The sequence below is a fragment of the Atractosteus spatula genome, chromosome 26 (genome assembly GCF_055471065.1).
Source record: "Atractosteus spatula isolate fAtrSpa1 chromosome 26, fAtrSpa1.hap1, whole genome shotgun sequence".
In the NCBI taxonomy this organism is placed as follows: Eukaryota; Metazoa; Chordata; class Actinopteri; order Semionotiformes; family Lepisosteidae; genus Atractosteus; species Atractosteus spatula.
The window spans coordinates 9,873,809-10,005,000 of NC_142731.1; the positions used below are offsets into that span (position 1 = coordinate 9,873,809).

General features: G+C 50.5%; 5 protein-coding genes across 7 annotated transcripts; 4 read left to right on the forward strand and 1 right to left on the reverse strand.

Annotated features, from left to right (window-relative positions):
- Window positions 1–8,355: 8,355 nt before the first annotated feature.
- igf2bp1 (insulin-like growth factor 2 mRNA binding protein 1) lies at window positions 8,356–56,207 on the forward strand. 2 transcript variants are annotated; one of them, XM_088906485.1, is made up of 15 exons: window positions 8,356–9,188; window positions 10,644–10,704; window positions 47,995–48,043; window positions 48,177–48,228; window positions 49,014–49,077; window positions 50,524–50,814; window positions 51,809–51,943; window positions 52,047–52,169; window positions 52,577–52,712; window positions 52,807–52,929; window positions 53,747–53,866; window positions 54,439–54,513; window positions 54,678–54,809; window positions 54,969–55,082; window positions 55,898–56,207. In XM_088906485.1, exons 1-15 carry the CDS (start codon window positions 9,014–9,016, stop codon window positions 56,054–56,056), a joined length of 1,809 nt encoding a protein of 602 aa, XP_088762611.1. In that variant the 5' UTR covers window positions 8,356–9,013; the 3' UTR covers window positions 56,057–56,207. The 2 variants fall into 2 exon arrangements, with proteins under 2 accessions (XP_088762611.1, XP_088762612.1); XM_088906486.1 differs by having other exon boundaries at window positions 53,750–53,866.
- A 10,847-nt stretch (window positions 56,208–67,054) lies between these two features.
- Window positions 67,055–73,797, forward strand: LOC148814826 (outer kinetochore KNL1 complex subunit ZWINT). Its single transcript, XM_088906516.1, has 10 exons — window positions 67,055–67,082; window positions 68,970–69,072; window positions 69,921–70,044; window positions 70,663–70,820; window positions 71,373–71,429; window positions 71,522–71,682; window positions 72,219–72,390; window positions 72,844–72,986; window positions 73,194–73,356; window positions 73,701–73,797. The coding sequence occupies exons 1-10, from the start codon at window positions 67,060–67,062 to the stop codon at window positions 73,764–73,766; spliced, it is 1,170 nt and encodes a 389-aa protein (XP_088762642.1). The 5' UTR covers window positions 67,055–67,059; the 3' UTR covers window positions 73,767–73,797.
- Window positions 73,798–77,050: 3,253 nt separating this feature from the next.
- On the reverse strand, window positions 77,051–89,437 carry nr1d1 (nuclear receptor subfamily 1, group d, member 1). Of its 2 annotated transcripts, none has more exons than XM_088906210.1 (8): window positions 89,060–89,437; window positions 84,480–84,743; window positions 83,831–83,919; window positions 82,472–82,616; window positions 80,846–81,540; window positions 79,829–80,014; window positions 79,143–79,353; window positions 77,051–78,404 (listed from the first exon to the last, which is right to left on the reverse strand). In XM_088906210.1, the coding sequence occupies exons 1-8, from the start codon at window positions 89,115–89,117 to the stop codon at window positions 78,208–78,210; spliced, it is 1,845 nt and encodes a 614-aa protein (XP_088762336.1). In that variant the 5' UTR covers window positions 89,118–89,437; the 3' UTR covers window positions 77,051–78,207. The 2 variants fall into 2 exon arrangements, with proteins under 2 accessions (XP_088762336.1, XP_088762337.1); XM_088906211.1 differs by lacking the exon at window positions 89,060–89,437 and adding an exon at window positions 87,909–87,985.
- Window positions 89,438–100,245: 10,808 nt separating this feature from the next.
- Window positions 100,246–113,115, forward strand: msl1a (MSL complex subunit 1a). Its single transcript, XM_088906301.1, has 10 exons — window positions 100,246–100,272; window positions 100,742–100,878; window positions 100,992–101,821; window positions 104,229–104,449; window positions 105,518–105,843; window positions 106,371–106,435; window positions 106,640–106,707; window positions 106,815–106,939; window positions 107,076–107,148; window positions 108,921–113,115. The coding sequence occupies exons 3-10, from the start codon at window positions 101,165–101,167 to the stop codon at window positions 109,009–109,011; spliced, it is 1,626 nt and encodes a 541-aa protein (XP_088762427.1). The 5' UTR covers window positions 100,246–100,272; window positions 100,742–100,878; window positions 100,992–101,164; the 3' UTR covers window positions 109,012–113,115.
- A 1,436-nt stretch (window positions 113,116–114,551) lies between these two features.
- On the forward strand, window positions 114,552–128,722 carry casc3 (casc3 exon junction complex subunit). Its single transcript, XM_088906533.1, has 13 exons — window positions 114,552–114,874; window positions 117,614–117,638; window positions 118,361–118,416; window positions 119,238–119,426; window positions 119,805–119,956; window positions 120,279–120,455; window positions 120,929–121,767; window positions 123,137–123,198; window positions 123,700–123,808; window positions 124,184–124,282; window positions 124,636–124,841; window positions 125,200–125,322; window positions 125,787–128,722. Exons 1-13 carry the CDS (start codon window positions 114,578–114,580, stop codon window positions 125,826–125,828), a joined length of 2,376 nt encoding a protein of 791 aa, XP_088762659.1. The 5' UTR covers window positions 114,552–114,577; the 3' UTR covers window positions 125,829–128,722.
- Window positions 128,723–131,192: the final 2,470 nt, after the last annotated feature.

Sequence of the window (131,192 nt, forward strand, 5' to 3'; positions counted from 1 at the left end):
TTTTATGTGCAATTGTTTTCAATCGATTTAAATTCTAATATCAACACACAGCGCGTTTTAAGCTTACATAGTGCCCCGTGTCGAGTTCAGAAAGCTTGTTTTTGTCTTGCTCGTAAAAAAAAAAGACGGCGCTACAAAATGGTGTCACTTCATTCATGTAGAAGAAAAATGAAGGCAACTACATTTTTATTTTTTAAAAAAAAATCTTTGAGAAATTTTGTTTAAGGTTTTGAACAGTTGGGCAACAAGACGTCGAGGCACGTGTGTGTGTGTGTGTGTAGAGAATCTAGAAACTTAAGGGAAAAGACCAGCAGGAATATGTAGTTAAGGTTGGTCTGAAAGTCTGACTCCTGTCCTCAACCGGCTGTCCGCCTCGGCCGGTGGCTATCCGGACCAGTCCGCTGTCCAGCCGGTGTTTCCAGAGTGAGGAGACCCGCACTGGTCCCGAACCCCCCGGCCAACGCGCACCCCGAATCACGAGCCCCGGGCCTACTGGTTCCGGACACCACTCGGCCGTGCAGCATCTCGGGTTTCCCGGACACCAGTAACATGCCTTAAGGAGCATCCTGTTTCCGTGCTGTGGTTTTCTGATAACCGGCCGCTTGTAGCTCTACAATGTGAGAAAAAATACTCTTTTTGTGCGTGCAAGCACATGTAGGAATTGCGTCTTAATTCACGTCTTTTGATTTTATGTTTTAGGCTTTGGTTTACCTGTGTTGTCAAATCGACCGCTGTAGCTGATCAGGTGACTTAATCTTTTTGTCGTCCACATAAGTATCTGCGTTCGCAGAAATGATGTCCATTTTTCTCTGAAGTCCCCTGTTTCTACAAGATGCAGACAAATCTAAGATTTTGTGATTTAGAAAGCAAATGGAGACATTGATGTGTTCAATGCATTTTATGGTCGTTTATTTCAGCATTATACAATGAAACACCCACAATTAAAATCCTACAATAAATGTACGTATATTTTTAAAAGATATATATTGACTTATTAGATTATTTTAAACTATTATAGTACGGAAACAAAAGTCCAATGTTTAAACCCAAATAAAATAAGAAAGTCGCAGGATAAAATCTAAAATAGAAGATTTTTTGTTAAAATCTCACAAGAGAAGGGATTTTTAGGAATGCTGTTACAGGAATGTGCTGAAAGTCTCAGCATTAATGCAGCTGTCTAAAACATCAAGTATGGAGGGAAAAATAACTCATTTTAAAGACAGTGTTTGCATTGTTATTAAAGTTTTTAAACAAAATTTTATAGAGGCATCTTAAAAAAAACCAAGTGAGATGGACAGTTCTTAAACATGATCCATCATTAAGACCATAGATACATGTTACATTTCACACCATATTGGTGGGAAAAAAAAGGTATTTACATGCAATCATTTGTGAAGATATTGTGGTGTACGTCTTGTAAAAGAACATGATGGTGGAATTCAGTTCACAAAGGGAAAAACATGCAAAAGCAGGGTCCTAATTGCAAATGAGTGGGAGATGTTCAGATGGAAAAACTGTGCCTACATTCATTTCTTGAAAAGAGTAAACAGTTATAAAATGAGGTAGATCCAGCTAGTCAATACATCCAGTGCCCATACAGCACATCCAGAGTGCCTGCAAAGTGAAGATACCTCATGTTCACAAGAGACACTTTTATATAAGATCATTCTCTCCCATGATACGCCAACTTGTCCAAACACACACATGCACACACACACCTCCCCATGCCTGTCAGCTCACTCTTCCTCTGCCTCTCAGCAGCTCACACTTGGAAAAATAAGATCTCTGGTTCCGGGTCTGCAGACTTGGTGAGGATGTTTGAAGGGTTGGTGAAGAGCAGGATATCGTTAGAATTCATGTTTTATAAATCCCCTCACAACCTCGGAACTTTTGAAAAGCGTTGGCGTTTCGACAACATCCTGTGCGAGATTGTGAACCGTGAAAGATTGATATTACAATTATTTTTCTAATTCTTAAAGTGGGGTTCTAGGAATCAAGATTTAAACTCTGGATTTTGTTTTTCTGTCAATAAAGATTGATTGAGCCCTCTCTCTCTCAGCAGCTCGCCCATCCCCAGACCCAGGAGCAGAGGAAGCAGTCTGCAGACACATTTGTCGCCCGAGCCGATCAAGTGATGTTTCTTCTTACTGCAGGGAGGGGAACCTCGTCACAAAAGCTTTTTCCGGGTGCGAGAGTGTATAAAACAGATCTAATGATTTCCCAAGTGGCTCTAAAAGCCCCAAAACAATTTTAGTTCCATACTTGTTGCTTCAATACAGCACGTGCATTGGTTTACAAAACGACACCTTCTTGCAGGACCTGACAGCATTGGCGTTTTAAATTTTGCATTTGAGATTAATTAATCTGGATTAAGAGCAGCCTTTAACTGGGAAGATTATTTAATGTTCCTGTTGAGGCAGCAGTCAGGAGCTCACACACTGCTAATCTGGTTTGAAGGCTTGTCACTTAAATGACTGGGCACTTTGGCATTTTTGAACTGCTTTGAAAAACACAAAGGATCACGCTGTAAGAGTCTGGCAAACCGCCTTGCAAACAAACACTCACAAATAAACAAAACATGACTGTTGAGTAATATATGGTAGACTGCTTACTATGTGCAGTTATGTACTCGGCCAGAGAGATGAGATAAAAGATGTCTGAACAAAATCGAAAGCTCTTTAAATCTGGATCTCATGCTCCTTCATAGAACATTGATTGATGTAAAACTTCCTGACAAAAGCTGTTTGCTTTTAGGCAACCTGGATATTTCTTTTTCAGGTTAGGTGCAATTCAGAAGTCTTAAAAAAGAGCTACTTAAAAGTCAGTTGTGCCCCTTGTTTGTTTCTACTGGTGACAGTGTCTTATTATTTCATACATGGTTGTATGATTAATGAGAGGTTTTGTGAAGGGGGGATGGATAATGAATTAAATCTGCAAGGACCACATCTTTTCTAAAGATGATCCTACACAAGTAGCATGTAAGTAATTATGAGTTAAACCCTTTTTGTGCTGTGGTGTAATTCTGTCTATCACATCCACTGAACTGTTCTCTGCAAGAAAATATATATATATATTTCAGGCTGAAATTAAATGCACTGTCTGTTCACAATAAAAATTAACCAGAAGATAGATCTCTTTCAGACGTTTTTTTCTGTGTGACCTTTAAGATCAGTCTTTACCGATAGTCAAAATCAAGTGTTACCTTGAGAAATGAAAGAAACAGCTTTCTCCAGCAGTCTGTTTTTGCAGACACCTTACAAATGTGAAATTGTTGTTGTTCAGCTAAGAATTTGAGAATCTACGTCAATTTTTCCTCAGGTGTCCCATATCTTCAAGACAGCTCCTTTTCATTTTAACAGTAATGGAGAAGATTTTTTTTTTAATGTGATTCTTGCAGTTGAAGACCTGAAGTACTGTACATAATACATTTATGCAAATGCAAATATTTGGTTTAATCTTCATTTAACATGTATTAGATGAAGTTCAGTCCACTGTCCTTAAAAAAATAAAAGGTAGTGCCGAAGGTTTTCACTCATTTTAAAAACATCATGAAGCAAAGCAGCAGGACGTTCCAGCAGCATGTTCTACTGCAAACTCTTGAACATGCACAGACCTGGTGGTGTGTTTTGGTTGTGCTGGGGCAAATTGAAGGCACATGTCAAGTGCTGCTTTGTCCAATGGTTTTAATGGTAGTTTTGTGGGATCGCATGTTTTGAAAATTGCCCATCAGCTAACCATGTTTATGGTTGGGTTTTTTTTGCAGACCAATACAATGTCTATAGTGAAGGTGCTCTTCAGGTGACACTTAGCTTGACATCTGATTTCATAGCTTTTATCCTTTTAGGTCCTTGCACTGAAGGGGGTAACCGGATTAAACCCAGGTCGTAGGTGAAAAAAACACCCTCTTCTGCTTCCCTGCCTGCGTGGCTTTCCGACCAAATGGACTGGGATCAACTCTAAAAAATGTACTGGAAAAGAAACATTGCAGTCCGTCAGGTGGTTGCAAAATCGCTGAAGGAGAGTGGGGTGCAGGGAGCAGAGTGACAACCAAATTTTCTTCTTTCTTTTTCGTGCAAAAATCCTGGGTCCGTTTGCTGTGAAACTTGGCCCGTGCAGAACAGGTTCTGAATTTCAGCCCAGGGGCAGCTGCAGTGTGTGTCACCCAGCCCTCCACTGCTCCCCCCCCCCCCCCCCAGTTTAGGGTTCAGCGCAGTGAAGACCACAGCGCATGTTTAAGAAAGCTCAGTTACCGATGCCGTGCTGCTTCTATCTTTCAAATACACCTCCATGTTAAAGACCTCCATGTGAAGCAGCTTTCTAACTTCATCCAGTCCCTGTTCACCAAAACACGTTACCATGGTGCCTAGAGCCTGGTGCACGCTAGAATGTTTTGTTCAAACATGAACGCAGTGTGTCTCTGCAATCTCCCGTGTGATGGGAGAGGGAGTCAGCATAATAAGAGCTCATTACTTCACACCATACTTGGGTTTTTTTTTGAGAGAAGCCATGCCTAACTTCATATGACCTGCAGAGAATGTGTGTGTGTGTGTGTGTGTGTGAAAGAGAGGAAACGACCATCCTGCATCTTAATGACAATAATTAGTCAGAACTAATTGTGTGTTTTAAACTTTCCCTAATTGTAGATGATGTCCCTTTGCACACTCATTCATCCAAGCCAGACTGGATGAATGAGTGTACAAAGGGGGCATCAGATACCACTGGCTTGGATGAATGGGTGTTGTTAAGGTCTAGTGATGTAATTCATGTACATTTGCACAGTGCTGGTCTACATTTGCGAAGGAATGTGTACAGAGATGAACATGATTCACAGACACCTGTCTTCATCCTCGATGAACAGATTCCAGGTGTATGACGCTGCACGAGGACGGTGTGCTGTAGCATGCCCCTGGTCTGTTGGAAACGTGCTGCTCATTGTGTCTGGGAGCAGGGCAGGTCTGAGACCTTTCCTGGACCTGGAGATCTTCCAGAGCTGAGGGCTGGACAGTCAAGACGCTCTGGCTGTTTGTCCAAGCCCTTCCCTGTTACAGCAGAGCCCTCTCCTCCATCGCACTGAGCTCGCCTGTTCTGAACGGGTTTAGACTTCTCCAGCTTCTCCCCAGTAGTAAGACGCACCTGAGGGACAATGAAATGTGCACACAGATCAACTGATAAAGGGTGACATTTAGCACTTTCCACCAGCCCTCCCACCCTTCTAAAGCAGTAGCTCTGTTTGCTTTTATAATTAAAAAAATGCGTGAAAGACAGCTTTGGTTAGCACGCTGTTTTTTTGAAAGGCCCGTGGAGGCTGTGTGGTCAGCCAGGTAGCGTCTGTCCTGAGCAGTCACTCTGCTCTCCGGCAGGGACCAGGAAGGGCCGACTGGAGCCAGCACGTGACCTGGGGACGAGAGTCCAGCTCTGGCTGGGCTCTTCCAGACAGAGGCCTCTGGCCCCTGCCAGTCTCCCAGCCCGGGCCGCCAACATGGCTGACACAACGGGTCTCTGTCCAGGTGGGCGCTGGTGTTATTCAGCTACTCTCCCACTGGGTCACCTTCATCTTTGACAAATGGGCACTGCATTTCTTTTTAAGCCTCCGTCTCCCTGCTTCACAGGACGCCCTGAGGTTAATAATAATAACAACAACAACAACAACAACATCACTTTATTAACCCTATACGATTTCTTGCATTAGGAATTTGTCTTTTTGCAGACCCCAGCTTGCCCTCCATGAGACACACAGACAGGGAGAGAAGCTGGAGGTCAGAGAGCAGGGTCAGCCATTGTACAGCACCCCTGGAGCAGTTGGGGTTCAGGGCCTTGCTCAGGGACCCAACAGAGTAGGAGTCCTCTGGCAGCTACAGGATTTGAACCAGCAACCTTCCAGCCACAGGCACAGATCCTGAGCCACAGAGCCACCGTTCTGCCAAGAGTTTGAGCCAGGGCAGGTGAAACCAGCATCAGTAAGAATGGCCTCACAGTGACAGAGAGGCTGTCTCCTGTCCAGGCTGCAGGAACAGGGTACCTGACAGTGCCCACTCTTCCATTCCTTCAGCAGGAAAGCCAACGCTGATACAATGAGCACAAAACCAGTAAAGCTTTTAGCTGCAGGGGGGAGATCGTGTATTTCAATTACACTACTTGTGTAGAAGACATGTTCAACAGATCTTTTCTGATTTGTTCTTATTTATAATGGAATACAATTAGAAATAGAATATAAAGGAGTGCAATATTGTTTGAGATGTTATTGGAAATATTTTTTTTCACGGCATAGATTTTTACTTTGGCTAAGATGTGTTGATTTAAAACTGTAATTGATTTGCAAACTAAACAAATTATTACCATTTACATTTTTCTCCCCCCACCCCCCAAAAAAAAGTTTGGATTTGTGTGTATGTGCCAGTCTCATTTATTCGTGCAGCTTAACTGCTCCTTAGTGTTTTAGGAAAACACAAGCATTTTAATCAAAAACTGTAAAATGCCTGCAGATCATTATTTTTAGATTCTTTTATATCTCGGCTTGCTTACAGCTCATAGGTTTCATTGACTGTCAAAAGAAAGCTGGACAACTACTGCAGAATAACTTTAATTTGATCTTTATTTAACCAGATGAGCCAATCGAGAACAAATTCGCTTTTGCAACAATGACCTGGAGATTTATTTATAGAGCTGGGCGTTAACTGCCGCTATCTGAGCGAACGGTCTTGCTCAAAGTCACAACAACAGCGGTCCACGTGGGGTATGAACCCGCAACCCTCTAGTCCGGAGTCCAGAGGCTGGAGCCCCTATCTGCGACCCAGTAAATTTAAAAAATTCAATAAGAAAATACTGGCTGCGATCTTGCATCATACACGCCGCGCAGCCAGCTGAATCTGGCCACAACGCGTGTTACAAGTAACGAATATGTACCCGTCTGGAATACAGAACTGTTGCAAGGAAAAAAAAAGACGACTCGGACGCGATACGTGTAACTTGAATTCCTCCGTGTGCGTGGAACGCCCCACGCCCCACCTCCACCTCGACCGAGTTCACTTGAGCATTCCCGTGTCCCCTGACGTTGATTTTAGGGGGTGGTCAGACTTTGTGTATATTTATTAAAGATCCCAGTCAGTAAGTGCATTGTGTGCGGGTTTTCGCGTGCAAAAAAAACAGCAGGAAGGATCGATTTCAAAGGTTACAAAGAACTAACTTGTGAAAGACGATTTTGCATTTCGACTGCTCACAGTTTCACTACATTTAGGGTGGCCCATGAATTGCGTTTATTTTTCTGTGGGGACGACACGTTACTCTAAGAACGGTGTTTTCTTTTACACCATATAGGTCTGGTAAATGTTTATTTAAAAGGGGTGCGAGAGAAGAGATCCCAACGAAACGTGTTTGTTACAGAGCTACAGCCTATCCACTCCCGACGGCAGTTACTGCGCTTGGAGGCCTAGTGCCTGGCAGCACCATTTTGAAACAAGAAACAGAAACCAGGGAGAGCGAGTCGTGCTGCTTGCCGTCCTGTCGTGGTTACACGATACACGCGGGCCTGCAACAGCTCAGTGGACGAGGAGGGCGGCGGCACGGGGGAGGGGGGGGGAGAGACGGGAAAGCGATTCGGCGCTGTATTCGCTCGTGCTGCGGGGAGCGGGCGCCGCTTTCCGACTCGCGCTCTGCCTGTCTCCGGGTCTCCGGCCCCGCGGAGCCACCGTGTAGCCGACACTGGGGGGAGTGGGAGCGGCCCGCCTGCGCAGCGCGCTCCGACCCCCCGTCCCCCTCCCTCCCGCGGGGCCAGTGGAGGGCGACCCCCGCGCGCTCCGGAGAGCTCGTTGTGAACGGATGTCCGCCCTGCGCCGCGCCTGCCCGGGAGGAGCTCGCCATGGTCTGTGCCGACGACATGACCACCCGCTCGGCTTGGTGCTTCGCAAAACCACCGCCCTTCTCGACGTGTCGGCCGAGAAACCTCCCGGGCAGCCCGCCCTTATGGCCTATACCGCGGCAGCCCGCTCGGGCAGGGACACCAGGCTGACGGGATCACGGGGTCACAATTTACCCCCCCCATCCGCCTCGCTCGCCGACCTCCCCCTGTCGATACAATAACCCCAACGGCAGGGGGCTCCAGTTAGGTGTGCATGGCCAAGTGACCGAGAGGGCGATTAAATGATTCACTCTAGCGCTGATGAGCGCCCATCGCCATCGCTGGTGCCCCAAAGCGGGTGTGTCGAGCTGACCCGCGACGGCGCGGGGTGTACACACACACACACACGCCCCCCGTGCTCGCGCGCGCGCGCTCCCCACAGACACACACGCACCGTGACATGCGCGCGCCCTCGGCAACATCAGCGCCGAGCACGAAGGCCCGGGCTGTCTCGCGCACCCATCCGCGAGGGGCCGGCCCTCGCTCTCGTTACTCCGAGACCACGTGGTTTCCTCTTTGCAAACACACACACACAAGAAGAAAAAAAAAATTGAGGCAATTTTTTTTTTCAGGTCGGTTTTTAGAGGCGGTGCCACAGCTAGGCAGAAGGATCTGTGACGGTGCGGGGGTATAACTCGAGGTTTAGGGGCAGAGAGAGAGAGAGATAGAGGAGCAATTTTTCCCCCCTGATCGCGCCATCGCACTGTTCCTATTGCTGCTGCTGCCGACAGCACCATCGCCGCCTGTGCAACAATCTTCTCCCCTGTCCAGTTCGCCGAGAGTGCGTGCGATCCGCGGCGCTGCAGGCTTGACGTCTCCGCTTTCGCTCGGCGAATCCGAATTCGGCAGCTCCCGGCCGCGGCGACCCCCACTTACCCACAACTTTTTCCCCCCCCCCCCATTCACCCCGATTTCTTTTTGATTTTAAATTCAAGGCGCCGTTTTATTTTCTCCTTCGTTCCGAGTAGCTGCTCTCCCTTCTCGTCCTTCCGTTTTGTTTTTTTTTTGGGGGTTCCAATTTTTATTTCGGGTCCTTGGTTTTTTTTGGTTGTAAAAAAAAAAAACTATTTCTTTTTTTTTTTCTCCTGGGGGACCGGTACAGTTGTGTTTTTCACCAACATGAACAAGCTGTATATTGGAAATCTGAGTGAAAACGTGACTTCGGAGGACTTGGTGAAAGTCTTTGAGGACTGCAAGATCCCTTTCTCTGGGCAGTTTCTATTGAAAACTGGCTACGCGTTTGTGGACTGTCCAGATGACCACTGGGCGATGAAGGCGATCGAAACGTTCTCTGGTAAGCTCTTTAAAAGTAACGAGACCTTTCTTGAACCAGAGTGGTGTATTTCCACAATTTACGACGAAGTGTGAGGTGTTTTTTTGGGGGGATGTGGATTAAAAAAAAACGCGTACTCCGTACATTTCTCTCACTCGAATTTCGGAATCCACTGAGTTTGTTTGGAGAGGGGAGGGGTGTCGTGGGGGGGGGGATTATCTGATTGAAAACCAACCGATGTCGGTCATTCCGTTTAATTCCGTTTCGGAGGTGTTTTAAAAACCTTCCGACTGCGCTGACCGAAAGCTAACTTTTAAACGGGGAGAGTCGAATCGGCAGCGGAGTTTAAAAATGGTCTGTGGCAAACTGGTGCCTTACGAGGTATGTGTCCCCCATGAAACAGGTTGCTATTGATATATTTTATTATTTAAGGCAGGCATGCCTGGACCTCTTATTTTTAATTTTTAAAAAAACGTTAATTGGGAACCCATTCCCCGAGAGAACTCCGAGGGGTGGCATTGCTCTGGTCTGTACATAAGGGCTCGGCTATACGAACAGATCCCCTCCCCCTTTTTCATGATAGGCCATTATAGATAAGAGGAATTGAATTTGTTTGTACAAAAATAGCCGGTGATTAGGTCAAACATGCCTTATGGATTTAAAGAAGCTAGAGGTGATTCTCAGATAACCGGAGAGAAGGGACCGTTGTACGGTTACAGGCGATAGGCGAATCGTCTGCGAGTTTTTCGGTCCTTTTTTTAAAGAATAAATCTTCCCGATTCTGTACATTACCCCTATAGCATGTGATGTTCCCTATAGCGCGAAGGTCGCCATGCTGGTTGCGAGTCGGCTATAGTCGCACTACGAGAACGCGGCGAGCGACTGTGTTTTCCTTCGTCATAGTTAAACGGCTCCACGCCGAGAGAACCGGGGAAACTTGTGACCCCGCAGAAAAGCAGGGGGGGAAAAAAAAAGTTAGCAACACCTCAACAAGACAAAAGCTGTAAAAGTTCCCCTAGTCGTGCCGCTGCCCAGTAATTTCTATAACGAAGACCACTACAGCTTGGGGCACGACTACAGAGACGAAAGGCGCCGTGCAGATGTTTAGGTGTGTTGATATGTCACCTTCCATGCCTGTTACAATTTTTTTTTTCTTACATCGAGTATCCAGTGTATGAAGTTGTACCCTTTTTATTAAACAAAAAAATAAATGTATCTTTGAACTACCACGTCAGGGTTGCGGAATGTGGGACCCATTCGGATCTTTCCTCAATTAAAAAAAAAACAACTTTCTAACTGCAGCAGCTAGGCACTCTTTCCATTTTGTGAAAGCCAGCCGTGACCGATGTCACGAGATGTTGAGACGAGAACGAAAATGCTTTAAACCCCCCCCCCCCCCCTTAAAAAAATTCAAACTGCTCGGACAGTAGACGGAAGGGGAACATTAATGCAAACACGACTTGATTTGTTTTTCAGGTAAAGTGGAGTTGCACGGGAAGCGCATGGAAGTCGAACATTCTGTACCCAAGAAGCAAAGGTACTTCGGGTATTCGAATTATTTGGGGTGTCGAGTTTTCTTGAGCTCCGGATGGCCTGGAATGAGTTTTGTGTGGTTGCATTCAGTGGTGTGCAGTAAAGGACGGCTCCGATCTCGCAGGGTGACGAATTCCTTCCTCACTCTTATTTCTCGAATTGGGCCTGTTTTTTTCAAGTCCAACTCCCTCTCCACGCCAAACTTCAATTTAGGCTATTCGTAATTTACCCCCCTCCCCAGAAAAATGCCGGATTGCTTTCGATCCGAATCAAATACATTTTCACTTCTTTTCCAGACGTTTCGCTAAAAGAACACTCTGGAAGTCAATTGCACGAAATTACCTAGTGTTTGCTAAAATTTCAATTCATTCTCTCGCCATCTTGAAATTCATGCACGTGAAAAGAGGAGAAAATGTCTTTTTTTTTGTGGAGAATCTGGGACCGCTTGTTAGTGAACAGCTCTGATAAGAATGTCTTGGTAGTAGTTGCAGGTTTTGAGTTTAAGGCCTACTGGTCATGAAGGTTAATGAGGCGGTGTTGTGCTTCTAGTTTTTTTTTAATTTACCTGTGCTTCGAGAAACCTGGTGTGTTTGCGAACAAAGATTATGCATCTGTAGAACTGGTTACTAAATTATTTCACGCAAATTTGCTAAAAAGTTTTTTTACATTGAAATATTTCGCTTTTTTTTAAAAAAAAGTATGCATTTGTTAGTAAGGAAATAATTGGAGAGGTTTTATTAATATTAAATACAACTTAACTTCATCTCCTAGATACTTGGGGCTGGAAAACGGTAATAAATGTTGTTGGGGAGTATCTGCCGTGCCTTTTGTGTGGAGTAGAAACATTCTTTCAAGCGGTGTCCTTTGTTTTGGCATTGTGCTAGTGAAACGTTCAAATCTTCATCTTGGCTTCTCAGCTACAGTATCTTTCTGTGCATTAACTGCCCCCTGAACGCAGAAGTCGTCGGTTGGACACTTTCTCAGTTCGAAGACGGTTGCCGTTTTAACAGCTGCACATTTTAAAACTCCCCTCTCCAGCTTGTTTTCTGAAGGCGCTTAAAAAAAAAATCGAGGCGCCCACTACGGTCGCTGGAGTTTGTGTGGATGTGTGGGTTCCGGGGGAGGTGCGGGGTTGGAGCACAAATGTGCAATTCTTGGGTCTGTAAAATACTGAACTGCTTAGTAGAACATAAAGGTGTTCCTCCCCTCTGTCTCCCCAATTTTAAAATGTGTTCAAAACAAGTTTTTACAAAGCTGGCCTCAGCCACTCCCCCGTCCCAAAGCGCATATTTCCCCAAACGTGGGGTGGTGGGGGTGACCCATTGGGGATCAGGACCCCTCCTGTCCTTTAGCACGACGTTCTGGTCCGGCCAGGACCACAAGAACCGAACCGTTCGGGCACTGACCGGGCCCATGTGTTGTTCGAACACACCAAACCAGGCCGCAAGACTGGGGGGGGGGGGGGTTCTTGGTGTTTTTGTTTAAATTGTTAGTTTTAGAATGTCTTCCCCGGCCTGTTAGCATTTCATTGAACATTTTACCGAACAGAGCGCAAGTTTGTTTTTTTTTTAAATAAAAAAAATAACTGTAAATCAAAATGGAGGCTTTTAGGATAAAAAAAAGGTTTAATCTTTCTTTTTTTTAAATAAAAGCCACGCGGATGGCGTAGTCTTAATCAGACAGGTCTGTTCCGCCTTATTGGGAGAATTATTGTCAGTAGTGGCAATAATCGATTTCTGTATACGCGCTATGGAAAGCTGTTTATGATCAGCGAAGAGAAATACGTGTTCGACGTGTAATGTCTTCCTTTTTACATTGATCTGAATTATAGGCCGAGGCGAAGAGTCCAAAACTTTATTTGAAAAAAAAAAGTAATTTTCCAGCAGCAGCAGCAGCAGCAGCAGCAGCAGCAACATGTTTTTCAATTTCAGGCAATAACATTATTATAGCGAGGGGAGTGTGCGCCTTTTCCTTTCATTCCCTACAAATTTTTAATTTATTTTAATTAATTCCATGCGTCAGTTAAACTATCATTGTGGTGGCTGACGATAAATATGCACGTATTTCATCAAAACGCCTTCGAGGAATAAAAGAAATGAAACAAGTAACAAAAACAAAACTTTCAACTTAATATTTTTTAAAAAGAAGGGGAAAAAAAATCGTGACTCCAAACACGTGCTTCTCTCGCAGTACAGGGCCCGCTTACGTCACTCGCCACAAAATAATGGCGTCTCTCAGGTCTGGTTTGGTATGACATGGCTACTCCTCTTATAAGGCATATATACGACGACGTACATCCCGTGCACCTTTCTTAATTCTTGCAGACAAAAAAGTATTTACAACAGAATTGCGAGATTTCACACTCTTCAATTTTAAGGCGACAGTCTGCTTTGTGTGAGGGGAAAACTGTTCTTAGGGGCAGTGTATTATTTCAGGAAGATCTTTGAAGCTGTCCCTAGAGGAGTAGTGAAAATAACCTTCCTAGGTCTACAAGACTGCTTGAAAATTTCCTAGGCTTTTTTTTTTCCAGTTTGGTTGCAAGATATGGTTGCAAATGGTTTGGGGAAAAAAATCTTTTCTTGAAGTGTTTAAGAGGGCTAATTTTTGTAGGAGGTTGGTTATAAAAAGAGGTTTCCATACACAAACGGCTAAGGAGAGAGAATGCACATATATAGGTGATTTAGTACATATTGCATGTATGTATGTATAGCAATCATAGTTTTGAACGGGCTGATTCAATTTTTGTTCAAACGTGTGATTTGTTTTTGTTTGTGAAGATGGGTGTAATTGCATTGTGGTGGTGAAATTCGGGCAGGGCCTGACTGAGATGCTGGCGTAACACTCGGATCCTATTTGGGATAGGAATGCAGTTGTGAACAGGCCCTGTTTCTTCTGCCATCTCTACGTGTGACTTGGTATGTTAGGGCTTTTCATGTTATTAAAGCACTTCCTATACACTTCCTGACAAACTGTGGTGAATTTGCTCTCCTTGGGGGTGAGAAGAATGTGGCCTTTGTCGGTTTTAATCAGGACTTTTTCAAAAGATGGAAATCGCAGTAAAAAACAAGACAAAAGCCGAACCAAAACATTTACGTGAAACGGGTCAGGGTGGCGAAAAATTGGTTTGAATGCAATGTTCCCATTCGCCTCTTGTTTGGGTAGATCTGTTTGTCGCTGGAGTGTTGGAGGTTCGGTTGTAAAACTTATTATCTCGCACAATGGGCCACACATCCTTGTGTCGCCAGGTGGGGCTTTGGGTCATTGTGATGTCACAGAGGGGATTGTGACCTCACACCTGCAGGGCAGGATTTGGAGAGTTCGCTTTTGGCAAGGAATCCAGTCGAAATGTACCTGCAGACCTCTTCTGTCATCAACACCACAAATGTAAATGTCAGAAGAGCTGAACCCATTTCTGCCTAGCACTTGAAATACCTGTTCTCACCCTATGCTTTATATTAAAATGCTAACAATATTAATTGAGGTGTCTTAGTCACACATTGTTTAAGACAGCGGCAGTTCTAAGCTCATAGTTTCATTGATCAAAAGAAGTCACCTTTATTTGATGGGAAATTGGTTGGTATTTACAGACATCCATGAGTGATCCCTTATGTTAATTTTAGGAAGCTGCCAGGACAGAATAAGCTCGCCGTTCTGCTGTAAAGAAAGAATACAGACCACTAAGTCTAGTAAATTTCCAGTGTTTATTTGTGGTGTCGGAACAGTGTTAAAACACTGATTATTCTGGACGGCTTTAATTCACTGGCCACCCTGGTGTCAAGACTCCCTGCCATCTTAATATTTTTCTTGCCTACAAATACCCCGAACCTTCAGGGAGGTTTAATCAGTGGAAGCCCCTGTGATCTATCGCTGGGAATGAGTTCGGGGAAGGGGGCTGTGGAAATGAGGCTGTTGCGATCTTCCCCGTCGTCTGTCCAGCTGTGTGCTGCGCTGGCGTCCCCCTGCGCTTGGGCTCTTCCTGCTCTGGAAGGAGCTGGGGCGGGAACTGCCTTGGGTTCGAGATGCGTGCCGTTGGGGTATTTTTTTTTGTAGCGGTTGAGGTCGAGGAGGCGGAGTAGGTGTAACCGGTGTGGGAACGTGCCCGGCCTGTGCCGAGCTCTGGCGCAGGTTCAGAAGCGAAGCGCCCCCCCCCCCGTGTCACCGTACCGATGTGGAGTAAATTCTCAACCCGTCCGAAATTGAAATATCTGCGCCGCACCGCTCGGGAGGCGTGAGTGAGCAGCCTCCTGTGCTGCCGGGGAAGAGGAATTGGCGTAGCTGGGTAGTATCTGCTCCTCTCTGCCAGGCTGCCTGGTGAGCAGAGGCTGCTGGGGTGTTCTCTCTTTGCACAGGGTGTTCGTTCACCTCGGGGTGCCTGCCCCGGGCTCGTGGGCTTTAAACAAGGTCACTTGGGCTGTGCCAGACGACTCTTTGGAATGCATGCACCAGGAGTCATCCGGCCCAGTGATGATAAATTGCGGAGCACCGGGGAGATACCCTGTATTTTGTATCGTTCAGTTTTTTTTCGGCGAAACCCGTGCCGGTGTTGTTGTTCGGAATCTTACAGCCGTTCCATGTTTCAGTTCACGGTTTGCTTGGTTTGCGGTTCCGGCCCCAGTGTGGAGTTCTCCTGATCTGGCCTCTTCATGCGTGCGCCGCTGTACAGCAAAGGCATCTGTGTGCTGAAAGCATGTCGTAATGGCAGCGGTTTGCCCCCAACCGTCTAACATGACCCTTAATGGCTGATATTTTTTCAGTAAGTGTGCAGAAGTCATTAATTAGCCATGTGCTGCACTGCAATGCAATTAAATGTACATAAATCTGCTTTGATTTGGTTGTGCCTTGAGCTGTCTCTCTTCTCTAGTTGAAAAGGTAAGTCGCTGTATGAAGTCTGTCCCTCCCTCAGTGGAAGACTGTTGCAGTGTCTTGGCTCTTAGCTTTTTAATGGGAGGAGGAGCGGCTGTGCAGCGTTGTGTAGAAGTTGTGCTGTGGTTTTTGAATGGAGTTGCCGCCCGAAGGGGCTGTGTTTCGAGACGCAGATGTGCCGAGGAAGAAGGTGTGCTTGTGGAGAGAGGAAGCGTGTGTAGGATTCGAATCTCGATAGTGTTGCTTGCAAGACTTGTTGTTTTTTTTTAAAAAAAAAATAGGAAAATGTGCTTTGAGAAATCCGTGCTTCAGAAAAGGCCAGCAGTCGGAAGTGTAGCTGTCGTGTTTCTCGTTGCAAGCATTTTCAAGCCCTGTCCTGGCCCTGTAGTCCCAGGGCAGCATTGTGGGGAGAAGGTGGTGTCTATTGACTGTGGACACTGGCAGATTTTGAGAGCGCTGTCTCTTTAAGACCCCCCCCCAGGCCTGATGATGCCTTGTTCCTTCACTCTGGTTCGAACCATCTGTCTGCTTTTTAAAGGGGAAGAGCCCCCATTCACCTACCCCCCTCTCCCAGAGCAGAAGATGTGCTATTGCAGTAGCCACAGCTCTGGAGACCCCCCTCTGCTCCGCGCTGGGGGTGACACCAGTCTCGCCCATCAACCTGGAAGAAGGAAAAAAAAAAACCCTCTTTGAGTTCTTCTGGAAAGGCAGATCTCACTTGAGTGTAGAATATCCAAGTAGCAAGAAGACAGCCTTTTAGCAGCCTCAGAGAAGCAAGGGGCGTCTTCCAGTGTAGGTGCTTATTACCAGCCTGCTGTTTGAGTGGAAAGAAGCTCCGACTGGTGAACTTTACACCCAAGATGGTGAAACACCACTGGCATTTCACGGCCCCTCGAGAATGACAGTTCAGGTGGCAGAAAAAGTGGAAGGAGGGGTTCTGCTCTTAATTTTTGCCCCTGAGTGGCAGACTGGGAAGACGTCCGGATGAGTCTCCGAAGGAGTGTACTGGCACTCGGGATACAAAAGACACATTTCAGAATATTTGACCTGGTTAAATATCAGTTCAGTCCCCTCTCCCGCCCCCCCCCACCAAAAAAAAAATGCCCTGCACAGGAATAAAAAAATAAAGGGCACTTGTTCATGTGCTGGTTGAAGGAAAATGTACCGATATTGGTTGGAAGCCATCGGGGTCTTGTGTTTTTCGGAGTTCAAATGGGCGCTGGAGATCCTGTCTGGTCCCCCAGCGTGCTTCTGGTTTGTGAGCAAATTGGCAAAAGTCTCCTGTGGCTCGGGTGCCCAGATGCCGCCCAGCAGACTGCCCCTGCACTCAGGTGGCATGCTGGGAGCAGGCTGCCAGTCCGCAGCGAGCTGGGACGCGGCGAGTCCAAACAGACGCCACCTTTTCCCCAGCAACTTGTCTGCGCAAATGGGTGCTGCCTTCGAGATCGGTTTCCCAAACTCCCCAAAATCATCCAGGAAAAACAAAACCGAAGGTGAAGTATGCACACTGTTGATGGAGAGGAGGGGGAGGGGGAGGGGGCTGTTTTTTTTTTATATGATTCCCTTTTATTTTTGTTTTCTGAGCCTTTTATCTAAAGAGGCCTGCGTTCAGTTCAATTCCTCTGAACTGCAGATCGTAGTGAAAATTGTACTTTGTGCTGTATTGCCTAAATGTTTGCAAAACAATAATATTTATTTTCATATGGTTCATAGAAGCTTAAAGCACTGACTAGATGGGTGTGTTTATATATATGTGTGTGTGTGTTTGTAGCTGACTGTTTCCACAAAAGAATTGTAATTGTTTTGTAAACGCCTTTTGTATAAAACAACTATGGAAATTCTTGTCGTTTTTCTTAAGAATCTAGGGGGGAAATCCCTCCAGGTTTGACTGTTTTCTGTTTGCGCAGAAGCATTTCATTGAGTTTCTGTATCTCGAGTGATCTGTGGGGCTTCGGCGCAAGTGAGCCATCCGTGAGCCACTGTCACCAGCTTAGACGAGCCCGTTACAAATGGATACTTTCCTGCAACAAAGCTGAGATGTTTAGTCAATTTGATTTTATTTTCCCCTCACCCCTCCTCGAGACAAAACCTTCTGACTGCATTCTTTGAGTGCAATCCCTGCTAAAAAAATGAATAAAAAGTCAAAGCAACGTTTCATAAACGGTGCACGAACAGCACATGTTTTGAAGTTCTGGCAATAAAAAAAAATCTATCTAAAAAAAAAAATGTAAAAATCTTAAATAAAGTGTAAAGTGTGAGGATAGTGTTGCCGAGTGCTGTGTTAAATCTCGCCCGCCACACACTCGCACTCCCCAGTCAAACGTACACAAGAAAGGTTTTCTTGCAGTTTCTGAAACAGGTCAAATCTTGCTGGAGCACAAGAGTTTGTTTTAAAATTGAGATAAAAGTGCGACACATGAAAGACTGCAACACTGCAAGGTGATGATTACTGGCGTGCTGCGTGTCTGGAAGCTGAAATTGCTGGAAATTCGTAAATCCACCCCATCTTAACGTTTCTGTCCTAGGAAAGCGCACTGAAGGTTGGTTTGGAAAAACGTCCCAGTGCAAATTTTAAAATGCAAAACGATTATGGCCAAATTAGCTGGAAATACATAGGAATGTGATGATGCATCGGTCTCTTAATTTCTTGATAAATGTTGTTGTCTGCTCATGTAAGTTATGTTGGTTTAATCATTATCGATGGTCCATTGTGTTTTTGGGGATGTTGATTCTAAGACAGGAGGATTTTGACTTGGTAAGGTGCTTTCCTTTTTGCTGTTTGTATAATCATACATAGAATTTAGTTTGTATAAAGCCAAAGTTGGCTTTCTGTAGTTCTTTTCATTGTCAAATGGTTAAAAGGGAGGCATTGCCTTGGCCTCAAAAAAAAGTAAAATTTAGTGGAAGAAAAAGGTTTGTAAAACAGAAATTAAGACCAAAACGACCTGTCTGAAAAGCAGACATTTTCTGGTTTTCTGATCGTTGGGAAAATTTCATGCTTTGTTTGCTGGGTTTTACAAGTCTCTTCTCTTCACACTAGACAGTTAAGTCACTTAACCAGAGGACCAAAAAAAAAAAGTTTTCTCTTTGTAAGATTTGAGCCATATCTGAAAAGGATATTCCCCTTCAGGGGAATTAATAGGACCAGAAGTCCTAACGCTTCTTTAAAAAAAAAATGTAAAAGGTCATTAAGCCTTGCAAAGATTTAATGTTAACTTTTGAATGTTTCTTTTTTTTGTTTAGAGATTTGATCTGTGAAAAGATATGTTTGGTATTTGAAGAGTACTGCTAAGAAATATGTTTAATAAGTTCTTGTTTCTCCTGTGTAACAGTTTGGATTAAAATTTATTTATCGCATTACATTTTGGAGTTGCAGAATATTTTGATTTTCTTGAAAATTAAATTTTTCTGGTAGTTTTTTCCCCCCACACCCTAAGAAAATTTAAAGATGGTAGCCTCTTCATTCCAGGCATTATACTCCACTTCACTGCATTAAACTGAATCTCTGTAACACAAGGTACCTGTGCTTTATCAGTCATGGATGTCTAAATCTCTTTCACTCAAAAATCAAGTGTTTTTCTTTTTGGCCCTCCTAGCCTTGGTAGGTAGGGTTTCCTACCTAAAGAGCAACGACTTTCTTCCTTCATTGTGATAGTGGAGGGCATGCCTCAGCAAAATAGTAAAATGAAGTTTTATCGGGCATATCTGTAGCAGTAATCTTTTCAGCACATGAACACTCCACACAAGTCTTCAGAACTTGTCACCCTCCCATGCAAATTTCATGAATATCTGCTTTACAATAGGAAGGCAAAGGAAAAACACATTAGTTTGTTCCTGTTTCGGTTTATTGGTCTTGCTTTGCTGCGGACCTGTGGTCCGTGGTTGTAAAAAATTAATCCTAATAATGATAACTGGATGTCTACATTTTTTTTTTTTAGACATTAAAAGGCATTGTTTTTGTGTTATCCGTCTCCTTCTTAATAAATCACTTATACTACCTGGAGTTCTCACTTACACACACCTGAGGACTGTAGGATTAAAGGCACAACATCGGCAGTTTAAAAAAGCGACAATTGATAACCGTTTGTGCTCTGCTTAATATAATTTTTTTTAACGCAAGCAATCAAATAGATGCGGTTATTTTTTTTTGCACATCAAGACCTGTGATCTGAACAGCTAAAGAATCAAGTGGCAGTGAGAGACCGCTTTGCTAGCCTGAAAGGTGACTGAGATTATCCAGGTTTTAGTGAATTTATCGGGGTGCTCCTTTGTAATCCCAAAGTCTGAAAAACAGTGGCGGTTTCTGTGTCGAAAGTCATAAGAGTGGTTGAGGAGCGGTCCGATGAAAAACATTGACTGGTGTTCCATTCTCTTCCCCTGACTCAGAGCCCGTGGTTGAGACCAGCACGTAAAAGTCCTGACAAAATGGTTTAAAAAAACTTCACTCTTGACATGAGCTCATTAAAGAGGAACTTTAAGTAGTGCAGCTGGGGGTGAGCTCTGATTCGCAGGGATGGAAGAAATGCATTGTAATGTCTGAGATGTACATTAAGTCTTAGGTGATCGTTTGAAAGTCTGTCATTTTTATATAAAGTTTCTTTCTAAAAAACAAAAAAGGGGCAGATTGCTGGGTTTGGCAGCGCAGGTTGAAGTGAACTGCTTGTGATTATGGTGCCAGTTGAGACGGAGCTTGTGCACCGGAGATGCAAAAAAAAAATCAGATGGCGCCGCACTTGGAAGTTTTTTTTTCCCAAAACAAAAGTAAACAAAATTAAAAAAAAACCGCACAAATTCCACCTCTGTGCAAAATCTTTAATCAGCTGTGCCTCGGGCTTTGCACACCTGCTCAGATGTTTGCATAAAATAAGGGACTGTGCTGGAAGGGTTCTTCAGTGTCACCTGCACTGTGACTTTGATGGTGCACTCCCCGTGCACAGCCTATTGAATCATTTTAGGATTTATTGCGCAGTTACTGCTGGAACTGTAAGAGAGCTGCGGCCGGTTAGGTGAATGATGCTGTTGGTAGGGACTATCAGTTCTGTGCATTGAGGAAGGGACAGAACCTCTTTGGCGTTATTTTGATCTCGGAGGTGTTTTTGCTTTGCAGGAAGCAGAACAGAATAATTGTGTCGGCTGTAAAGGCCCCCAGGAATCACTTGTTCATTGTAACATTTGTAGATTGTTGCTGCTGATTTTTATTTTTTTTGTTGGGGGGGGCAACATCAGCTTGTCACACTGGAAAAAGGAATCAAGCTAGACTCCCCCTCCGTTCAAAGATGGAAAAAACGTGGTCATATGATGTTAGTTTTGCACACAGTATTGATCAGAAATAAGATGCTATTTGTTACAGTGTGGTCATCAATAGCGTCCTGATTTTCAAGTGTTATAACATTAGTGTCTTTTGAGCTGGATTTTTTTTACATTTTTCTAACCTTTAAAAATGAATCTGGATTGTGATTTTCCAGATGTAATGGTGAACGTTTAGTTTTATTTTCTGCACCTGTTGAGTTCTTTTGGAGTTGACACCCTTTGAGTGTCCTGGAAGCAGTTCGGTTACACTACAGAAGTAACAGATGTTTAACTCTGTTTTGTGATGAATATTCGTCAGGAACTGGGTACACTTTGTATGTATAAATAAAAGATGTGTTTAAAATGTCAACTGGGTGAGTTCTCAGTTATATTATTGTGGCACAATTTGATGTTTTACAGCTATATTTAGAAGTTGCTCAAGAAAGATTTTTTTTTTCCTCAAGAGTTTTAAATTTGTTGTTTGTTTAAATAAATTTGTTGTACAGATGAGTTGTCCAAAAATAGTAGCAAGGTCTACTTAATACATTGATCATTTTTCAGTTCAGTTTTGTATGATTTACTGCTCTTTCAAAGCTGTTTTTTTTATTTCTACGGTCTCTTTTGTAAGATGGGGCTTTTCTGTAATTCTGGGAGGAGAAAAAGATGGTTTCTCGATGATTCTTTGTAAAGTACAAACTGCGTTTGAGCAGTTGAGCAGGATCAAACCTATAAGGAAACTAGATTTAATTGAACAGATTTTATTTCATTTCAGTGAACTACTTTTAATTCCTTTAAGGCAGACGTTGTTCAGAAATATTTACAGTTTCTACGTCCAAATAAAAAGAAACGATTTCAACAGATTGGAAACAATTGCAGTGCAGAATACCCTTAAATTGACCAGAAAACAATTTCAAAGCCGTGTTAAAATTCGTCTTAATTTTTTTTTTAATTACTAACTGCAGTTCGGTGAAACTCGTAGTCCTATTGAAACGACGTTGGGTTATGTATTTCTTGGTTCCCGAGATTGAAGAGAACCTCTGTGAATTTAAGAGCACTTTCTTTTTTTTTTTAATTTGCCGATCTGCTCCTTCTGTCGCTGGTTTGCTGTGGAAAACTAGTTTTGGACGCTGCGCGGTTTTTCTCTTTTCAAAAAATGGGAGTCTCTGGCGTTCGAAAATGTCCTCTGAGTTGGCAAAAAAAAAAAAGTTTTGCCAACAACTTTTCTTCGTCCTGTTTTTTTTTTTCTTCTGGATACCGCAGACCAAGGCGCTGTGACAGACTTGTAACTTGAAGTGGAGGCTGAGCCCCAGCGCGGCGCCCCTCCCCCCCAGCGCGGCGCCCCTCCCCCAGCGTGCGGCCCCTCCTCTCGCCGAGCTCCTGCGCTGCCCCCGCCCCCCTCCCCCCCCCCTCCCTGCGTGGCCAGCGATCTCCACATTAGCTCAGGAGCCCTCTGGTTTCGCGACTCGCACCGAGGCTAGTCTTAACCCCAGACATGTCTCCGGGTCGGGCTCCGTGCTTTCTGCCTGAACGTCACCAGAGGTCCTTGTGTTTGAACAGCGCGACGGTTCGATTTTCCCCACCTGAAGGTGCTGTCATTGTCCGAAAGCTGTTGCTGTGCTTTGGATGTCGAACGAGTGGGAGTTACATTTTTTTCCATTTTAAAATGGAGTCTCCCCCTCGATTGTAAGAACTATTAGGTTGTTGTTTTTTTTTTGCCCTGAAATAAAAAGTTTGTGGCCTGTCTAACTCCTGTGGCTGCTGGTAGCTAATTGAACTGAGGGTCTCCCCCCCCCCCCCCCCACCGGCTGGTGTGTTTGTCCAGTTTGCGGCATTTCTTCCCGGGCAGTTTGTCAGAAAATACATTTGTAAAAAAATCGTCAAACTCCAGTGGTGTTACTTCAGTATTGGACCTCAAGTCGCTGAACCTTGTTCAGGTTTCTGGCAGCGAGGCTCAGTTAGTCCCCTGAACTTGTGAACTGGATGCAGTTTACATCGCGCCCCCCAGCTAGATCTGCGCTCTCCCGCCCAGCACGAGTGGCGTCGGGTCCGGGGACTGTCCATCTCTGCTGGACGCCGAACCACTGCCCAGAACCCTGGCCGGACAAGGGCGATCCGCTGATCCTGTTTCACGCTGGTTCTGCTCCTGGTTCCTCTCGGGGTCTGTCCTCACTCTCACAGCCCACTAAACCCTGCTGATCCAAGCCCGTGTCCCTGGCCACCCCTCTGTCCTCAGATCTTCCCTGACTACGTCCACTTTGTAAGATCTTCCCCTGTTTCTTTGGGGGTTTTTTTTTGGTCTTTTTCCTTTCTAGCCCTGAGTATCTAGAGAGATTTCTGAGTGAGCACTGCTGTGCCCGGGGGCCAGCTGGTCCAGTTAGACGAGGGGTCAGCGGGGGCTCTTGTGAAGGACCTGTGAAGGTCTTGTAGGATGGCGGGGCGCTGGGAGGCTCAAACCTCTCCGAACGGAAAAGAATTCGTTTTCGCTCTGGGAAAAACCTTGAGAGCTGAAGCCCCATGCTGGTTATCTATCAAGAACTATCTGATGACTCCTAAAATGCCATCGGTCAGAAGGAATGAATTGGAAGTGGTTGTAACTTTGAGCACTAGATTTTAATCGTGCAAAAACGTAGTAAAAGCACGCAGTTCTGCCCTTTCGTTGTCAGCGCTACGGGACAAAAAGTCGCAAAAGAAAGGCTTGTTTTACTTCGGCTGATTCAGAGTGCTTTATTGGCGTGACTGTTGAATGACTGTTGCCAAAGCAGTAACAATGTAAAAAAACAACATTTAGGCGCGTTTACAGTAAAAACATTATAGACACTTGAAAAATAGATACATTTGCCGGGCTCAATCCCTGTTCCTCAGTCTTATCACAGGAGATCACGTGAAGCTGTTGCTCCTGCAAATGAGACTGGACTGAGATCCTTCCATGTTTGCTGTGTGCTGAAAGCAGGCTGCCCTGTGCAGCAGGTTGTACAGAGCTCTGTGTTTGCGTGACCAAACACTGTGCACCAGTGTGCTGGCTGCTCGGTTACCTTTGACCTCTCTGGTGAGATAAGAACTGCCAGTGCCTGGGGGAGGGGGGGGGGGGGGGGGGGAGTCTCTCTCACAGCCTCAGCAGGGTTTGGTCAAAATGGAGCCAAGCCCCTGGTCCAACCAGGTCAGCAACATGGCTGCTCCAGAGAGCCTCCACCAAGGACAAAATATACCAGGGATTTCTCCTGGTGCAGGTGACCGCATACATTCCAAGAGAAGGAAAAAACCCACAGATAAAAACACGTCTCGGTGATGTGCATTGCCTGAAAGTATACACAGTTGAATAGTTAAATGCTCAATGAGTACTGCATATATTTGCAAAAAATAGTGGTGGCTTGTGCCGTAAAATATAAATGTTCAACTAGTCCCAGAGAAAGAGTGTTCTAGCCGGGGGGAAGAAGCTATACAGGTGTTGGTTAGTCCCAGTTTTAAGGGCTCTCACTCTTGGTCTCCGCTGAGAGTGGATTTTATTTTTCTCTCATTTTTGTTTTGTTTCGTGGTAATTTTGATTATTTGTATTTGCTTCGGCCACACTGATTGTACCCTTCGGTCATGCTAATAGAGCACCTTGAATTGGGGGGAAAAAAATTGAGATCCCTGTGCCTCTCCTCCTTCGTCAGCTGCTGGAATCGCCAAGCTCACAAACGCGGTGGTTTAAATGGCAATTGTGTGGCCCTGCGGCTGAAGCAGCAGTTTCTCTCTCTTGGCCAAGTCCCGTAGTTGCATAAATGTGAACAGTTTTAGATCCTGAGATAGCGTACAAATCTCTTACATAACTATGATTTGCTACTAGATACTTTTCAATCTATGAAGAATGTGGGGTGTGTTTATAAGCGATGTTTAACAGATACTTGATCACAGGAGTATTAACTTTTAAATAGCCTTCAGGGTTCTCATGGAGATGGGGAGGAGGAAAAAAGAAATCTGTAAAATACAACATTGGTTGTTCCTAAAGGATTCTGCTGGATGCCGTTTCTGTAGATGTTGCAGTGTGGATGTTCTTTAATTGCAAAGATCCAAAGTCAGTCGAGAAGCCCTCCTTGATCTGAATGTGGAGCTTCATTTAAAAAAAAAAGAATAAATTGTCCTTTTCAGGCTGGTAACAACATGCACAGGAATGCTAACAAAATACTTGGGCTGGATATTTAAAAAAACGGATTTCTTTCTCGAAACAACTTCCCCTGGAGTGGCTAGAGACTATTCCGAAAGACCACGTGGCTCGTCTCGCACAAATCCGTAGCCTAATGCTAATTAATTAAATGGTTAATAATTTATACCAGTGGAAGGATAAGGTGGCTGTTTTCTCAGTAAGGTGATTTCTTCTTAGCTTTTCTTTTTTTATATATGGTCCCATACTGCTTGTTCGGTGTGTATTTTAATGAACATGAAATTTTATGCAAAGTGTCTGTTGCATAGACTGACATTTCCTCCTTATAGTTAATGTACTCTGGTTCTGTGCAGTCAGGGGCTGGGTGGATGAGCTTTAAGTTGAAGGTGCTTTAGTTCCTCTCCTGTGGCTGAATGCCTTTGTCCAGAAAACAGTACTTCCTTCCATCTGGAAGAGAGCAATTCTGCACCTAAAGAGCACGGACTCTTGGGATCCCAGTTTTGTTACCAACTCGTTCATTTCAACCAACAGAGGAATAAAATGAGAAATGTTTTCCTAATCTTTAACTTAATTTGTTTCAGGTTCAGCTTTTTCAGCTGAAAACTCAATTTGGCAAGTTAGTGCATTGTAATGCTGTAAAAACAAGGTGTTTGTGCCATCTGCTTAATTTAATGAACACCGAACACTTTGTGTTCACTGACAACACCGAGTCAGAGATATCTATCACGCAAAAAGAAGTTTCAGAAAGAAAGTGCCGTCTTCAAAGTTCAAATATGCAGCGCGATTAAAAAAAAAAAAACACTTTAAAATTCAAACGCAGGTTAAAGACCGTGCTCGTGTGAGAGTTTGGGTTATGTGGAAATGTTGGTAAAAATTCTGCACACCTATTCTGTGTGCCAGGTTGTCAGGACTGGAAATTTCTTTTGAAACAAGGAATCAAAATGTCATGCAGGTGCATTGCTTGGGTCACTCTGATGCCTTTAGACCAGCCATGCTCTGAGAGCCACTGTTACCACTTGATATAGATCCAGAAGTGTTTTCTTCAGCAAACTGTTTTGCAAAAACAGTTTTAAAAAACTGTGTATAATCCTGAAATGTCAGTGATGCATGTAATGTAATAGCCTTTGTGCTGTAATTTACATGTATTAAGCATTTTATTTTGCTTGATAAAATACTGGGAGTCAGATTTGTGACTCTTTAAATTATAACATTATGGTAAATAAAATAAGTTTTGTAGATGATAGTTATTTAGTTCTGGCTCCTCTGCTTTTACACTGTGCACAAACCCCACCTTGTTTTCATACTTTCTTACTATAAAATAAGGGAGAGCTGTATTCAAAAATAACATTTGGAAATTAAATTTGCAATAGAAAAAAATATGTATTTGTAGAACTTTTTTTTAATTCACTAAAGATCTGAAAGAAATCTTTAATTTGTTCCAGCAAATTTGTAAAACATTCACAAAATATCTGGGTCTTTCACCTTTAAATTAATAAATCTGAAAGGCTGGAATTAAAACAAGACTTTGAAAAGCTCGTTAAACAGTTTTTTATATTTCTGAGTTCCAAGTTCCTCTTTTATTCTAACTAAGAGGAAGGTGTACAATTTGTTTAAATTTTCAGAAATTTAGTTTTGTACATTTATTTTTTATTAAGCCAAAACAAATTAAACTTCTAAACTCTTTATTTTCAACACAAAGCGTACATTAATGTGATGAACAACCTGTTTGAAACATTACAAGTAGATGGGAAAACATTTCTTTTAAATAAGGTTTACTTCAATGTAAATAAGCTTCTTTTTTAAACTACTCTGATTAAACATTATTTGATATGATAGTATGAACTTGAAAAGGTAGAATTCCGTTTATGAAAATACTAAAAACTAACATTCTTAATTCAAAAATCAAATTGTTCCACACCTATTAGTTTTTTTAAAAAAACAATGCTACAAGCACATTTTAAACTACAAAATTTGTTTCACTTTTAGGCAAAAAACAATTGTGAAATGGGTATTTAAACATACCCTCAGAAAACAGATTAAGTTGCAAAACAAAATAAAACAAGTAGTATGTAGATTGGATTGATTTTTAAACAAGTGTAGTTTGGGACATTTCTGAGGTGTCAAATCTTCAATAAACTTGGGTTCCTTGTTTTTACTGAAAGAAAATTTTAAAAGTATAAATTTCCAAACAGCTGGTGTTATACACATTCACATAAAACTAATGCTTAAAATTGTAAGTGGAATGCCCATTGTACAAAACAGTTTAATAATCGCGGAACATTTGATTGCAGAATGTTTTTGTGGAAAGAATATATAAAACCATTTTTAAAACCTTACTTCTAGAACTTGCTTTTAGATTTGGTTTCTTTTTGGTAAAATTGTTCTGTTATTGAGTTATAATTGTGGCCATCTAAAGCTTTTTAAGATTATAAAGATTTCAGATTTATCATTAAATGTAATAAAAGAACTTGCTGAACAAAAAAAACATTTGTTGGAAATGAAAACTCCTGTTCATGTTTTTTCTTGCTTTCTTCTGAAGATGTGCAGAAATGGTCACAAACTGCAACATTTTTGACAGCCTTTTCTTCTCAAAACAGATGTTTTAAAGACATTTGATTTTTTCTGTAAACGGATATCCTACTGGCTAAGAGATATCAGTTGTCCCAAACCAGTATAGAATAAGAACAATTTCTGTTGTAGATTTTTTTTAGTTAAACAGAAACGGTTGTTCTTTCAAATAAAAAAAAAAAGTTCGTGTTTGTCTTTCATCTCCCACCTGGTCGAATGTATTTTTGTGCGTCTAGGTTGATAAGTTTTGGAGTGGAGTATTAACTCTTTGCATGTGGGATAAAAATGTCGATTCTTAAGTCACACTGCAGTTACAGAAGGCAGTTTCTGGATAATGTATTCATACACCATGCTGATTTGTAGGTGTATATATATCTTAATATAGGATGGATTATTATCAAGAACTTTTTAAACAGTCCGGCTAAGAAAAGGGGGAATTGATCTCTTTTTCTTAAGAAAAAAAAACATTAAAAAAAGATGTAAGTCAAGTCGAATCCATCGATCTCTTAAGCAGACTGACCCTTTTTTTTTTACGTTTTCTGTTTTGGCTTTGTACAAGGCAGCGCGTCCTGCACGGTGCGGGGGACGAGGCGATATCGACAGCGATGCCGTCCGGTCGCGGAGAGAGCTCTCGCGCCGTGGGCTCGGGAGCGCGCCGCAGTGCGCGAGTCGGGCTGTTCACTGGGGCGCAGCGCCCACGCTGTGGGGTGGGGTGGGGGGGGAGAGAGAGCGCACGGACACGGGGGGGCTTCGGTTGGGCGCGTTTGTTGTTTAAGGGGCTTGTTTTCCCCTCCAGATACCCACAGTAGTATCTTGAGTGAAACGGCGTGTCCCCGTGCAACTGCTTACTACTACTACTACTACTGCTCCTCCTCCTCGTGCGCGTCCGGCGCGCTTTCGTGCAGCTTCCCCCCCCCCCCTCGCGCTCACTCTCCCCCGTGGGCGGGGCGCGAGCTGCAGACGCCGCCTCCCGCCCGGCGCTGTAGTACTCGAGTAGTTTACCGACTTTATGAATGAAGGTGGGTTTCTCCCCGCCGCCGCTGCGAGGCTGCGAGAACTCCCCGCTCGTGTAGCGTGTGTGTGTGTGCGCGCTGGGGGGAGGGTGTCGGAGCTGGTTGGTTTGGGGTAGCGGGGGCAGGGGGGGGGGAAGGGGGACGGGCAGCCAGAGCCTGTTTCTGGCAGCTGCAACACGAACCAGCCGAAGGAGGAGAGTCTGCGGCACCGAGTCTCCAGTGCGGATTATGAAACAGAAATGTTCACGTGCGGTCCTTGTTTTTTTTTCCGCTCCCCTCCCCTCTTCCACCCCCCTCTTTACTCTCAAGCTGCGGCCGCTGCTCCAGTCGTATCTTCTGGGGCGCAGAGTGACAGAAAACTCACTTTTAAGTCGAGGCTGGCAGCATTTCTAGAGGTGGTTGTTTATCTTTTGGCAAGCGCTGTGTTTCTGTCCCCGCGCCGTGCGGCCAGGAATCAGATCAATAAGCGCTCCGCTCTGCCCGGGTTTTCAGCCCCCCAGCACGCGGCCGCCTCGGAGCCCCCTGACAGCCCCGGTCCCCCGGACGGTCTCGGGCTGCGCCGGCGACCAGCTGGGACAGCGATAAAGCGCTCGACTTGTCACCTCGAAAATACACGGCCTGCCGCGCCGCCGGTGGCTGGACCGCGGCGTGACTTGGCACCGATCAGGAACGCGTGTTGCGATGATCCGGAATAAAGCCCACCACCATGTTCCGACCCGGAGCGTCGGGTCGCTCCCCGGAGGGAGTCTCCCCCCCCCCCCCGTCGTGTTGCTCTTGTAGCTGCACGGTTGTAAAACCGCGCATTTCTAGACCCACATTTACTGATCTGCTACAAAGATCTGTGGAGCGATCGTCTCCACCAGCCTTTCAAGATGACGCTATTAAGGTTTTTCCTGTGAAATACCTTTTGCTCAGAATAGCAGAGGTCAGGGTGAGGGTATTTTATCCGTCGCCGTACAGGAAATTGTCTTCGAATTCTCGGAAAGCGGGATGTCTCCATATTGTGAAGAAGTTTCTGGTTACTGCTGGGTGCTATACATAATACACGCCTGTAGGTTCAAAGAGACGTGTTACAGGAGCTTTTGTGTTGAGCAAAACGCGTATGTGTTACAATCTGGGCGTAGTGAAAACATGGTTGTTGAGCAAGTTTCTCGCCGCCGTGAAATGATGGAATATTCTCCATGCTGAGCTCCTTTGCTTTTTTTGTAACGTATTATTTGTGGAACGGGAGATCTGTTTTTGTTTTTTTAGAGAATCCGCCGTTTTCCCTTTTTGAAAGCAACATGGCCCGCACTTCGTTTGGGGTGAGGGGACTGTTAGTTGAGCGTGCTGGACACCTGTCATTTAAACCAAAACTTCTAATTACACCTGGCAAAAAAAACAAAACACCACCACTCGTGTACTGTCGCGTACACACCCACGAGGTTAGTTTTCCCACTGACACGGAGAGTATTTCTGACACATCCACACTTGGTGCTAATCCGAATCTATTTTTAGTTTATATAATGTCAAGGACGATGAGAGGGGTGTCAATTCAGTCCTTTACTATTTAAATTCCGTTTTATCGAGGGGAGTAGAATAGTCTTTAAAAACTATTATTTGAAGAGCTCCATCTTGTCCCGGTCTGGGTATATTTAAGAGTCCGGTACAGTGCACCCCAAAGAGCCAACAGTTCGCACTTTGTTGGTAAAGGAATTCGCCGTGTTAAGAATTATGTACAAATGCGTCAGGCAAATACGAGAACCTTCTGGAGTAACCGGTTTCCCCCCGGATCCGTTGTTATCGCCCTTTACATCAAGATATGAGTTGGTTGGTAAAAAAAAATGTTCTTTTTCTAAATGTTCTGTACATTTGTGATCGTATGCAAATACGCGCATAAACACACCGACCATGATTTCCAAAAGCCTGCCGTGTGTAACAATAGAACTGCACGAGTTCAGAACACTCGCTGTTCAAGGTGGCTGTTTCGGGCCGTGTGCTCGAATGCAGAAAGTTGTACATTTGGTGTTTTTCTCGTGTTTTCTGTTGTTTTTTTCTCAAATACGTATATTTTTCTAAAATCGCACGTACGCCAGGCAGTGCACAACCCGATTTAGCCTTCCTAGCTGTTTTTTTTAAATAAAATTGCTGAAGCCGATGGCGTTTTTCAAAACAGGCGCTTTAAACCCGAAGTCATTTCAAACCTAGATGCTTGTAGTTTAAGTCGTTACAAGACTTACCAAGTGCCGAATGCATTTGTGCCGAAGTGAAAACCTCTGTCGACGTAAATGTAAATAAACTAAGCAATATGGAATACAAAATAATGCCTCTGCGTGTTAACATTATGCGACCTTTCAGGAACTGGCACTATAATCTGTTACACTGTATGTAGCACCCATTCCGCACACAACCTAATGGTCGGTTAAGGGCGACGACTGGGGAACAAGAAGTTATTTAGTATCTGTCGTGGTGGGAAGCAAGGGTCTGTGTTTTGTGGGCTCGGTGCGACGCCATGCTTTCCTCACGACAACATTATTTCGCACGCGAGAAGACCGCGGCCTGGGCCACGGGAGCCGTGACGTGTGAAGGGCTCATCCCTGCTGCTCTGCTGTCTTCAATGGACGGGAGGAAGGGAAAGGCGGTGTGTTTTTCTGCAGCCCCCCCGCTACACGGCGAGGAAGGAAGGAGTTGGGCCTGGTCTCTCCCGCCTCCCTGCAGCACGGCGAGAGGGCGGGCGCGGGTCTGGGGGGAAGGGAGAGACGCCTGCGCCCCCAGCGCCAGCGGCCGAGCAGGGACGGCGCGCATGGGGGTGTTTTTATGAATGAAACACACAAATAGGGCTACCCTTACACACAAACACACATCCCCCTCCCTCACAAGACGTGTGCTCCCCCCCCCCCCCCCCCTCAAAAAAAAAACCCGTCCTTCGTCAACGTGTTGCCGAGGGAGGGGGCACACACGCCCGGAAACCCCACTATCGGGGACTGCGGCAACTTCCACAAAATGCGCAGCGGCGAGAGCTGGTCGGTGTTTGTGAGTGCGCGCAGGTGGAAGAGCAACAGCGGGGCTGGGCTGAGTTGTTGTTGTTGTTGTTGTTTTATTATTTATAACCTTTTCAATACTGGAGCCACCCCGATTGGAGAGACCCTCCCCCTTCTGGTTCGGCCGCGGGTTCTCCTCTCTCTCCGCACAAAATGAAGGCTCTCCTTTAACTGGGGCGGTTAGCATGGAGCCGAGCGTGAACTTTGACCCAGAGCGGAGAGACACGTCATGTGCCCTGCCAGATGGATTCCAGCGTCGTTTTTCTTCGCCATCTCTGCCTCCATACCACCCACCACACCGACCCCACCTCTTCCAGGATCCTCTGAAAAGGGAACAGTCCGCACGCGCGTTGTGCAAATTTGCCTTCACACACGCGGCGTGTTTCCAGCAGGCGCCTGCGCAGAGCCCGGGCTTGTGGCTCTGCCTCATGAATATGTCTGCTCCTCAGATCTCTCTTAAAAGATGCAAAAGAGCACATTCACGTGAAGCAGATTATGGAAAAATCTTTTTTTAAAAAAAAAATATTTCTTTTAGTATGTAAATGGCGTGGTAGATTATCGAGGTTTGCGTTTTAAGGTTAGAGGAGTTGAGTGTTGTTCTGTCTTGCTTTGTTACGCCTAACCTGGTGTAATCGGTGAGGCTTGGTCACTTTTGAACCCCTCCCCGCCCCCCACTCGCCCTCTCCCCCAAACTGGCAGCCTTTCAGTGCCCTGCCCCCCACTCCGGCCCTTTTCAGCCCAGTAACCCGAGCATTCCTAATCCTGGCCGGGGTCAGAGGGCAGGGAGAGACGTTGGGACGTTGGGAATTATCCTGGCGCTGGGGGGGGGGGTAGGAGATGGGAGTCCCAGGAATGTATGTGTGTGTGTGTGGAGGGGGGGTGTCGAGCTGGGCCCGCGTGTGTGTGTGTGTGGTGGGGGTCTGATGGGCCTGTGCAGGTTGAATCTTGGCCTTTTGTTCTTCCTTCCTGCTGCTTCGCGCCCGGAGCCGCCTGGCCGAGCTCTACCGCCGGTTCTGCCCTCCCGAGTCCGCAGGGCTCCCCGGCAGGAAGAGCCGCGCTCCCCTCGGCTGCCCCCCGCCCTTCCGGCTTCAGCGGCCAACGTTTCCAGGCTTGTCTTCAGGCACACGAGGAAGAAGACTCTGCCTCCTGGCTTCCTGGAGCCTGCCATGGCTTGGCGGCGGGGTGCCTGAGCCGTTATTTCATCTTTCTCGCTGTGGCCGGTCACTGGCCTCAGCCGTCGGACCCGAGTTCTGGTGGGCCAGCTTGGTAATGGAAGCAGGACTTGCTATAGTTGCCTTAAGGTCAATCAGACTGAAAGACCTCCCCCCCTGTGTGCATGTGCAGGGGTCTTTGGTGTCAGTAGTTCTCTCTTAATTGCCCTTTAATCTTATGGTGCAGGAGTACGTTTTTACAACACAAGGTTCTCATGCAGCCTAACTGGGCTGGTGCTGTCTTATTGATTATTTTATTCATACGGTATCAAAACCTAGCCTTTTAATTCTGCATTTGAGATAGTATTTTTTTTTGCCTTGGAAGCATAAAGTAACATCAAAACGTCCCAACATGTCAACTGTGAACAGTCTGCTGTGGGGTCTGTCATTTTGTATGCCTCAATAATACCTTCATAAATGATTGCATGTAGCACCTTTGATCCCCAAGGATCTCAGTGGGCTTTTTGGAGCAGCCGACCCCCATCTCAGTAGGTCGGGGGGAGGAGTGACACCTTTCAAATTCACAGTTTCAGGTTGCTGGAACGGTGGAGCAGGCTGCCACGCGGGAGCTGATACGCATGGTTTTTTTCGAGGAAGTGGGCTCCTCTCATTTCGGAAACTCGTATGTTCTTGCAGGCGGCGTTTTCGGACTGTGTCGGGTCGCTTGGTGACTCGTGAACTCGTCCCAGTTAGCCTCTGCTTTCACGCCTGTGTCTGCGCTGGGGTCTGTGAGGACTGTGTCCCCCACATGAGTATGGAATTTAATCTCGGTTCAGATAAACCCAGAGTCCATTTTGGAGCTTTTGTTATGTAACAAGACTCCCCTGATAAATCCTTTTAACATTCCATAACCATATTAAATGCATTTCTAATAAAATCCGAGTCCGTCCTGTTAATTGCTTTTAATGATCCGTGTCCGGGGCTTTTCTGAAGGAGAGGAGGGCTCTTTTGTGGGGCTGAAACTAGATTATGCCACTAATCTGCGCGGTATTGAAGCTGTAGTTCCACAGTAGGGGCCAGACCGATGGAGGAGAAGATGAATTACTGGATGTATCCATCGAAGAGCTCCTAGCACGGCAAAGTGTTCAAGAATACGCTTGTTTTCTTCATCTTCAGCTCGGTGAGCATGTTCAACAGCAAAGCAAAGATTTTTGTTTTAGAAAAAGTCTCAAAATATCTTTCACGTCTTGACATTTCTGAAGAGGGGGCCTGTGTAGGAATCCCCCCCCCCTTTTATTTCAGATGTAAAACAAACGTTCAGAAATACACCTCAGAATGAAATGATCTGTGAACGCAGCCTGCTGTGGAGTCTTTCCCTTTTGTTTTCCCAAATAACGGATTAATTAATTCTCACATTTAGCACCTTTGATCCTGAACGATCTTAATGGGTACCAGCAGCCGCGTTGCACAGCCGGTCAGAGAGGAGGGGTGAATGAAAGGGGAACTATAGGGTTGTTAGATGGGCTGAATTCCACTCTGGACTTGCACAAGGAAATCAGGGTTTAATGCCAGCTCTCGGAGACATTGCTACAGGGTCTTGAGTGACCAGTTAGTCCAGACCTGGGTAAAATTCCCCTCAGAAGAACGTCTGCGGTCACCTTACTGTGCCGTTGGTTTGGAATTCTGGTCTAGAGGAATTAAGGCCATCTCCTGATGCCGCAACACCACTCCCAGCAGCAGCCTGAATTCCTTTTAGAGGAATTCCCATCTGATTGGGGCGGAGCGCTGGCTCTGTGGCTCAGGATCTGCGCCTGTGGCTGGGAGGTTGCCAGTTCGTATCCTGCGGCCGGCAGAGGAATCCTATTCTGTTGGGCCCCTGAGCAAGGCCCTTAACCCCAACTGCTCCAGGGGTGCTGTATAAATGGCTGACCCTGCGCTCTGACCCCCAGCTTCTCTCCCTGTCTCTGTGTCTCATGGAGAGCAAGCTGGGGTCTGCGAAAAGATGAATTCCTAATGCAAGAAATTGTATAGGGCTGATAAAGTGATCTGATCTTATTACGTCCCTTGCGTGTAAGATCAGGCTAGAGGGTGGTCATGCAGCTCCCTAACTAGCGTTGTGCGTGTTCTCAGGTACTCCAGCCCCACCACTGTCAGTTTCCAGCGTCTCTCTGTTAGGTTACAGCTCATTGTACAGCCACATCATCAGATGGCTCCACAGTTCTGAGACGGAGCTCAGAACCTGATCTTGGCCTTTGATTGCAAAACAAGACTCCGTATGTGCTCCACCGTGGAGCTGGTTCACAAAAGGCTCTTCTCCGATGAGGTGCCGGCAGTTCCTGCTGTGCTGGAGGGGTGGCTCTGTGACTCAGGATCTGCGCCTGTGACTGGAAGGTTGCCGGTTCAAATCCTGCATCTGGCAGAGGAATCCTACTCCGTTGGGCTCCTGAGCAAGGGCCTTAACCCCAACTGCTCCAGGGGCGCTGTACAATGGCTGACCCTGCGCTCTGACCCCAGGCTTCTCTCCCTGTCTGTGTCTCATGGAGAGCAAGCTGGGGTCTGCAGAAAAACAAATTCCTAATGCAAGAAATTGTATAGGGCTGATAAAGCAACATTATTGTTATTATTGGTACTTCTGCGTGAAGTTAAGGGAGCAGGTCAGGCTGCTGGGGCTCAGAATAAAGGGGTGAGGGTGCTGCTTTCTTCCTGCAGCCTGCAGTGAGATAGGGGTGCCCTAACTGCTGCAGTCAGTCTCCGTGCCAGGCTGGGGGGGGGTGTCACTCAGTGCACGGTCAGGTCTCTCACTGTTCCTGCGTTTAACAAAATCACATCTTTTTGACTGGCTGTTTATACACATTCTTTATCTGCGTTTTGACCATTTTTTTCTCAAATCCGAAACTCTGGAACACCTGAGCTCAGTATCTTGTTGTATTGATCCTCTGGATTAATTCATTAATAACGAGCCTGAACCATGCCGGCCGTGAGCTTTAGACAGAGCACAGGCTGCTGTGTTTCTATGGGCCGTCAGCATTGACTGAAAGAGGCATTGTTGCCCCTTATTTTCTGCTCTGGAGTGAAGTCACCAGGACGAGCTCTGTGCAGATGTCTGCGCTGAAAGACTTTGGTTAAGAGCTCTCTTCTCATCGGGTAGCTGTGCTGGTGAAGAGGTGCGTCTTGTCCTGAATCTCTGTCCTGCTTCAGCACCAGGGCTGAGATTTGTATGTGATCTGATTTCTTGCAGGGATTAAATATTTATTTGGACTTTTCTGCTTTCTGGTGCTTGGACAGCCCCCATTAAAATTTTATTAGCCAATTTTGTTTCCTTTTTTTTTACATCTTCTCTCGGTGATGGTATTGATATTATGACTACAATACATTGTCAGGCTTTCTCCTTGTTTCTTCGTCTCCTTGTGTAGTCGCAGTGTTTGGTGATTATTACAAGCCCTTTGCCTCTCAGTAGTGTATATTATAGCACTTGTCCATCTTTATAAAAGGGGAGCAGTGGGTTGATCTTTTAATTTCACTGTACAGTTTATGATTTATTACCAGACTGCAGCTGGGCAAATATTTTGAATAGTTTAGACCTAGGGTATAACCACAAGTACGTTTACAGTTTACAGTAATTCACTGAGCCTGTTCAATTCTGACATATGTGCCCTGATTGCATATACGTAACCCTGTTCTGTGCTGCCATTTCTATATCTCTGCAGTTCAGTCAAGTGTGAGTGGTTTACATCAGTTGAATGTTCATGTTAGTTGTTTTACTTGGAAAGTGCTGCAGCTGTGCTCTGGGCACCCCTCCGGCGTTGTTCGTCTAATTTAGCATTGTAAATTGTTCTGCGAAACAATTAATTTCCGCAGATTCTCCTAGCTCCGATGCACACAGGCACTGGAGAAGGAAGCATTACAAACCTCAACTGGTGCAGCAGTAAAATGCTTCCCCCGGCCATTTCCTGTCATCCAGCTTTGATCATGTTTTTGTGTTTGCTGATTTTATCTGCACACGAAGCTAGTGTGAATAAGACTCCCATCTGCACACAAGGTTTAACCGTTCCAGGTTTTGCTATTTCCTCTTCTGTATAATCCACCACCAAGAGTTAATGTTTCTTACCTACATTGAGTAAATTTAATACTAATATTATCATTACAGCATACAATCAGATTTCAGGTTTTGCAATAGCCTGCATCTTGTAAGCCCTGAAACTGATCATAATGCAGTGCAAGAGGAGTTTGAAGGAGCACATAGCACCCGAGACGCTGTAGCACGTCGGCGAGCAAGACGCCTAGCTTCTCTGGCAGAGCAAGGGTTAACGTCAGCTCGGCACCGCCTGCTTGTGTGGTGACCTTTGACCCCCGGAGGGGGAGGGGGGGGGTGCTGCAGGGCAGTGGGGGAGGGGCCGGTGAGCTGCTAGCTGTTGATTAGGTGGGGTCTCTTTTATTTTTAATGCGGAGTGTGTGGAGGCACAGGGGGCCGACGATGAGCTGAGGGAGCCGCTCCTGGTATGCGATGGAGACGCCCACACGTTTGTTTCAGTGCATTTGACTTCCTTCTTTTCACAATAATTTCCCATTTCTCCAAGCCCTTTGGCCTCGAAAGGTTGCGAGTGAGGAGTTCATCTGGACCGTCTTTTCTCGTTTGGAAAAGGCAAGGAGGCCAGGTCGTAAACGAGAGCCCAGTTTCTAGTTAGTACCAAACTGACCCAACGGAACCCCCCCCCCCCATCCAGCTGTTCCTCGAGAGAGAAACTGGGGTATCGGCTTCAGCAGTACGGTCCCCGCAGCCCTGTGCCCGCCTGCCCTGCCTGGTTTCAAATGCAAATTTCCTCTTGTGCTTTGTGTTTCAGTTCACGTTTGGAATGCACGTTCGAAAACACGTTTTCTAGATACGCCATCTTCCTCTCCAGTGGTGAACGTTCGCTGGTTATCCAGAAGAGCCTCTGTTTGTTCCCCCTAGTTCTGGTTTCATTTCTACTTTTTTTCTATTTAGTTCTGCTCTCCCTCTCGTTCGAAGGCAAGTGCCTGATATGGAGACGTGTTCTCTGTGTGCGAGTAAGTTCCTGACAAGTGGGAAAACGCTAAATCCGCCTTTCCCTTCGCAGAGCTCTTCCAGCGGCTGGCGAGCAGAGGGGCGCGCGGCTCGCTCGGTGCTCCGGGACGCCTTTTCAGAATCGTCACTGTACTGTGCAGGCATAGCCCTCAATCCACCACACCGCCGGAAATTCCAACAAAACAGGTGGTGCGTGTGGATCCGTTCCTGCAGGCAAAGACACACTGGTCTGATGCGTGCGGGCTGATTTGCGCTGTGTCCAGTTGCGGTTCTTTGCCGCCTCACAGGGTGTATATGCGAGCCCAGTCTGCCAGGCGCCTCTGTGTGATTGCACAAGGTCAGTCACTCAAACCGTGACCTGCTCATTGCCACAACAATCTCTCCCTCTGGCCTTGACCGACATGAGGGGCGTCTCTGGGCCACCCGCTCTGCTCCCCCTCCTCTAGGTACCCTTCCAGTCGCCCCCTGGGGGTCTGACCGACACGCTCCTTGGGGGTACTCTGATACCCACTCCTACACACCCCCAGGGGGTACTCCGGTACCCACTACACACCCCCTGGGGGTATTCCAGTACCTTTGGCACGCCCGTGTCCTATGGGCTCAGTGTGCTCGCACTGCAAGGGTCTCTGTGAGCATCCGGACCAGCAGGTAGAGAGCTGAGCTCGGCCCGCAGGGGCCTCGCCCTACAGGACACACTGACCCCTCAGCCAGTGCAGCCCTGCCCGTCCTCCTCTGCATCTGCTGCTAAACAGGTCTGTTAGCTTTGCAGCTCCACTCCTGCCCCCTCTCTGCCATTCTTCAGGGCTCTTCTGAGTAATGATCGATGAGATAGGAACTGTGTATAACATTATTGTCCATCTGAAAGGGTGGAATTGTGTCTTTGGCATCACTATACAAAACTGCATGAAACAAATAACACTTGAAATCAAATAAATACACGTTAAAAACTAAACAGTAGTCCTAAATGTGCAAAAACACTTCTACACACACGTCACCCTTGGCCCATATTCCACATCATCCAGTAGCTTCATACAGGAAGCGGTCACTTAGCTGCGTTTAATATACCAACTGCACAGGGAACAGCAGAGTTCTGATACTTTCTGGGAATTCTGAACCACCTCCGGGAAGGCAGCAGATGGAAATGGGAATGGAGAGGGTGGGAGGGGTCGTCAATGACTTTCCGCTGAGGAAGAGGGACAGAACCTGGTGTGGATAAATGTGGGGAAGAGTTGACTACAGTGGTATGCAGAGTATTGTTTATTTGGGAATGCTGTGAGTCCTGGGCTCCCCTGGCTGAATTGTTCCCAGTTGTGGAAAGATGCCATTACAAGGGTTCATTCTACTGTGTTGAAAGGGAAATGGATTCAGTAAGGGAAAAAAATGACTTTGAAAAATGATTTTTTTAGCTCAAGGGTCATAGCAGGACCTTAATGTAATGTAATGTTTCCTTATCAGCCCTATACAATTTCTTGCATTAGGAATTCATCTTTTCGCAGACCCCAGCTTTTCTCCATGAGACACACAGACAGGGAGAGAAGCTTGGGGTCAGAGCGCAGGGTCAGCCATTGTACAGCGCCCCTGGAGCAGTTGGGGTTCAGGGCCTTGCTCAGGGGCCCAACGGAGTAGGATTCCTCTGCCGGCTGCGGGATTTGAACCGGCAACCTTCCAGTCACAGAGCCACCGCTCCCCCGACCTTATCAGTCGTCGAAGAAATATCAGTGACAGAGGTTTGCGAATTTCTTGGCACCACGTTCACAAGTGCTGCGGTTCATTATTAGATAGCCAGAGTAAAATATTTATGGTCACGATAAATGAAGTGGCAACTTATCTAAGTAAATGTTAATTAAGCATCTCCACTAGTCACATATACTTTTGACTCTGGCTCAAATGCAGCATGGTGGAATATTAGCCAGCTTCAAAGAGTAGATAGAGTGCCATTAGACTGTCATGCTGTAAGATACTGTCGCTCAGCCTCCTAGCACGAGCCTGCAGTTCCCCCCCAGCGCCTGCGGGGGGTGATGTGCTCTAGCCCCGGCCTCGGGTCGCAGGTTCCTGCCCTTATTCCCCGGGATAGTGAAGTGCTGGGGCAGGGGCCAGGGGCAGGGGCTCGTGTCTCCGAGGGTGGAGCAGGCAGTCCTCGCTCCTCCTCGACCCGGAATATCACAGCAGAGACATCAATTTTTACACTTTTAAGAGAATAACGATCAATGTCGGAAAAAGAAATGAAGAATGGAATTAAGAGGGGAAAAAAAGGTGAAAGAGGAAAAAAAACGAAAAAAACAAAAACAGGTACAGTCACAGCTACATCAGAGTTTACCATAAAAAGGCATAAAGGTTATAGCATAATTATATATAACGGCTTAGGAGTATATACTGAGCTCCTCTTTTAAACCTAGCGCTCTGAAAGGCTTATCCCACAAATCTTTAAAACAGTCCAGTTCACCTTTTAGGATGAATCTTAACTTTTCCAAAGAGATCAAGTCTCTTATTAGTAATTCCCAGAGGGCTAGAGAGGGAGGCTCATCACCCGCCCACCTGGTCATGATTGCCTTTCTTGCCAGCATCAGGGCAGGCTAGACTACTTCTTTATGGCTCAGCAGCTGAATTGCCAAGACTCCTAAGATGCACGTGAGAGGATGAGGATCTAACTGTATTACAAAGATCAAAGATATTTTTTTACATACCTCCCACCAGAACTTCTGGACATATGTACATTCCCACAGACAGTGGAACAGTGTTCCGGTCTGGGTTTGACATTTAGCACAGTGCGCCCTTTAACGGATCAGCCATTGTCAAATTGGTGATTTCAAACTGGGGGGGCAGAAATCGAAACTTTTTCTTAAACTCTGATCGATCAACAATAAGAGTTTTCGTCCTGAAATCAGAAGACCCTGGTGCCTGTCATTAAGACTGTGCTGGTATCTTCCAAGACAGCCAGAGAGTTTAAGAGTGGCTTTGGGGAATTTCCCTTCATATAAAGACTTCTGTAGTTATTTTGGGTTTCTCTGTGGGCGTGCGGTAAACTGAATGGGACCCCTGCTGGTCCGAGGGGGCCGTGCGTGCGGCACCAGCCTCGTCTGCCCTGGTGACCACTCGCCTGTCTAAGGGGAGCTGAAATGTCCTCTCCTGTTTAGTTTTTTCATTCACCTCACTTTGCACAGTCGTTCTTCCTGTATCCTGCTCAGTTCAAACGGGTGAGCGTGACACTCGGGGAAAAAAATGGATCCCCTCCTTGTCCTTGTGTTTAGACGGAGAATCAGGCTTCGGAAAAGTGTTGCGTTGGCCACGCTGTGGTCTCCCTCTCCCAACCCACACTCCCGCCCTGCCCCCTCCCCCCTGCCCCCTCCATGTGAGAATGGGGGCCTGCAGTGCCTGATCTCTCCTCCAGGACCCCCAGCTCAGGCTCAGGCGTGCTGGTGAGCGTTCAGTCCTGGTGCTCCGCAGTCACTTTTGCACGGTGTGAACCAGGTCCGGTTTTCTGAGCACAATCCGGCGTCTCTGCAACAAAGGAATCCTATTGTTCGCTCTTTTTCTGTAAGATCTGTTTGCTCCACCTCTGGTTGGCTTGCTAGAGAAGTGACAGGAAGTTGCAATGGAAAATATGCACAGTTAACTTCCTGTGAACGTTTCCTGCCTGACCTCTGACCCCGCGCGAGCTGTGGGCCTCACATGGTTAACGAGGGAGAGTCTTCAGCCCTGCTCTTCTTCATTCTTCCTGTCAGTATTTCTTCCTTCTCCAGCCGCAGAGAGAAATCTCTCTAGTTTTAACGTCGCTAAACAGGGTGATGTTTCAGAGCTGTTTAAACCTTCAGCGGAAAACTTAACTCAGCTGACTTTTTTGCTCCCACAACAACAGAAAAAGCTTAATTCACGAAGCATGGCTAGTAAGTCAGTGAAAATAATTTTCCACAATTAACCAAAAAAATCCTGGCCTCGTTAACCGCTTGTCCTGGCTTCTGGGCCTCAAGTGTGAGCAGGAAAGGGCACAGCCCCTGTAATGTGTTGTTGTTGTTTTTTTGTATTATGTTTTTTGTACGTTTCACTTTTTTCTGGATTGTTTTTGGACATCTGAAGAAGGCTGGAAACTGGAGTTTGTCTGCTAACCCCTGTGCTCGGAGCTGCCCCTTGTCAGGAGTGTGATTAATTCCCAGTGTTGCGGTGTGCATTCACCCCACCATAGAGAGAGCTCATTGTTCTAGCAAGAAAGTGCTCCTGCCGAGACCGGTTGCTTCTCTGATCTATAATGGGATGCTATAAGTGCTTTTCTTATGCAAAGGAGACATCTCTCTATTTTGCAGTAGAAATTAGCATTGTTACAGGGATGGGTGGGGGAGAGAAAACTTCTGAGGGCAGTTTTGTTTTGGTGAAAGCCACGTTCTCAGTGGTAGATCTCTATTGTGCGGTTGTGTGTGTTGGGGGTGGGATGGAGGGAATAGGGGAGTGGGGGTGGGGCGGGGGGGGCGAGTGACTGTTGAAGTCCCAACTCCCCCCCCCCCCTCCCCTCCCCTCCCCCACCTCAGGGTTAGAGAGAGCAGGGGGGAGGGGCGGCCAGGTCACAGGTCACAGGAAATGGTGTAATCAGAAGTCATGCTGAGGAGGGGGAGAGGAGAGGCGGTTTGAACAAGGTGGGGAGCTCCGCGCCGGCACAGGACGCCCTGACAGTCACATGATCCCTGCTCTCCCAGCTACCAGCATGTCACGTGTCCCCGGGAGTTATCCTTAAACCTCGGGACGTGGCCTTATCACCCTCCTCTCTCCCCTGGGTGCTGGGGTGCTGGCGTCCTGGCTGGGCGGGGGGGGGGCAGAGAGTTGGCGCAGCCCTGGTGGAGCGGGCTGAGTCCACCCCCACCCCCTTCCCCATCTGCAGCAGCAGTTTGTGCCGCGCTGGTGACCCCCCTCACCTCTCTCACCATTGTGCTAACAAAGCCAGGGCTGGGGGGGGAGCTTTGAAAAGGATGACCCCTCTCTCCTGTCCCACCCCCATCAACACCCCGGCTCCCATCCGTAACTTCACCACCCGGGACAAAAGCAGGATCCCCCGCCCCCTGGCCTGCGCCCCACCCCCCGGCCCCTGTACCTTTGACCTGTTTGTGAAACTGCAACACTGGGGAGGAGGGGCGGGCCAAGTCCCCCATGTGCTGGCAGGCCTGTTTATCAATGAACTATTAACTCTATTGAACTATTAGCTATTGTTTAGAGAAGAAACAGCAGGTTAAATATTGGGATGATACAGTGGAATGTAGTTGTTAACCCGGGTCTGATTTTAGTTACTCATTGCAGATCAAGACAAGGGAGATGAAGGATAATTGTTCGCCTGCAAAATAATTCGCAAATAGCCGTGCTTGTATTGCAAAGTCCAAACTTTATTTCTTGCGTTCGGTTCCACACAAACTCTCCGTGAGCGGAGCTGGTCGGGCTGTATTCTGCACCTGTGGAAATGTGATATGAGTAATACAGGGCGTAGATGCTGTACGGCTCTGATAATTGAGTGGTTAGTTGTACCGAAGCTGAAGGTAATGTGAGCTTATGGGTCTCTTCGTGAGTCGCCCCCTTCAGCTCTCTGTGGTGCCCTCTGAGGTCAAGCGACAGAAAGATTTAAAAAGGCAAACTTTATGAATGGCTGAATTTTTCATTTTTTCAAAAGTTAGTCTCGACTCTCGACAGTAAAATGAAATCGCCCCCGTCTTTTCACGACAGGAGCTGAACCTGGACATGTTATTTCGTGCCCACCTTTTAGAACTTTCAAGAGCGGGTACAAACGAGGGCGGACGGGATCCCAAGAGATCCAACGGGTAAAACGGGATCCCAAGAGATCCGGTGGATCAACAGGATCCAAAGAGCAGTTGATCTGGGCATTTGCAAATAAGAAAATACTAATCGGGAGAGATATAGCTTGAAACTCAGAGGGAGTTTTTAAATGTTCTTTTTGTGATTTAATTTCCTTCTTTTCGGGAAGCACACTGAAGAGCGAGGAAGACTGCCCAGACAGCTGTGCGGAAGGGGCCGGGGGGCTGCTGGCTCCGTGCTCCGCTGCAGGGGCTCCGCGCCGGGATTCCCAGCTCTCTCCGGCCTCCCCACTGAGGCAGCTGCTCCCGGCCTGGCAGATTACCGCTCAGCACCTCCAGCGCGGCGCAGTCCAATTAGGCCCGGGCCGGGTCAGGGGTTAAGACCATTGATTAGGCTGTGCTAATTTAGGGATCTGCGGATGAGGCGGTAATGAGGAAAGATGGGCGCTGAAGGGTTTGGAGGAGAGGGCGTGAAACGGGCAGGAGGCGTTGTTCTTGCTTCCGCTAGTGGGTGTGAGCTGCACAGCTCGGAGGCCCACGCAGTCCACATGCTTCCACTTAACCCTTTCTGAGCCCTGTCTCGAGCACGAGCACCTTGAAGGTCTCTGGTTTCCTCTTTCTCATCTTGTTTGCTCCATAAGTCCCTCTTAAAGTTGCTGCGTCTTACTGTACCCCAGCCCCGGTGCATTTTTCTGGAGCTGCTCACACCCGGTCTGTCTGGTGTGTTTCCACGCCTCTCCCTGCTGATCCTGCAGCTCAGCCAGCTGTCCTACACTCTGGTGCGCCCTGGTGCAGCGCGGTGATGTGGCAGCTGGGTTGGCGTGTGTGTAGTGCCTGGACTCTGGAGGCCCCCCCCCTCCCCTTTTTTAAAAAAAGGGACCCGTGACTCAGTCCTGGTACCTTCAGGGCCTCGGACCCGAACGGCTTTGGGCACGAGGAGGTGAGGTTGGGCAGCAGGTTCAAGTGTGATGTCTGCACTGAAGGGGGAATTGACTGTGGAGGTGGAGGTTTTCTGGGGAGGGGCTGGGTGCGAGGACGAGTGGCTTGAGGTCACAGGGAGGTATCTGCTGGTCGGCTCAGGATGGGGCAGCACCTGGCTACACAGAGGCAGAGATCAGAGGCCACTCGGCCCCACCATCTATCGGATCTCTTTTAGTGTGCAACAGCACCTTGTTGTTGCTGATTTTCTTCTTCCTGCTCCTTTCCTGATCACTAGCTGGGAGCTGGGATGTTGTCGTCTTCCCTGGGTGGAGATATTCTGTCTCCCTCATTTTGAGAGAGGAGGCTCCCGGGTGCTCTGATGTGGTTGACACGCTGTCTCCTGCTTATCCCAGAGACCAAACTCGTACCCCTCCCTCCCCCTCTACATACGCTCCCACCCCTCCAACGGGGCTCTTGCAGAGTGCGGGAGCTCTTTCATGGCACATGTCTGTGTGTGGTGTCTGTACCGCTGTCTGCGTCTGACTGGGCGTCTGACTGAGGAGGTTTCGGTGCTCTTGGCTCTTGTGCGTGTGTGTGCACACTCTTGTTTTAGCTTGCGTGCACTGTACGTGCTCACTCTTGCTGGTGTGTGAGTTGATTGTGCACACTCTTTGTCACTGTGTGCGCGCACTCCTGTCAGCTTGTCTAAGTGTCTGTCTGGGTAAGTGTGCCTGTGTGCACACTCTTGTTGGGGTGCGTGTGTGCTCTTGTGTGTGCATGCGCTGAGTGTGCACACTCTTGTCGGGGTGTGTGTGCACTCTTGTGTATGCACTCTTGACGTGGTGCGTGTGCACTCGTGTGTGTGTGTGCTCTGAGTGTGCACACTCTTGTCGGGGTGTGTGTGTGCTCTGAGTGCACACTCTTATCGGGGTGCGTGTGCGCTCTGAGTGTGCACACTCGTCGGGCTGCGTGTGCGCTCTGAGTGTGCACACTCTCGTCGGGGTGCGTGTGCGCTCTGAGTGTGCACACTCTCGTCGGGGTGCGTGTGCGCTCTGAGTGTGCACACTCTCGTCGGGGTGCGTGTGCGCTCTGAGTGTGCACACTCTCGTCGGGGTGCGTGTGCGCTCTGAGTGTGCACACTCTCGTCGGGCTGCGTGTGCGCTCTGAGTGTGCACACTCTCGTCGGGGTGCGTGTGCGCTCTGAGTGTGCACACTCTCGTCGGGGTGCGTGTGCGCTCTGAGTGTGCACACTCTCGTCGGGGTGCGTGTGCGCTCTGAGTGTGCACACTCTCGTCGGGCTGCGTGTGCACTCTTGTGTGTGCGTGCCCTGAGTGTGCACACTCTTGTTGGGGTGCGTGTGCGCGCACTCCTGTCAGCTTGTGTGGGGGGCAAGCAGGCGTGTGCAGAAGGAGTGCTCCAGTTGTGCGTCATGGAGTTTATTTTGTAGAGGCTGTGTCTGCGCCTCTTGGCTCCTGGCCTTGTCTGTCTGTCTCCCTGCAGTTTTACTACAGTGCGTCTGTGTGTGGCTTTCGGAGGCAGGGTGAGGTTTGGGCTTTTGTAATTGGAACGCTGGCAGGCCGCACACACCAAGGACGCAGGTATTTCTTGGCAGATGCTGGAGAGGATTCCTGGTTCCCCGCAGCTGTGGGGAAGCAGGAGGGAGGGGGGAGGCTGGGATGAATGAAGCTGCCGCAGTCACAGAGCTGTGGTTGAGCTGTCCCTGCAGCTGGGGCTGTGAATGGGAGGAGGTAACCAGAGAGCCCAGGCTGTGGGGGAGGAGGGTTGACTGCCTGATCTCTCTCTGGGAAGAACTGGTGTTGGATATTCAATGCCTGGAAAGCGTGTTCAACTCTGAAGATCTGCGCAGCACTGTCAAACAGCATGTTGCTTACCTGTGTCTTGCAGGCTGTGCTCCCTGATCCCCAACAGTCTGGATACTTTTTCAAACTGTGAAAGGATTAAATAAAACAATCCTTTTTTTATATTAGTTTATTAGCGGCCCGTTGCACAAACCGCATACTGCAGTCCCCTCTGTACCTCACTTTTCACAATATTTTCTGAGAAGACCTTGTCTTCTGCATCTTTTTGGAGTTATCCCTGTCCAGGGGTTTGCAAATTTCAAGTGTTGAAACGAGGCGCTTGATCTTTCCTTCAGCAAAAGAGCATTTCTTCCCCCACATGAGAGAGAGCTGTCCGGTACTGACGGTGTTCATGGCTTTGTCTGCTTGTGGAGGACCGTGTCCTTACCAGTGGCCCCGGGACGGCTCGGTCCAGTCCCGTTCGCCGTCTCGCAGATACACCTGCGAGTGTATGCCTGCGCTGCTCTGTGCTTTCGGCAGCCAACAGGAAGAGCTGCAGCAGAGAGAGGGAGTCACTCTGGCTGTGAGCTGCTTTTTAATTAATTAAAAGACAAGATGTGCCCGCACTGCAACACAGGGGTTCTGTCCCTCTCTCTCTCTTTCCCCTCGTTCCCTCTGTCCCTCCTGTTCTGCTCCGCTCCTCCAGCTCGACCAGTGTGCTGTCTGTGCTGTTGTAGCTGTGCTCTCCCGAGGCTATTTGTGTGTAGTGTGTGATTGCCATTGTTGTGTCATGTGCTGTGATGGATTGACTCCGATCGATTGTGTTCAGCTGTGCTCTCCTGAGGGTGGTTGTGTGTTGCGTGTAGTGTGTGTGATTCCCAGTCTTGTTCTGTGATGGGTTGACTGACTCTGATCTGTTGTGTTTAGCTGTGCTCTCCTGAGGGTGGTTGTGTGTTGTGTGTAGTGTGTGTGACTCCCAGTGTTGTCTTGTGCTGTGACTCTGATCTATGCTGTTGTAGCTGTGCTGTCCTGGGGGGGGGCAGGTGTCGGTGTGGCTCAGATCAGTGAGTTTCTGCCCTCGCCAAACTCCCCCACTGCTCACTGTGTTAAATATCGCACCGTTTTTTCGGGATCACCTGAGCTGCACCCCACACTCAGGTGTGCTTGTGCCTGCTCCGTTTTGTGCACGGCATTGTGTTGTAGCCGTGGCAGGGCTGCGCCGGGAGTGGTCTGAGACTGGACCCTAGCCGGGGTCCCCGGTTCTGTTCTGTTGGGGCTCGGTGGCAGATTTGATCGTGCCGGGACCTGTCACCTCCAGGGCGATCGTGATCGGAATGTGCGCAAAGACAAATTCCGAATACAAGAAATTGTAAATAAAGTGATCCGATCTTGTCTCGCACCTTGCACACCGGCCGCCTTGTGATTCTCTGATCTTTAAGAGGTTTCGAGCAGGCACCTGCGAAGGAACAGGGGAAGGTTCATTCCCTGCTGGAAGGCGAAGGAGAGAGACGCAGCGTTTTGGCCGGGGAGCTTCTTCGGGTGACCCGCAGCCGAAAGGTTGTGCCCCTTCTCTTCCAGGAGGGAACAGCGCTTCTCCTGTGCCTTTGCCGTCCTGTTTGAGGGACGCAGCCTGTCCCCGGATCCCCGCCCCACATCCCCACCTCTCTGACCCGAGCTTTGTTCTTCTGTGTTCATTCAGGACCCGGAAAATCCAGATCCGAAACATTCCGCCCCATCTGCAGTGGGAGGTGAGTTAAAAAAAGAATCCGACCCGCGCATCGCTCCTGGGAGGGGGGCGGGGTGTCGTGGGAGGGGCTCAGAAACGGAGGTGCTGCCCCCCCCCCCCCCCCCGCTCACCCACGTGCCTCTGTGTTGTTCCAGGTCCTGGACGGGCTGCTGGCCCAGTACGGCACGGTGGAGAACTGCGAACAAGGTAGGATCTCTCCCTTCCTCCCCATCTCTCGTACCCGGGTTCGAGCCCTTGTGAACGCCATGAACCTCCTGAACTTGTTGATAATAATAATTCCTCACACTTGTATAGCTCTTTCCTGGAGACTCCACTCAAAGTGCTGTACAGGTCATGGGGATCCCCTCCACCACCCCCAGTGTGCAGCCCCACCTCAGTTTTATGTCTTAATCTGAAGGAGGGCGCCCTTTTACAGTATAGTGTCCCCGTCACTGTACTGGGGCATTAGGACCCACACAGATCGCAGGGTGAGCGCCCCCTGCTGGCCCCACTAACACCTCTTCCAGCAGCAGCCTCAGCTTTCCCAGGAGTCTCCTATCCAGGTACTGGCCAGGCTCACTCCTGCTGAGCTCCAGCTGGCTGCCAGTTGTGAGCTGCAGGGTGATAGAGCTGCTGGATACTGCGGCTTCAGGAGCACTGGTCTCGATGGGTGGACTGGCGCCCCTAAAAACCAAGAAAAGTAGCCCCCTTCTGATGGGGTGACACGTTCCCCCAATAATGTCACCCCACTACGCTGGCTCATCGCAGTGACTGTTTCCTTTGTGTTTAGCGCTTTATAACTAAGCCCATAAACGCTAGTGCCAAAAAACACCAGTAAGAATCAATGTGGACATTCTGCTTTTTGCTGGAAAACGTGGCTGGTCAGTGACCCCTTAAAGACATGGAGGACAAACCAGTCGATGGCACCTGGGTTCAGAGGTGTGTTTATTTGGGGGTCTGAGCGAGTCGTGACGTGTTGTTCTCTCTCTCAGTGAACACGGACAGCGAGACGGCGGTGGTCAACGTCACGTACGGCACGCGGGAGCAGGCCAGACAGTAAGCCCCTCGCCCCGCCCTTCATCCGGGACCCGCGCGTCCGCGGGCGGCTCGCGTGCTTCCGCTGCGCGAGCTGGCAGCCCGAGAGACGAGGATGAAACGAGCCGCCATTTTTTTTTCCTTACAGCCGACATGGCGGTAACCCTCATTAACGTTTACGCCGAAAACAGCAGCAGCCCTTGCGGTGAGCTCTGATGGGCGCTGGCTACAGCGGACCAAAGGGTGTGGTGAGGTCGTGGTTCACACGGAGAGGCTAAAATATTGGGGGAAATCTTCAGAGGAGAGAACGGAGATGAATGATACATTAGAGATAAATGCAAGGAAAAAATTAAAAGACCCTGCGTCAGCACCCAGCACACCTGACCCCTCCCACTGCCGGGAGCGCGCAGCAGCCGCGCCACCTGCTGGCGTCTCCGCGTACAGCAAGGTGGGCGCGGGGCTGCGCTTTCTCGCTGCGCCAACTGCGACACGTCGCGTCTTTTGATAAGAACTATTGCTGTCCTTTTCAATGCGTTGGTACTGTCGAGGCAGCCCCTTGTTATGACACGTTTTGGCGACGGGTTCCACAAAGAACGGTAGCAGTGTGAAGGGGAGGAGGTCGCTGAGCCGAGGGTGTCGAGAGGCGCCACATGCTCCTTCCTCTCCTGCCCACCTGTGCTCTGGGGCTCCTGTTTCCACTGTCAGTCCGTTCGAGATTTTTTTTGTGTGCCTTTCCAGTTCTAAAGAGATTCAGGTTCTTTAAGAACACCCCGTTAAGCAGAGGAATACAGTTCATTGCTCTTCTCCAGAGCAGCAGCATTTTTAATCACACGATGACCGAACTTCCAAACAACATTCTAGATGAGGTCTTACAAGCTCTGACATTCCTTGATTTAACCTTTAACTTTTTTATTGCTTTCCCATGTGTGACCAAAAAACATAAAAGACACAACACAAACTCTACAACATAACATCACTTTATTAGCCCTATACAGTTTCTTGCATTAGGAATTTGTCTTTTTGCAGACCCCAGCTTGCTCTCCATGAGACACACAGACAGGGAGAGAAGCTTGGGGTCAGAGCGCAGGGTCAGCCATTTATACGGCACCACTGGAGCAGTTAGGGTTAAGGGCCTTGCTCAGGGGCCCAACGGAGAAGGATTCCTCTGCCGGCTGCGGGATTTGAACCGGCAACCTTCCAGCCACAGGCGCAGATCCTGAGCCACAGAGCCACCGCTCCGCCAATTACAAGGCTAATTGGTGTTTTTAAATCGCCAGTGTTGTGTGTGGGATTACATGTGTGTGCATGTGATTGTGTGCATGAATGTGATTATATGCTTGTTTGTGAGGTGTGCGCGAATGCGATTGTGCACACGTGTGTGTGTGCAATAGTGTCTAGTAGTGCAGGTGACGAGTGTTCTGCAGGATGAAGGTGTGTTCTAACCCTCTCACCCCGTCCCGTCTGCAGGGCAATCCAGAAGCTGAATGGCTACCAGTTTGAGAACAACGCTCTGCGCGTCTCCTACATCCCGGACGAGCAGTCGGCCTCCCAGGGCCAGCAGGGCCCCGACAACGGGCGGCGCTCGGGGTACGGCAATCGCGGGGGTCCCCGGCAGGGATCCCCGGGCGCTGGAGGACCCTCCAAACACCAGCACGCCGACATCCCTCTGCGGCTGCTCGTGCCCACGCAGTACGTGGGAGCCATCATCGGCAAGGAGGGCGCCACCATCCGCAACATCACCAAGCAGACCCAGAGCAAGTGAGTGCGGCGCTGGGGGGGCCGCTGGGGGTGGGGGGCTCTGACGGCTGCCCGTGTGGCACCCGAACAATCCCTGAAGGCTGTGCAGCAGTTTCCTGAAGGTCACGGGCTTTCCACATGTGTGGCTTGGCTGCCTGTTACAGCACAGACATGCTTTTCCTTCATGGTGGAGGGCCGTTATTGTGTTTTTGAGCTGATCCATTACAGTTCAATTGTTTCCCCTTTCTAAAAACCGTGGATTTACCTGTTGCGCTAAAGGCGCGCTGGACTGGAGGTTCCCTGGCAGCAGGGCTGGGGATGCTTCCCAGAGCCGGATGAACAGCACAGCACCGCCACCTGGTGGTACATGTGTGGAAACAAGGGATTGGAAGAAGCTGGGTGTGAGATTTACAGGTCGATCCCTGCCAGCCCGAAGCAGGGACCCAGAGTCTACAGAAGGGTTGTAATTTACTACATGGGACTCTGGACTCATAATTGGAAGGTTGCAGGTTCAAATCTCAGATGGGGCACAGTTGTTGTATCATAAAGCAAGATACTTGGGTCCTGTTGCTCCAATAAAATTTCTGACTTTATAAATGGGTACAAATGGAAGTGGCACTGATACTGAAATATGAGCTAATTAACGATAAAGAAACTGTTCGTTCTCGAGAACGGTCATCATTACATCTCTCCCTGTGGAGAGAGACAGATGGGCTCTGAAGCTGTTGGTCAATGACGAGAGATCATGCACCACGCTGACACAGGGGTGATGCACTCAAAACAACGATCTGAGACTGACAGCCTGTATTGGGCTCAGATTGGGCTGGAGTTTCCTGTTCCCAGCTCGGCTGAGTATTCCCTGAGAGGGTCCCGGGCCCGCTCTCCGAGGGGGCGTGGCCGTTGTGACTGATCGTGGGGTCCTGTGCCCTCAGCTTGTCTATAACCTGCTTCCTGCTTTCCGATGGTCTCCCGGCGCCCGACTGTCGCCAATGCTCTCTGTCCCCCCCCCCTTCAGGATCGACGTCCACCGCAAGGAGAACGCGGGCGCAGCTGAGAAGCCCATCAGCATCCACTCCGCCCCGGAGGGCTGCTCCTCTGCCTGCCGGATGATCCTGGAGATCATGCACCAGGAGGCCAAGGACACCAAGACGTGAGTGCGGAGCTGCGCTGGGCTGTGAGAGCGATGCTGGTGGGGGAGTGGCCGGCTGTTGTGCAGAGGTGTGTGAGAGCTGACGGGCTGTGTGTCCCCTCAGGGCGGATGAGGTGCCCCTGAAGATCCTGGCTCACAATAACTTCGTGGGGCGTCTGATTGGGAAGGAGGGGCGGAACCTGAAGAAGGTGGAGCAGGACACGGACACCAAGATCACCATCTCCCCGTGAGTCTCTCGTGAGGGACTCCCTCTGCACCTGTCTGACTCTCCTCTTCCTCATTCGCCTCCTCCTCTCCTTCCCTCTCCTCTCCCTCATTCTCCTCCTCCTCTCCCTGGCTCCCTTCCTTCTCTCTCTACCTCTTCTCTCTCTTCCTCATCTCCCTCATTCACCTCCTCTTCTCCTTCATTCTCCTCCTCCTCTCCCTCGCTCTCTTCCTCTCCCTATCTCTCCTCTCCCTCGTTCTCCTCCTCCTCTCCCTATCTCTCCTTTCTCTCTTCCTCCTCCTCTCCCTATCTCTCCTTTCTCTCTTCCTCCTCCTCTCCCTCGCTCTCCTCCTCCTCTCCCTATCTCTCCTCTCTCTCTTCCTCCTCCTCTCCCCCCTCACGCTCCTCTCCCGCCCCTGTGCCCCCAGGCTGCAGGACCTGACCCTGTACAACCCGGAGCGGACAATCACGGTGAAGGGCTCGATCGAGGCGTGCTGCCAGGCGGAGCAGGAGATCATGAAGAAAGTGCGCGAGGCCTACGACAATGACATCGCCGCCATGAACGTGAGTGAGCACGGGGCCGCACACAGCGATGGCGGGGCGCGTTCTCGCTGAGCGCTGTGGGGGGTGCGAGTTTTAACACTCTTTCTCACTCCAGCAACAGACTCACCTGATCCCCGGGCTGAACCTCAGCGCTCTGGGGCTGTTCCCCCCTTCTTCTGCCATGCCCCCTCCTCCCCCTGGCAACTCGGCCGCTGTCGCCCCTTATGGCTCCTATGGGGTAAGTGCACCTGCTGACCTTTGCTGTGCAGCCGGACAGCAGGATTTGAACAGGAAGTGCATATAGCTGCACAACATCCCTGACAGCCTCTTGTACTTCTTACTGTGCCTGTCTGTGACCAGGTAAAAATGTAGGGATCTGAGGTTTTCAACAAGCAGTAAAGCAAATGCATTTGATCCTGTGTAGTAGTGGTGGTAGTAATAATGATAATAATAATAATAATTCCTTACACTTGCGGGTTTAGCACTTTTGTAGATGTTACACTCACTTTCAGTGAAGCGCTGTACAAGTAATGGGGATCCCTTCCACCACCCCAAGTGTGCAGCCCCACCTGGATGATGCTCCAGTTCGCTCCCCACACACCAGCTCTCAGTGGGGAGGAGAGCAGAGTGATGAAGCCAGTTAAGAGATGGGGATTATTAGGAGATCATGACTGGTAAAGACCAGGAGGAAATTTGGCCAGGACACCGGGGTAACACCCTGCTCTTTTCAAGAAACACCCTGGAATTTTTAATGACCACAGAGAGTCAGGATCTCAGTTTTACATCTCATCTGAAGGACGATGCCTTTTTACAGTATAGTGTCTCCCTCACTATACTGGGGCATTAGGACCCACACAGATCGCAGAGTGAGCGCCCCCTGCTGGCTCCACTAACACCTCCTCCAGCAGCAGCCTGGTAGTGCGTGCTTCAGCTGTGCAGGAAGCTTTGGGATGTGCATGTGGCCCTCGTGAAGGGGAAGCGGGCAGGAAGCACTGCACTGTGACCCCCCCTCCTCCCCCACCCCCTGCGTGACGCCGCCGCCCCGTGTTTCCCAGCAGGCCCCGGAGCAGGAGACCGTGCACGTGTACATCCCCGCGCAGGCCGTAGGCGCCATCATCGGCAAGAAGGGGCAGCACATCAAGCAGCTGAGCCGCTTCGCCGGAGCCTCCATCAAGGTCAGTGCGGGGCCCCCCGCTGCCAGCAGCTCGGGCTGAGTGGGACTGGGGTTCCCCAGCAGCTCGGGCCGAGTGGGACTGGGGTTCCCCGTGGATGGGGCGGCCAGTGGGAGGCGTCCTGCCTGCCGATCGCTGGGAGTTTCTGAAACGAGCAGCTCGGACAGGCAGGCGTGACCATAGGTCTTCCATCTCCCCCCCCACCTCCCCTCTTGCAGCACCGAGGCTGCAGACGCCTGGGCGGAGCAGAGCCACAGGCGCTCGGCCACCCAAGACCGGCAGAATGCAGCACGGGGGGGGGGGGGAAATCGGCCCTTCAAGACGGAAGGTCGCAGCTGCAAGGAGCTGTTTTGTTTCTGAAAGGTTCCAGGAGGTCGGCTCCACCCGTTCGACAGGGCTGTGCTTCCTACATGCCCACCTGGGCTCCAGGTGCTTTCAGCGCAGCGCAGTCTCCACACCTGTGCCTTGTGCCCGGGCTCCGCTCTGCGTGTAAGATGTGTAAGAGGAGATACTGCCGTATCTGAACCCCCTGAACCCTGCACTGAACCCCCCCCCACCCTGTCTGACCCCCCCAGATCGCTCCTGCTGAAGCGCCAGACTCCAAGATGCGCATGGTGATCATCACAGGACCCCCCGAGGCCCAGTTCAAGGTAAAAGGTCAACGCTTGAGCCCCCGTGACCCCACGACAGAGAGAGACTGGGAGCGCGAGGAGTCTGAGATCCGGTCCGGCTGAGATCAGCCGGGCACTGTCTGTGTCCTGTGTCCTGTGTCCCGTGTCCTGGCTCTGGTCTGACCCGTCTGTGCTTCTCTCAGGCCCAGGGCAGGATCTACGGCAAGCTGAAGGAAGAGAATTTCTTTGGGCCCAAAGAGGAGGTGAAACTGGAGACGCACATCAAAGTAGCAGCTAGCGCCGCTGGCAGAGTGATTGGCAAAGGAGGCAAAACGGTAAGACGGGCAGGGGCCTGGCGCGGGGGAATGGGCACAGTGTGGTGTCCATCTGCAAGGCATGAGCGCCGTGTGGGGAGTCTGGGTACGGAGTGATCAGCCAGGGTGCACGCGGACGGCTGGGGCACCCACAGGCTGATAACCTCAGGTCCCCCCCAGGTGAACGAGCTGCAGAACCTGACGGCCGCGGAGGTGGTGGTCCCGCGAGACCAGACCCCAGACGAGAACGACCAGGTCATCGTCAAGATCATCGGCCACTTCTACGCCAGCCAGGTGAGGCCGCGCGGCTCAGCGCTGTCACAGCAGGTCCCTCAGAGTCACCTGACTCAGCCCTCCAATGCACACAGTAACTTGTAAAACCTCCAATTTACATCACAAAATGTCCGGGTCTGCGCAGCGCCATGTTCTGCAGTTCAGAATGAGGCAGCAGGACCTCTGGTGATGTATTGTGGCTTTGTTGCATTGTAAACAGGCAGGCTTGTGAAGACGTGTCTTTTAATCCACTATAAATACTGCTCTCAACTTCAATACGGTTTTGCCAACAAATACAGCTTACTTACAACTTAATACATCTCTGCACGCAGATCAGGTTGGCACATTTCTGCGGTGAAATGTTCTGTTGCACCACCTGTACTTATTCCAGTACATGAGTCATCGCTGTGACTAGTGAGCAGGAAGAGACTAGTGTCTCACGCCACAACTCTTGTGAGCTCTCAGTCTCGCCCGTGTCAAGACCAGTGGTTTGCGACAACATGGCGACTTAACAGTACTTCTGGAAGTTCATAGTTTTGTGCTTAATTCCAAATCTGTGAAGTTTTTCTATAACGTCAATGAATTTATTTACCGAGACTTATCATTGGGATTGCAGTTCCCCTTGAAAGTATTGGCATTAGGTTTGTGAGAAATACTGCATTTTGTAGACTGTAATCACCAAGACTGATGCCCAGCGCTTCATGCTCTTGTGCCAAATCGTTCCTCTTGGTCTGTGCGCAGAGCTCAAGCCCCGAGCGAAAAGAGTTCGATTGCTCTTGCCTGGCTCGGCGCTGTGCCCTGACGGCGGTGTGTCTGTGTGCGTTTGTGTCCATCAGCTGGCGCAGAGAAAGATCCGGGACATCCTGACGCAGGTGAAGCAACAGCAGCAGAAAGGGGGCGTGGGGGCGCCCCAGGGGCCGCCCCAGCAGCCGCCAGCAGAACAGGGGGCCCCCCAGGCACCGGCGCAGGGACCCCAGCCTTTCAGGAGGAAGTGAGCCACCCGCGTGGACCGATCCGCGGGGAGGAGAGCAGCAGAGAGTGAGGAGCGCAGACCCAGCGGGAGACGGGAAGATGCATGTAACTAGAGAAACCGAGCGAGAGAGGGAAAATACGAAAAACAGAGAAAAAAAAGGAAAACAAAATGATAGAAAACAGAGACCAGATGCCAGGCCAGTGAGAGTGACTGGAAATGAATAGATGAGCGAAATGAGTAAAAACAAGTTAGCGGTTAACGTGGGGAGAGGTTTGCTTTGCTGACCAGTGGAGTGAGGGAGTAGTTCTCCTGGCAAGCGTGCGAGGAAAGAACGCAGCGCAGCTTCAGCTTGGGCTGAGCCAGGGCAGGGCTGGCAGGCCGTGCCAGACGAGCAGGGCAGTGCAGAGGCCGCAAACAAAACACACAGGAAAGGAAATCAGGAAGGAAGCTCCTGCCTGCTGGAGTCTCCAAAATTAAAAGTAAAAAGCTATTGGTATTCATTTCCAGTCAGTCTTGTTATCAAGGGTGGTTTTTTAAAATAAATTTTATATAAAGAGAGGAAACTTATGGAACGCAGTGAAGGGAGCAGGGCAGGCGTTACATCCCCGAGGTCATAGGTCAGAGGTCACCGTGGCCTGGGTGCCCTCTGCCCAGTCCAGACCGTGTCACGTGACCAGTCCCTAGCAAATCAGAGACAGGGGGCAGGGCCATAGAGGTTAACACAGCTCCTTTCATTACCTGACAGAAGAACTGAAAAGAATTTAAAAAAAAACTTAAGGTTGTAAATATAATCTTCATGTGAAAAGAAGATGCTCCATGCGATTGCTGGAAGCACATTTAAAGTTGCACAGGAAGGAGCTTCTCTGAACTAGTCCCCGGCTCTTATTTCTGTGTGACTTGAAGCAGGGAGCCCGAGCTCGGCCTCTGCAGAGAGGGTACAGTTCTGTACAGGTCCCAGGTGGCCTTGCAGTTGTATTGCAGGTGCCAGTTCTGTGAGTAGTTTTTTAAAAATCAGCAATTTTGTTGATGTGTGACCTGTACACAAACGGCATATATTATATATATTATATATATTGTATATGAGTTAACCAGGTGCTGCCCCCTGGCTGTGACATTGGGAGGTACAGGCGGTGTCTTTTCTGAAGAACAGCGACTGCAGCTCAGAGGAGCAGTGTACCCAAACGCTGTGGCTCAGCCCAGACAGCATGCCTGCATTTACAGGCCTCTCACCAGGCTACAAGGTGATGGCGGAGACTGGGTTTTGCTGGCTCAAGCTGTTGAAATTCAGATCTGTGTCCTGACAGATTGGGAAGCAGCAGGCCTTTACTCCCAGGGCAGCTGCACACGGTGACTGGTGCTCCCCTCCGGGCACGCCGGCGCCCCCTGCCCTCACCCCCATGCACGGCAGGCAGTCATGCTGCTGCTGTCGGTGTCGCTGGGTGACCAGCTGGCCCCGCCATAATCCGGCTGTCCTGATGGGCAGCAAGGGGCTGTTGCTGCCTGCCTCTAACGCAGAAATCGAGAAGGGGTGTGCAGGGTGATCTGTCTGTCTTCCTGTCTCCGAGGCGTCCAGTGAATTACCAGAAGGCAAGAGCAAGTCCATAATGGAGGTCAAAGGAGAATATTCCCCACAGTGCAGGCTAACGCCTCTGAGTTTCTGGTTAGATGAAGAGATCAGGAGGCTGGGACCCTGAGTAATTTGGGCATTAGGTCCTGCGGTCCTTTTGCTTTGTTTGGGGTTAAAAACGTGAGCAGGCCACCACGTTCTCTTCATTCTGGTTAGATGAAGAGATCAGGAGGCTGGGACCCTGAATAATTTGGGAATTAGGTCCTGCGGTCCTTTTGCTTCGTTTGGGGTTAAAAACGTGAGCAGGCCACCCATCCCATTAATCCTGCCTGGTCTTTAGCAGCTGATTGATAATGGGGAACAACGGATCCCGTTGTTCGCTGAAGGAAGCCTGGGTATCGGCTTCAATGGTGTGGCAGTTTGTTCCACGTTCCCACACTCCTTTGTGTAAAGTAGTGCCTCCAGCTCTCAGCCTTAAACGCACTTCCACCTCTGCCTTCTTCAGATGGAGGCCCTCGGTAGTCTCCTCTGTGCAGTTTGGCCAGCTGTGGCGATTCCAGAGCTGCCGAGTGCTTGCCTGTCATATGACCACACCTGGACGCCACACTGTAGCCCTGCTGGCTCCAGGAAGGCACCGCCGCGCGGTCCGGCTCTGGGTGGGTGGCTGGCCTTGGATTTCCTGTGAAGCTGAGGGGATGTGAATGCCGCCGGCTCTGCCCCCCGGCCGCGCTGCCTCGCACGCTCCTGCCCGACAGCGCCCCCGAGAGGCAAGCAGGAACGTTGCGACAACGAGACTGAACAATCCTATACCTCAGGGTGTCGTTACCTCAGTGTTCGTTTCTGACTTTTTTTTTTTTGCTTGCTGGTGTTTTATATAAAGCTGATAGTCTTGAATATTTTATTTTTTTAAGAAAAAGAAGTATTTTTTGTTTTTTTTTTTGGGGGGGGGGGAGGTGTTGTCATTGTTGCTTTGTTTTTGTTTGTGTGTACAAGTTCATCAGAATAAGCCAGTGGAGCAGAAAGGAAAATCGGTCCGGACTGGTACGAAACCGGGCGCTAATGTTAACGATTTCAGTTCAACGAATATCGTTCGGCATGGTTTACTGACTGAAAATAATACACGGATATTTGAGGGCTTGCTGTAAGATTTGTAGTTTCCTCTGGCTTCTTCTGATGTGTTTGATTTGATTTTTAAAATCAATGTCTTTGTCAGCGGGGAAAACGGATGAAAGAGCTGCTGTCTTTTCGGAGTTAATTAACACTGAGTCAATTAACCATTTAATGAATGCCTTCTACAGAGGCACTTCATGAATTTCGGCGAACAGGAGAACGTGTAAGACGGGCGTAACTCGCAGATATTTGCCAGATAAGTTGGATTAAGAGAAACGTCACGACCAGACAGTTTGGACTGTGCCTAATAGAAACAGCACCTGCTGTGATGACGGTGGTGTCGTCACTCCAGCTCTCCTGCTCTTCAGATGCTGCAGCTGTGTTCAGGTGCTTGACAGCCTCAGCACTGTGAATAGAGAAGAGAAACAGCTTGTGGCTAAGGACCTAAGGGGGCTGATCCATTCCAGGAGATAAGGGGACTTGGTGGGCCGCTGTTCTGTCCGTCTTGGGTCACCTTGGCTCATAGTACTGTCCACCTCTCCATTGGACTGCAATACTGTCCAATCCTCCCTTGGGCCACAGTACTGGCCATCTCTCACTTGGGCCACAATGCTGTCTGTCTCTCCATTGGGCCACGGTACTGGCCACCTTTAAATTGGGCCACAGTACTATCCATCTCTCCATTAGGCCACAAAACTGTCCACCTCTAAATTGGGCCACCTCTAAATTGGGCCACAGTACTGTCCATCTCACCATTGGGCCACAGAACTGTCCACCTCTAAATTGGGCCACAGTACTGTCCATCTCTCCATTAGGCCACAAAACTGTCCATCTCTAAATTGGGACACAGAACTGTCCACCTCTAAATTGGGCCACAGTACTGTCCATCTCTCCATTAGGCCACAAAACTGTCCACCTCTAAATTGGGACACAGAACTGTCCACCTCTAAATTGGGCCACAGTACTGTCCATCTCTCCATTGGGCCACAGTACTGTCCATCTCTCCTGCCTCAGTGAGAGTTTCCATGTCTGCACTGAGATCAAGTCACCTGAAGGCTAGGGTGACCCTTACAGGTCAAAGTGTAAAGAAATATTTTTAGCGTAGGTGCCGGCTGCCAGATCCCTTCATCTGTTCTCCCCTCCTGACGATCTTTTGTTTTTGTTCTTTTTTTTTCTGTAATGAATAAATCTTTGGAAAAAAGACAACAAGGGTAGGAGAAAAAAAAAGTAGAAAGAGAAACTCTGGTCCCGGTTTAGTGCTAGTTTTTTATGTAAATGAAATTGAGCCGGGAGAGTGGGAGGGAGGAGGGAGGGGGGTCAAAATGGGAGCAAACTACAGAAATTTAAAGAAAAAGAAATTAAATAGATCAAACCTGTATATAAAATGTAATGGAGCAGCTGAAAGAAGAAGAGAAGAAAAAAAGTTTTGTATTTTTTAAATTAAAAAAATGGATAAAAAATGGAAAAAAAGGAAAGATACAAAGACTGACTGGTCTCGGAGTCCATCCGCTGCTTCATGGCTCCGACAGCTGCTGCCCCCGTGATCCACAGCTGATCTATCCCGGTTTGCGTCTCCACATTTTTCCCAGAGGGACAGTTTCTCCTTTTCCTTTGTGCTGGGTGTTACAGCCCAGGCGTCTGTATGTGGGCAAAACGTTGTTGCCCCTTGTCTGCGTGAAGGGCGATGGTGCCCTGCTTTCTCTGTACGGCCCTGTATCCAGCTGTCGGGCAGAAAGACAGCCCTGTCTGAGTGTGTGTCACACACAGGCCAGGCAACAGGCACGACCCGCTTGTGTCGGCGCCAGTAAGGTCATGCCCTCCTAATAATCCCCCTCTATGAATTGGCTACATTACTCTGCTCTCCTCCCCACTGAGAGCTGGTGTGTGGGGAGCAGACTGGCGCACTATGACTGCCGTCGCATCATCCAGGTGGGGCTGCACACTGGTGGTGGTGGAGGGGATCCCCATTACTTGTAAAGCGCTTTGAGTGGAGCGTCCAGAAAAGCACTATATAAGTGTAAGCAATTATTATTATTATTAAAACAGACCATGAAATTCTTAAAAGCAAGCAGCCTGTTGTCGATGTTTGAGAATGCCATCTTGCACCACCAAACTGTGGTACAGGGGCACCGGACAGACAAGGGGCTACAACCTTTTGCAAAAATACTGCCGCCTCCCCCTGTCCATGAATTTCAGTTCAGGCAGGACTTTGTACAGGCAGGTTTGGGTCAAAAACAAGTTCCCAGTTACAGCAGGGCACTGGCTGAGATAAAAACAGGCATTGCAGTCAGCCTGGACACCTTCGGACTGGTTAACCAGTTAACCATCTAATTATGGTTAATGGTTAGCTCACCTCTGAAGGTACTGCACAGACCCTCGTCTAACCCAAAATGGAGCTGGGCTGGATTCATGGTCTGTAAGTTTTTCTAAAAAAAAAGGTTTTTTCTAAACCAGACCAATTGAAAACAACACTAATTGTACATGCTTTTTTGGCCAGTCTTACTGTTATTACATGTTTAAGAACATTTCTGTAGTGAAAGCTTATGCTGAGGTGCTCTGGTGCCTGTTTTGATGACGTGAAACTGCTGTCAGAAGTTGTGCAATTTGTATTCTGCAGAAATGGTGCTTGTTAGTCTCATATCTCTTAAAATCAGCAAAGTTCTCCAGAACCTGCCTGTATGAGCACTGCCTTTTCCCTGCAGGCAACCTGTATGATGTAAACTTTATAATCTGTGTGTAGAACAGAACAATATGTTTTAAAAGAGTTTCTGTCCCTTGAAATCCATAGGGCTCTGTTCACAGACTCCAAGGCAAACTCATTTATTCAGACTGCGGCCTTTCTTTTTTGTTTTAATTTTATTTTTTAATTTTGTTTTCGTTGCTACCTTTGTTTAACAGCAAGCATGTATTTTTTTTTTTGGACATGACATCTGGTTACTTACTGTTTCATGAACCAAAATTTGGGGGGGGGGGGAGAAAAAGGACTTGAAAAACAGGGTTCTAGAACTCGAATAGATGACCCAGACGTGGGTTCTGAAGGGGGGGGGGGGGGGGTGCTGGGGGCGTCCCTTGTGTGTCCCAGGAACAACAGGACAGCAAGAGAGCTTACACTGCTGGCGACTTCGGACTGATCTGTAGCTGGTGGGGGAGTTCCCTTATTTCTCTGTGGTTTTGTCTGTACTGCCGGTCTGTTAGTCGCACAGAGATGTGCTGCAAAAGAAACCTCAGTATAAAATAGTCCATTCGCTTCATCCCCGAGAGCTTCAGGAGAGTGGCGGATTGTCCTGGAAAACCTTGCTTTGGGTCGGATTTTCCCAGCAGGGAGAGCTTCTCGCAGGGAAAATAGACAGACTGATGCACGAGTACACCCTCTTTAGTCACACAAGGAGCGTTTACTGCCCGACTTCTGGATTTCTAAAACCTTCTTTCTGGAACACAGTGGGCAAGATAGAGGAGTTTTGTATATATACACAGTTTTGTTTTTTTTTGGTTTCGTTCTGGGTCAGTTATTTCAGGAGTTGGAACACCAGCTGGGGTCTATTAATAATCCCATCTCTGGTCTCTCTCTGATCGCTTCTATTATTATCATCATTATTATTATTTTAAATGACTTTTGTTTGGACAGGTTGGATATTTTAAGATGCACAGATCTCCGTAACTGCTTAACAAATGACTTACTAACAATCCATAATTGTTTAAAAGTGCCAAACAATGTGCAGTAAAAGATGAAAGATTACCTTTACTAGACGAATAGAGAATATTCAATCCTCTGGTTTACTTAAGGAGTCGCGTACATTCGCATACCTTTTTATAGAATTCACTTTGAAGGGATGTTAAGATGGTTTTAAAAAAGTTACGTACAGGACATAGTGAAAGCTAACAAAAATGAACCATCAGCCAACTGAAAAGCCCCTGGCTGTAGAGGTTTCCAGATCCAGTACAAATGGTCATGGGCCTTTTCTTTCATTGCGTTGTTGGCGATTATTATTTCAGAGCAGTGTGATCTGGAACTGGTACTGCAGCAGGTGGTACAGTTCTCTGCGATCGACCTGCCGTTTCCTCGGCTCTGACTAACTTCGCAGCTCCACCGACCACCGAGAGGAAAAGTTCCCTCTTTGCTTTTCGTGAGGTTTTGGGGAAAAGAGGGGTTTTCCACGTGTTAGCTACATTTGTTTGTTTCCACAAGGGCGAGGCGGCGCGGACTGCAGAAATCGGGAGTGGTCGGGGTTGGGAGCGCTTGCTCCCTGCTTTCTAATCTTCGTGTCGCAGTGGTGGGAGGGGGGCGAACTCCGCTTAGGGTTCGAACGAACAGCCACCGCTCGATTAAAAACTGCCACAGGAAGTGAGGCGGCAGGCATGCGGGCTGTGAACCAGTCACTCCACTGCTCGTGGCGACAGCAGCCCCACTCCCCCCCCCAAACGGGGATTCGAACCGGCAACCCCGTGCTCTCAAGAAGGAGGGTACAGAGGTTTTGCTGGGGCGGAAGTTGCTCCTTTAAGAAGGATGCAGGCCAGCGGTCGAGTGTCTTGTTGAAGCCTGGCTCCTGGTGGGGTGCCTCTCTGGGGGGTGGGCGGGGGTGGGAACTGTGGGACTCCGGGTGAGTTTGGTCCCGGAGAGAACTTGGGGAGGTTTTGACAGAACAACAGTGGCTCTCGGCAGTGTTGGCAACGTTCTCACTGCTGGGTGAAGACACTAGTGAAGAACACAGAGTTACACAAACGCAGAATATAAGCTGGGCACAGCATTTCACCCTCTTCAGACGACTGACATTGGATAGGTGCTACAGAACACATAACTAGGAACGCTACCTCATCTCTTAGCCATAAGATTCTTTCCAGCAGGGCAGAACACGGAGCAGGAACTTCCTTGCTGTTACGTGTTACAGTACATCCTTTTTAATTTATTTTTTTTAATTTTTAAGTTGTTACCTCTCCGGCTCAGGAGCGGGGACTGTAAGAAGCAGGGGGAGGTGGGCGGGGGGCTGTAAGGACTGATGGGTGTGAAATGGAGGCGGTGTGGGGGGGGCAGGGATCTTGGTGTCCTGGGGAGGAGTCGGCCCTGTAGGAGGCGCTGTGGGGGAGGGGCGAAGCTGAGGAGGGAACACGGGACAGGCAAGTCGATCTAACGAAATGAACTGCAACATGGACTTGCAAAAACTGTTGTTGGGCTTTTGAATAGAATTCGCATCTTACAGTTCATAGTCCTCCTGTGTTGAGCAGATCAAATGGGTTGAGGCAGAGCTCTGGCTATTCGAAACTGAACAGTAGTTTGATGCCTCAACATCGTGTTCACCTACAATACATTAGTAATGTGTCGTTCATAGAGACAGTAAAACTGCAGTAAAGAAAAACCGCTGAATTGCTGATGTGCAAACTGCATGTTTTAGAACACGTCCAAAAATACATATGATATATCTGTCACAGTATAAACCCACAAAGTAAGGGGCTCTGGAAGTCAGATTTCTGCATCCCTCCCATGCAGAGTCATATTTGGTTTTGGAATACAGGATCGCGTGTGAAAGACAGGCAGCAGTAGTCTCTTGCCCCACAGCGACTCGCTGGCGTTTTCAGCATCCCTGCCTCCTAAATCCTGCCCCACCCCCCCACCCCCCCTGCCTGCTTGCCCTGTCCCTGCTCCTCAAATCAAGGGGCATGATATCCGTAACCATGGGATTTTTTTTTTGTTGTTGTTGTTGATCTACCTCTTAGGATAAATAGCAAAAAAAACCACAAAAACGAAAAATAAAAAAAAATAAAATTTACAAAAACAACTAATAAAAACTGGGTAGTGGTATTTCCATATACTGTAGTTTATAGTCTAAAAAATACTTCTTCCAAAGATGATTTTTTCTTCATTGATAGTAATTGTTTTCAAAGATTTTTAAAAAGAGAATAAAATTAGAAAACCTTTTTAAAGAGAACTGTTTCATTTACTTTTTTTTTAATTACTCAGTTCCTCATTAGACTCTTTTTAAGTTTAACCTCAGATCCTTGTTTTGATGGTTTTCGAATTGCTTTTAACATTGTGACATGAGATTGTAATTCTTGTGTTTGGATGCATTTGATTCTTTCTCTGTGAACTGCGAGACTAATATTCTGCAGATTGTTTTCAAAGCAGCATGATGTTCTTACCTGAAAATTTAATTTAAAAAGATCCACTGAAAGATTGATAGTGAGGAGGTGAGAACACAGTGGTGTGTTTCCTCCCTCCTCTCATGCCATCTCTGGACTTATACCCCTTTGTTTTAGTTTATCAACACTTTTTAACTCCTTGTAAACAAACAGCATAGAAATGAATGTGTTATTAAAAGAAGAGAAAACGGAAGTCTGCGTCCAGGTGTGTTTTCCTTGACATCTGCTGATGAAACGCACACAGGCGCGCACCGGCTGCGCGGCGGTAACACAACACCGCAATGCAACACGACACACCTGATCCCTGCGGCCTGCAGGCTGGCTGACCGTCCGTCCTTGACAGCAGGCCAAGGCTGGGCCACTGCAGGTCCAGAACACATTGCTGTCTTGCTCATTCTGGCCCAAAACAGGCCCCTGAGCAACATGGAAGCACTGGGTTCATTAGGCTGATATGGTAATGGGAGGGGTGGCACAGCGCTCTGGGTCCCCGGGTTCAATTCTGGACTTTGCCTGCTGTCTGCTTGGAGTTTGTATGGGTAACGGGTTTCCCCTGGATCTTCTGCTTTCTGCCCGCAGTCCAAAGGTACGCTGGTAGGTTAGTTGGCTTCTGGGAAAACTGGCCCTGTGTGCGCCTATGGAATGTTACTGGATCCTAGATGAGTCAGTAGGCCTGGCTCAGTTTCTGTATTCAATTGTAAGTGGGTGGCATCTTATAGTATAGATCTTGGAATCTTAACAAGGCTTGAACATCATAATATGGACCTAGTTTGCTACACTGTGGTTGTGTAACTGTCCTTAAGGAAAGAGGAAAACGGACTCCATTTTAAGTGCTACTTTAAGATAAAGGTCTCTGTACTGTATTTGGAATAAACAGCACACAAATGTTAAAAACCTCAAAATGTAACTGCGGTACAGATTATCTGTATATAGTGGAGGTACTCTCTGTTTATAGTTAATGTACTTTGCAAGGTGAAAAGCAAAAACCAGACTCACACTGCAGAATCTCAGGGGAATGACATCACCCCTAATGCCCCCCCATCATCTTCTCTGACAGAGACATGCTGGGCCAGAGGCTGGTATTCTATCAGACACTCAAGACACTTCCCCACATGTGGAACACATTGCACTCTCCCACTGAACACCGTTCTTTGATTCCCAGCTCCTTACAAACAATCTTCTTGAGTAAAATGAAGTCATTTCTTCTCAGTCACTTTCAAAAGGGGAACATGGGACAGGGGTGAAAGTGGGTTGTGTGTTTTTGCGTTTGGGTAACGCATAGTGTAGTCTGCCACAGTGTTTACTACGAATTCCTTATACTTATACAGCACTTTTCTGGACACTCCACTCAAAGCGCTTTACAGGTCATGGGGATCCCCTCCACCACCACCAGTGTGCAGCCCCACCTGGATGATGTGCCAGTACACTCCCCACACAACCGCCTCTCAGGGGGGAGGAGAGCAGAGTGATGAAGCCAGTTCATACATGGGGATTGTTAGGAGGCCATGATTGGTAAGGGCTAATGTGAAATTTGGCCAGGATGCCGGGGTTACAACCCTACTCTTTTCGAGAAACACCCTGGAATTTTTAATGACCGCAGAGAGTCAGGACCTCAGTTTTTCTGTCTCATCCGAAGGACGGTGCCTTTTTATAGAATAGTGACCCCGTTGCTATACTGGGGCATTAGGACCCACACATACTGCAGGGTGAGCGCCCCCTGCTGGCCCCACTAACACCTCTCCCATCCATCTACTGGCCAGTCTCACACATGCTGAGCTCCAGTGGGCTGCCAGCTGATAGTTGCAGGGTGACATGGCTGCTGGTGGTTTAATGTTTTACCAATGTTTCCTAGACTTTTCAGGACGTTTTCCAGCTGGTTTCACACCTTTTTAAATTGTTTTTAACTTTGTGAGTGCTTCAAGGAAAATAAATTTCCAATCAAACAGATAAGAAATCAAACATAATTGGAACATGAGTTCTGTACCCACACCTAAACTCCCTCATGCCCTCTCTTTCAAACAGAAAGTAAGGCTGCACCCAATGTCGGTATCTGCTTATAAAGATGTGCCTGTACACTCAAAATGGCGCACCGAGCGCTCCAAGCAGGTTTCTGACGTCATCGCCAGCTCGGTTTGACAACGCTGATTGGCTGAAATGTATCCAATCCCGGGGCGAGCTCGCCCTGACGCCACCAGCCCGGCGGTTTTTGAAAAGGCAAAATGGCGGCGGAGCAGGCGAGACAGTAAGTTTGTCATTTCTAATAATTATTAAAAATGTTGCAAGAAATATGGAGGATTATAATACGAGTCTGATTAGGATGTCGTGAACGGTTTCGTTCACCTAAGTGTAATGGCGTAAAAATAGAGGTTTTAGACCAAGCTACGATGACAAGAAGCATCATTTTATTTGAAGCCTCTGAACGCGCTTAGGTACGCCCCTACGCCGTTCTTGAAAACCCGGGCTTTCGCTTAATGTCGCAAACACTGGAGCCGAGGTACAACATACCGACTCGGAGTCACTTTAGTTAAACAGCACTACCAACGCTGTGCAATGACACCAAACCTCAAGTTTAGAATCATTGAAGAAAGCAAATAGGGTGTCAGTAACCTGTGATGCGCTGACGTCCTTTGCAACGGAATCCTACATCACTATTAGCGCGCAATATGTCACCGATGGATGGCAGCTTGTGTCCCGGGTACTCCAGACTACAGCAATGTATGGGAGCCCTACGGGTGCGAACGTGGCTGAAATGTTGCAGAGGAATGGCCGCTCATGACGAAAGATTTCGTTGTGGCGACTGACAGCGCCTCTAACTTGGCTGTTGCTGCACAGCCGGCTAAATTCCTACACGTGAGATGTTATGCTCACGGACTCAATTTGGCCTCTCAGCGAGCGCTCCCCCCCCAAATCATGATGTATTTAAAAAAAAAATCGAGAAGCATCGGGAATCGATTTATAATCGCCTCGTGGCACCCTGAATCGCAATCGAATCGTGAGGTGCCAGAGATTCCAACCCCTACTGCACTGCATAACCTAAACACACTGCAAAACACACACGGCGGAGTGCACAGACACGACGACTGTCGGCCATTATCTGTCCACGCATCCTTAAATTGCCTTCCTTAGGGATAGATAAAGTATTTTGAATTGAATCTCGTCTTAGTGAGCGTCGCTGAGCAGTAATGAGACTCCTTACTGCACGTCAAGCGTCCGCAAGTCTCACACCAGTCGCCTCTTCTGTAAAATACAGGTCGGAAGACAATCTGACACAACAATACGTATTTACACTTATTGTTGTGGTAGGCATGGTGGACTGTGTAAATAATAGGGCAATAACGAGGGCAAAACAGTGTAAGCACCTTCTCCAGCCTGTCTTTTCACACTGCTGGCACTAAAAAACACCAGCGCTCATCACAGTATATCACAGCGGTGTCTGAGCAGGTCGCCAGCCCCTGGCCCATTCCAGAACTGTGCCACTGTCTGGGGGGGGCGCTGTGTCCACTCTGAGTCCCAGAGGGACCGTGATCGAATGCACACTGGTGGTGGTGGAGGGGATCCCCATTACCTGTAAAGAGCTTTGAGTGGTGTGTCCAGAAAAGCGCTATATAAGTGTGAGCAATTATTATTATTATTATTATTATTATTGCTTACACTTATGTAGCACTTTTCTGGACACTCCACTCAAAGCGCTGTACAGGTAATGGGGACTCCCCTGGGTCCACATACAATGTGATATGGCTAGATCCTTCTGTCACATCCTTGGGGTTTTCAGTCCTGGCCCTGGGAGACCCCTGCGTCCTCTGGTTTTAATTTCGGTTTGAGGCCTTCGTTAAATTTGCTTACAGCTGTTAAAAAGCTGAATGGGTTTTGTACCTGATGTCAACCCTTCACTAGTTACTTAGGGCCTGAGCTGCCCTCATTCACATGTGTGTCAGCTGAAATGTGACCAATTGTTGGAAATGTCCAAAAATAAAGTCTGATGGAGCAGGCAGATCCAGGCACCAGATATCAGTGGTGATTATGGGCTCAGGGGACATGGATGCCGGCCGACTTCGGGGCTCCCCTGAAAGCCCCTGAGATGTGTGCTGGAGTAAGCAGTGAAGTCGGGGCGCTTGCCTCTGCTCCCCAGGGTGCTGCAGCGATGCGCGGCGGCTCTTGGCGACGCGCTCCCCGAGCTGCTCAGGCAGGACGAGCTGGAGCTGCCCGCGTCCGTGAAGGTGCCCTTCCTGATGGTGAGTGGAGCCTGTCTGACCTCCCCCTGACCCCTGCGTTCAGCCCCTGTTCCTGGAGAATCCCTGTCCCTCTCGATCCTTTTCGCTCTCAGTTGTTAGAGGAGAAAGATAGATACTTTATTGATCCAGTGCAACAGCAGCTTAACACAGTCAACACAGCAACAGTGTAACGAATGATACAATAATAATAATAATACAATACGTACAATACAATCAGTACAGTGAGAAGTGCACTAAGAAGAGTTACTCACAGTCCAGAACACACAAAGAACAAACCAGAACAGAACAGTACACAAAAAGTTGTATTGCACAATATAAATATAAATAAAAATGTGTTGCACAGGTCCCTGGCATATATTGCACAAAGGTGTGCTGTTGTGTTGGTGTGGATTGTTTAACTAGCAAGCGTATTTACTAACTTGGTTTTTCCTGTCTGTCAGTTCTGTCTCTTCAATCTGGAGACAGCTGTTGGAGTCAGTGTGACACCTTTGCAAACAAGCACGTTTGTTCATTAGTCTTTCTGATCTGGAGAAAACAGTTCCTTAACATTACAAAAAGGACACATCTGTCATGAGGCTGAGATTCAAGGTTTATTTTTATGAAGCTCATCTTTCTGGGATTGTGTATTTTTAAGATGACTTTCTGGAGTTTATAGTATATGAGTTTTCTGGAGTTTACATTTATACAATAACTCCAGAATACTCATATATTGTCATAGATATTTATACTGTGATCCAATCCTTTTTTTCCTCTCTCCTCTCTTCTCTCTCCTTCTTTATTCCGTCCTGTTTCTCCCCCTCGGTGTTCCCGTGTCCCGTTGGTGTTGTTCCCTCTCCGCGAGTCTGCAGGACAGCCGGGAGAAACACAAGGTGCTGGTCCGCCAGCTCTGGGTGCTCGACTCCTTGCTCTCTCTGCTGGAGACGCTGGACACGTCCACCCTGTCAGAAGGCCGCAGCAGCAGCGTGGACACAGGCAAGATGCACTGACCTCGCCGGCAATGTAGGACCCTGTATCTCACACATTCCGGCAGAGGCACCCCCCTCTCACTCTCTGTCCCACTCAGACACTCTTCACTTGCTCACCGTACTCTAGGGCTGTGACTGTGTGTTTACTGTTTTGAGGTAAACTGGGCAGCTGTGATCCCTAAGAGTTGTGTTGCCATGAACCTTCTGTGTGTGTCTGTCTGTGGTGGTCTGTCTCTGTTTCTTTCAGCGATGTGTGTTAGAGTCTGATAGAGTCTGTGTGTCTCTATGTCTGTGATTGTCAGTGCGTCTCTGTGTCTCTGTCTGTGTGTGTCTCTGTGTCTGACTGCGATTGTCTGTGTCTTTGTGTCTGTGATTGTGTGTCTCTCCGTGTCTGTCTGTGTGTGTCTGCGATTGTCTGTCTGTGTGTCTGTGTCTGTGATTGTGTGTCTCTCTGTGTCTGTGATTGTGTGTCTCTCTGTCTGTGATTGTGTGTCTGTCTGTGTGTGTCAGCGATTGACTGTGTCTCTGTGTCTCTCTGTGTGTCTGTGTCTCTGTGTCTGTGATTGTGTGTCTCTCTGTGTCTGTCTGTCCTTGTCTCTGACTGTGTCCCCGCCTGTGTCTGTAGGAACAGAGGATCGGGACCAATGGAAGGCCCTTAAATCTCAGTACAAGGACGAGACCCAGGAGGTGGAGTCCTTGATCACTGTCTTCAAGGAGAAGGTAGACGAGGTTCTGTCCAGGAAGGAGGCGCTGTGCCAGCTGCTGCACACACTGGAGCAGAAGGTGGGGCGCCACACCCTCCGCCAGGGTGTCTTTACTGCCTCCTGACTGGCAAACGGGGATGAACCTCTCCATCTGAATTTCACCCTGCGAGTAGTAGTCATGTTCTTAGTAGAAAATCACGCAAATAGAACCGAAAATCAAAATATTTGACCAGTGTTGTGGTTCATGCTGCGTATGACTTGGGAGTGATTATTGATCCAATAACCATGAGTCCTCAAGCTTTCCCGTGACTTGTATTAACCACCCCTGTCCGGCCCCACCCTTCCTCGGCTGAGGAGGAACTGGAACAGGCCCTGAAGTGCATTGCCGCTGCTGGAGCAGCAGGTGGCGATCTCATTTCCTTCTCGAGAGTACCTCCTGTACCACCCCAGTGTGGCTCAGGAGGTGCTTTCCAGAACAGCATCTGATTCCAAGCTCTGATTCAGCCCCTTGCACAAAAAATGCATTCTTATGGAGCAGCAGCTCCTTCGCCAGCAACCTCACCAGCCCCGGTTTTATCTGAGCACACAGGTCTTTGAATTTGTGCGGAATTATTTTATTTTTTTCCCGCAGAAGGAGGAATGCAAAGAAAAACAGCGAATCAAAGCAGGAAAACAGCAGAAGGCCAGGGTAGGTAGGGTCCCTTCTCCGCGTCGCCCTGTTTTCTGCTGCAGCCGGTTCTCGGGCTCGGTTCTGACCCCTCTCCCCCTGTGCCGTGCCAGGAGCGGGCCGAGCGGGTCTGCGCCCGGGTGCAGGAGCTGGAGGCGGCCCTGGAGCGCGGGCGGCACGGCCTGCGGCTCAGCGAGCAGCGCGTGTCCGAGCTGCAGGCCCAGCTGAGCGGCGCCCAGCAGAGTCTGGACGCCTGGAGCTGCACGCACAGCAGGTCAGAGCCGCTCTGCCGGTCCCCGAGCTCTCAGAGGTTTCCCCTTCATCTGCTGTGTTCTTAACGTGGTGACTGACGTCGGGACAGCTTACAGTACATAACATCATCACCACTTTATTAACCCTATACAATTTCTTGCACTAGGAATTGTCTTTTCGCATTCCCCAGCTTGCTCTCCATGAGACACACAGACAGGGAGAGAAGCCTGGGGTCAGAGCGCAGGGTCAGCCATTGTACAGCACCCCTGGAGCAGTTGGGGTTAAGGGCCTTGCTCAGGAGCCTAAGAGAGAAGGATTCCTCTGCTGGCCGCAGGATTTGAACCGGCAACCTTCCAGCCACAGGCGCAGATCCTGAGCCACAGAGCCACTGCTCCGCCCCAGTAGCAGAAAGACGCTCACTTGCAATCGTGCTGTAGCTGTTGCAAGGTTAAGTTTTATACTTGCTCTCCCCAACCATCCTGTTCACCCCGTTGCTTTGTTCCTGCTCTTCCCTTTGCCCTGCCCTGCCCCCCCCCCACTGCGCCCCTGTCTCCCCAGGCTGCAGCTGGAGTTGCAGCGACTGGACGGGCTGAGTGGCGTGCGCGTGCTGTCCGTGCGCGAGCGGGAGCTGCACGTGGAGCTCAGTCCCAGGCTGCTCTGCCCCTCCCTGGATCTGCTGCCCTTATCGCTCTCTCTGCGCTGGACCTCCGATGACCTCTTCACTCTGCAGGTGCCCAAGTCCCACCCCCCCCACCCCCCCAGTTCTGAACAGCTTTATGATGGGTGTTTTTTCGTGTGATCACACGGGGCAGCACAGGAGCATGTTCGTGTCTGAGCTGTTCTGTGCTCGTCTGGTCTCCAACGTGCACAGACAGGGACTGTCCTGCATGTTCTCATGATCCCTTCCTGGAAGACCTGGAGGAACAGGCAGTTTTCCACACGCCTGGTCTAAATATCAGCCTTGAATTCCTGACCGTATGCGTCTGACCCTGCATGCTGCACGAGGCCAAGCTGTCCTTTTTTCTAGTGTCTTTTCTCTGAGGTATCGTCCATGTGTACGTGCCAAGGCTGCTACTTTGAGTTTAGTACTGTACAGGAAGAGTGGTGGGGGTGTGTATTGTTGGGTTCTTTTCATATCCTGGCATTTCCAGACCTCCTCTCCCTTCTCCCTCTGTGTGCGCAGCTGTCCTCAGCAGGCAGGAGTCTGCTGGAGGACGTGTCGTCCCGGCGTCCCCTCCAAGATGCAAGGTCCGCTCTGCTGGAGGTGATGCAGCTCTACGTGGAGCAGGGCTCCCTCCTGGCCGAGATACAGCGCCTGCACTCCAGGTCAGACCGACGCACGTTTCTCCTGCCTTTCTGCTCTGGCTTTCTCTATCAACAGCTCTTTGCTTTTGTCCAGCGCCTTTCCCCCAGGGAGGACGGTTACAAATCAAATTCTCTCTGAAAATAACGAGGCTCGGTCGAGTAGTCACAGGCCTGTAGGAGGCGCTGTCTCGGAGAGTGAACCAGGCTCTGCCCTGTGGGTCTCCACAGATTTGCGATCGACTGGCGGCCTGCGGAGAGGAAGCTGGTGTTCCTGAAGACGGCTTCCATCGTGTGCACGCTGTCTGTAGAAGAGGGGTACCCCACCAGTGGGCGGGTCCAGCTGGTGTCAGTCCAGGGGGGACCCCAGTCTCTCAACATCGCTGGACTGCAGGTGAGCTGCTGTTTAATACCATACAGATGAGCCAAAGCAGCTGCACAAAATTGACCAGTATTACAGAATGTTAGCTCCATGGGTAATATGTTATAGTGCTGTACAGCAGTTTAAACTGTCAGTAGCAGGACAGTTAACCTGCACTTAAAGGGTAGTTACTGTGTCTCACAAAACAAACTACTGCATCTTTTGGGCAATTCTGGGTCTTACTATATTCAATTAGTGAACGTTTTTCAGGTGTGATTACAAACCCTCAGTTTTAAATCTGTACCATGGAACATAAAGTTAACAGTGGATTCCGTGAGTTCGGTTAGTTAAGTGCTGTTCATTTGTTTTCCCTCCAGCCTCCCCTGGAGAAGCCTTCCCTGACTGAGTGGCTGGAGTTCCTCACTTGCTGTCCTGACCTCTGACCTGCCACAGCCAGGGGACTCAGTACTCTGTAAATATTCTCCTTTCTGCCTGATTGTTTTTTGTTTTTCTTATGTCTTTCAAATAAAATGATCTTGCTACTTTACAAATAAGCAAAGGGTACCAACTGATCGCGGTTGTTCTGCAGCGTGCAGACGATGACTCCTTTGCGACAGGGCTCTCTAATCATCAATCATTATCACTTCTACAGAGAAGAGCAATCGAACAGTGATCACTTTTCACATTTCAAAGATTTGTTAAGTAAAATAGTGATAATCTCAGACAATCTGAAGACTCTTCATTCCTCAAGGGCTGCCTTAACTAAGCTAATGTGCTTAATCACTCAGTAACCTCCAAGGGGTTTGCAGTCTTTACCATCTCTAAGCTGGTGATTTAGGATGACCTGTAAGACTAACTGAACTGGGGCTCCCCAGGCAGGGCAGGAGACCCCCAATTCAGGAGAGCCTCTCCAGTACCAGGGTTTGGAAACCCCCCAATTTACAGTGTTATAAACAAAGTTTCTAAACAATGTTCAGGGAACATGTACCTTGGGGAAATTTCTGCAGTAGCTTGTTTGTCCACTAGATGGTGGTGTTGGCTGACCCTTCAGACAGGGATCCCCTTTCACAGGGTGGCTGTTATATCATCTTACAGAAACATGTTAATGTTTTAAACTCCCATCATGTAGGGGTGTCAAAGCTAAAATTATTCTTCTGGTGGCAAGGTAGAGAATGCGGCAAATATGCTGCACGCTCGTCCTGTAGGTCTGTCGTGGGGAGCTTGTCATACACAGGAATGGCATTGCTCCTAGCTGAAAGCTGGAGGGAAGCTACAACTTTAATGAAGTTGCCAAGCTCAGTTGTGCTGTGCATCATCCAGTCAGACACTAATGCTGCATAACAGCACAGTTTAAATGGCATACTCTGGTTTTCCTCAGTGTTTCTCAAAGATCTTTTCTTTTATTGTTTACATAAGAATGCTGGGGCCCTTGTTTCCTGGAACAGTAGACTTTCAGAAAGAATCTTTAACACTTATATGTGTTGACTAGAGAAGTATCTCCAGATCAAAACATCGTTCCTTAAAAAACAATGCAGCACAGAGATCTCTGACACCAGCTGTTTATGGCACTCATGTCCCCTGGCAGCTCCCCTATTACACAAGGCAGGGAATGGATTCTGATTTGCTCCTGTGGGATGAAAGGGCTGTCTCTGATTGAACCACAGAGCAGCCAATGGGGTCTGTGAACACAGCCCTGCCCACTTGCCCACCTCATTTAAAAAGTTCAGCTCTTCAGAAAAAGCTTTACACAACAGTTTAAACAAGTGGTTTTGGTTAACTGTGGTTTTGAAACTGAAAGTTTTTTATAGCTCTAAACATCTTAGGGTATTTGCAAGCGTTTGGTTGCTTTGTGTTTTTATGAATCACGCCATCTATGTGATCTGACTAGCTACAATACGTTATCAGCTTTAACTGAGTAAATTCTATATTTTTTATAAATACTCATGTGCAAGTTTTCCCCAGTCATGCTCAAAACATGTAATATTGTCTCTGCACTGCATTTTCCACCCCTGTTGCGTAACAGTTGTTGATTTGAAAGGCAGCAGGGCTAAAGGGACACTCTCCTTCCTGACTTAGGTAACTCTGCAGAGAGCCAATTAAACAGGCAACTTCCTTGCTTGACTAGAATAGTTTAGTCTGGGGTTCACACCCTGTACCCCCAGTTCCTGTTTTCCTACCCACACCTCCCAGGTTAGCTGGGCCTAAATACTGCTCCCCCACACCTCAGACCTCACTTCCAGTTGATGTATGTAATCAGCAAGGAGATGAGGCAGGGTACTCAGTGCTATCCATGTGTGGGTGGCCAGAGCCCCGCCTTCCTGCGCTTGCAGCTATCTAACAGAAGGGGGCGCTCCAGAGTGGAGCTCCTTCCCCTGTGCTTTCGGGATTTGGCTCCAAGATTAATTGAGTTAACCAGTTAAGCCTTTTATGAAACCATTCCAACCCAAAAGGTCTGGGACATGCCTGGTCGTGGCATACATTTTAAGAGCACGTTTAAAATCTTGCTGTTTATATAGAGCTGGAGACTGATCTGGATCTGTTTGGCTTTGCTGGTGTGAAAATCATAAGACACGGGGAATTCTGGAGCAAACAGGTGGCCAAGTCCTGACATGGAGTATCATATGGAGTATATTTTTGCCCCCAAAGGATTTTAGGGGGATGCACCCCTGTGTCTGCTGTGGGGTGGTGCTGGCAGTGGGAGCAGAGACACACACCAAGGCCTGCAGGTTTACTGGAGCTGCTAAAGGTGTTTTTTTTTTAAATAGAAGTAAAAGTAAATGCAGGTATGCGAACTGGTAGGGTTATTTATTTGTAATCATTAAAGCAGCGTTACCACTGTCCAGCCTGACCTAGTTCAGGAGGTCAGCAAGCCTGGGCCTGCTCACCACTGGGCAGGGGGACCTCTGAGGAACACCAGGTTGCTGTCGATCAGTCCTCTAGGTGGCGCTGTTCCCTCTGGAGCAGAATGCCCTCCTGGTGCCCCAGTATAGTGACCAAGAACCCTGTGCTATAGGAGCTGCCGTTCTTCAGATGAGAGATTAACCTGAGGTCCTGACTAAGAGCAGGGGTGTAAACTGCATCCTAAACCCTAGTTTCTGATTGTGCTAATTGTGCTCCTTGCTAGCTTTTCTTTCTTCCAGTGAAGCTACCTTTTAAGGCAGTATATAAAACAGCTCCACCCTGGATGGGACGCCAATCCATCGCAGGGTCACACAAACACAGACAAGCGCACGTGTGAAACTGGAGAGCCCAGAGGACACGCACACGAACACGGGGAGAACATGCAAACTCCACCCTGAATGCACTCCGGGAATTGAACCCAGGCCCCCAGTGTTGGGAGGCAGCCGTGCCCTCTAAAGTTTCCCCCTTAACCGAACTGGGGAGGCGGTTTTCCATCCACCATCTCTGCAGCGCTGGTGAGGAGAATGAATGTCTGCCGAGTGTCACCCTGGTGGGGCTGCACGGCAGCACGAGAGGAGCTGAGCCCCCTCCTGTATGTAAGGCATTGGGGTGTCCCTGGGGACGAAGAGCACTGAGCTAATACAAGGAAGGAACAGGTAAAGGTTTATTCCATGCTGAAAAGAGTTGAAAAGAAACAATGTTTTGGCTGTGGAGCCACTGTTGTGTTTCTTCTATTTTCAGTATGGAATAAACTAAAATAATTACTTATTATTTGGCACAGCAAGCAATAAAGCAGACCCATTGCTAGGAACAAACCCTGTCATCTGATATATAGCCCCTTTTTGGGGGTTCTGTTTTAATTCTTACATATACATTTTTTTTTAAAAAGGCATCCCTCCACACCATATTTACAACGAAGTAATATGTACATCCTAGCAACAAAAAATCAGAATTACACATACATTAGAAAGCAGACTACAGATAACACGTCTGAATATTTTTAGTTTCTTTTCTCTCCTCCGACTTGTATTATAGAAATCTACATATAAACACACACTCTTATGTGATATGCAATGCAGTTTTTTTTCCTTTCCAAAAAATATATGGTACATCAATTTCAAACATCAGTATTTAGATATTTATACATATTTACAAGTATGTACAATGTAAAGTTATAGGGAAAAAGCATTTTTGTGTTTTAGTTATTTATATATATATATACACACACACTGTATAAACATCATTCATAGCATTTACATAACCATGCATTTACAATGTACTGGGACACAACAGCCTGTCAAAAGGTCCAGTAGTACAGACGCTGACAGGAATCGTTTCTTTTCCAGGGATCAAGGGACAAATCCTTTGTCAGCAACAAAGTTAGTGGAGAGGGCTTCCCATACTGTGGGGTATCTGCAGGGGGCAGTTTGTCCAGCTTTCCCAGAAGCTGACACCCTGTACCTTGATCCTGGGTCTTCCAGCAGTATTCAGTTTTCTGGCTTTTCTTCTTCCTGTGATGCTGCAAGACCTCCAGCGTTCAGTGTGTCAGTGTTCAGGTCAAGGCGCTGCTGGAGTGTTTTTAGTGTAAGCACCAAAGCACCTGGATCTTTTGGGGTGGATCATCAAGTGCCATCCTTCCTCCCTTTAAAAAATAAAGAGATGGCTCGCGATCTAACTCGAAACGTTGACTGTAGGCTCACGTGCAGGCTCTCGTTGAGCCTGGTTTCTGGAGAGCCGCTCTCTCCATTCCATTGCCAGTCCCTGGAGGGCCACAGGCGCTCGTGACGTCCTGCGGATTTGCCAGTCGAGGGCCGCGGCCCTCTAAAAGTATCGATAAAGTGGAATGAAAAGGCGCCGCCCCTCGCCCCTGCCCACCGCAAGCCAGAGAGTAAGTCGGTCATTGCGCCGTGATCTCCGCGGCTCGGCCCCGCGCCTGCGAGGAGGCTGGCTCTGTCCGGAAGTGGCTCTCCGGGGTCCCGGCGCTCAGGCGTCGATGCGGAAGGACAGCAGCTTCTCCGAGTGCATGTTGTTGAGCGTGCGCAGGTCCGGCAGCTTCAGGAGCAGCTTGGTGAAGCGGGACGCGTCTCCCGGGCAGCTCTTGGTCACCAGGGTGCGGAGCGCGCGGATCAGGGACTCCTGCAGCAGCTCCACGGAGTTCACGTTCTCGATCCCGGAGCGATCTGGGGGCGGAGGGCAGAGCCGTCAGTGTGTGGTGGCGCTGTCCTGCACTACAACATGCCCCCATTCCAGTAGTTTGCTCCCGTACAAAAGCAGGACTGCGCTACAGTGGAGTTACACAGTTACTCCTGGAGTTTGACCTGCCTGTCTGCTTATCCTTGTGGATCTGTACTAAGTGGCAAGTAGGTGTCAAAATCACACAGCACACAGGTGACCAGTACGAGACTACAAACAAGGCATCCCAGAGGCGTAACGTCCTAACCACCCAGGACAACCCAGACTCTTGCCAGGTCTTCAACTCTTAATGCCTACAAAGGCCAGAATAAGGTAAAGCCACCATCTGAACTAAATAAAATCTAACCAGCGGTTAAATCTCTCTGTCTGCCAACCTGGATGCCACAAAATTAATGGGCACCTGTCCCCCTATGCCAAACTGTACCCACTGACCAGAAGAAGCCGTTTTTAACCCAGGGATACTTCACTCAGGAGATCAGCGTTCCCTAGGAACTTGTGCAGGAGACAGGAGGACACAAAACTTAAAGCATCCTTATCATCCATAAGCATGATCTGGACAAGGACCTCTCACCTGGCACATGCTTTGGCATAAGTTTTGTGTCCTCCTGTCTCCTCCTGTCTGGTGCTCTGGTCTACCTGGAGCACCTCCACCGTGGGAGATAAGACAGACCGTGTCTGTCTGAACCTGCCCCAGCCAGCCTGCCTGCCTGTGTGGCAACCCTCACCTGCAGAGACCAGCACAACCGCGGTAAAGAGCCCCAGCTCCTCGGCGGAGAGCTCCAGGCTGCCGAGTTTCTCGCTGAAGTCGAACATGGCGCCCAGGAGTTCCCCCATGCCCATCCCGCGCAGGGCCTCTAGGCTGTAAGTGGCGCCGGAGATGAAGGTGACGGTCTGCTCCTTCACGTCGAAGAGCGAGGCAAAGCGCACCATCAGGACCTGCCAGGGGGCGCCGGAGAGCACAGTGAGCGCACTGGGGGCAGAAATGCCAGCCTGTCCGCACAGCTGGATTTTAACAGACGGCTGCTTTGCTGTTTTATTAATGCCCAGTTACTCCTTACACAGGTAACTTGTAATTGTAATGCAATACTTTTTAAAAGTAAATCCTGTCCCCACCACCGCCTGTATGAGCACTTATCTGTGTTGCGCTTGTTAAATTAAACCCAGACACAAAGTGCACCAAGACAAACTGGTAATATTGCTAAATAATGAACGATGCAAACTCTGGTCAAATGGGTCTTGTGTATTTTGGCCTTGCAGGTCACAGAGGGAGGCTAATCAGGGCTTCTGAAGAGCTGTGGTGCCCAGTTTGTTGTCAGGGTGGGTGTGTGTGCGCGCGCGCTGGGTGTTCATTCTAATGTGGCGGGTCTCCGTGGCGAAGTAGCCCCAATGGCTGCCCCCCGGGGTGCCCTACCTCGAAGGTCCCGGCTTTGAGCAGGGTGACCTGGTCGTGCTGGGACAGCTCCCGGAAGCCGGGGATGTGCTTGGCGAACTCGACCACCTCGCGCACTGCCGGGGTGAAGCTGAGGGAGAATTCCTCCCAGATCTCCTGCGCCGACTTGCTGGGGTCCCCGTGGGGGTGCATGTTCATGGGGCAGGCCTGCGGGGAGCACAGAGCGTCAAAGAGCCTGGATGGTAACAACCACGCGCGCACACACACACACACACACACACACACACACACACACACACACACACACACTTGCACGTCAGCTTGTGGACTAGAGCCCCCTCAGCTTCTCCGAGCAGGGGTGTGTGTTCCTGATTGACCACAGGCTGCAGGTGGGGAGTGTTTCCCCTCCTCCCTGTCTGTGGGGCTCCCTGACCCTACTGATCTGCATCACCTGTATCACCAGCAAAGCAGCTGTCTGTTTGAACAGAATTATACGACTTTTGTGTACTGTTCTGTTCTGGTTTGTTCTTTGTATGTTCTGTGAGTAACTCTTCTTAGTGCACTTCTCACTGTACTGATTGTATTGTATGTATTGTATTATTATTATTGAATCATTCGTTACACTGTGTCTGTGTTAAGCTGCTGTTGCACTGCAATTTCCCTCACAGGATCAATAAAGTATCTATCTATCCCGTGAGCCATCAAGCCAGAGCCGAAAAGTTCTCTTTCTGAAAGGGGTTTCACCTGGACAGCATGAAAATGTCTTTTTCCCTGAAACGGAGACGGCTCCTTTCTGACCGTGCTGTTGCTGCGGCTTGTGAAAAACACTGTATTGAAATGAGTCAGTACTGAGAGGTCTGTTTCAATGCCTTGCAGCAACACTCCTGCCAAGGTCTCCCGGATCACACAGAGATCCGGGTTCCTTCTGTTTCCTTAATCTTTTACCGACGCCATCTGCCGCTCCTGCAGTGTCTGGTTTCATTCAGTCGTGGAGCTTGACGGATCAAGTGGCTGTGAAGTGTGAGGTCGACAACTCACCAGCAGGACATCAGGGCGACTCTTCCAAGGGCAGTTCTGCCCCTGCAGGCCGTTGGCTGGCACGCGGTTGGGCTCCTCCCCGTGGGCATGGGGCGCGGCGGGCACAAACAGGTTGCTGTGGCAGAGCCGGTGCCCGTTGGCGTTGTTCTGGTGGGGGAAGGCGTGGCCGTGCCCGTTGGCGTAGGGCCCGGCGGAGAGCAGGTGGCACCCGTTCTTCGGCGGGCCGGCGTAGCCGTTGCGGGCCAGCACGTTGTTGTCGTGGTGATAGATGGTGTTCAGCCCGTTCAGCTGGTACCCGCTGGAGCACAGGTTGGCCTCCCAGTTGTCCAGCCCCCTGCCCTCCCCGCTGTGCAGCCGCGGGCCGGGCGGGGCCAGCTTGTCGTGGGCGTAGACGAAGGTCTCGCGGTGCGCCCGGGCGACCACGTCGATGGTGTGGTCCACGCCGGGACTGGGGCAGGGGGGCGGCAGGGCGGGCGCGGGCGCGGGCAGGGGCAGGGGGCTCTGCGAGAGCGGGGGCAGGGGCGTGGGGGTGGGCGGCTGTGCCGGGAGCTGCGGCGCGGCCTGGACGGGCAGTGCCAGGGGGGGCAGCTGGAGCTCGCTCTGCAGCTGGTTGTTCACCATGTTGTTCATGGCGCTCTGCATCTCCGCCAGCATCCGCTGCTTCTCCCTCTTGGGGATCCGGCCGAACCGCACAGCTGCACAAACACAGGGGCACAGGGGGGTCACTCGCTGGCACTGACCGCTGCACAGGGGGGTCACTCGCCGGCACTGACCGCTGCACAGGGGGGTCACTCGCTGGCACTGACCGCTGCTCAGTGGGGTCACTCACTACCACTGACCGCTGCACAGGAGTCACCCGCCAGCAATGACCGCTGCACAGGGTATTCACTCGCCAGCACTGACCGCTGCACAGGAGGGTCACTCGCCAGCACTGACCACTGCACAGGAGGGTCACTCGCTGGCACTGACCGCTGCTCAGTGGGGTCACTCACTACCACTGACCACTGCACAGGAGGGTCACTCGCTAGCACTGACCGCTGCACAGGAGGGTCACTCGCCAGCACTGACCGCTGCTCAGGAGGGTCACTCACTACCACTGACCGCTGCACAGGAGGGTCACTCGCCAGCACTGACCGCTGCACAGGAGGGTCACTCACCAGCACTGACCGCTGCACAGGGTATTCACTCGCCAGCACTGACCACTGCACATGAGGGTCACTCGCCAGCACTGACCGCTGCACAGGGGGGTCACTCGCCAGCACTGACCGCTGCTCAGTGGGGTCACTCGCCAGCACTGACCGCTGCACAGGGGGGTCACTCGCCAGCACTGACCGCTGCTCAGTGGGGTCACTCGCCAGCACTGACAGCTGCACAGGAGGGTCACTCGCCAGCACTGACCGCTGCTCAGTGGGGTCACTCGCCAGCACTGACCGCTGCACAGGGGGGTCACCCACTAGCACTGACCGCTGCACAGGGGGGTCACTCGCCAGCACTGACCGCTGCACAGGGGGGTCACTCGCTAACACTGACCGCTGCTCCCAGGAGGAGCTCCTGGGATCAGCGAAGCAGGCGGGACGGGCGGAGTGGCCCCTGGTACGGGCGCGGGCGCGGCAGGGGGCCACTCACCGTCCCGGGACATGCCCACGGAGAGACACTTCTTGAAGCGGCACTGCTGGCAGCGGTTGCGGTTGATTCTCGCGATGCAGCAGCTCTCGTTCTTCAGGCACTTCTTGTACTGGATGTTCTGCTGGATGCTGCGCCGGAAGAAGCCCTGCAGGCAGGGGGCAGCAGAGAGGGGGGTTAGAGAGGAGAGGGGGGCCGAGACCGACAGGCAGGGAGACAGAGGTGCCCCTGCAGGGCGTGGCTGAGCCCCGGGGGCACGTGGGGGGGGTGTACAGGGAGTTGAGTTTGGGGTGTACAGTGTGTGGGGAGGTGTACAGGGAGTTGAGTTTGGGGTGTACAGTGTGTGTGGGGGTGTCAGGTTGAGATTGGGGTGTACAGTGTGTGGGGAGGTGTACAGGTTGAGTTTGGGGTGTACAGTGTGTGGGGGGTGTACAGGGAGTTGAGATTGGGGTGTACAGTGTGTGTGGGGAGGTGTACAGGTTGAGTTTGGGGTGTACAGTGTGGGGGGGGATGGTCAGGTTGAGTTTGGGGTGTGCAGTGTGTGTGGGGAGGTGTACAGGTTGAGTTTGGGGTGTACAGTGTGTGTGGGGAGGTGTACAGGTTGAGTTTGGGGTGTACAGTGTGGGGGGGGGTGGTCAGGTTGAGTTTGGGGTGTGCAGTGTGTGTGGGGAGGTGTACAGGTTGAGTTTGGGGTGTACAGTGTGGGGGGGGGTGTACAGTGTGTGGGGAGGTGTACAGGTTGAGTTTGGGGTGTACAGTGTGGGGGGGGGTGTACAGTGTGTGGGGAGGTGTACAGGTTGAGTTTGGGGTGTGCAGTGTGTGTGGGGGTGGTCTGGTTGAGTTTGGGGTGTAAAGTGTGTGGGGGGTGTACAGGGAGTTGAGTTTGGGGTGTACAGTGTGTGTGGGGGTGTCTGGTTGAGTTTGGGGTGTAAAGTGTGTGGGGTGTGTACAGGTTGAGTTTGGGGTGTGCAGTGTGTGTGGGGGTGGTCTGGTTGAGTTTGGGGTGTAAAGTGTGTGGGGGGTGTACAGGGAGTTGAGTTTGGGGTGTACAGTGTGTGTGGGGGTGTCTGGTTGAGTTTGGGGTGTAAAGTGTGTGGGGTGTGTACAGGTTGAGTTTGGGGTGTGCAGTGTGTGTGGGGGTGGTCTGGTTGAGTTTGGGGTGTAAAGTGTGTGGGGGGTGTACAGGGAGTTGAGATTGGGGTGTACAGTGTGTGTGGGGAGGTGTACAGGTTGAGTTTGGGGTGTACAGTGTTTGGGGGGGTGTACAGTGTGTGGGGAGGTGTACAGGTTGAGTTTGGGGTGTGCAGTGTGTGTGGGGGTGGTCAGGTTGAGTTTGGGGTGTAAAGTGTGTGGGGGGCTCACCTTGCAGCCCTCACAGGCATGGACTCCGTAGTGGAACCCCGAAGCCACGTCGCCACACACCTTGCAGAGCAGCACCATTCCGTTCAGCTCTGCAGGGGCAAACAGCAGCACAGGTCACCTCCGCCTCTGCAATACTGGGGTCACCCTCCCCCCTCTGCAATACTGGGGTCTCTCTCCCTCTGCAATACTGAGGTCACCCTCCCCCCTCTGCAATACTGGGGTCTCTCTCCCTCTGCAATACTGGGGTCACCCTCCCCCCTCTGCAATACAGAGTCACCTGCTCTGCAATACTGGGGTTACCCCCTCTCTGCAATACTGGGGTCACCCTCCCTCTGCAATACATAGTCACCTACTCTGCAATACTGGGGTCACCCACCCCCATCTGCAATACAGAGTCACCTACTCTGCAATACTGGGGTCACCCTCCCCCCTCTGCAATACTGGGGTCACCCTCCCCCCTCTGCAATACAGAGTCACCTACTCTGCAATACTGGGGTTACCCCCTCTCTGCAATACTGGGGTCACCCTCCCTCTGCAATACATAGTCACCTACTCTGCAATACTGGGGTCACCCACCCCCATCTGCAATACAGAGTCACCTACTCTGCAATACTGGGGTCACCCTTCCCCGGACCCTGGCTGTACTCACTGGTGATGCTGGCGCTGGCCTTGCTGGGGGAGGTGCGGGAGAGGCCCCCCTCGTCCCGGCCCAGCGGGGAGCCCCCTGACGCGGGGGAGCCCGAGTCCTCGCTGGAGCCAGGGTACGGGCGCGAGGAGTCCTGGGACAGCGAGCCGCCGGGGGAGGGCAGCGCCAGCGACTGGACGCTGCTGTTGGAGCAGTCGCTGTAGAGCGACACGGGGCTCGTCCGGCTCGGGGACCCCCCCGCGGGGCCGATGTAGGAGATGACCCCCCCTGGGGAGAGGGAGAGGGAGAGGAGGCGTCAGTCACAAGTCTGCTTTAGTCCAGGCGGGGAGCTGCGTCAGCATGCGTACTCTGCAAAGCAACAAGTAAGGTTTCTTCTGTATAAAATCTAGGTTTATTATTAATAGAATTCTCCTGCAGGTTTTGACTTCACCCCTCTCCACTTTGCACTTCCTGAGTGGCCTCTCTGCCACACTGCCTCCTCCCCTCTCCCAGCTTTTGATCTTCTGTGCTGTTTAATATTTACTGTCTGCCCCGTCTTTCTCACACCTGAAGAAGGCTCCACAGCCGAAACGTTGTTTTCTCTCTTCTCTTTTCAGCGTGGAACAAACCTGTTACTTGTTCCTTTACAAGCCTGCTTCTGAATCACAGAATATAGTGCAGTGCACCCCTGGAGACTGAAGCTCTTTCGTGATGGAAATTGGAGGTGTTTACTTTCACTGTGGTCTGAAATGAACTCATTCCTGTTGATTCTTTTTAACCCCCGACACATGAAAACAGCCTTGCAGCTCCCCCTTACTGCATTAGTGCCCCCTGCTGGGGGCTGCAGAAGAGAAGCCAAACCTGGCTGGGCACTAGGGCAGCCACGCACTACGGCAGCTTTCAGTGCTGCTTGTGGCCGCTGGGGACCATGCTGGATTCGGACAAAAGCCAGAACCATGCCTGGGGCGAGAAGGCAGGTCTCTCCCAGCCCCCTCTTGTGGGTTCTCAGAACCACGCTGCGCTGTTGCACACGGTCTGCGCAGACCTCTGAGCAGGGGACCGGGGGACATCATGCAGCAGCCGTTGTGAAAACTCTCATCTGCGCAGATCAGCAGGAGTTCCACCACACCAGAACTCTCGTTCACCAGCAGCTGACTGTTCTGTGATACTTCTCTGGTAAAAAAAAGTTCCTTAAATGTAGAGAATAAGCTGACTATAAGCTTGTAGACGTATAAGATTGATATTTAGTTTTTAGATTAGTAAACGTTAATAATAGTGAAGCCTATCCAGCTGTTTTCATGCTTTTAGTTATTGATTCCACATCATATCATATTATATTATTTAACTGAACTTAAAATGAATATGGTGCTAAGTGACAGAGTGGGCGGTGTTATGAACTAGTCTAGATTTATATGAATCACAAGACAGTGAGGTTTGTGCACAAGGAAACACAGGGACACGTTGTCTACAGCTTCTCCAGCGTCAGGAGGGGACAGGCTGTGGAATTTCCCTGCACTGCTGACACAATCACCGAGGGGACTGTATAGCAGCACCTGGGCCCCCCACCCATCAGGAGTGTCCTGGGCTGCGCGGAGCCAGGACTGTCCGCTCCTCTCGGTCCCGGGTCACGTGGCTCGGGGACAGGGCGAGGAGCGGCACGTGGCTGAACGGTGGGGTTGATACCCGAGACGGACGGCCTCGGCTGGGCTTAGACTAGCACGTCAGGGTTTCAGAAAGCGCGTTTCTGAATCCCCTGCGCACACTGTGAAGCCTGCGGTGCACCGCTCGCACGGGCAGACAAGCCCTGTTTCGGACGGGTCCCGCTGTTGGATAAACCTGCCGCACTTGCAGAATATCACATCGGTGAAAACCCCTGCTCCCCCCGGAGATATTCCACTGAATTTACACTGTGTGAAGCGAAACTGATTATTCAGCACTGCACCTTGTTTTTCTTTCAAATTACAACAACAACACTGCCTGCTGCCAACTTCTTAATCACAAGTACGCCATAAGAGGGTCATATGACTGCAGACCCACAATAAATATTTGCGTTTTTACCTGCAGATTGCCCCTGCTAATCACTAATCACTAACAGATCCACAGATCTACGCCCTTGGCACTGCTTTGAAAACAGGTTATAAAACTGCACAGAGGAATGAAAACAGCAGCCCCTGCCTCTCACCCCGGCCCTCACCATCATCTATTTTTTTAATTAAATGCTTACTTTTTATTCTTCTGTCGGCGCTCTGGGGTTTTATATGTAAGATATCTAATAGGGTGGATATTTTGAGCAATCAACTACAAAAGTCCATAATTCCTACATGTATAAAGCTAAATAAGAAAATAATTCGGTTAAACGTTTAATTAACTATTGATGTGAATGCAGGCCTAATGCCTTGTCTACAAAAAAAAAATGTTTTGTTTTGCTCGGTTTATTTTTACATCCTCGCTTAAAATCCCGCGTTTTCTAACAATTCACACCAAGAACACCGGCAGCGCGAAGGGAGGCGGTATTGTGAGTGGAGACCGAGCGTCGTGTTTTCTCCTCTCTCGTGTCTGTGGTCTCCGGCTGTGTCGCGCGCGGTGCCCACGGGCGCATTGCGTAATCCCCGGCGCGGGGAACAAAAGGTCACAGGGTCACTGTGTCAGGTGGAACCGCAGCGTCCACACGTGCGTCCTGCTTGCCGGCCACTGGCCCTGCAGAGCGGCGTCACGCCCGCATGATCCCGGGAGCAGGCAGGGAGCCCTACAGAGGATACAAACCCCTTACTGCGCGGGGCCAGAGGTGCTTTGCTGTAAATTTGTATTATATATATATTTTTTTGTATTATAAGTTTGAAATACACTGTGCACGTATGACGTACGCCTGTGTAAGTGCGCATGCCCTAAAGACCGCCGAGCTGTCTGCTTTCTGGTGCCATGATAGAACAGCTTGGCAATAAAGGCTTGGTTACCAGGCAACAGGTTTCTCTGTGAGACTTTTCAGCTGATTTAAATACACTAAAAGTCTACTGAGGAGCAAAGGCGCAATACCACGTGATACCAAGTGCCCCCCCCCCCCCCCGTGCTGTTGCCACGCTCGGCCACAGGGCCGGAGAAAGGGGTCACCACAGCCCGCGTGCGTGGGAGCTGCAGTGTGAATCAGCTGGAGTCACACCCCCGCTCCACGTGCGCCACCAAACCACAGGCTCCTCAACGAGACCGGCCCCCCTCCCCCCTTCCCAAACACATTGACACAGCTGTCTTCTGAGATCAGCCCGCTAGCCTGGGCTGCCGGAGAAAGCACAAGCGAAGTAAACGTCACCATAGACCCCCGTTATCGCAGAAAGCAATGGCTTAACAGTTTATTAGTAAATATAACAGGCATGGATATCTTCAAATCAAATAGGATTCAATCTGTGATCCGCTCCAACTGATTTTCCATATGTAAACGTTTATTAAAAAGCATACAACCTGCCAATCCGCCTATTTCTGCACAGTTCTTCGCTTCTAGGTTAATTTTTAATTAAACTTCCACTTTCTAGAGAGCCGGAGCCGCAGGTGCCCCGCCCTTTTCATGATATACTCCCGCAGGAACCAATCACCGAGCGCACGGACGCCTGACGTCACGCGCCGGCCCAGCCCTGTGGGCGGGGAGATGGTGGGGTGGATGACGTAATCTTATGTAATGAGCTAGCCGCCTGCCAATGGAGAGGAAGTAGGGCTCAGGATGAAAACAAAACGCACATGGCTAGCCTGCGCGAGCCATGTGAGGTTCAACAGGGCTTGGAACTCCGTACACCTGACTTTCACGTCCTGACCTAGATACAGAAACTGCTGGAAACGGAGATCCTTCACCTGTGTCGGCTCACTTTCCAGTCCTCACTGCACCCCGTTGTAAGACTGCCAGAGAAAGCGGACGAGGCGTTGGCGCACGGAATGATCGCTTTGCCTTGCTAGAGCGCTTTTCAGACCCAGCGTACACACAGGAGGGTACCCCAGCACCGGGCAGCTGAAGAGCGGCGGCTCTCCGTGCGGCAGGTGAAACGCAAAGATTAGCCGATCAATGTCGGTCATCACACCGCCTAGCCGGTTCGGTTCGGAATCACAAAGGCTGAGACCATCACCGCACATTCATGTGTCAGCAACCTTTACAGCTAACAGACGGTTTGTGCATAAAGACTTTCAGTTCTTTTTGCATTACTTTTATTATAAAACTGCAATCGCTCGCTATTGGGTTAATACATAAAACCGCGTGAAAGCTCTACAGCTCCTAAACACCGCTATTCTAGTTAGATCTCAATGCACGAATGAGTCAGGCGCTTATCAGAACTGCGCCCGTGTTCAACTGACCCCAAATCTCTGTGAGCACGGAAATATCTGCGGCCGGAATTTAGAATTAACACGATCCGTCAATCCAAAGGTTACTGTCCTCCGCCATTCGGATCTCCTGTATCCCCAAACCATAAACTCCAGTTTCAGGAAGACTTTCCTGTGACATGCGAGCAGTTCAAGAACAACACTACCGGAACAACACTAAGCCCCCTGAACGCAATCGGAGGCAAATGGAGAACTTTGAAATGAAAGAAGGTGTTAAACACGGCTTCACACACTCCGGTAATTACCTGTGTTGTTGTTATTCGTGTCCATGGTCGTTGTCATCTGAAAAGCCAGAAGAGTCATGCAGGTATGTGTGAACAAGCAGACACCCCTGAGCTTTGCTTTGGCTTCACGTTTCCTTGGCTGTTTCGGGTCAGATCTATGCGACACAGAATCTACCACAACTTTGCCATTTTGTAGCTGAGACTTGCAACTTGCAAAACGAATTAAAAAAGTGTTTTGTCTCGCAGGGCGGCTGACAGGAGAGCTGCGGCGCTTGAGCGCGGGGAAGGGAACTCTGCACAGGAGCTCGCTCGGGGAAGGCGGCGAGACGCGGCGTGCGCGGGTGCGGGCTCTCGCGCGGTCGGGGTGGCTCTGAGCCGCAGCGCTCGCGCCGGCCAGGTTTTGCTCAGCCTGCCCGCGTCCCCGGGAACGGCGCACGGCCCCGCGGCGCATGCGCGGCCCCGCCTCCCCGTCGCTGGAGCTGCCCCGCACGAGGCTGAAAACGGGACCATGTGACCCCGGGGAGTGCCTCGTGCCCCAGTGACACACTTTTTTCTGCGGCTCATTTCATTATTTATTTTTATTTCATCTTCGCGCACGTGGGGGGGAGGAGGTTGCGAGGACAGCGATGGGAATTGTAGTTTGTTACTGAATTCGTCTCTCCAAAAAATGATCGCAGATTTCTTAATAACAGGGAAGCCTTCATTCTTACAGCTCGGGATGTTGGATACACCGTATTTGCAGCGATGTGTGTTGCTTTATCGATTCCATTTGAGTGAGATTAGTAATAAATAATACATGTATTAATATATTAATGGCAATGAAGCAAAACTAACACGTTTTCCCTTCTTAAATTGTGACCTATAAGCTCCTGCACAGCTGACAAGCCGGCACAGAGGCTTGAAACGGAGGGCCCGGTCCTGTCGTGTAACTCAGATCTTAGTTCGTGAATTCAATGAATAATTGACATGAGTTAATTACAAAACTTCTAAACAGGTTCAGAAGTGTTTTTTTCAGTAATTGGACATTTAACGAAGGGGATGTGTCGCGTTATCTACTCGATAACACAGGGGATCGGGAGCCTATCCTGGCAGGATACACCCTGGGCAGGACGCCAGTCCATCAGAGGGCAGATACAGACCAGGGCCAGTTTTCCCAGAAGCCAGTTAACCCACCAGCGTGTCTTGGGACTGTGGGAGGAAACTGGAGCACCCGGAGGAAACCCACGTGAACACACGGAGAACATACAGACTCCACGCACACAGCCCCCCCGGGAATTGAACCCGGCGCCCCAGTGCCACGAGGCAGCAATGCTGACCGCAGTCGATAGATCACCTACAAATTAGACTTCAACAGTTATGATGGTTTCAAAACCGCACCAAGAGGAAAACTAAACCGCGTTCCAGACAGTTTGCTAAAGTTAATTGCCCTGTTATCAGACGTGTAGAATATCTTAGGGCTTTCTTTTTCTTTTAAGATCACTTTATTAGCAATATACATTTTCTTGCTAAGAAAAAAGGAGACGGTATTTAGGTCTGTGTCGTTGAAAATGTACACAGCAGTTCTGCATCACACCGACGGGAGAAGCGCGAGAAACAGAGCTGTGTGTCTCTCGGGGGAGGGGGGGAATAAACTCGGAAGGCGCTTATCCCCGCGAGGCTGGGATTATGGACAATCTGGCCGCTTTCGCTCGGCCTGGGAGCGTCCCGGCCGGGGTGTAGCTCCGCACACGTTCCTGGCGGCTTCGGGCGGCGGCGGGCGTGTCTGCCGGGACAATCGCAGGAGGCGTGCGGCCCACTTCGCTCGGGACATCCACACTTCAGGTGCGCTATTAATACCCCCAGGTGGGGGAAACTGGAGCTCATGCTCGCTGGGATGTCCTACATAAAGTCTGGTCAACCCAGGGCACTGGGGGGGGGGGTCAGTTGTCTGTTCCGCGCGAGCACGCACGGGGTTTTTAATAAGAGTCAAGACAGCAGCCTTAGCGAAAGAGAGCTCCCTCTTCCAGAGAGACCCTGTTTCTCCCCAGGCCAGGTGTTGATCGGGCCTTAGATGCTGTTTATTTTCACGCCAGATGTCCGACATCAAGCCCCGCAGCTTTCAAACGATTCTAAGCGCCGCTCCGCCTTCTGCATGCGAGTTGTTTGACGGAGGACAATAGCGACGAGGACTTTATTGTACCGATATAAAACACCTTGTCGTGCTTGACCTAAAAAGGGGAAATATGTCAGTTTTGTTGGCTTTCTATTTCCGATCTCATTCGGGCCCAGAATGCAGAACTAAGTGCTCCGTCTCACTGGCGCCGCTGCTGTGACCTGCTTTTACAGTCTCGCCTCCGCTCCTCCGCTATTTTCTCTCCTGTGCCGATTCCCAGCGGAGTTATCATACTGGTGAGCACTTAAAACACCGACATAAGCAGTGAGAGGCTGCCGGGAAGCACCAGCTCCCTCGAATACAGTTTAATTATAAAGCGAGCTTGACGGCAGCAGCTCTTATCACCCTGCAGCTCCCAGCTGGCAGCCCACTGGAGCCCCGCAGGTGTGAGCCTGGTCAGTACCTGGATGGGAGACTCCTGGGAAAAACTAAGGTTGCTGCTGGAAGAGGTGTTAGTGGGGCCAGCAGGGGGCGCTCTCCCTGCAGTCCATGTGGGTCCTAATGCCCCACTATAGTGACGGGGACACTATACTGTAAACAGGCGCCGTCCTTCGGATGAGAGGTAAAACCGAGGTCCTGACTCTCTGTGGTCATTAAACATCCCAGGACGTTTCTCGAAAAGAGCAGGGGTGTTACCCTGGTGTCCTGGTCCTTACCAAGCGCTATAGAAGTGTAAGGAATAATTATTATTATTATTATTATTATTATTAATCACGGAGGCCCTTCTCCTGACCGAGCTGTTTCCTGACCGCCCGCTCTCCGTGTCATTCCTCTGACACCTCCCGACCTCCGCCCCACATCCCGCCAAATAGATACCTGACAGAACCCCAGTCTGTCCTGACGAGGAGACAAGCCGCCGAGCCGGCTGCGCGCGGCTCGCGTGTTCCGGTATTCACAGTAAACAGCACAGTAACCTGTTGGCTCACATGTTTATTGTTCCACGGAAACAGAGCGTTCACGCGAGTCAGCGCTCTCTATACACGTGACCTGAGCGGCCGGGTTTATTACAGGCGATTATGTTTATCACCTCGCGTTACACATTAGCTTGTATCCTTTTACGACTTCCCCGTGCTTCTGTGGGGAACCGAGATCGTGTGTGTGTGTGTGCGGGGGTACAGCTTCAGAACCTGTTTTGCATGAAGATGAATCGACGCCACACGGAACTCTGAATGTCCTTGGTTTTTAATCATAATAATAACTGCTTACACTTGTATAGCGCTTCTCTACAGTAATGGGGATCCCCTCCACCCCCACCAGTGATGCGCCCGCAGCCAGTCGGGCTCTTCAGCTGTTCATTAAGTACTTTATTCAGCGCCTTGATGCAGCTGGTGGGTGTCCTGGTTTGAGGGTCCCAGAGTGAACTCGGGCTTCTTTCTGCTTGTGACCGTTTCTGGTATCTTTAACACTTGAAAGGGTTCCTGACATTTAAAAAGCACACGGTGTTCTGACTCGCAATCCTCCTGGCTCGGAGCTGCTATCTAACATAACATCACTTTATTGGCCCTAAACAATTTCTTACATTAGAAATTTGTCTATTCACAGACCCCAGCTTGCTCTCCATGAGACACACAGACAGGGAGAGAGAAGCTGGGGGTCAGAGCGCAGGGTCAGCCATTGTACAGCACCCCTGGAGCAGTTGGGGTTCAGGGCCTTGCGCAGGGGCCCAACGGAGTAGGATTCCTCTGCCGGCTTCGGGATTTGAACCGGCAACCCTCCAGCCACAGGCGCAGATCCTGAGCCATTTCCTGAAATAACCCGAAACGCCGTACCCGCTGATTTTCAGGAGCGGCGGGGCCGGGGGCAGCGGAAGACTGCAGAATGTGCAGCAGGTTGCTGGGGGGGAGGTTCAGCAGAAGTGGAGCAGCAACACTGTCTCTCTCCTCCTTCTCCCCCCTGTGTTTAAAAACCCTTCACGTTTCATCGTCACATTACCTACCCGGTTACCACGAGGAAGGGCGCCCGGGGGGCGGGGCCAGGGCCAGCCAGCCAGCCAATCAGCGCACCGCTCCGCAAATACAGACCGTGATGGCCGTGGTCGTGTTTCCGCTGGTGGTCTTTCTTTGATGGCTTTTATCTTCATGTAATTTGTCGATTAATGCAAAGAATGGGCTCTTGTGTGCAGTAACTACACGATGTTCCCTTTGATTGTTCTAAAACGCCGCATAATATTTAGATATATGTTCCTCAAGTGAGTTTATGTTTTTATAAACACCAACAGGTATTGTATAGTTTGTTTAAATGAGAAACACACTGGTGTGTCCTTATTAACATTATCCCGTGAGGTTAAACAACTGTGTGTGGTCATGCATTTATTTTTTACACGAAATTAAGGGCTAAACGACGTTGTTTTCCCCGTTTTAAGTCATATCCGCTTTCAGAAAAATAAATCGGTTGAGCGAAAAAAAAAGGGGGTGACTAGAGACAAACTGCTCCAGCTGAATGAACACCGGGTACAGTTGAGAAGCGTCCGAAGGGGCGAGCTGCCCCCTGCCGCCTGCGCGCGGTCTGCGGAGCGAGCGAGCTCGGGGCCCGTGGCCATCCTCGTGAGGGAATCCGCGAGCCCAGCCCGCGCCTCATCCTCCAGCATCCGCGTGCAGCACAACAGCAGCCTCGCTCTTGCCTCCAAATTACATAAACAGCGCCTTGCCAAGCACAAAGCATTTTATGGGAAACTGAGGTAAGAACGAATAATGAAACAGAGCTCACAGAAACCACGACAGAATCAATGTTTCCTGGCTTTCAGTGCCAATCGTGGGTGGAAAAAAACCCCCAAGAACAACAGGGACATCGTTGTGAATAAAAAGTAAATATCTTCAACCTTTCCGACACAGCCCCTAGACTGCTGGCGATCTCATTAGAGATACAAGTGCTTCTTTTTGCATCTGTGTTTTTGCATAACACAGAGACTCTTGAGGGGGTTGGGATATTTATGATAAAATAATTGCTGCAATGTTTGCATCGAGCAGGAATCCGCTTTGAATTGTCGCTTCGCGAAGCGCGGTTTCTGACGAAAGAGTTTGCCTTCTGCGGGTCTTGAGTGTGCCAGGGGCCATGGCGAAGTGGTGGCGCTCAGTAGTTATCGCCAGCCGGCAGAGCAGAAGACGCTCCAAGTGCTGACGGCGGACCGGCGGGAGGGACCTCCGCTCGAGAGGCGCCCCCCCGCAAAAGATCCCACACACGTGGAACTCGAGTCCGGAGAGCCGCGCGGGGCTGCCAGGTGGCGGCGAGTCTCGGCTGTGGGTCAGGGCGCGTGTTTTATTAGCCCGAAGGCGCCTTCTCCGAAATTGACTTTCACCCAGCGTGGAGTTTCAATGGGCCGGAGGAGGGAAGAGTAGTTCGAATATTTATGTTACCAGAAGTTCCTGCAAACACAGATACAGATTTGCACGCCAGGTCGGACGTGTATTCTCTTTAAATCTGCACTTGCACCCACTCCAATTCCAGAAACAGGGTTTTAATCCCCCCAGTGGGTTGTGTATATTGTATTATGTATTTGCCTTGTAATTTGCACTATATGCACTTGGCACTATGTGTATCCTGTCTACAATGTCTATATCAGTGTCCTGTCTGTCCTGCCTGTATTTGCAGCGTGGACGAGGAGGAGCGATAGTTCCTTCCACTGTATACTTGTATACTTGTATACGGCTGGAATGACGAATAAACGTGAACTTGAACTTGTGTGGGCATTCTGTTTTAATCATCGCGAGCAGGGCGCTGCGTCTGCACGCGCTGGCTGCGAAGGAACACGTGAATGTTTATTCCGCGCGTCACGCGTGTCACACCTGAAGAAGCTCCACAGCCGAACCGCTGTTTGTTTTCATTTCTTCCAGCGTAGAACAAACCTTTACTTGTTCTGTTTGATATACAGGGAGCAATGCAGAATGCACGTTGGTGCAGTCTCAGTTGCGTTGGCCTCGATCCCCTCTTGCACCGTGGTTTTAGCTTCTAAATCCGACTTCTCGCCTGGAAACCCAGCGGCGTTTAGGAAAAAATAACCGTGCGCTTATCGTACTATCTGCGGGGCTGACTGTCAGTATTGAGAACCCGAGCTGCTGACTGGACAACAGCAGTCCTGAGATATATACTATCTCCCAGTTCCTTGTTGCTCGCCTGAAAACGTGCATGTCTTAAAACGGATACAATACGCTCTTCCCTGTCATTGCAAAGGAAAACCAAAAAACGTGTTTTTATGGTCTGCTTGTGGCTCGGGTCTCCGCGTGCTGTACAGGCTCCGCCGCGCGCCTGAGAGTGAGTGGAATGTAGGTCACGTCGCGAGGCCGGACCGCTTGCGCTCCTAACCTACTGTCCGCGTGACTCCGAACGCGCCTCGGAGGGGAGGGGTGCGCTCACGCGCCTCAGACATGTCGGTCAGGGAAGTCGGCGTCGCCCTCTGTCTGCAAGGGCTAGCGGCGGCGGGGGAACCAAACCAAATCAGACAGTTTAGACAGCAGATCAGGTCAATACTGCGGCAAATGTGCTCTGGATTGCGTGCCCCGTGTACATATACTAACGATTTCATTTTTCAGTTCCACTTCCCGATCGGGCTGTTTTGGGGTGGAATTTGATGCAATTGACCCAATAATACATTCAGATCCGATCACTTTATCGGCCCTATACAATTTCTTGCATTAGGAATTGGTCTTTTCGCAGACCCCAGCTTGCGCTCCGTGAGACACACAGACAGGGAGAGAAGCTCCAATACCTGTCCGTTGAAGATTCAAAATAAACGTTTATTTTTTAAAAAACAAACAGGGGTGCAAACGATCCTTTGGATTCGCTGCCTGCTCTCTAATTCACCGTCACCGATGATGGCTGATCGTCGACTTAAAAGGGAGGAACACATAACATCACTCTGTCAGCCCTATACAATCTCTTCGTCTTTCCGCAGACCCCAGCTTGCTCTCCAGGAGACACAGACAGGAATTGATCATGACTGCTCATTCTGTAATATATTTCCGACTTTAAACCACATTGTTCTTTGTAGATCTATTTAGGTCCATGTCGGTCAGATGCATCAATTAATTTTACTACCCAAGTGTTTTTTTCCGAATTATCTCCCAGTCACAGTCACGAATCTGTTGATAAACGACTGTTTCGCTGCGTTTCATTGTGCAAATAGAGCAGATATAGTGGCAGCTCAGCGCCAAACAGTGGAAGTCACGTGAAAGACGGGCATTTGAAACAAAATCACGTGAGGCGTTGATTTATTGTGTGGGTTTTACTTCCACCAGAATTCTCTGTAAGTAATAAAAAAACTGACTGGAGCCAAGTGGCACTCGCGCAGCACCCGCGTGCCATGTGAGCGAGCCGCCAGGCGCTCGCCGCGCCGCCTGGCTCTGAGCGTGAGCGGGCGGTGACGTCACCCGCGGGCCTGCGGTGGCTGTGCGCGGTCACATGGCGCGTCCATGTGAGGGCCGTGTTGTAAACACTCCCGAGCGCTGTAGGTGCTGTGGTGCAGCGTGCACCGCCTTGAAACCGTGTCACTAGCGCTCTTTCACGGGACGTATCCGGTCCTTTTAAATCGAACAGGACCTCTAAAACTACTCATGCAAAACCTGCTGTTCTGAGCCAAAACCCGGCAGTTGTTGTGGCAAAGCGGTCGTAATTTGAAACACGTTGTCATCGGCGCTCATTTGCGTTTTGTTTTTACATATCGAGCAGTCCTGTTTCTGTTCCGAGGCTGCGTGTGTAGTTGGCCGGGGTTTGTAGGAAGCGTTCCGCGGGGAAAACAGTGCTGTTTCATAAACTCGTGTGATTCATTGGCAGAGCGGCAAATTAGAAAAGTGTGTCAGGATCGCTTCTGCAGAGTCCGGCGGTACGTGCATGTGACTCGTGAACTGAAATAACTGCAGCAGCACTTATCTGGATATTTAGAACATCCCTCGGCTTTTACCTGGAAACCTAGCGTCGCTTTTCGTACATAACCGAGCCCAGTCGACCAGTCCCCGACCTGTCTGTGAGCGTCTTGCGCTCTCTAGCGGACAGGACAGAGAACAGCCTCCTCTGTGTCGAGCCCTGCTTGTCGTGTCGATACCGCGCTGCGCGTTTTAGAACACCTGGTGACTCATGCGCGGCCATACAGCGGCTAGCCAGGTAAGCAAGTCGTGGACAAGTCCCGAAGTGCCACCTGGGGGTTCACATCGAAGTACACAATGAGTGGAAGGGGACTTTGAGAACATCACGTCAGCGCAAAAAAAACCAGACACGTGCTGGTCATATCGAGAAACGTTCACCTTATTCCGATTTCTTAAGTGATTAAGATGTTGGCAGAGTTGTATTTTATTCGAGAAATGTAGGATTTCGGGAAAGACTCCCAGTCCAGTAAAGCAGGGTTATTATGGATTCCCGCGAAGGGGGTCTTGGGGACCCTGTCGGACTCGAACTGTCTGATTGCACCCCAGATTGACGAGGGGCTCTGGCCGCCTCGCGGCGTGGAGCCCGAAGGAGAGAGGGGCAGCCGGCGCTCAGTCCAGCCCTGTACAACCTGTAAAGCGCTTTGAGTGGAGTGTCCAGAAAAGCGCTATATAAGTGTGAGCAGTTATTATTGATGTAAGAGAGGCCGCGGCCAGGCCAGGCCGTTGTGCGGTTAATTAGCTGTGTCGTGAAGGAAACTGGGACACCAGTGACACTCCTCGTCCCCTCTGGGCTCCTCCCCTCGCTGACCTGACCAGTTGAACGCTTCTCTCCGAGCCCTGCGGCGATCAGTGATTTGAAGACTTGTGCAGTGCCTACTGGAGTCCCGCACCTGGGTCCTAGCTTGACAAAAGTTTGCCAGTGGCGACATCAGCTCACAGCTGTCAGCCCCCTGGTGCTCAGCAGGTGTGAGCCTGGCCAGTACCTGGCTGGGAGACTCCTGGGAAAGCTGAGGCTGCTGCTGGAAGAGGTGTTAGTGGGGCCAGCAGGGGGCGCTCACCCTGCGGTCTGTGTGGGACCTTATGCCCCAGTATAGCGACGGGGACGCTATACTATAAAAAGGTACCATGCTTTGATAAGACGTAAAACCGAGGTCCTGACTCTCTGAGGTCATTAAAAATCACAGGATGTTTCTCGAAAAGAGTAGGGGTGGATGCTGCACACTGGTGGGGGTGGTGGAGGGGATCCCCATTACCTGTAAAGCGCTTTGAGTGGAGTGTACAGAAAAGCGCTATATAAATGTAAGCAATTATTATTATTATTAGGGGTGTTCCCCCGGCGTCCTGCCCACATTTCCCCCTGGCCCTTACCAATCAAGGCCTCCTAATAATCCCCATCTCTGAACTGGCTTCATCACTCTGCTCTCCTCCCCACTGAGAGCTGGTGTGTGGGGGGAGGGTACCGGCACATCATCCAGGTGGGGCTGCACACTGGTGGTGCTGGAGGGGATCCCCATTACCTGTAGAGCGCTTTGAGTGGAGTGTCCAGAAAAGAGCTACAGTATATGAGTGTAAGTAATTATTATTATATTATGATAAATGGCTCCGACCACCCCACCCTCCCATCGCCCCCGCGCTTCAGTCTATCGGCTGGGCTTCCAAGCCGGAGCGCGGCCGTGCGCATTGATCTCTGTCTCCCGCTCAGAGCTCCCGCTCTGCACTCAGGTGCGTCGGTATTCCGGGCGAGAAAAACAGCTCTTCTCCAGCGCCGGTCTCCCGGAAGGATTATTTCTTGAAACCAAAAGTTGGTCAAATTCCACTAACCTCATTTTCCCACCGGGGAATTCAAACATACACTCTTGGCGTACTGTTTAAATTCAAGTGTTATGTCACCTGTAAGAGCCGTCTGTCCCAGTGACGACACTAGTCGGGTGTCAAAACTACAAAAACACACAGCAGTACATTTCTCGGTTTAACACCGAGGTGTCTCTGGGCAACATACTTGTGTGGGTAAGGTCGATGTAATCGCTGTGGAGATCGTTTAAAAAAGTGCATTTGTCTTATAGTGCACTACCAACGCTGTAATAATGCTCGCTGGGCGTTCTGAGTGTGGTGCTATAAAACAACAACAACAACAACAGCAACATCATAATAATTAATTTATTATTATTATTATTACGATGTCTGGAAATAAAAGCTGTAGCTTTTTAAAGAGAGACTGCAGCAGATGACCTTACAGATAACTCCAAACCCAGAGACTTAGTGAAGGACCACTCGGAATCTGTTGACACTAAAGGCATGAAAGATATTTTAAGAAAACGGAACACATGTCCCCTGCAATCCCGCGCGATTTCAGTCTGTCTCCCGTGTGGACGTGTCACTGCTGGGACACTCTTCCAGGTGGCCCACGCACGGTGGCGGCACGCGTGGGACTGAGCGGGGAGACCAGACCCCCCCGCTGGAGACGGTGCTCTCGGCGGGACCGTGTGAGTCGGCGCGGTAATTCATTCATCGCCTTATCGTCTCACACAGCCCCCCCCCAGCCGACCCGCGCTCGCAGACGGGTGTCCGTACAGATGCCATGAAATCAAGCGGTAGCAGCCGCTCAGCCACCACGTATCTGCCACCATCTTACATCCTCTTGCCCTCCACTGCGCAGAAACCGAGACAAACGCGCGCCGCTGGGCGACCTGGGCGCTCAGCGTGTCGAAACCCCGAGAGCTTTGCGTGGGACCCTCAGGGCGCTGCGGGGACAGAGCCGCTCCAGACCGGACCACCGGGCGCGGTCCCTGCTGCTGCGTGTGGGACGACGCGGAGATATTTTTAAACAAGGTACGACAAGATTACAGTGAGCTCCGGCCGTTAGCTCCGTGCTCTTTTTCAGTTCCTTATTCTAGCTCCTTCTGTCTCATCTCCCCTTTTTTCCCACTCTTTCTTCCTGTCGCTCTAGTGGAAACTCCGCTGTCTCGCGCTTCTTCCCTTCCGTCCTTCGCTTCAGCCAGCGACCTGGCACGCGCGCGCCTTCTCGTTACTCCCCTTTAATCTCCGGTCGTTTAAAAAAAACAAAACGATCGGGGTAAAGAAAAAAAAAAACCCCCGCAGCGCGGCCGGGCTCCCTGACGTCACCGCCCCCCTCGCCTTTAACTCGGAAGCGGAGCCCCGGCGAGCTGCGCAGGCGCGCTGCGAGGCGCTTTAAACGAGTCTCGAGCTGCTCAACATGAAGGCGAGAGGTGAGCCGGAGAGGCGGCCCGGGGACGGGACGGACGGAGGGGGGGCGGTGAGAAATTGTCGAGAAATCGCGTAACCTTCGCCGAAAAAACCCCGGGGGGCGAAAGAAACCGAGAGAAGCCGCCTTCAAGGCTTTAAAATGGCGTTCCCCCGTGTCCCGTAGACGCCTTGTAGCGAGAGCAGCGAGCCCGCTGGAGTGACTGTTATTGTTTTTCGTCTTGGCTGCAGATCTAAAATGGAGGAGCTGTGACTGCAGGCTCTCGCCAGTCCGTGGTTTTCCTTTAAAAAAAAAAGAGAGAAAGAGATTGCCTCGTAAGCCGAGAGGAAGAAAGCGGCGGTCGGGGGCACCCCGCCGGCGCTAAGCCGTGTGTCCCGGGTGCGAGGGGGCGCAGCGGGGGGGCGGGGGGGGAGTCGGGTCCGCTTCGCCGCGGCCGGTTTGAAATTAAGAGGTGCGCGTACTTTCGCTTGCAGATCTGCGGGGCGAAGGCCAGCCGGTGAAGGACAGTGCAGCTGGCACCCGCGGGCGGATTTTGAAGTGCATCTGAGGGACTGTTTCACTCCCCCCCCCCTCCTTATTTTTTTTCCGCCTGGGGGGGGCGAACCGAGAGGTAAGTCAGTGCAGCGGGCGCTCGCCTGGACCAGGGTCGCCGGTCTGAGACTTGAGCGTCTTCAACTCGACCGAAGAGCACTCGTGTCCACGCTCTGTTTCTGTCTTTTCCAGGTCGAGATCTGCTACAGCATCGTTGTCTGTCCCCCCCCCCCCCCCCCCCCGCGATACGTTTTTATTCAGATCTCCCCCCCCCCCCCCGGACAGAAGCCCACCCGTGTTCCTGGGGGTTCTGCAGGGGCCGGGGGAAGCGCCGAGCCCGAGTGTCTCCATGTCTGCGTAGCGCCATGAATATGAGATCCACTGTCTTCGCCAGTGGCTGCTACAAGCTGGACGCGGAGAAGATTGAGCTGGAGCGCCTGCAGGCGGGCAGTGGCGTCAGGAGGGAGCCCCGCGACTTCGCCGCCGACGTGCACCCCGACGTCCTGGGGGACATCCGCAACAGCGGGGGCCAGCCGCACCCGGGCAGCAAGGCCAAGAAGCTGAGGGAGGCCCAGGCCAGCAAGGCGGCCCGCACGCCCGTGGCGGCTGGGCAGAACAAGGCGCAGGGGGCGGCGGTGGGGCAGGAGGAGAACTGGGTCAGCCTGGGGGCGCTGACGGCCCCAGGGAAGCCGATGGGGGGCGAGGGCACCCCGGCCAAGAGCAAGACCCTGTTCGGACAGACCCACAGCTCCATGGGCAAGACGGACCCGCCCGCGGTCAACGCCGCCGGGAGGAGCGCGGAGGGGCCCGAGAGGGGCGCCCCCGCCCCGGCCGGGGGGGCGCCGGAGCTGGGCGCGGAGGGCAAGTGGAAGAGCGGGCGGAAGGCGCCTGGCCACAGCCCCACGCAGGCCACCTGCCTGCGCCAGATCCTGCTGCTGCAGCTGGACCTGATCGAGCAGCAGCAGCAGCAGCTGCAGTCCAAGGACAAGGAGATCGACGAGCTGAAGGCCGAGAAGGAGACGGTACGCAGGGGCCGGCCCGCGCTGGGCGCCTCGCGGGGGGGGGGGGGGGCGGGGCGCCACTCCTGCACCTCTTCCCGTGAGCCGCTGTTGCATTTGAAAGGGCAGGTGACGGGCGATCTGGCCATTGAGGCGACATTCTGTCGATTTTCTGACTGGTTTCTCCAGCACAGAGCCCGGGGGGGTGGGAGCCGGAAGCTGTCCCGGCTAGCAGCGGCCACAAGGAGGGGTACACCCTGGACAGGACGCCAGGCCATCGCAGGGCACCCACATACCTGCACACTCCCACCAGGGCCAGTTTCCCCAGAAGCCAGTTAACCTTCCTGTGTGTGTTTTGCCCTGTGGGAGGAAACCCCTGTGAATGCTAGGGAGAACGTACAAACTCCACACGGACAGCACCCTGGGTCCAGAATTGAGCCCTGGGCTCTAGTGCCGCGAGCCAGCAGTGCTGACCACTGCGTCACAGTGCCGCCCTCCATTTAGACCAGTTAATTGCTGCAACTTTGCAATGGACAGTTCTCAATCTGAGGTTTGAGGTCATATTTGGTTTTCTGCTTTGCAGCCTGTGCTGTTGCTGCCTTTCAAATTCGTTGTGAGACCAGACCTGAAGACGTACGCTGGCTGTGCTATTGCAGTGACAGAAAGTGAAACAACAGTTCTGACATTCACTGCATGCTTTAGTCTCATACTTAGCCATCACTGAAACTCTTTTAAACTGGGGATAAAAAAAGATGATTTCTCTTCCAGGTTTGACACTTGCACTGATGTATTTTTTTTCTTGGAAAGCTCATAAAGCACAGTGTGTAACTATAGCTCTGTCACTGGGACACATTTCCTAGTCTTTCCCCAGTTCAGGGTCCGGGGGACATTGCTTGAGGATTGGTGTTGCAGGATTCCCGAGAGCCTGACGGGTTTGTACAGGCTTCAGTGCAGGTACGCTGCTCAGTCCCTGCTGGGAGTGTCACCCTGTTCATGCCTGGGAGGTACAGTGGGGTGTGTGCTGGGCTGCAGTCGCGCACGGACATGGGCCCAGCAGCCAGGCCTGTTAATTCAGGGCTGTCGCAGGCCCAGGGGAGCTCGCTTGGCTCCACCACTGCTGCTGCCTGTCCGGGCTGGGGGCGGGGGGGTCCGGGAGAGCTGCCTTCCTTGGCCTTACTTGAGAGGCTGAGGACGGAGCTCTCTCGAGCTGAAGGGAGGGGATCAGAACACGTCTCGGGGTGCATCTACGAGTCTGTTAGCGGCAGTGTCCAGTTCCAAAACTTGCTGCTTGGGGCACATCGGATGATACGATTTATTGTCCCCTGAGGGAAATTATTTATGGACACCCAGCACACATGTACATTTTAAACAGAATGCAAACAAAAGAAGAAAAGAAAAACATTGCACACCACTCTATTGCACGTTACATGTTATGTGTTATACTGCACTTTTATAACGCATCACAAAAACATATCGCACTCAAGTGGGTTGTAAGAGTCAAAATTGTGTTTATCCTTGACATTTGCGTTGACAGCTTTAATGGATAGTGGAGCAAAGGAGTGTTTGTATCTGTTTGACTTACATTTGGGAACCCTAAAACGTCTGCCAGAAGGAAGAAGTCTATATTCAGAGTTGAGGATGTGTGAAGGATATAATTTTTCCTGCCCGTTTGATTATGGATTTTTCAAAGATTGCCTGCAGTTTGGTTTTCAATGCAATGTCTGCATTGTCTTCAAAATGTAGAACGTTTTGGGTGCCTTGGTCCTCTTCCCTCTCCTCGGGGATGAGTCCTCTCCTCCAGTTCTGTCTGCTGCTGTGAAGCACGCGGGGCTAGTGCAGTTCAGCAGAGATTTGCACAGTGTCCGCAGCTGACTGACCAGGATTCCCGCCAGTGGGAATGGTCAGTTGGCCAGGTTGAACCAGAGGCTAGAGTTAGGCAGGGTGTCCTGGCCTTGCCGTGCCCTGGTGGCCGCTGTGGATGGCCAACAGTGTAGGGTGAGCCTAGCCAGCCCCTCCTCTTAAGGCTGTGCTGTCCCCTGTCTCACTGCATCAGGAAGACCAAGAGCCCTGCCAGTGTACGAGTCTGAAAGATGCACGTTGTACACCTTGTTTTAATCAACAAGATTGGTAATAAAAGGTTTTCAGGTGCTGGTTCTCAGAGCAGCTGTATTGCTGCTGTTTTAAGGCCAGCAGGAGCTCTCCAGTGTAATTCCAGATCCTTGCCGGGTCTGTGCTGAACTGAAGAGCACTGCTCAAGGTGCTGGGTCCCAGGGCTTGGGCTTCTAGCTGTGTATGTTCTCCTCCATCGATCTTGTCACCAGGGTGAAAAATGCAGGGAAGCGGAGGGCGTTCCTTGCGTGGTTTGCCCAGAGGATCGGCTCGGCGGTGGGCGAGGTGCGGGGTTAACGCCTGCCTATGTCTGTGTGCGCAGTTGCTCGCGCGGCTTGAGCGCATGGAGAGGCGGATGCAGCTGGTGAAGAAGGACTCCCGCGACAAGCAGAGGCTCTTCCAGTCCCCTGACTCCGAGGACCAGGGAGGGGAGGCCGAGACCCCCGAGAGAGAGGAATTCCCGGAGGGCGGCGGGTCGGAGAGCCCGCAGATCCACAACGCAAAGCCCCTTCCCTTCAGCCGTGCCATCAAGGGCCCCAAACGGTAGGGCCGCCCTGGGGCTGTAGCCTCTAGTCCACTCCAGCAGGCCTACAGCGCAGCAGGCCCCCCCTGGCCTCTAGTCCACCCCGTCAGGGCCACAGAGCAGTGGGACTTTTATCGATCCCAACCTTGGAAGCAGGATGCGCTGAGCCTTTGTTGGATGGGCTTAGACCTGGAATACGAGCTAACTGTGGCCCTCTAGGACTGGTGTCGAGGACTTAACAGCTAACTGCGATGTACTTGCTGCTTTCACTGTGTAACTTTTGCCCATAATTATGTCTGTATTTCTCCTGTAAAGAGTCTGATGCTGACAGGTATTCTGCAGGTATCTATTAAAACAGATTTCTCGCCAGGTGAGATCAAATGTCTGTTTTGACCTGGCTGGTTTTTGCTTGTTAATCTGAGGTGCAAAACCAGTGCCTGTACAAACTCTTTCAGAAATATGAATAAAATACAGCATTTTACACATGCTTTATTAGGGACAGGGAATTCTGAATAACCTCGGAATTACTCAAATTGAATCTATTAAACAGGGGTAACAGGACTTAAGCAGCAATTGATCTTTTTATAGCACAGTTTAGAAGACGTACCGGTAGAGAAAACGGAAAATCAAAATGCATTTTAACCTTGTGCGACAACAAAAGCACTTTTTTTTTTATTAAAAAAAAAGGGATGTACAATGTCGCTTTCTGTGCATTCTGATTGCCTGGCTTTTGTTCATAGTCCGCTGTGCTGCATTCATACTGCTAACGACACCTTGTTGTTTTAATTAGGTAAGCATATGAACTGGTTTTCGTTGAAACCAGCAGTGTTATCTTGGTGGTCACCCATTTTGTTTGTTCTTTTATGAGCCTTCAGTTGCGGTTGTGCCTTCGCACCCGCTGCCCACGGGGCTCTTCGGAAGTCACGCTGGCAGTCGTCACGCGTCTGGAGAGAGCTCCTGGGAAGAGCTGTTTTAAAGGGGTGGTGTTGAGTCTCCAGGCGTCAAGTCCTGGTACTTGTGTTTATTTAAGCACTTGTTTGTAACGGTAGTCTTTCTCCCCCCCCCCCCCCCCCCCCCCCCCACTTTAGAAAGTTCTCCTTCCTGGACTCCCAGAAGACTCCCAAATCCCGAGGGAAGTCCTCCAAGCTGTCCCCGCAGAAGGAGTCGGAGTCGGAGGGCGGCTCGCCCTGCCAGCGGGAGCTGCGCAGCAAGGAGACGCCGGAGAAGACCTCGGTGGGGGGGCGGCCGCCGGGCGAGGCGCCCCCCCAGCCCCGGGAGGAGCCCGGCGGCGCCGCCGTGGAGATGGAGGAGCTGCCCTACATGGCCACCACGGAGATGTACCTGTGCCGCTGGCACCAGCCGCCGCCCTCGCCGCTGCGCGAGCCCTCGCCCAAGAAGGAGGAGGTCGTGGCCAGTGAGTACCGGCCGCAGGGGGGGGTCGCGGTCCCGGGACCGCGGCAGAACCAGGCCACGGGGGGGAGGTCCCAGGACCGGGATGGGATCCAGCCTTCCCGGAGAAGCCCTGAAGATCCCTGACTTAAGAAAATAAAAGGGCTTGAAAATGCCGAAGCTGTTTAGCCCGTCTTGCCTGCTTGGTTATTAGTAGCCTAATGATCCGAGGATCTCGTCCAGCTGGGTCCTAAAGGATCACAGCAAATCTGCTCTAAAAATACGTCTCCCGACACCAGCCTGGTTTGCATGAAGAAGTCCATATTGTGTTCAGTCTTAAAAACAGTGCTTCTTAATTTCCACTCCCTGGTCTTGAATGTGGAACACTGCGCTGTCCTGTAGTCATCTTTTCTGTTAGGAATGAGTTCAGAAAGCGGAGCTGCGGGCGGCGAAGTGCAGGAAGTGTGAATGGAGTTGGGCAGCTTGTCGCCTGCGTCAGCGCCTGCACTCGCGCGCGGCTCCTCTGACCTCCTGTTCTCTGGCCTGTTTCAGTCCCCTCCTGGAGGGAGAACACGATCGAGCCCCTGAAAGAGGCCACGGCGTCGGACATCGCGGAGGTGAGACCCCAGGAGCTCCCCGTCAGGGCTGCGGTTTCTGGGGGACATTCCCTGCTCCCCCCCCCACCGAGGATGAGCAGCAGATTGAAGGAAATTCTGACGTCTCCCCTGTAAACGCGCGTTAGGTTTTCAGGTGCCGGGGTTGTGTGGGGTGCAGCGAGCCACCTGTGTGATTCTTTGTTTTTCTCCTCCTCCTGTGTGTAGAATTTGGATGACGGCGCGTTCCTCAAACGGCACGCCAAGCTGGAGCTGGATGAGAAGAGGAGGAAGAGGTGAGGAGGAGAGAGGCTGTTTTCCTAAAAACATGGCAAAACGCAGGCAGGCGAGGAGGAAGCATTCATGCTTAAACCGACTCTTCTCTCCCCCATCCCGCCTGCAGGTGGGATATCCAGCGAATCCGCGAGCAGCGCATGTTTCAGCGCCTGCAGCAGCGCATGTACAAGAAGAAAGGGATCCAGGAGAGCGAGCCGGAGGTCTCCTCCTTCTACCCCGACACCGACGACGGTACGCGCTTCAGGACGCGGTGTCCCCGTTCTCAAAAACCGGGGTGACCCGGGAGGTGGCGACAGCGGGCCCCGGGCTGAGAACCCGGCGGTTTGGTTTTCCTGCCTTTGACGTCTCTCTCCCCGTGCCTTTGCAGTGGAGTCCCTGATGATCACACCCTTCCTGCCCGTCGTCGCCTTCGGACGGCCGCTGCCGAAACTGACCCAGCAGTGAGTGTCCCGCTCCCCCGGGCGAGCGTTTTGTATCCTGCGCTCCTCCTGATACTCGTTAGTTCGGTCGATACCTTTGATCCAGTCACTGGCTGGAGTAATATCGGCGACTCTCAGTCGCGTAAATGTCAGTGTGAGGGACAGAAAGCCTGCGGTCGAGTCTGCAGGGTCGCTCTGTTGCCTTGGCTGTCCGTGGACGGAACTCTCCTCGGATCTCGATTCCATCGCAAACCACTCCCTCGGGCCTTATCTCGGGGCGCTCCGGCTGGGCGGAGGTTTGGGCTGCAGGTACTGTGGAGCCCCGTGAGTGCACGCTGTGTTCTCGCAGGGGGTGTGGGTGAGGGGAGTCTGAAGTATTGTAGCCAGTGTGTGCAGTTATTTTATTGACAAAAGTTTTTGTTGTGGCAAGAAACAAAGCTTGGATCGCTAAGCAAAAAAAATTGTACTAAAGAGGGCTTGTGAGTGCTTGCCCAAAGGTGGGGTGGTGGTACCCCTTACCCCAGCTGCCTCGTCTCCTGCTCGGGGCTGTAGCCCAGGGCCTCGACCAGCTGTGTTTGGAAACATAAACCACCTTCCAAGTTAAGTTGCTGGTACTTTCAGCTGACTTTACTCGTCGGCGGTTTATGGGCTAAAATCCTTAAGTCATAGGAACTGTAGACCTGTGGGATTGTAAAATGCACAAGGGTCCACATGGCCATCAGCCTCAAGACACGTCGCTAATATGACCCAGAGTTTGGGAAGGCACAAACCCATTCATGAACCTCGGAGCAAGGCTGGTGTCCCCGAGCAGATCGGGGGTGTGTGTTTCTCCAGCCCCCTCTCTGCAGGAAGTGGGGGTGGGGCGCTGACCTGGAATTGACCTCCGTTTGTGTGTGCTGGGGTGGCTGAGAGGTGACGGTTTAAAGTGTGTGTGCGCGTGTGCGCGTGTGCGCGTGTGTGTGTGCGCCCGAGGCCTCAGCCGAACTGCCGCATGTTTTGTGATTGATATATTTCAAGATGATAGCTAGGTGCTGGCGGAGACACAGAAAAGCATTGTCTTCAAAATGCAAGTACGTTCTGCTGCACCGTGCTCCCTGTGACAGCGGCTTTCCTTTACGCTTCCTCGCCTGCTAGCGCATGGTCCAGATGGCGGCTTAATAATGTGATGAGAAACTTTTATTGTACCCCTGGGGAAAATCTTTAAGGACGCAGAGCTTCGGTACATCTAAATACATCACAAAACATTACACATAGCATATAGTCATGGCATATCGCACATGCGTAGTCTGTTACAGCATAATTGGCTTTTACTGCCGCAGTGGCATTTACCCTTGCCATTTCTTTGTCTTCACTGCTTTAATAATAATAATAATTGCTTACACTTATAGCGCTTTTCTGGACACTCCACTCAAAGCGCTTTACAGGTAATGGGGATCCCCTCCACCACCACCACCAATGTGCAGCCCTACCTGGATGATGCGACGGCAGCTATAGTGCGCCAGAACGCTCACCACACATCAGCTCTCAGTGGGGAGGAGAACAGAGAGATGAAGCCAATTCATAGACGGTGACTAGATAAAGTGAGCAAAAGAATGTTTGTTGCTTTGATCTGGGAACCCACAACCGTTAGCCAGAGGGAAGCTGGCAGAGTGGCTGTGTGAGTGCATTCAGAGCGCGTCAGCGTGTGAACTCCTGTGTGCTGTGGTCGGTTCCTCCTGGGCTGGCGGGCCTGCGTCTGCCCCTCTTCACCTCCTGCCCGCTCCACCCACAGTCTCTCTCTCTGCCCCCGGCAGGAACTTCGAGCTGCCCTGGCTGGACGAGCGCAGCCGCTGCCGCATCGAGATGCAGAAGAAGCAGACGCCGCACCGGACCTGCCGGAAGTGAGCTGTGCCCACCCGCCCGCCCGCCCGCCTCCCTCCCCGTCCCGCCTGCCTGCCCCCATTTCTCATGCCCCCACCCCCCCCCCCCCGCCCCTTCCGAGCCGGCACAGAGGAGGGAGGGAGACTGACCCCCCCCCCCCCCGCTTTGGAAACGGAGAGAAATGCCGCGCGAGAACGCGAAGTGTGGATCTGGCGGTGCTTTCGGCCGAGCGCGGGAAGTGCTGCTCTTGCCCGAATCCGCCCGGAGAGGAGAGCTTCCTGCGTCGATCCTAATCAAGTTCTTATTCGCGCCTTCTTGTAGCATAACGATACCTTTCGTACTTCTGTTGGGCTCCTAAACTTCTACAGCCTGCTCCACACCTTGAGAGCCTTGCAAGGTATCTTGACATCCCCTGACTGTCTTCAGACCTGGAGACTGCGGACAGCAAGGTCTGGACTGCGCATCTTCTGAGTCCCATTGTGGGCTAGACTCGTTAATTGAGAGAGGAGCTGGAAATTGGGAAGAGCGCTGGAGAGACTCAAGATGGGGGGGTGCGTGTTTGTCTGTGGGGAGGGGGGGTCCTGCCTCTGCAGGGGGTGAACCCCAGCCCCGTGGCTGGGAGGGGGAGACGCAGGGAGAGGGTACAGCTGACCGCTGTGGGGGCTCTTTCGTTTCCATAGGGCGCAGATGGAATTCCGGGCTTGTACAGAAGCAGCACAATTCACACGGGAGCCCCTTAAAATCTTTTTTTTGTTAAGCCGAGAACTGAAAAAAAAAAGGTTAAAACTCATAACTGAGCTGTGTCTGTGAAGAGCGCACAGCTGCATCTCTCAGAGGAATAAACAGCACACCAGATCAGTGCGCAAGGGTACACCATTGTTTCAAGGTTAATATCCTGACTTTGTAAGGTTACATAGCTGAAGTTCAGTGGTGTAAAATTGCTAAGGCCATTAATTGCTTGTAATTGCTTGTGGCCCCTTAAAAAAGGTTTGGCCTAAAGAGCCCTTGTCTAGATCCCTGGTCACTAGTTTTGGGAGAGGAGCCCTGCTCATTCCCCTGTGCCTGGTTGGCGCACAGTCTCCTACAGTTCCCTGTGTCTGAGCATCTGAAGTGCAGTGTTCGATGAAACATTACCCACCCAAGCCTATTAAGGAACTAGAAATAATAGTACTTATAGAATGTTAAAACATACTTGAGCCATGTGCTGTTTGTTTAACGGATACAGTTCTTACTGCACGGCCCTGGAATTCCAGAGATATGATCTTCCTGCCCCTTACCGTGCTCCAGCTTTTAATGACTTGGTTTAATTGGTCTGGATCAGCCCTTAACTGTTGAATTTGGGGTTTAAAACTCAATTCCAGACTGGATTACACAGTGGGTTTATTAACTGGAGAAATGCAGCGCTTTTCACTGGGCCTATAAATCTCTATAGGGACTGTGCTTGGAATGAATTGGATGTCTTAAGGCTGTGCAACAAGAATTCAGCAAAGAGGTCCCGGTATTTCTTCCCCCGAGGAAGTTGAGCTGATTATGAACAGAGGGTTTTCATTTGAACTGTAACAGGACCTCAGTCTGACACGATGCACAAGGCTGCCTGATCGGCTGATGGTGTTGTATGGCATCTGGAGGGCTTGGGCTTCTCCTGGTTGCCGTGACACTAGGGGGCAGCAGGGCTGTCACCCCGTTTCCTCTGTTCGAATGTCGGCTATCCTGAGTCTCAGAACAGTTCCCTTCAAAGCCTGGGGGGACGGACCGTCTTGTGCACCCCCAGACCTACCGGGCAAAACCTGTGGGTTTATCTGCGTTTCTCTATGCCCCCCCCCCCACCCCCGGAAAAGACATCCTATCCAAATGGGTTGAATTAAGTAACTGGCGTCGGAGGTGGAATGAATACCAGGGGTCCCACTGCAGCTGGTGCCTGGACCTCCCGGGTGAACCTGGATGAACAGGCTGGCCCACCCTTTCCGAGGCACATCGGCGTCCTCTCTCGACCAGGAGAAGGTAAAAGGTTTCGAGCTCAGAGAAGTCTTGGGGAGCTGTAGCCCGTTTGATTTGAGCTCCAAGTGGCTTCATCTGAAGGAGCTGCCATGTTTTCCCATTTCTCTGTTCACTGGAAATATAGGACTTTCCTAAGGCATTGGGATGGTGGTGGTCCAGCACTGGATCTCGTGGTTCAGGACCCTGGAGGTCCTTGTGTCCTCGCTGTCCCAAACCCCCGGCGGTGTCCAGTGGGAGTTCGCGTGTTGGGGTTCCTCGGAGTGCTGCCGCTTGTTTCAGGCGCAGGAGTGGTGCTTTACCCCGATTGTCTGTTGAAAAGCATAAGAGGCGCATGCTGTAAAAATAAACTGTACAAAGAGGAAAACTCGTCTGTAAAAGTGGGTTCATGTAGCTGTTCCTCTGTCCCTCTGGAGGAGGGGAGAGGGGGTTTGCTCTGTGTTTTCCCTCTTTAAATGTTCATCTTCTGCATGTTCCTCAGTTGGAGGTATTTTAATCCCTTTGCTGTTTTTGTTAAAATTTTTGGGATTGTATTTCTTACCCTTTTTATTGTTAGTTTTACGTCCTGTCAGGTTCTGTGTAAACACGCTCTTACAGCTGAGCTCTGTCCGCCTTGTCAGCTGGCCCTCATGTCCAGTGCCCACAGGCTGCACACCCCTTGAGCTCCTTGCTTAGTACCCCGCTTGTTAAACACTTGCAAAACAGAGCCAGGATCTGTGTGCTGTACATTGTGTGGGGTTACACGTTTCCAGGAGCATTTGCTGTTAGTGAGGAGCACGACTGTGTCGATCTCTTATTTTGAGCTGGAATACCCTAGCTGTACATGATGAAAACCTTCTGGCCCCCTGGCCTCTCAGGTTAAGATTCCAGAGTCCACTCCTCACATCCCTGGCGCCGGTGTGATCCCAAGGCACCCTGGTCAGGTGATGACTGGTTTTCTTCAGGAATGTTGGAATACAAACAGAAATGCAAGACGAGACGCTGTCGGTGCTGCAGGGGGGCTGAGTTGCTTGCAGGGGTGTCCAGCTGACCGGCAGCAAGGTCAGAGGTCAGTGTGGTCCGTTTTGTTTTGGGCGGTTTGTGCCCTGCGTTTTCTTCCTGCTTCTTTGCCCGCAGAGTTGATCGCATTTCGCCACTCTCCCCTCTGTGCTGGTCGTGCACGTTCAGGCGCAACACAACAAAAATGAGAGTATTTCTTTCAGCCTCGCCTCGGTCTTTCACCCCGTTTTTGTGTTGATGTTGGAATTCTGCTTTTACCGGCTGTCGTTCTCATGCCGTCCTCTCCCAGCCAGTTCCAACGGTAAGCCTCATGGTGGGCCCCCGTGTGGAGTGACTGGTCAAGGCACCTGTCTGAGCACGGGTTCGAGCCTGGGTCATGTCACTGACCCCCTGCTGAGGGTGGTGGTGGTGGTGGTGGTGGGGGGGTCAGTCAGGACTCTCGCAACGCTTGACAACACAGCGCCCCCTGTGGCCTCCTGGGCTCCTTGCAGGCAGGAGAAGGCATCAGGGAGGGGCGCTCCCCTCCTGTTGGGCCCTGGGTTACTGGTAGTGACCGGGCAAGAGGTGTAAAAAAAAAAAATCTGATGGCCTCTTCCACTTTGGGAAGGAGTAACGAAAATAAGTGACGATTTACTATTAAAAAGCAAGCCTGCCATAGAATAGAACGTGGACCGTGATTCGCCTGTGCTTCAGACCTTGTTTGGAACGAGTAACGGAGGTTGGGATGTTGACCGGCTCCTCGGCTCCTCGTGCATGTTCCACAGCTCTGAGAAACCTGCCGGTCTCGGCCCCGTGTCGAGGCAGCCGTGATCAGAAGGCCCCGAGACGCGCGGCTCTTTCTCTCTCTGGTCGTCCCTGTTTTCTGTTGCGTCTCTGTCCTCTTCTGGTTCCGTTTCTCCTCCCCAGCGGGAGACGACAAAATCCCAAACTGTATATTTGACCGCCTCTGTACATAGCTTTCAGAAACGCACACGAGGTGTAAATAAGCACGACGTGGCTGTTATTTTTATTTAAAGTTCAACTTCACTCTTGAGTGTTAACGTTCAGTATTGGTATTCTGAAAAAAAAAAACATGCTTCAGTGTGAAAAAGTTGACAAAGTGGAATTGTTTTTCAATAAAATTCACAAACTCGAGTGAATGCCGTTTTTTTTTGAGGGGCGATGGGATATTTATACTTTGCTTTCTCCCTCTTGGAGTTAGTAAAGGAACGGGCCACTGCTTGCACTGCGTTTATTTTTGGTGTTTCTAAGAAATGGGACCCGCTTTCCCCCAAATTGCCGTGAGATTTAGCTCTTTAGTTAGGAATCTTACTTGTGTAACAGTGTGTTAAGGAGCAAGTAGAGGTTAATTCCACTCTTAAAAATAAAAATGCAGTGTTTCAGGTGTGTCCTGTTGGGAGTCAGGCAACAGTAGTAGGATATAGAGTGAAATCTGTACAAGTCAAGTCTAGGCAAGTAAAAGCTCTTGGTAACACTTCATCTGGAATATGCTTATGTGTAAATAAAATGAAGACTGATAAAGCACATACTGCAGGTTTGCAAAGAGACTGTTCCACCCACCTAATGTTATTTGTTGGTAGCTAATTAAGCTGAGGACCAAGTCGAGCCATTTCACAACGCGGCATGCGGCTTGTTTCCTGCTTCTGCCACCCTTCATGTACAGAAGCCTCCTTATAAGTCATCCAAGAGGGACTGCTTCAGGACCAACAGTGAGAAAAGGACCCGAGGCCACAAGTGACAAAATGAAGGCGGTAGTGAATTAGGACTGAAAACGGGAAGCCTGTCCTGTGTTACAGGAAATTGTAAAAATGATCCAGCAAATGGGGAAGGAGACATCCTGCTCTATTGATGCCACGAAGCCCTTCATCTCTTATTTTATGGATGGGCGTTTTCCAGCATAGAAACGTTACACCTATACTTTATAATCTGCACCTGATCCGGCGCAGAGCTGAGCAGTACCTAGTTCTTCCACCAGGTGGCAGGCGCCTACCGAAGTGGAGTCGAAGTGCTTCAGGCGCTTCTACCAGGTTGTTCCAGTTGACGTTTTGACCTGTTGACGTTTCTCATTGATCACTCTCAGCACTGTAGTTCATCTCTTCCAAAGACAAAGCCGAAGAACGCAGCCTGGTACATAAGTACGTTTTTAGTCGCGATGATCCCTCTAATTAATTGGAGAGACCGCGGTAGAGCCTCATTGCTTTTGAAAGCACATCAACACGAGATTTCGAAGTCAGTACCCTGGGGGCTAGAAACTGGACTCTGGTAAAATTACTACACCTTACTAACTGGAAAATGAAACCAATTTCATGCGAGAGATGTTTTTGAAAGATTAAATATGTTTCGACAGCACAGCTGGGCCACTTGTTCTAGACTCCCACAACTCTTTGTGTAAATTATATAACCAGCTGTAGGGGTTCTGTCGCGTAGTTTATTTTTTTGTCATTTAGTTCGTCGGTTTAAAAAAAACCCTATCATTTACTGCAAATCCGAAATAATTTAATACCTGACGGACAATCTGTAGTAGCAAACACTGCTTCAGTAAGTATTGCCTACACTTCCCATAAAGAGCTTTCGCGAGTCATGACCGTGAGGGTTCATGGGAGTTGTAGTGTTCCCGATGGCTTCGTTGCGCCTCCTCACGTGTGCTTGGCCTACGTTTCCCATAAGCCCTCGGGAGGCGCAAGTTTTCCCCTGTTCATTTCCCAAGATGGCGGACAGGCGGCGGCGGCGGAAGCGCGCGTCCCAGGACACCGAGGAAGAGGACGAGTCCGGTTCTGGCACCGAAAGCGGGAATTCGGGTCCAGCTGGAGGAAAGCCCCGGGCGAGGGCTCCCGAACCCGCGGTGCTGCCCAGCGTCCGTGTGCGAAAGAAGAGTGAGGACGAGTCGGAGTGTGTGAGTCTCTCGTCGCCACCCCCCCCCACCTCACCGCTTCTCGGCTTTGAGCTGGGGAGTTAAAAATGGGCTTCATCTGCTCGGCTCCTCTCAGGCCGCACGGCCTCGGGCTAGCGCTGCAGCAGCGCCCAGGAGGGAGGCCGTGGAGCCGCGGGTCCCGGCGAGGAGCCGGGCGGTCGGTGCGGGTTACACCGGGGTCCAGGCGTTGAGCCTCACGGTCCGGCAGCTCCATACCGCTTGAGCAGCGTACGGTAGCCCCTGCCGACTGGAGGAAGCTACCAGCTGGATGCTGAGAGCAGATCGGAACCTCTCCCTTATTCTCCTGGTTGGTGGAATGGTGGTCTGGGCTGGTGTGGGGAGAGGCAGGGGCGTGAATTCACGGTCCACTCGGTGCCCACGGACACGCGTCCTCTCCGCCCGGCCGCCCCGGAGGGCTTGTGGGGTTTGTACTCCAAGGGGTAGTGATGGGCTGTCTGGAGTAGATCGGATCCTCTGGAGCACAGAGCTCAAGGCCTGTGAATTTACAATCGCTTGGCCAGGATTGTATTATTTTCAGTTTCTTTTTGCCTATGGCACCCAGTTTCGTGAGCACGGGAGGTGCCGATGGGCTCCTCTATGTGAGCGGGGTCCTCAGAGCTGCTCTGCTGGGTGCCTAGTCTCCATACCTGAGCCACACGGGCCAGAGCCCTTCTCTTCCCCCCAGTCTCCATGGGCAGGAGAGAGCACGGGACCCCCCCACCCCACCGCCGACAGGACGCCACTCCATGGCAGGGGTCACCCCCAGCAGCTGGAGAAGTGGGGAGCAGCACTGCTGGGGTACGACACCTCGCTCAGAGTACAACAGCAGTGTCTGCAGTGGAGACTCGAACCCCCAGGGGCTCGGAGTGCTGCCCACCTTGTTACACCTCCTGTGTCACAGCTGGCCGATGGCGGGGTCTTAAACGCTGTCCTGTTGACATCTGAAAACAGTGGGGTTGTGCTGAGACCTGCGCTTTATACACTGATACCCCAAGTGCTCTTGGGTTTGTAGGTCTCTTAGTTTAATTCACAGCATCTTAAGACCCAAGAAATGCTTAATTAGTAAAAACGCTTAACGCTAACGTTAAGCTGCTCTTAAGTCAGTGATGAGATTCCAGAGTCCGGACAGCCTGCAGGAGAGAGAGTTTTGGGGTCCAGGGGTGGGGATCACTAGCGGTGCTTTATTTCCACACCCCGCTAACGCACCGCAGCTCAAACGGGTTCTCGCCCCCAGGTCAAGCTTTAACAGCGAGCGGTCGGGTTCTGCTGCGGCCCCTTTGCCTTTCTGGCCCAGGAAACGGCTCCCCGGCACCGAGCTGAGGCTGCGGGAGAGAAACGCTAACCCGCTGAGACCCTGTGGGCGCTGAAGTGGTTTGTGGCGTGCTGGGGGCAAAGGCGGGCCTGACGTGCGAGTTACTGTCGTCGCTGGCGGCGTGTGTGATGTCCTGCGCCCCGGCAGAGATTTGAGTGTTGGGGAGCCTCAGTGAATCGCCATGCCTTCGAGTGTGTATGGTGCGATGCAAGTTGGGGGTTGGGTGCCGGGGTTTTTACCCCTTTTTTGCCGTCTGTTCTTTTAAGTGGAGTTTCCATGAGTGGAATCTGCTGTGCTATGATGCCCCGGGTGTGTATTGGGGGTGCGGTCCAACCTGTTTCCCACATGTGCTGTCCGAGGTTTAGAGAAGTGTTCTTCTAGGGCAAACCTTTCCCTAAAAATCACAGGAAGCCTTTCTTTAGTTTCTTTCCTGGGAACGGTGGGCAGTGAGAATACAGCTCCTGTACAGACTTCCTGAAAAATGGCCCTACTGGTGCTGTAGGCAGAGGTCACAGTCTGTGTATCTGCTCAGCATGGTCATTGCCTGAGCTCACATGTCTCCTGAATCTGTCACTATAAAGCTCTCACTGAGGGAGGAATTTGAAACTGCTGTGCTTGAGTAACGTTAACAGCCTTTTCTGTTTCTAGTAAAATATTTTATCTTTAACAATACTGCCTTTCTGAAAATCTGGTGGAATAAATATTCAACAAACTCATCTGAAGAGAAATCATGAATATAGAGTGTTTTAAGCACACTAGTGCTATAGGAACAAATGGAACTGTGTTTTTTTTTTAAGCTCATGTGCTTGACTCGCAGTGATTTACAAAGTATGTACCAAGAAAGACCAAGTAAAACTCATAAACACATTTTTGAAATTCTTTTTGAAATAAGTCTGCTTTCTAGGGATCCTGGAAAATGTAGGAAGTGGTAACTCATTCCAAGGCATGGCATGGATGTTGGAAAAGGAATTGTAGAATGTATACAGTGAAGGAAAATCCCTTCAGCTTCCTAATGGATTTATATGAACAGAATATCCAGGGATAATGTTTACTGCAGGACTCCATTGTTGGATGGCCTGGTATCCTTTTTTTGTTCCGACCTGAGTAGTTAACCTTTCTTTTGTTTTTTTTCCTCAAACCATTGACTTTATTAAAAGATAGTTATTTATTAAACACCTCAGAGTCTGGGTTAGAAGTGTCACAGTTATGAAATTAAATAATTGGACCAGGTCTGTAACTGTGAGAAAATGAGCTGGGGTTCCTGCCTTGCTAGAAAACTGTTAATTGCGGTTTAGCACTTACATTGCACTGCTGCTCTTATTATTACATAATTGAAAATAACGTGAGTCGGTTTTCTTGCGATAAGGTTTCCAACTAACACTTGTTTTTCTTCTCTCGTCGTAATGCAGGAAAGCGAAGATGGAATAGGCGATGGTAAGCTGGTTTTATTTTCCTTTGCGACTCATTTTTAAATTGCGGTAAAACGTCATTACCCTGGCTTTTTGCAAATGTGGCCCATTCAGTGTGTTGTGCAGTTAGTCAGCAGGCTCTGACCCTGCTTTTGCAGGTCTCCAGGCAAAACCAGGCAACCAGAGTTAGTGAGTGAAGACGAGGTTGTAGACGGGGGGTTGATATATGCCTGCAAACTGGAGTAGGACTCTTATTATGACTTCCTGTAGTATTGCGGGAGAAATATATACATTATCTGAAATTCTGTAGGGCAGGACGGGGATGGGTTGAGGAGAGTAAAGCTCTGGACAGGCCTTTAGCTCATATTGTATAACATCTAATACACAGTTTCTTGTGCTGCCTTGGGTTGGAGGCCTTACCTTTCAGTTAATATCTAGAGTCTAACATCTTTAGCACAACTGATTGTTCTTACTGGGGTTGTCACATGGGTGATGCACTGTGTGTCATGAGTGACTGCAGGGAGCCCAGGCCCAGCCCTGAATGACATCGGTTCAGCAGCTTGTCGAGCTCTCTCTGATCATCATTTGTTAAATAGAGGGAAAGAGTTGCTGTTTAAGGCCTTGTCCATCCTTCAGGTGATTTAATGAGACCATGACAAGACAGCCTGCTGCTTGCAGTCTTCCAGGGCTTATTTTATGCTGGGTCAGCAAATGTAGAGTCTCTGAATGTTCTTGTTTTGTCCTCAGCAATCCTGTCAGATTATGAAAGTGCGGACCCAGAAGAGAACTGCTCGCACTCTGAGGTTTGTTTCTTTCTGAGTTCCTTCAGATGCCTTTCTTCCTTTAAGAGAGAAACCAGGCCCTTAAAGGAGCTTGAGATCCTTCAAGCTTTCAGAAGGGTGCAGGGAAAAGTAACTCCTCCTCACACGATTCGGCCTGGCCATGTGCCTTGAGGTTTCTGAGAAAAACTCGGATGTTTGTAACTGAAATTATAGCGTAGCTATGTCTATAAATTTCAGGGGCTGTACATCCAGTGCCTACATGTCATTAAGAGCAGTCTTTTGTTTTCATGAAGTTTAGCCTCAGTCTCTGCTGATCTGTCATGCGTGTGGGTGTAATGTTCCCCTGTTTTACAACCTGTGCTGTTGTGATTGTCAGTCACTCTACGTGGCACAATATAGACCTGTTTGGCATATTAATTAAGGGTTTCCACAAAGCACTGTAGGTATTTTCAGATTTTTCAGATAACACAGGGCTGAAACTCAACAAGCGTTTTCTGAATGCTCCCCTTACCACCCCAGGCAGCGGCAGGCATGTGACTTGGTATCTTTCTTTTCCCAGCTATGGACTCACAACTGTACAGAACGAAGAAACAAATACCTACATAAGTGCAAATGTTCCGATAAAGAAATGAATGTGACCGTATTAAAGTGCAAAACCCTGGGACTGGCGCCCGTGAAGTTTGGGGTGTTTACTCCAGCACTGCGCAGTGTGTTCAGGTGCCCGGGGTTTGTGTTGCATGGCTTGTGGTTGTCAGAAGTGTCCCAGCCAATTGTGAGTGTTTGAGGAGATGAGGAAGAAACGCTTTTGTGTTCTGTCTCCCCCATCTTCTCTCCCCACCCAGTGTGAGGAGGAGGAAGAGGAGGCAGCAGGGTTCAGTGAAGAAGAGGGCTCCAAGCCCCCTGCCGAGCCCAAACCGTCAGAGGATGAGCAGGCTGGAGAGGAGGAGGAGGAGGAAGGAGGAGGGAGCAAAGAGGTGAAGTCAGAGGAGAAGGGGAACCTGGCAGGGGAGAGGCAGAGTGGGGATGGGCAGGTACTGTAGCTCTGTTGATTATCACTTTTATTTTCACCATTGCAGGGAAGCAGAAGTGTCCTACGTGTCTGAAACCAACAGTAATTTCGTTTTTATTGTACTTTTTTGTGTTGTATTTTAAACCCTGCCCTTTGCTGGCATTCTGAAAAAAACAGTGCACACCATCTGCTTGTGTCTGTGTGCTTCTGAATTCCCCCAATTCCAGTCTTGGGAACAGGGGTCCTGTAATTAGAATGATTGCACTTTCATTTAGTCTGCATGCGTGGTGTGGGGCCGCCTGCAGCCTGTGACATGTGCTTCTCTGTGCTGCGAGCTCTCGCATGCCCAGAGTGACCCTTCCTCCTTCCCTCTTCGCCAACTCCTCGCCTGTCCCGGCAGGAGAGCACGGACACCCTGGAGAACAAGTCCTCCGCCAAGCCCGGGAAGAAGCTGGACGATGACGAGGATCGCAAGAACCCCGCTTACATCCCGCGCAAGGGGCTGTTCTTCGAGCACGACGTCCGCGGGCAGGCCCAGGAGGACGACATCCGGTGAGCAGGAGCGGGGCTGCCGCCAAGGGGCTGTTGTGCGGTGGGATGAGCGTCGATTTGCGGTGCTGTCGTCATCTCGACTCCAACTCTTTTTAAAGTCCTGTAGGGGGAAGAGGGTTCTGTCCCAAAGCCGGATCGCGCTCCTCAGGACTTTGTGAAGTAGCTTGAGTCTTTTTTCCTGCTTCTCTGTGTGCTGCTCTCTCTGAATCATCTCTTCCTGCTGGGAGAGCGAGACTCTGCTGGCGTTGCTTGGCGTCGTGACTCGGTGTTTCCCCTCCATCTCACCTCTGTCCTGTTGTCCCCCCCCCCCCCCATTCTGCAGGCCAAAGGGGCGTCACAGGAAGCTGTGGAAGGACGAGGGACGCTGGGAACACGACAAGTTCCGCGAGGACGAGCAGGCGCCGAAGTCCCGGGAGGAGCTGATCGCACTGTACGGTTACGACATCCGCAACGCCAACGGGCCGGCGGATGGCCGGCCGAACCGCTCGCGCAAGCCCAGGTACAGCCGCCGCGGGCCGGAGCTCGGGTTCAGGTTTGGGGGTGGGGTCGGGGGTGTTTTTTTGTTACTTATATTGTCTCGTTTTTGTATGAACGTACAAAGGTATGCTGAGCGCCAGGCCCGTATAAAGGTCATCGGAAATAATAACAAAAAAGTTGCCAGTCATCTCAAAACCTCCATTATTCCAAATATAAATGAGTGTGAGGTCTGTTTTTATCATTCTTTTGCATTTTGAGACGGGGGAAAGGGTGAAGAAAAAAATCACAAACTTCCAAAAACATAACGATGGGGATTTTAGCTAATATACATAATCCACCTCTCAGAAACCTCCTTCTGCAGTCTTGGCTGAGTCGAGCGGTTCCTTCTGTGACACTTGAGCCCGTCTTGAGGGAAGCAGGCCCCCGGCTGGGGGGGGGCTCTGCTCGCCGGCCCGCGCTCCCACGTGCTGACCGCTGTCTGTGCTGCCGTTCCAGGTACGGCAGTCCTCCCAGCCGTGAGCGCCGCTGGAGAGATGGGGAGAAGCCGAGTCGGGCCTCCTGGCACGGAGCCGCCAACAGCGCCGGCCCGGCCCTCTCGGCGCAGCAGGGGGCCCCGGCCTCGCGGACGTTCGGCGGCAGGAGTTCGGCGGGGGGGCCGGGGCGCGTCTCGCACCCCCAGGCCCGCGGCTTTCAGAACAGCAGGCCCCCGCCCTCCTACAAGGAGGGGCGCGCAAACTACAAACCCTCCGACGAGAGTAACCACCACACCGGCAGCAGCTACAGCCGCGGGGGCCCCCCCGCGCCCCAGTATGCAGAGAGCGAGCCAGCGCACAGGCGCCGGGGGGAGGCCGAGCACGGCCCCCCGGTGGCGGCGGCGCCGGGTGCGCGCGGCGAGGAGGAGGAGGAGTGCTACGTGAAGCCTGAGCGGGACTCGGCCGCGGACGCCGCGGCGGCTCGGGACGCCTCGCCCACGGCCCAGGCGGCGCCCGAAAGGACGGTGGAAAAGAAATCGTACTCGCTGGCGCGCAGGACTCGCACCCGGGCCGCCGAGCTGGGCAAGCAGGCCTCCCTGGAGGAGGCGGCGCCGCTGCAGCCGCCGGCGCCCGCGCCCGCGCCGGGCCCCACCGCCGCGGCCGCGCAGCCCGGCCGGCCGGCCAGCCCCACGCCGAAGCAGCCGCCCGCGCCTGGGGCCGGGCCCCACGGGCCGGTCAAGACGGAGAGCTGGGAGCCCCCGCTGGAAGGCAGCGGGCTGGACCAGGACCTGGCCCGGCTCAGCCTGAGCGGGCAGAACTGGGCGCACAGCCCGCCCTCCTACCTCCCCGGGGAAATGAGGGGTGAGCTTTTTGGCTTTCTTTGCTCGCCATGGTGATGGGGGGAGGGGAGTACCCCCTGTTCGCACTGGTGCTCACCTCTCAGCTGGAGCCACGTGGCCCAGAGTTCACCCCCTTGTGTGTTTGTTATTGTTCGTCCTTTGTTAATAATAATAATAATAATAATGTTGCTTTATTAACCCTATACAATTTCTTGCATGAGGAATTTGTCTTTTTACAGACCCCAGCTTGCTCTCCATGAGACACACAGACAGGGAGAGAAGCTTTGGGTCAGAGTGCAGGGTCAGCCATTTATACAGCGCCCCTGGAGCAGTTGGGGTTAAGGGCCTTGCTCAGGAGCCCAACAGAGTAGGATTCCTTTGCCAGCTGCAGGATTTGAACCGGCAACCTTCCAGCCACAGGCACAGATCCTGAGCCACAGAGCCAGCGCTCCCCTTAGTTGGGGGGGTAAACTCCCCCCCAAGATCTTTAGAGAGAGAGAACGGTTTCTTTTCGGCTCCCCCGCAGTTCTGAGCGAACGCAGAGTTGGGGTGGGCGGCGCCTGTGGAGTGAGAGCTGCCCCGTGACCTGCAGCCGTGGGTGGCTGTGGGGGAGCCACGCGCTTCTCCAGCTGAGTTAATGGAGGATCAGGGCAGCAAACCTCTCTCGAAACTGCTCTCTGCTTGTGCTTAGTCTGGTGGGGGATGGTGCATGACCAGGCGCGTTGTAGCTTTTTTCATTTTTATATGATTAGATTTATATTTAGTTCTGTATTTATTAATTAGTTCCCTCCAGGCTCCTGGCCGTGCATCATGCGTTCTGTTTGTGAAGCTGTGGGGTCTCTTGAGTGAGTTGAAGTGCTTCTGGGAACCGAGTTCATTGCCCCAGTTTCCCCAACTTCCCAGAGGACTCCGCTGGTTCTTCTTCCAGATGAATCCATGACCCTTCTAGTAATATTAGTAATATTGTTGCCTTTTCGTTCTCCCAGTGTGCCCAGCCGAAGAGCTGCGACCAGAGCCAGGCTCCAGTCCTGTGTACCTTTTACACTGGTGGACCTGATCATCCTTAAATGTACAAGGACAAATTTGGCAATCCCCAGACGACCTTGATAATTAACCTCAAAGCCTGGTATTGAGAGAGTGGGTTCTCAAATTTGGACTTTGAACTTGTGTCCTTGCTGTGTTCTTTGGTGTAGTTTGGATGTTTGTGACAGCTGGTCGCCTTACTGCCTGCTTAGGAAAAGTCTACTAGTACTGCAGCCAAATGACAACATTTACAGGCTAAATATTGAAAAGATATTCAATTATTGCCCCTGTGGGGTCGGCCTGTCTCTGGTTCTGTACTCATCCTGAGTCCCATCGCAGGAGTGACTTTCTTCCCCCTTGTTTTCCAGGGATTTCGAATCCGCTGCACATGGGAGGGGGTCCTCCCCAGTACAACAGGATGGAGGAGCTGGTGAGTAGCTGGTCTGCGTCGCGTGTTGGTTTCGGCCCGGGAGAGGGGTCCTGCAGCAGGCCTCTCCTGGACCAGGTCCACATCGGGCCACGTGGAACCGGTGTCCCGTGGGAGCACAGCTGGGGGAACGGCCTGCTCCCGGAGGCTGGAAGAAACCTGGTCAAGAAAGAAATCTTTGTCTGCGAGGTTCCCCTTTGGACACCTGATCAGATTGTGGTTTCTGGTTATTTGTAGCATGATCCACTGTTGAAAGCACGGCTAATGCATCCACTTTAAGTTGTGCCGGGGCAGATGACCAGTGAGAGGGTTGATTTGCGTGCTGCTGATCTCTAGGCGTCAAAGCTTCCTGATTTTTGTCCTGCAACCTGTCTCTGCCCCCAGGTGGGGACCCCCCTGCTCCTCTCCGCAAGGTTGCAGGAGAGGGGGGACCCCCCTGCTCCTCTCTGCAGGGTTGCAGGAGTGTGGCGTCTGACCTGCTGTGTCTTCTCTCTCCCTGTCCAGGGGGTGGGCGCGGGCAGAGCCAAGCGGTACTCCTCCCAGAGGCAGAGGCCGGTCCCCGAGCCGGCGCCCATGCACATCGGCATCATGGAGGGCCACTACTACGACCCCAGTGAGTGCCGCTCTGCAGCCTACATTCGGCCCCCTCTGCTTCAGAGCACTGGAGGGGTCTGATGCTCCCATCAGCTGCTGGGGTGTCTTTTAAAGAACCTCACAAACCTAGACAGAATGGATTCCCAAGTTTGCAAATGACTTCTTGCACTTGAGCTGTTAGAATTATTGATAAGCAGTGGTTTTGAGCCTGAGGCTGTTTGTAGTTTTGGAATTGGTAAAGCTGTCACTCGGTTTGGGGTTGGTGGGGGGGGGGGGTTATTTTGAGGAACTGCTGTACAGCCACTTGGCCCGTAATGGGCCTGGTTCTGTTGGGGGGCCTCCCAGGTGCAAGTCGGCGCGTCTTCATGTCTTCTCCCTCCTGCCTCTGCCGCAGTGCCGTTCCAAGGACCAATCTACACTCACAGCGAGAGCCCCGCCCCCCTGCCTCCGCAGGGCATGCTGGTCCAGCCTGAGATGCACCTCCCACACCCAGGTCTGTGTCCAGCAGCCCCCTGCTCTGCACTGACCACTGGGCAGAGGGGACTGACCGTCTCCGTGAACTCTGACCTTTTCGGTTGCTACTAAGTCTATTCATTTGATGCTCTTTAAGGATTCTTATAACATTCCCAAGACTTAAACGTATTCTGTTTGCAGTTGTTTTGGATTTTGAGATTGTACTGTGCTTTTAGCTGAAGCATTTCATATGTTGTTCTTCCTCCTTCTCTGTAAGGCTGCTGTTTTGGTACAGGTCTTAATACCCATGATGCCGCACTGCTCCCTGCTTGACGTTTGTCCTTGACCCAGGGAGAGCTGCGCTCACTCCAGTTCCTTCTCTTCCTCTCGTAGGTCTGCACCCGCACCAGTCGGGCGCCCCCCTCCCGAACACGGCGCTGTACGCCGGGCCCCCCGTTTCCATGTCACCCGGGCAGCCCCCGCCACAGCAGCTGCTGGCCCCCACCTTCTACCCCCCACCTGGTGTCATGACCTTCAGCAACACCAACTTCCCCTACCCCGCCGGAGCCACGCTGCCACCCCTGTACCCTAACCCCCAGGTGAGGACTCTTCTCCGGCCTGTGCTCCCCCCGGCTGGTTCTGCACCCACACTGTTCACTGACCACACTGTAGTCATGTTGCGTTTGGGGGATTTTAAAACGTGTTTTTGTCATCAAGAAGAGTCATCGGCGTCATCATCTCTACAAGCTTCTCTAAGCATCGCCGCTTTCCTTGTAGCTTTGACATTGATTGCCTCTCGTCCAGATGGGAGCGTTCAGTCAGACTGGTAGATGTGAAACAGCACTAGTCCGTGGTACAAACTATATTTGTAAGACCCCGCGATTGTTGATGTTGGGCACGCAGAGCTCCGGTGATGTATTTGGTCTCCAGGCGGTGTCTCCGTTCTCTCGCCCGCAGGCGCAGGCGCAGGTGTACGGGGGGGTGACCTACTACGACACGATGCAGCAGCAGGCCCAGCCGAAGCCCTCGCCCCCCCGCCGCTCCTCCCAGCCCGTCACCATCAAGCCCCCCCCTCCGGAGGTGGGTTGGGTGGGGCGCCGTGTGTTCCTCGCCCTGGTCCTGAGCTGTTTGCACCGGGCGCACTTGCCCTGGCCCTGAAACCAGCTTTTTCTAGCGCCTTGGTCGAGAGGACGCCTGCATCTTGAGGGTTTCATTCCAAAATGAAAGTGCCAGCATGAGCCAAGAGCAAACAAATTCTAAAACTCTGCACGTATGCGTTATTGACCACTTAGCTGGTGAAGTTGGTGAGTTTTTCCCCTAGACGACCCTCTCACTTTATGACCTTTGCCCCTGTGTTTTCCACGGGCGCTGGCCCCCTCAGCCTCGGGAACGCTGCTGGGATTGAGTCCAGCTGCCCTCGGGAGCTCGGGGATTTCCTGACGGATTGCTGGAGCGGCCCCCCAGCGCTGGGCACAAGCTCACCCCCACGTGCTGCGGCAAGGGCGAAGCCCCCGATAACCCACCTCCTTCTTTTTTTTCCCCAGGACGAGAGGAACGGGAAAGCCAAAGAGCGGAGCAGCTCCTAGCCCTGGGGAGCGTTTTCCATGGACCAGCGGCCAGCGGGGAGGAGCCCAGATTTCCTCTCTGTTCTTGGGAGAAAGCCGGAAACTTCGTTTAGGTCTAAAGAGCACGCTTCAGCCGCCGAAGTGCGTCGTGCAATGCGTTTGTTTCGCTCGCCCTGCTCTCCTTAACTCGACACACCATTAATCAACTCTCACTACGCTAGGCGCCCCGCAGGAGCTCCAACAGACACTCGGGAACAGAATGGAAGCCTCTCTCTCCAGCGGGGGGCACTGCTTAGGGCCGCAGGAGTGCCCTGACTCGACCCCGGCTCTCCCCTGCTGCAGTTCCGCCTGCTAACCCCTGTGTGGTGTAATAACTGACCCCTTAGACTCAACCAGCTCAAGTCAGTTTCTAATGTTGGTCCTCGTGTTTGTGAAGGGGTTTTTTGGTTTTTTTTAGAAGCACACTTTTAAAGAACGTGTCCGAATTTGATTTTTCTCTTGATTTAGTTCTTTTTAGCCGCGTGGTGAGGCTGGTCAGGAATTCCTTTCCCGATATCCTGGGGTTAGCCGACCCCCGGCACTGAGCAGCCTGTAGTTCGGAGGAGCAGTAACGCCTGAGCTCTGAAGCCAACAAGGGGTTCTGTCTCCCCCTTGTTTTGTGGGAGACTGCAGGAGCTGGGGTTCAGTGTTGTGTTTCACAAGTTTATACATTTCTGAGAGGTGCTGTATTACAAGCTGTTGCACATTGTTGTTGAAATTACTGTAAACCTCTATAGACCTTTCCCACCCTGTCCCCCTCGCTGTCCTCCTCATATCAGGTCTGTCACCCTCTCTGTAAACGATCTTGCTGTCTTTAAACTTTTTTTCTGTGTAGTAACGCAGAGCTGCCCCCGAGCACTGCACTGTCGCCGCGTCAGACCTGGGTGTTGACTTCTCTTCGGGTTGTAGGAGGGCTGAGCAGGAAGTGGTGCCTTGTGTTGGGAAGGGTGAGCAGGAGAGCCCCTCTGTCCTGTGCCGCAGGGTCCCCTGAGCCCGAGCTCACTCGCTCGCTCTCTCTCCAAAGCCTCAGCAGCTTCAGAGGTGTGAAAAAGATGCAGCTGAGGCTCTGCTGAGCCTGATTAGTCCATTCGACTGGTCTCAACCTGTTGGTGAAGCAAGGAGCCCTAACATACCTTTTGGTACGTGACTCTCCGGGACCAGGAGTTGGGCAGTGCCTTTGCTCAAGGAATGCTAATCCGTGTGGCTTGGTGGCAACAAGGACTGTGTACAAGGACCTGTCCTTGTAGATCACTGCTTGAGAGCAGCCCGCACCCCTCCCACCCTACAGGCAAGGGCTGCATGCACAGGGGTATCTGTAGGAGGCAACCAAGGTTAGTGGCCGACAGTGACCTTGCACAGGTGTGGGTAAAGGCAGAAGGAGAAAGGCAGCCCTGGGAGGTGAAGCTTGAGCCTCAGACTTGTGTGACTCTGGCAGCTGTTCTGTTGATCTTGACACCCTCTTCAGCTGACCTGTTGCAGCCAGGTCACATGCCTTACCTCGGGCTTGTCCGGCTGTTCGTCAAGGTGAGAGTTACTGGTCGCACCCCCATCCTTCGACTTGGGCGGACTCGCCTGTTTGTGATCTTCTCATCTGCCTCAAAACTGTTTCCTTCAGAGAGCTGAGGAGCTGGTGAACAGGTGTGAGTGGTCATTTTTACAGGTGTGATCAACAGGTCTTACCTTGGCAAACAGGGCAGGTGTTTTTTAACCCGGGTGTGCTTGTGACCTGTGCTGTGATTGCAGCAGTGGACTCTTGGGGAATCCCGTCTACACACGCATATTGGTTTTGTGCTGCAAATGTGACTCAAAAGCCAGGTGGGCTCTCGAATGTGCAAAAATTGGTGTCTTTTAACTATTGAGAGCATTCTCCACATTTTTTCCCTTTGTTTTCTCTCTGAAAAGGTGCATAAACCCTTGTCATTATTGAACGAATGAAGTGGGAATCGCAGAGCAGTGAAAACCCTGACGCTCCTTGAAGACACTTGTGTTTGTAGAATGATGTTGGCCATGTTGACATCTCGTAGGATTTCCTTCTCCTGCTGCAAGTGATGGGGCTGTTGTTTTGCACAACCTCAAAAAAAAGGTGATGTGGTTTAATAATAAAAACTCGCAATCTTTACATGAGGTATAGCATGTTTTTCCGTTACATCAGTTTCAAACAACGGAAAATGTCTGTTTTTTTGACACGCAAGAGATCTTTGCAGGGGGACGCTTGTTAAGAATTTTGAAGCTCCTGTCTGGAACAGAAGGGCCTCAGCAGCAAATGCTTCTCTAGTAAAGGAGAATGTTTTCATAGAAGGCAGCACATTGTGTCTTTGGGTGCAAGGGTGAGCTGCAGTAGAGTTAGCAGAGCTACACACTTCACATGGGCAACCTTTGAAGATTTCAACGTATTGTAACTCCTGTCTCTGAAACAAAATGGAAATTGGGAGAGGGTGCTGTTTCATAATACACTATGTGCATGCATGGCTACAGACATGCTTAAGGAAACTAGTACCACGGTTGTTTTTCTTCTCCATGTGATGTTGCGGGGGGGAAGAACAGTGCAGTAGGCTGTTAATGTCAAATGAGAGCCCTAAGTATGTTTCATTTTTATTTCTTTGTAACTTTTTTTTTTACTAAAAGCCTTGACAGTTTAAAGTATTATTGATTACAGTTTTGTTCTTAATGTTGCATTGGTTCTAAACAGAATTAAAAAGCAGTATACATTCTCTGCCTTAAAGAATTCCTGTCTTGTTGGTTTTACATATCAGTTGAATTTCTCTAGACCAGTTAACACTGTGATGGCTTGTTTTTATTTTCTAGTTGTGTGAATTTGTAATATCAGATTTGCTTTGTGGAGCAATGGTTGAGAAATTAAAAAGTGAAATGATACCCTGTGGTGGTTTTGAGGAGTATCTGGAGTGGAAAATTGATTTTTTTTTGTTGAATAAACATGTTTTAACATACCTGGCAACATGTTTAATTCGCCCTGCCTTTTGAATTAAGTGACTTTTTTTTAGCACAGCTGTAAGCTGAAATCCTGGTCCTGTATACAGCAGCTGTATAGAGTTCCTACACAAAGTCATTTTGCAATAGCTGACCAAGCTGATCACAGGTTCAATAAAGTGCTTCAAGGCACTTTAGTCACCAGTCATTATCACAAACTGCTCCTTTTCCTGCTTGGGGATAAGGTTAAAATGCTGCCTACAGTCTGATAATGGCCTGACTTGAGAACACAAAGTCCCCCTATCTGAAGCCCTGTGGACATGCGCTTTCCAGCTTCCAGACTGGAAATTATTGCACTAAATTGCATTGATCTCCAAGGCATGATAAGGTGTCAAGCACAGGGTGCTCAGGCTAATTGGATTGGTAGCAGTGTGGGAGCGTGGTTAGAGCCCTGCACCTGGAAGGTTTGAGTTCGGGTCTCGGCTGGGGTGCTGCTGTGGTCCCCAGGGAGCACGGAGGTTCACTTGAATTGCCCCTGCAAAATGCTCAGCCATCCAGTTGTTTAGGTTTTGCGGTCATTGAGAATGTGTTCTTAATTGATTTGCTGTGATTAACGGTTGTAATCGGGACATGAAGCGGTCTCAATATTTAAACACATCATGGAACTAGTCGCCCTTAAAGAGGAGCTGGGTTGGAGTGAGGACTGGGTGGCCCCAGGACCCCGGTGCGGCTCCAATGGGCAGGTGTGGGGAGCCCCGGGGGAACGGGGTGCACCTGTATCCAGGCGTGCTGCAGCAGAGCGCCCCTGGGGGCGGAACCGAGGCTGTTCGTGAGTAGAGCCGCGCTCCTCATGCACTAGAGCGGAATGCTAATCAGAGTTTTGGCAATGTAGCCGGTTCCACCTTCACATTTCTCTGAGCGCTGAAAGCAAGATTGTACTGCAGAGGCAGCTGTGACGGTGAGATAACAGTCCATGTAAATATTTTATGAATTGTCTGGGTTGTAAATGTCTGTAATATGTCCGTAGGTTTTGTTTTGTTTTTTATTTTTTGTTTTGTTTCATGTTAATTTTATTTTTTATGTGCTTTGGCAACACTGATTGTGCTCATCAGTCGTGCCAATAAAGCACCTTGAATTGAACTGATCACAGTTACGGGGTCTTGGGTATTGGGGTTCCTAGTCGTGGTCCGGGGGTTCCCCCACACCTGCTGCCGTTAGCTCTGGCTGAGCCCTTGAACTGAATCCTTGAGTGAGCACATTCCATGGTTGGAGTCTTATTTTACTTCCATTCTAATTGGAGATCTCAAGTTGCTTAGGGTGTGCTATACCATAGTTAACATGTTTAGGGACTGAAAATGACAACTGCAAACTAATCCTTGTGCGACTCAGGGTTTAATGATGTTTGATTGTGCAGAGCTCAGCGGCGAAGAAAAGCTACAGGCAGGGTCTCCCCAGGACGATTGGGTGAATCTGCCTGGCAAGTTGGGAAAAACGGTTTGTGCCGACTGGGGAAGAGTGTCCCGGGAGAGCTGGCTGTTCACTCAGGTTTCCATGTTTCCGTTGTGTGTAGGGCAGCGATCCCGGTCCCCTCCGGCCGGTTCTTGAGAGGTCCCAGGGAGTCGGGCAGGGCAGCTTGCTCAGGCCCTGCAGGGTGTCCAGGGGCTCAGCGGTCCGGCGGAGCCGAGCGGCTGGCGCAGGGACTCCGAGGCCGAGGCCAGGAAGCACCGCTTTGCTTTACACACAGAGCTGTGGGGGTCTGGAACGAGCTGCCTCGAGGTTGTGGGAAGCCGTTTTCCTGGAAGTTGCCGGGAGATGCTTGGATGAGCTCCTAGCGCACAAATGGGGCTAAACTCCCCCTTCTCGTTTACAGCCTTTCTCGTGTAAAGCTGGAGGGCTGGAGTTCCTGCACTCAGGTGCGCTGCTGTCCCTCCTGCCCCGGGACCTGAGCTGCTGGGGCTGTGCACGCCAGCCGGGACCGGGAGAGACTTGCTTTTGGGGCGACTGGCTGCCCTGCGTGCTAAGGGAGAGGAGCCAGCGAGTGGTCCGTCTCCGTTATAACCGCCTGCTGCTGCGAAACGTCGGGCTTACTAATCCGACTGCGCCACTAGGTGGCGGTATTGGGCGAGCATTTTTCAATGGGAGGTCCGTGATGCGTTTTCACTTGTATTAATTGTACGCATCCGATGTGTTTACCTCGCCTAATGCTTTCTGACCGCTTCCTAAGCCCTTGTACAAATCTTTACGAGCCCTCGCCCGCCCCTCATGCTCGCTGCCCGCCCCCCGTCCTCCGGTCTCGGCACAAGCAGGCTTTTTAACCCGCTTTGCCCAGATCGGTCTTGACGGCACAGCGTGCCAGCCGCCGTAGCCATGGCGACGGGGATCTTCACGCCGGCTCGCATCGTATTAAAGGAGTAATAA

Excerpts from the sequence above, each read along its gene's own strand:
- msl1a (XM_088906301.1), top strand. The coding sequence starts at position 101,165 with ATGAATATGAGATCCACTGTCTTCGCCAGTGGCTGCTACAAGCTGGAC. Across the intron at positions 106,708-106,814 it reads GATGAGAAGAGGAGGAAGAG|GTGGGATATCCAGCGAATCC; the intron begins GTGAGGAGGAGA and ends TCCCGCCTGCAG. Across the intron at positions 106,940-107,075 it reads CTACCCCGACACCGACGACG|TGGAGTCCCTGATGATCACA; the intron begins GTACGCGCTTCA and ends GTGCCTTTGCAG.
- igf2bp1 (XM_088906485.1), top strand. The coding sequence starts at position 9,014 with ATGAACAAGCTGTATATTGGAAATCTGAGTGAAAACGTGACTTCGGAG. Across the intron at positions 52,170-52,576 it reads ACCAAGATCACCATCTCCCC|GCTGCAGGACCTGACCCTGT; the intron begins GTGAGTCTCTCG and ends CTGTGCCCCCAG. Across the intron at positions 55,083-55,897 it reads GCCACTTCTACGCCAGCCAG|CTGGCGCAGAGAAAGATCCG; the intron begins GTGAGGCCGCGC and ends TGTGTCCATCAG.
- LOC148814826 (XM_088906516.1), top strand. The coding sequence starts at position 67,060 with ATGGCGGCGGAGCAGGCGAGACA. Across the intron at positions 67,083-68,969 it reads GCGGCGGAGCAGGCGAGACA|GGTGCTGCAGCGATGCGCGG; the intron begins GTAAGTTTGTCA and ends TCTGCTCCCCAG. Across the intron at positions 71,430-71,521 it reads GAAAACAGCAGAAGGCCAGG|GAGCGGGCCGAGCGGGTCTG; the intron begins GTAGGTAGGGTC and ends GTGCCGTGCCAG.
- casc3 (XM_088906533.1), top strand. The coding sequence starts at position 114,578 with ATGGGAGTTGTAGTGTTCCCGATGGCTTCGTTGCGCCTCCTCACGTGT. Across the intron at positions 123,809-124,183 it reads GGGCCACTACTACGACCCCA|TGCCGTTCCAAGGACCAATC; the intron begins GTGAGTGCCGCT and ends CCTCTGCCGCAG. Across the intron at positions 125,323-125,786 it reads TCAAGCCCCCCCCTCCGGAG|GACGAGAGGAACGGGAAAGC; the intron begins GTGGGTTGGGTG and ends TTTTTTCCCCAG.
- nr1d1 (XM_088906210.1), bottom strand. The coding sequence starts at position 89,117 with ATGACTCTTCTGGCTTTTCAGATGACAACGACCATGGACACGAATAAC. Across the intron at positions 80,015-80,845 it reads GTCGCCCTGATGTCCTGCTG|GCCTGCCCCATGAACATGCA; the intron begins GTGAGTTGTCGA and ends TGCTCCCCGCAG. Across the intron at positions 78,405-79,142 it reads GGTTGTGCTGGTCTCTGCAG|ATCGCTCCGGGATCGAGAAC; the intron begins GTGAGGGTTGCC and ends CTCCGCCCCCAG.